Source organism: Carassius gibelio, chromosome A23, assembly GCF_023724105.1.
Source record: "Carassius gibelio isolate Cgi1373 ecotype wild population from Czech Republic chromosome A23, carGib1.2-hapl.c, whole genome shotgun sequence".
In the NCBI taxonomy this organism is placed as follows: Eukaryota; Metazoa; Chordata; class Actinopteri; order Cypriniformes; family Cyprinidae; genus Carassius; species Carassius gibelio.
In genome coordinates, this window is record NC_068393.1 from 5,445,000 (window position 1) to 5,589,178 (window position 144,179).

The 144,179-nt window shown below is 38.4% G+C and overlaps 5 protein-coding genes and 4 long non-coding RNA genes across 17 annotated transcripts; 5 read left to right on the forward strand and 4 right to left on the reverse strand.

Annotated features, from left to right (window-relative positions):
- Positions 1 to 12,015: 12,015 nt before the first annotated feature.
- Positions 12,016 to 14,521, forward strand: LOC127945107 (uncharacterized). The gene is made up of 3 exons (XR_008150520.1): positions 12,016 to 12,836; positions 13,261 to 13,351; positions 14,458 to 14,521. It is a non-coding gene; the product is annotated as an uncharacterized LOC127945107 (long non-coding RNA).
- Positions 14,522 to 19,581: 5,060 nt separating this feature from the next.
- On the reverse strand, positions 19,582 to 20,590 carry LOC127945104 (uncharacterized). Its single transcript, XR_008150517.1, has 3 exons — positions 20,488 to 20,590; positions 19,838 to 19,965; positions 19,582 to 19,740 (listed from the first exon to the last, which is right to left on the reverse strand). It is a non-coding gene; the product is annotated as an uncharacterized LOC127945104 (long non-coding RNA).
- Positions 20,591 to 38,975: 18,385 nt separating this feature from the next.
- Positions 38,976 to 41,302, reverse strand: LOC127945103 (uncharacterized). Its single transcript, XR_008150516.1, has 4 exons — positions 41,191 to 41,302; positions 40,515 to 40,532; positions 39,980 to 40,074; positions 38,976 to 39,377 (listed from the first exon to the last, which is right to left on the reverse strand). It is a non-coding gene; the product is annotated as an uncharacterized LOC127945103 (long non-coding RNA).
- A 1,875-nt stretch (positions 41,303 to 43,177) lies between these two features.
- Positions 43,178 to 52,858, reverse strand: LOC127945097 (fibronectin type III domain-containing protein 7-like). The gene is made up of 12 exons (XM_052541676.1): positions 52,603 to 52,858; positions 52,027 to 52,287; positions 50,317 to 50,574; positions 49,667 to 49,918; positions 47,384 to 47,638; positions 46,822 to 47,079; positions 46,452 to 46,715; positions 45,815 to 46,069; positions 45,178 to 45,438; positions 44,821 to 44,850; positions 44,655 to 44,707; positions 43,178 to 43,848 (listed from the first exon to the last, which is right to left on the reverse strand). Exons 1-11 carry the CDS (start codon positions 52,856 to 52,858, stop codon positions 44,685 to 44,687), a joined length of 2,373 nt encoding a protein of 790 aa, XP_052397636.1. The 3' UTR covers positions 43,178 to 43,848; positions 44,655 to 44,684.
- Positions 52,859 to 57,750: 4,892 nt separating this feature from the next.
- LOC127945084 (syntaxin-binding protein 3) lies at positions 57,751 to 70,597 on the forward strand. 2 transcript variants are annotated; one of them, XM_052541650.1, is made up of 19 exons: positions 57,751 to 57,910; positions 58,892 to 58,941; positions 62,737 to 62,818; positions 63,020 to 63,096; positions 63,187 to 63,259; positions 63,364 to 63,464; positions 63,567 to 63,712; positions 63,803 to 63,890; positions 64,362 to 64,486; positions 64,596 to 64,694; positions 64,930 to 64,996; positions 65,102 to 65,167; positions 65,314 to 65,394; positions 65,496 to 65,631; positions 65,748 to 65,854; positions 66,208 to 66,309; positions 68,218 to 68,303; positions 69,426 to 69,574; positions 69,711 to 69,919. In XM_052541650.1, the coding sequence occupies exons 1-19, from the start codon at positions 57,865 to 57,867 to the stop codon at positions 69,806 to 69,808; spliced, it is 1,779 nt and encodes a 592-aa protein (XP_052397610.1). In that variant the 5' UTR covers positions 57,751 to 57,864; the 3' UTR covers positions 69,809 to 69,919. The 2 variants fall into 2 exon arrangements, with proteins under 2 accessions (XP_052397610.1, XP_052397609.1); XM_052541649.1 differs by having other exon boundaries at positions 57,789 to 57,910; positions 69,411 to 69,574; positions 69,711 to 70,597.
- A 4,962-nt stretch (positions 70,598 to 75,559) lies between these two features.
- On the forward strand, positions 75,560 to 87,228 carry LOC127945085 (geranylgeranyl transferase type-2 subunit alpha). Of its 2 annotated transcripts, none has more exons than XM_052541651.1 (17): positions 75,560 to 75,660; positions 76,499 to 76,525; positions 76,616 to 76,726; positions 76,810 to 76,934; positions 78,226 to 78,413; positions 78,510 to 78,758; positions 78,951 to 79,034; positions 79,122 to 79,204; positions 80,071 to 80,166; positions 81,099 to 81,204; positions 81,342 to 81,393; positions 82,686 to 82,774; positions 82,882 to 82,970; positions 83,270 to 83,386; positions 85,151 to 85,264; positions 85,396 to 85,483; positions 86,466 to 87,228. In XM_052541651.1, exons 2-17 carry the CDS (start codon positions 76,520 to 76,522, stop codon positions 86,612 to 86,614), a joined length of 1,746 nt encoding a protein of 581 aa, XP_052397611.1. In that variant the 5' UTR covers positions 75,560 to 75,660; positions 76,499 to 76,519; the 3' UTR covers positions 86,615 to 87,228. The 2 variants fall into 2 exon arrangements, with proteins under 2 accessions (XP_052397611.1, XP_052397612.1); XM_052541652.1 differs by lacking the exon at positions 75,560 to 75,660 and adding an exon at positions 75,757 to 75,859.
- Positions 87,229 to 91,720: 4,492 nt separating this feature from the next.
- LOC127945101 (uncharacterized) lies at positions 91,721 to 92,760 on the reverse strand. 2 transcript variants are annotated; one of them, XR_008150512.1, is made up of 3 exons: positions 92,663 to 92,760; positions 92,563 to 92,612; positions 91,721 to 92,462 (listed from the first exon to the last, which is right to left on the reverse strand). It is a non-coding gene; the product is annotated as an uncharacterized LOC127945101 (long non-coding RNA). The 2 variants fall into 2 exon arrangements; XR_008150511.1 differs by having other exon boundaries at positions 91,721 to 92,512.
- A 10,238-nt stretch (positions 92,761 to 102,998) lies between these two features.
- LOC127945073 (NLR family CARD domain-containing protein 3-like) lies at positions 102,999 to 114,285 on the forward strand. The gene is given in 15 exon segments (XM_052541628.1): positions 102,999 to 103,111; positions 103,201 to 103,279; positions 103,632 to 103,745; positions 104,075 to 104,132; positions 104,269 to 104,473; positions 104,879 to 106,637; positions 107,454 to 107,627; positions 107,735 to 107,908; positions 108,199 to 108,372; positions 109,015 to 109,142; positions 109,145 to 109,181; positions 109,667 to 109,840; positions 110,038 to 110,211; positions 112,902 to 113,072; positions 113,170 to 114,285. Coding segments are annotated over 14 exon segments (3,504 nt in total). The 5' UTR covers positions 102,999 to 103,111; positions 103,201 to 103,226; the 3' UTR covers positions 113,279 to 114,285.
- A 6,984-nt stretch (positions 114,286 to 121,269) lies between these two features.
- Positions 121,270 to 130,148, forward strand: LOC127945087 (BEN domain-containing protein 2). 6 transcript variants are annotated; one of them, XM_052541653.1, is made up of 12 exons: positions 121,827 to 122,170; positions 122,792 to 122,842; positions 123,188 to 123,315; positions 123,621 to 123,689; positions 123,810 to 123,887; positions 124,613 to 124,717; positions 126,366 to 126,729; positions 127,226 to 127,429; positions 128,078 to 128,199; positions 128,687 to 128,861; positions 129,124 to 129,327; positions 129,404 to 130,148. In XM_052541653.1, exons 1-12 carry the CDS (start codon positions 122,158 to 122,160, stop codon positions 129,565 to 129,567), a joined length of 1,677 nt encoding a protein of 558 aa, XP_052397613.1. In that variant the 5' UTR covers positions 121,827 to 122,157; the 3' UTR covers positions 129,568 to 130,148. The 6 variants fall into 6 exon arrangements, with proteins under 6 accessions (XP_052397618.1, XP_052397613.1, XP_052397615.1 ...); XM_052541654.1 differs by having other exon boundaries at positions 121,840 to 122,170; positions 129,428 to 130,148; XM_052541658.1 differs by lacking the exons at positions 121,827 to 122,170; positions 122,792 to 122,842 and adding an exon at positions 121,270 to 121,448.
- The last annotated feature ends 14,031 nt before the right edge of the window (positions 130,149 to 144,179 follow it).

The following is a 144,179-nucleotide window of genomic DNA, read 5'->3' on the forward strand; positions in this document are numbered from 1 at the left end:
AGTTCCCCAACAATTTACATTTCTTGAAAATGTACTCACCATCCAGTTTGTTTCTTCATCAGATTTGTACAAATGTAGCATGACTTCCTGAGCAATTGATGCTCTGCAGTGAATGGGTGCCATAAGAATAAGAGTCCAAACAGCTGTTAAAAACACCACTCCAGTCCATCAGTTAACATCTTGTGAAGTGAAGAGCTGCACATTTGTAAGAAATAAATGCATCATTGAGATGTTTTAACTTTAAACTGTCGCTCTAGCTAAAATGCTAAAGTCTATAATCCATAATAATGCTTACTCCAGTAAGGAAGCTATTGAATGGCTTCAGATGGAAAATTGCCAATGAGACAAAAGGACCACTTTTAAGGTCATTTTACTCCGATTTTTCTAAGCATTGACAGCCATTGGGCACGGTGTGATTTCACTGTATGGAATGAGCAATGCACATTCAAAATGTATGATGTTGCATTTTACAGAAATTTGGAACAACGTGAGGGTGAATAAATTATGACAGAATTTTGTTTTTGAGAGATCTGACTTGATTTGGTCTGACTAATTTTGATAAAGCTTTGTTGTTATTGTCCACTTATTTTGTTCTTTCAGATGTTGTGTGAAGATGAATATGACAGTTGCCACATACTTTGTGGATTTTATGACCATGAGTATTCAGCCTAACCCAGAAACAAGTGTTGTGTAAAACATCCTCATAAAAGCTTTTATACTTTTTTATTTCCTAAAGCTGCGATGTGTAATGAATATAGCAGGTGAGAGATCCTTTGCTCTATATCTTGCAAGGAACAAAGGCTTGAAACAGTAGGACTTGACCCACTACAGATGCAGATAACTGAGAGGGAGGAGCTGCCAGCTTTGAGACCAAGACCATGGTGAAACTAAATCAATCTATGTTAACTTTGGAAACTGGGTCTCAGAGAGAACAAATACTTTCAATGTATGTCACTTTATGGGCTCTTCTCTTGCCACAAAAGCATGATTGCCAGTGTGATACTGTTTTATGAGACATGAAAGGTCAATAAAGTCACCTTTATTTATATAGCGCTTTTAACAATACAGATTGCAACAAAGCAACAAGACACAAACCAAATTAATATTGATACAGTTGATCAATGTGATTGTTTGGGCAGTGTTCCACCTTGGGAAAAAGAGCTGTGTCTCGATCGTATTGAATGTGCAATACTTTAAAAGAATTAATTAACCCTGTAGCCTAACATATGAAATAATATCTAAAAGAATGAAAGTCAAGGATCTGAAGGAAGGCATTTTTTACAATTATATCACAAGGCCTTTTCAATTCCTTTAAAAAAAGATAAAATAATAATAATAGACCTAGAAATTTATCAAATATCACAGATTGTTTCTTAACACATTTAAATACACTTTGAAGTGCACTTTTAAATCATTGTTTTAATAATCCTTTAATAATGCTTTAAAAAAGGACACTTACAGTAAACAAAATTATAAATGCAACATAAATGGTTTTGCCGCCATTTTTCATGAGCTGAACTCAAAGATCTAAGACTTTTTCTATGAACACAAAAGGCCTATTTCTTTCAAATATTGTTCACAAATCTGTCTAAATCTGTGTCAGTGAGCAATTCTCCTCTGCCGAGATAATCCATCCACCTCACAAATGTGGCATATAAAGATGCTGATTAGACAGCAGGATTATTGCACAGCTGTGCCTTAGACTGGCCTCAATAAAAGCCAACTCTAAAATATGCAGTTTTATCACACAGCACAATGCCACAGATCTCAATAGGCATCCTGACTGCAGGAATTTCCACCAGAGCTGTCGGCCATGAATTTAATTTTAATTTCTCTACCATAAACCGTCTCCAAATTTAAGGCTTATGGTATCTCATCAAATATATCCCAATTGTTTCTTTTTCTAAAAAACAAAAAAAACAAAAAAAAAAAAACAGAAAAAATAAATAAATAAAAGGGTTCCAAGCATCTTCAAGGGCCTCACATTTTCCTATACTTATATACATTTTTTTCTCCAGTGACATTTCCTCAAGCCACCTACTGTACCTATACTTGTTGTCTCCAACGTTTTCCAATTAAGTGTTATAAGACATTTATCCTGTAACATTCACACATCGACAAAGATCTCAATTTAAGAATACAATAATATAGATGTAATATAAACATTTTTGGTTCAAGAGGGATGGTGACATTGAATATGTTATCTTTCATACTCTGCACTCCTTTCCATTTATCATTAGAAATGACATTAAAGTATTTGTTAGCTTGTAAGCACATTCAGCAGTATGCTTTAACCATGTTTAAAAGTAATTGTGATATTATATGCAGATGTACTTCTTAAGTGGGTCAAAAAAAAAAAAAACTTTTAATTTCAACTAATAGCATTAAAAATACAAACCCGATTCCAGAAAAATTGGGACACTCTACAAATTGTGAATAAAAACAGAATGCAATAATGTGGAACTTTCACATTTCACAATTTTATTCAGAATACAACATGACATATCAAATGTTTAAACTGAGAAAATGTATAATTTTAAGGAAAAAACTAAGTTGATTTTACATTTCTTGGCATAAACACATCTCAAAAAAGGCCATGTTTACCACTGTGTGGCATCCCCTCTTCTTTTTATAACAGTCTGTAAACGTCTGGGGACTGAGGAGACAAGTTGCTCAAGTTTAGGAATATGAATGTTGTCCCATTCTTGTCTAATACAGGCTTCTAACTTCAAATTTTGATAAGTCTGACCAGAGAACAGTTTTCCACTTTGCCACTTTGCCATTTTAAATGAGCCATAGCCCAGAGAAAACACTTGCACTTTTGGATCATGTTTAGATATGGCTTCTTTTTTGACCTATAGAGTTGTTCTGTAAGCATACAGAATTAAGTGTTCTGAAAATCTAAAAGTGCAGAATGTTTTGTGTGAGGGGTAGGTTTAGGGCTAGGGTTATAATAAGGGGATTGAAAATACAGCTTGTACAGCATTAAAAAACCATTAGATCTACGGAGAGTTCACAGTTAAACATGAAAACCTCTGTGTGTGTGCCTACTAAACCATATTTTGAGGACAAATTTGTACCCAAAAGTGAGCTAAACCTGACAAAAAAACTTTTTTTTTTTTTAAATGCGTTTTGTTGTAAAAAAGTTTTCTGTAAGGGGTAGATTTAGGGTGATCGAATGTACAGTTCTGTGCAGATTGTACGTACAGTATAAAAACCATTATGCCTAGGGAATTTCCCCATTTAGATAACTAAGCAAACGTGTGACAAGAGGGAGATTAAATTATCTAATTTTCAGTTTTGGTTAAATATTCTGATTATCAATGGTGGAAGCATCAGATTCTTCTGAATTTCTTGTAAAGAACTTGACGCAAATAAGTTTGGGAAAGGTTTCTCAAATAACACAACTATCAAATCTGTTTTGTGATATGAACAGTTTGGTTGTTTTATACTTCCGTCATTTTACTTACAAAAATGGCCATATCTGTTCAAAAAGGAACTGTATACCACAGACGAAAGTTCTCGTGACAATGAAAGGCGTTTAATGTTGAGAGAATACAGTAGATGTGATCGTGATTACCTCCGCTCTGTTGTATGTAGCTTCTTTTTTTTTCTTTTTTTTTTCCTGAGGGCTCCAACATGTCAAAGGGTTCGAATGAACAAGCGACCTAAAGCTTCAACATTGAGCTTTCTGTTGGCGAGATTGAATGTCGATTAGCTACTCTAATGGTCCACATTCTGTTCAATCTGAGAAACATGATTTGGTTGATTGTGGTGTCAACAAAGAGTTACTGATGTTATTTAATACTCGTTGCCACACAAGAGATTCATATAGAATCATGCATTGAGTTTCCCAGAGGATTAGGAACATATTTGTTGCTGTATTTGATGACTGGGTGGTCCAATATCATATGATTATCCAAAATGCAGCCTGATTTATGCAGATTTCTGGAGAAAATGAAGCAAATGAACTGAATCCACTGAAAACAGAAGTAGATGAGCCCAAATAGTGTAGGACAGATGGGATGGCCATCAAAACCATTTTCTAAGCTTTTTTAAAGTAATTGTTTCCATTAATTAAAAAAAAAAATCACATTAATAGCTTAATACACTTAATAAAGACTCGCAACATTCCCAGATGCTTATCAACATGTTTCCCGGTTCTCAGACCCAGAAAGGCTGGGTTATATATCTGTGATTATGATAATATCATGACGTTGTTGTATTGAAGTGAGTCAAACACAAAAGCTGGTTTCGTAGGTGAATGCTGAAGATGTGGGAACCATTACCAGAACTCCACAGGGGACATTTATTACACAAAAGATTTCACCACTTCTCATGCCCAAACACTTAAAAAGTAAAACAACAATAAAGATAACCGTTCATGTCTACCAAAGGTCATGAAAGTTGTTTCACAAGCACATTCAGTTAATTGATCTTGATTTATTAGCCCTACAGAGTAAGATGACTTCCCCACCTTGATTTTTTTTTTCTCCTCTCAGCACTCTTGATGAATGGCTACGCTGTTTTTAATTTTGTAATTTCCTCTAAATGTTGACAATATTAGTCAATCAAAAAAAGTTTTGAGGTTAATTGATCTAATTTTGTATCTAATCTTGTTGAATATTCAGACATCTTCACTTTCATGCAAAGTAAAATGTTTATTTGTTATAAAGACCACTTTTTTTAACATAAGCCAAGAATTGTACTTAATGTAGGTCAATATAATAATTTTTTTGGCCTTTTACAACTACTTTTTTTTTTCCATTAACAAAAGCTAAAAGTAGAACTTTTATATAACATAAAACTAAAGTCATTTTTGTTAGCCAGTGTTTAATTTAGTTTTCTTACTATAAATAAAGACAACTTGAAAGACCTTAATGTTTATTGTGCCAACTTTTTAAAATATGTGAAGTTTTATAAACTAATTTCGGGAGGAGCATGCATGGATAATTAACACAGCCAGTCAATATTTAGTGATTACACAGTTTACCAATCTGGGGTGTGTTTCCCAAAAGCATAGTTGCAAACCTGTTACAATCTGCCACAATTCGCCAGCCCCATGATCACTCCTACCCTGCCTAACACGGCCGCCGAGCACCAAGCGTTATCACGACAGCTGCTCTTTTCTCGACCAGCCATACGCTGTGTCTAATAGACTGTGCAAAGCCTCGAGCTCGCATCGCTCGACACCACCATTGTCCCACTCAAGACCCGGCTCTCCTCGAGCGCTGGATCACAGCATCAGCAGGCATTCAACAAGCCTGGGCCGTGCCCCAGATCTCACCGCAGCTAAGCGTCACACCGCTTCCCGACGCAGCTCAACCTTTCACCAAGGCTTTTCCGGCTGCAGCGTAGTTCAAGGCTGCCTCCACTAGTGGTGTGGACCGTGTGTTGTAAAAACATTTTCAGGTGAAGGTGCTAAATGCAGGTTTCGCGACTAAAGTTTGTTAAACAACGTATTCTGTCGGATGACTTATTCTGTCGGATGTCGATGCCATTTTTAACCATGAAGCCAACAAGGCATTTTTGTGGAGTTGTCATCCACACTGAAATATCTGAAGCCATTACATTGGCCTTACTCTGCATGTCCAAACCTCACTGAGATGATACAGACAGAAGTTTCACGCAATTATTCTGGCTGGATCAGTTTATTTATGAAAATATTTAACCATTTAAAACGCAACTGCCCTCGTGTTTTCCACAGGACAGTAATTTTGAATAAATTTTCTGTTGTCTTTTTAGGACCATTATATGAAAAGCATGCAAAATAAATATCTTTAGAAACCGTGTCAAAGTGAATGGCCCATAACTGCAAATTAATGTTACTACTAAAAACATTTCTATTGGTACAATATATGTTACAAGACTAAACATGCTTCATCATTTTCAAAAGCCTCTGTTTCCACTGTCCATACTACACATGAAAACAGCATTTTCAAATTTATCCAATCTGGAGAGCGTTTAAAAAGGGTGGAAGGCCAAAACGAGAGGAAAAGATGCTTTTCAACAGGAATGTATTAATGTGGAAAAGGCTTGAGGAATTGTCAAATCAGGCAACCAATTGCTAAGCCGGCAACACAGAAGGCTACCCAGGCATTTTTAGCTTGCTCTGTCAAATGTTATTAACCCTTCTTCTTTCCCGCAGCCAACATCTACATCAGGCAAAGCAAGCATAAAGCTGCTTCTACTTGCAACACTGGTCTGCACATCCCAGTATTTCCATCCTGTTACTTCTAACTCCCCTTTTTCTTTTCAGTGTCCTCCAGCTCATGTAGCAGACATTGGCATAAGAATGCCTCTGCTAGCAGTGCAGGCTACAAAGGTTCTTCAAGACCTCAAACACCCCACCCCCTTTCCACGGCCTACAGCTACAGCAGCTGAAGCAAACATGAGGCTGCCTCCATTCGTAAACATGCCCACAACTCAACGTTCCCTCATGCTACTAATAACCATTTTTCTGTTCAGCAGCCTCCAGCTCCTGTAGTAAATGCTAGTGTGAGGCTGCCTCTGCTAGCAGTGCAGGCTGCAAGTGCGACGCTGCTTCCGCTTGCAACACAGACCCTAACATCTCTTTCCTCCTGCTACTTCTTACTCCCATTTTCCTTTTCAGTGGCCTCCAGCTCCCCTAGCAGATGCTAGCGTGAGCATGCCTCCGATAGCGGTGCAGATCCATCCACACCCCTTTCAGACAACCCCCTCCCCCACTCATGGCCTGCAGCCCCACAGTCTAACCTCAGTGTGACGCCAGGGCATACACATAACAACGCCAGGGCAAAGATTTTGCCAGAAGGCAGAGGGCTCCAAGACCTATTAGCGGTCAGACCGATTTCATATCAAAAAAGCTCACTGAACCCTCATCAGCCAACCCCTTTAACGCCAGTCCATCCCTGTTCACTCCAACTCCTGACCCACCATAGCTAACCCTTTTTAACATGACCTTATCCATCCATAATGGCCCATCCTCACTCTAGCATCCCAGCAGTAGCCGCTTCCGCAGGAGCCTTTTCTGTATTTCCCCACTGCCGCAGCAGTGTCTGCTCCAGCAGGAACCTTCATATCCCTCTCCCACTGCCGCATAAGTAGCAGCTCCCACAGGAGCCCTTTCTGTCTTTGCATACTGCCATAGCAGTAGCCGCCCCCGCAGGAGCCTTTTCTGTACTTCCTCACTGATGCAGCAGTGTATGCTCCCACAGGAGCCTTTCTGTATTTCTTCACATAAAAAAGGAAACCCAGTTCTCTACAAGCACAGCAGCTCTTCTGGAGCAGTGCACTTACACCCTGTGTCACAAGACGGGCACTTCACCTGAAATTCTATTTCACTTTTCTAGCAGTTACTGCATAGCTACTCATCTAAACCACTTGAACGGAGCTGTGATGACACTGGTTTCTGTTTTGTGTTTTGGGAGAAAATGGCCCCTGATCAAATAACAGAATCCCAAGCAAAGTGATTCATCTCAAAGATAAGATTGTTGTGAATTCGAAACAGGCCTTTGATATCCACTTATATTGTTAAGGCTTACGTCATAATGAATTCAAAATTGATAGCTATGGCTTAGCATTCCATCAGTGAAGGGAAACCACTGGCCTATAGGTTTAAATTAAAGGGATAGTTCACCCAAAAATGTAAATTCTCTCATCATTTACTCACCCTCTTGTCGTTCCAAACCTGTATGAGTTGCTTTCTTATGTTGAACATAAAAAATATATATTTTGAAGATTGCTGGTAAAGTTTGTGGTTCCCATTGACTTCCACAGTATTTATTTTCCTACTATGGAAGTCAATGGGAACCACTAACTGTTTGATTACCAGCAGTCTTCAGAATATCTTATTTGATGTTCAGCATAAGAAAGCAACTCATACAGGTTTGTAATGACATGAGGTTGAGTATATTATTACATTTTGTTTTATTTAATTATTTACATTTCATTTTGGGGTGAACTATCCCTTTAATAGTCTAATGCTTATTTACATTTATGCTATTTTAATAAGTATTGCAATTCTTGGCTTTTTTCATAATAATGCCAGCAACAACACTGTCAAATGAATAACATTTAGACTTTAACCTCTACGTAAGCTACCATTTCAAAACATTCAATACAATTACAATTATTATAATATAGTATAAAACAATATTATTGAAAATATTGTCTTTTAAACACAAAATATCTGTATTCTGCACTGAGGACCTCTTGGACTGATTGGCCATGGAGCTAGAAATCTGTAATTAAAGCTACTTTCTGCAGTGTCCACATGTGACCACAAGAGAGCATCTAATAGCTCAGGAGATATGAGCAATCATCTCAGCTGTGAATGATCTCTCTCAATGGCATAATATAGCTGGTTAAAATATGTATATTGTCATATCGCCAGCCATACTGGTTTACTGCTTCCCAGTTCAGTTTATTGGCTTGTTTTCAAAGTTTTTTAGCCACTTTTCAGTCAAGTTTGTGGCCATCATAGGCTGCCATATATTTTTAGCTAGTATTTCTGTAATATATTGTGCTAAGAGATGGTTTAGGAGAGATGAACGACAGACAAATACTCTGCAAACGTACTTGTTTTACTGAGAACTCACACTCAATAACAGGCCATAGGGTCAATAGGGGCGTGGTTTACGTAAATCTCACTCAGAACAATCTATTACACTTCCTACCCCTTAGATTTGAACATCTTCCTTACAACATAAACAGCTTTTTTTCTGCAACAGAAAAAAAAAAAAAAAACTAATGGCTTCCAACAATTTAGATGACAGTATTACAAAATAATATAACAAAATATTACAACAGCTGTTTCTATAACTTCAAGCATTAGCAAAGAACACCTATAATACTGTAACTTATAAATCCAGCCTTTTTGGAGCAGTACGCATCCTCTGAGGATATCTCCGAACAGTTTCCACGGCAGGTGTTGCACTCCTTGGAACTTGTGATGTCAATTTCTCTGTGCTCTCAGGGCTCTTAGGCTCAATGATTGGCAATGAAACAGTCACCAACGTTAGGAAAATTCAGTGGTCCCCTGTTATCATCAATGACACTTGAATTTGGGATCTCTAACACACCAGGCATGGGGGATCCTTCTGCAGTGTTTCTGGGCAACATATGTGTTATGTGCTGGAGCATTCCTGCACGACATAACTTACAGGACCCTTTCGCTCAATCACTGTTGCACCATTTCTCCTGCCCTCCTCTGAAATTTCGGACTCTTACGGGTTCTTCCTCCGCATAAGATCTTAGGACTCATCTTCCTCGATCATGTTGTTTCTTTTGTTCCAGCAGTTTTTCTTGAACCGACTTTGCCAGATCATGCTTCAACAGTGAAAAACGAGTTCGGATGTCACGTTGTAGAAATAGCTCGGCTGGTGTTTTTCCAGTTACGGTATGAGGTGTAGAACGATACATTATCAAGAAATTTGCCAACTTGTGCTTGAGTGACAGCATCTTCTTACCATGTTTTCACAAACATTTTTCAGAAGTGAGTGTTTAAGTATCTGAACAGATCTTTCTGCAGCACCATTTGAGGCCGGATGATAGGCAGGGAGGACTTGTGTATGTTTTATTCCATTTCCCTTTAGGAAATCAGTGAACTCAGAAGACACAAGCTGTGGCCCATTATCGGAGACCACCTCCTCTGGTATTCCATATGCTGCAAACAATTCTCGCAGAGCATCGATGGTGAGTGAGGAGGTGATTGATGACATTGGCACCACCTCTAACCATTTTGAATGACATTCACTACTAGGAAGAACTGCTTGTCTTTTTCTGCAAAATCAATGTGGATCCTCTGCCATGGCCTCTCAGGCCACCTCCAAGGATGAAGGGGTGCTCCTGCAGGTGAATTTTAAACTGCCAGACAGCAGCTACAGCTGCACACTCTCTCTTCAATGCAGCCATCTAATCCTGGCCACCACAAGTAATTACGAGCGAGGGCCTTCACGCGGCAGATTCCTGGATGCTCATGGTGTAGCTCGTCCAGGAGTCTTGAACGATATTTGGGTGCAATTATAACACGCATTCCCCACACCACACAGCCTTGGTACTCCTACAGCTCATGTCTACACGTCTAGTTGAGCCAACCATTTGCAGTATAATCCCAGACTTTGCATAGTGTGGGATCTTTCTGTGTTGCTTGGGCTGGAACATCATACAACTGGGAAATATAGAACACACCTCCTTCTTCCCCAGTAAAAATCTTTAACCACTGTTGGCAGTTTGGACATTGCGTCAGCATTCATGTGGTCAGCAGATTTCCAATACTCAATGTCATTATTATAAGCCATCAACACTAATGCCCATCCCTGCATTCGAAGAGCTGCCAAAGTTGGTACTGCTGCCTTTGGTCCAAGAATCGCAAGCAAAGGCTTGTGGTCAGTTATTAGTGTGAACTTACCTCCATAAATATATTTATGGAACTTCCTTACCCCATAGATGATGGACAGGGCTTCACGTTCTATTTGATCATATTTTTTCTCAATCAATAAATCAATCACCTTTATTTATATAGAGCTTTAAACAAAATACATTGCGTCAAAGCACTGAACAACATTCATTTGGAAAACAGTGTCTCAATAATGCAAAATGATAGTTAAAGGCCAACCTGGTCTCACAGAATTCCGTGAAATGTCCACGGGTCCTTAACTCAAAATCCGTGAAGCCATCACGGAATTGCCCCAAATTCCGTGACCCGGCCACGGATATTTCTCCAACGCAAGTCAATGACACTGACCTCCCGTGATCCACACACGGATACCCGTTTCAATGTCGGAGTACAGAACTCGCTGAACGGACGTGCTTTCTCATTTGGAAACGCAACATTTGAAGTATTTGTTTATTTTCCAATATCAAATGCCATAATGACATTAACCAGACAGCTGTTGTAGTTATTGCATTGTCCTGTCATCATAAAAATTACGTTTGTTTCAGTTACAAAAGTCCCGTGATGGCACGGACCTCCACAACCTGACCTCACTCACTTGTTTAGGAACTTACAAGCTTTTCGTCGACACTGTTGCAATGGAATGTAATTAACTTGGCATTTTTTCTCGTCCTGTCATCATAAAATCCAGTTTGATGGCGTTTTACACACATTTTGGCTATAGTCAGAACTAAAATCTGTGATAGGAGCACGGAGTGAGTCTGTGCTTAGATCACGGATAACTCTAACGCAAGTCAACGACACTCATCTTCCGTGGTCCGTACACGGATCGTTTCAGTGATGGAGTAGGCTTCAGACCTCACTCAATGGACGTGCTATCTCATCTGGAAACGCAACATTTGAAGTATTTATTTTTTTCAACACCAAATACCATGACCAACCTGACTGTTATTGTAACTATTGCATTGTCCTGCCATCATACAGATTCACTTTGATTCTGTTAGCCTAACTAAAATCTGTGATAGGAGCACGGAGTGAGTCTGTGCTGAGATCACGGATAACTCTAACGCAAGTCAATGACACTCATCTTCCGTGGTCCACACACGGAAACCCAGTCTCACGGCAGTTCGTGATTTTGTCACGTAATTTAATCTATTTATTCGTGGCAGGCACACGTTTATTTCCTTATTTTCATGATTGCAGCACGTTTTTTTTAAACTAATGCATTTCAACTGGAGGCATCTTTCGTGCATCAGCACAATATTTTCTGATTAATTATTATTATTATTATTTAATTTTTCACAGGACAACAGAAAAAACTAACTGAAACTTGAAAAAAAATCGGAGCTTAACTTACTGTACAAAACTGAGCAACATACTGTATTGCTGGTGACAAAAACACATTAAAACTTTTTTAGCTGTAAAATGCGCAATGGTTCTTTTTTTTTACTTTTTCATTGATTTTTATTTTTTTCATAGGCCTAGATTTAATTTTTTTCAATTACAGAATTCAATGTCAAGTCCTTGACACATAACTGTAACACATTTTCATATTAAGAAACAATTTAGTTTAAATAAAAAGAACAAGAAATATCTAAAAATAAATAAAATATTTATTAGCGATAGGCCTACAGATTTATTTATTTATTTATTTATTTATTTATTTATTTTTTTACTTTAGACTCTAAAGTTAAAAGTTTTTATTAAGGCTATTGTAAAGGCTTCTTAAAAATGATGTCGCTGATGAGCCTCTGATCGCTGTCAGATTCTGTGATATGAATGTCCGCTAATGGGTTTAGAATGAGCCCCGCTCGGCCCGTGTTCTGGCTTACTGTAATATTTCACCTGTAATAAGACCGAAATAATATAATTAAAATAAAGAAATGAATGAATACATGATAACATCTAAATAAATGTTGATAGATTTAGCGTTATAGTTTTAAAAATATTAATAAACAGCAAATCAACACAGAAAGACTTAAATAATAATAATACATAATTAATAAACAGCGCCGCCCCTCCCACTACGCGCATCACGCGCTGTGCGTCAACCCCAAAGCGTCAAAAACTGAAGCGTGGTCAAGCGCCTCTAGCGTCACTGACATGAGATGTTTATCGCTTTGAAATCACGTTCAAGAAGTCTCATTCAGCACACATCGCGATACTTTCCATCAGTTTGCAAGAGCCGCAGGTTGGGTGAGTTATACAGTCTATGGTGAGTAGTAGTAAATATGCTCTTTTAATGCCTGTCCTAAAACGTATTCTGTCTTCTTTATTAATCAAATGAGCGCCTTATGTTTACTCTCTGTATTACATCGGTCATCCGAGGCTGTCTTTGAGTTTCATTGAGTTTAACTAAATGAACACAGCTGCTAACTGGTTAAACTCTATCGGTCACGTGACGTGACGTGACGTGCCACAGACCTGGGATCCGTTTTATATTCATTTCAGGTTCAAAGATGTAAGTTGTATTTGTAGTAAAATCATGGTAACCATGACACCTACAAAAGTAGGTAAAACCCAGTAAACAAGACATTTACCATGTTTTTTTTTTAGTTTTCTTTTTTTACCACAGTAACTGTAGCTTTACTGTAGTATAGTAATAGCACATTAATCACCAAATTAACTACAGTTGTACCACTGTAATGGTAGTGTTTTAATGTGCTTTTATATGACTTATTTCACAGTAATCACATTTACTGTACCATGCTTGTAATACCTTTTTAATGTAAAAAAAAAAAAAAAAAAAAAAAAAAAAAACATTTTTCCCATCTTGCAGTTCAATTCATATTGGTTTATATCTTAAATATTTTGCCCACAGATCACTATTAACATTCTGTATATAATTCTGTTTTATTTTCTTTCCCCTTGTATTAATTTTTTAGCTGAAAAGACGTAAAGTAAGCAGTCACCCCAGTGGTGTTTGTGGAGAGGTATTCCTTCAGAAATGGAGAAGACAGAAAGCTGCAGAGGCAGGTTGGTCTGTGATAGTTTGTCCCTTTTATCAAACATTCCTGTTGTTATCATTTGCACAGCATTTTGTTGTTTCTTAAACTGTTGTACGGTCCAAATACCCACACTTGCCATCTTTGCACATTTCCTTTATTTGGCCCAAGTGAGCATGAAGATCACAATGTGTGTCGATCTTAACATGACAAAGTTCGTTTCAACTTTGTATTTTAAAAGAAACTTCTAAATGTCTTTTCAATAGTCCCTAATAATACATTTTAATGCGCTTTTCTAGAACCCAAAGCGCTAAAATTAGCGCCCTATTAACCCTATTAAAGATGACAATTTATTTTGTGGTGCTTCTAATTAAGTGATAAAAAGAAGTTACAAATGATGTACAAAATAAATATACTTTTCTGTGCACCAAGAAAACATGCAACACTTTGTTTTACTACTAAATTAGTCTCAATTTCTAATTATTATAATTAATATTTCACAAACATTGGAAAGTTGCCTGACCTCCTGTGAGATCTCTGCAAAAAGTCTCACATTAATTCCAAAACATGATGCATGATGGGATACACTAAGTGTTGTATAGCGCTCCGGAGCAGTATTGGAGAGGTTTAGTGTGTGTTAAGGACACCGTGCTTTGGCATTATTAAGACCGGGGACAGTCTCATAGTCACGTACACACACTCTCAAGTGAATAAGACCTCAAGTGTGGGTATCTGGAAAGGGGAAAAGTCTTTAAAATGATCCCTAAATACAGTCGCACGTCAAAGTCTTAATAATTCACTAATTCAATTTAACACTTGTATGATATTGTACAAGCCCCTGGACAATCTAATCTGACACTATCACAATATTGGAAAATCAGTTGCCCCACACAGTCAGAAAGTTTATATTGTTCATTGGCTTCTCATTAAATTACTTCAAATAAGCCCCATCAGTTCATGTTCCCACTAAACGTGATCTCCATGACTAGATATTGCTATTAATGACTTGCTTTTAATAATGGATGCATTTAACATTTAATTATACAGCATCTTTGCAGATTATGCTTTCATGGTCTAAAAAAAACACAGTAATGTTGCATTTAATTACATAATATTTCTATCCTTTCTGTCTTACAGGATTGTTTCCAGATAACACTGTAGTTCTCCGTCATGCACAAGGACTCACCTCTTTAACCCACCCCCACCCCCCCCCCCCCCCCCACACACACACACACACAGAGAAATGGTTCCTGGATCAGTGACTCAAGACTTTGCAGTGGTTTGATTTCTGCAGAAGATGTAACTTTGTTTTAATTAACCTTATAATGAATACATTGTGACCTTCCAGCAACCCATATACTGTACTGTATACAGAACCAGTGATGACAACAATAGTTAAAAAATAGCATTTATAATATTGATAAAGCATTGTGTTCTCTTTGTCAAGCTTCATACAGTAAACTTTACTTCTGGTGCTTTTATCATAAAAAAAGCTTCAGTTCTCATCAGGAGTTTTAGTAAAGGACATATTCATGCACAGCAATCCCCTAGTTCCAGTCATGAAGTGAATGATGTTATTGTTAAAGTTATATTTCTGCATTTTTATGTAGCAGGTGTTTGTTTTCCTGAACACTTTATCTTTCTTCCATTGTTCGGACAATCAGTGTTTACGTGATGCTCTGCTGATTGAGTTTTATAGATGATATTGCACACTTGACATGCATGTCTTCATGATGTTATTTTGTGAGTTTGAAACATTAAGTGTTGTATCACTTTTTGGTCAATATAATCTTTTAAGAAAATGTGTAGTTTTACGGTGTTCTCTGAAAGATATATACCATATTTATAATGTTTTGTTTTTTAATAAAAGAATTTGCACACTGAAAAATGTTAACGTTTACAACATAACTGCCTTTTTTTTCTTCATAGTTTTATTCTTTAAAAACGAGCTTGGTGACAGTGCAGTAATATGCGCACTTTGTCTTTAAATGAGTTTGACATATCTATAAATACTGGAAAACTCTTACAAAATTATGTATGTTCATTATGCTTTATTTCAGTTTTTATTCCTAGAGATTAATTGGTAAAGCAAGGCAAATCACAGAAACAAATTTAAATAATTTAATAACTTAGTATATTCACTCTTTACTTTTTATTAGTAAATGCTCTTGTCTTTGGTCAGGAAAGAATTTATCTTTTAAATTGAATGAAATGAATCTATTGGTTTGATAAGATACAACTGTGACTGTGCAGTTCACATCACGTGTTGTACACACACATGTACACATCGATATTGCCAAATTGTTGTCAAGCTGAATAACAATAATTTCTGTATTTGCATTATTGTTGGAAGAAGGTGTAGACGTTAATAAAACACTATCTAATAGGTGGCAAATTTAATTTATTGTTAACCAATCTATCCCTTTAGCCGAAAAATGGAAAACAGCGTTCATGAATGACAATAAATGGTTAAGGAAGTGTGATGACGCTGCTCAGCTTTGATGTCATTGGCTGTGAATGTCCCTTGTCATCGCAGGACTGTATGTGGTTGGATTATCTTTTAACCCATATCAAACAGCGGATCATGTTACAAAAGTATGTTTTGCTGCTATTATCACATTAGTAAATATATTAAGTCAACATTGGGTGTTTCTATGTTGAGAAAAATCACCTTTTTACCGAGATCCTAACACTAACCCTAAGAATAACTTCAATGAACTACAAAAAACAGCGCCTAGTATTCCCTTTCCATAGATAGAACGATGGAGGCTTATGGGTAATGTAGTTTAAAAAGTTTTATTAACGAAATGAAATAAATAATATATTGAATGGTAAACTAGACATATAAATATGTTCACTGTGTAAACCACTATGATATATTTGAGAGGCATGGTGAAATTTAGTATTTTAGAGTATGCAATATGTAAAATGCCTTTATGCCACCTTTCCGTTCATTTCTGAAAACTGTGCCCAACATTATTTTATCAGCATAGCATAAGTAGTAATCATGCTGATTTTCGCCTTGATATGTTAATTAGACTCTGATTTACAGCCTTTTGAAATGTACAGTTTTTGGCTCTTCCGGGGGGTGCTACTGGGCCCCTGGGGGTAGAAGGGCAGTAAAACCTACATATATGTATTCTCCTCATCATGGACAACAAACTGAGCTGAGTCACATTTATATCTGACAGTTTTCACAGTCCTCTGTTTTCTAATTCTTACATCATTGCTATTATACCTTTTGACAGGACATTGTGAGGCCATCTGATGAAACATGGAAAAATTATAAAGAAATGTTTTGATAATAAAAATAATAGATTATTTATTTGATTTTTGAAGTAAACATCAATAAATATAATGGATGAACCTGCAACATGCCATTATCTATTCCCCACTGTTAAGCAGTAATCAAGGACAATGTATACACATTGTGATACTTCACTATTACACAAGGACAAATTCATTCATATATATATATATATATATATATATTACTAATAATTAATTAGCAAAAATCAGTGTAAAAATGTCCTCTCACCCCTGTCTCTTGCTCCTCATGTGCTGGACATCGGTAATGTGTGTGCTCTTGGTTTTAATGCAGTACAAGATCCACGTTGATCATTCCTGCTACATTCTCAGTTATCCCTCAAGTGTTTGTAACTATAAAGCCCATGGCACCATCTTGTAATGCAAAATAATTAATCTCGTAACTCCCTTTCTTTCACAAAACAATTGGCATTTGTTACTAAATATAAACAATAATAACTTTCTGGTGTACTGATGTCCCAGATGTCATTAATCTGATCAAATATTTTTATGTCTTAAGTAAAAAATAATCCCAATAATGATTATGTAGTTTTTCCAAGTCTAAAATAAACACATATGAGCCTACCTAGTAAAATGATGTATTTACCAAGAATCTTCAGAACACAATATTCATCATATTCATTTTATTGAAGCATAGACTATAAAGATGATAAAGTAGCATCAAGACAAATAAGATTCAAGGAAAATAATTATTCATCATCAAAAATACAGATGAGTGATGAAATGTCCTTAAAAGTCACAGTCCCATTCAGTCAACTGTGATACAGATCATGTGATACATATAAGACATTGGATACTGTTTCAGAAAATAATGATTCCCATCATCACATCTAAACTGGTTTCATCGTGATCTTCTGTCGTGTCTGGAAACAGTTTGTGGTTGATATCCAACACTGATGTGGTGTAGCTTGTTCTCAGCCAGAAGATTAGATTAGATTAGATTCAACTTTATTGTCATTATGCAGAGTACAAGTACAGAGCTAATGAAATGCAGTTAGCATCTAACCAGAAGTGCAAGAATATAGTGTTTTATATACATAAAAGTGCAGAGTAAGTAAAGCTATGATATACAGAATTTACAGTGGAGTTGCTATATACAATATTGATCAGAGTATATACAGAATATAAATATGAATTTAATGTAGGGATTGTATGTACATTATGAACAGAGCAAAGAAGAATTATATATACATTATGAATAGCAGGAACTTGAGAACAGTGGTAATAAATACAGTTGAATGAGTGTGCAAAAGTATAGTTTAACTTTTTTATTATATGCAAAATAATAGTAGTGCAATTATATTTATTGTAGAAATAGTTTACTGTGCTTGTACAGTAACAGCTTTAGACAGTTTATAGTGTAATGGATGTAACCATGTGCAGTCTGTGCAAAATATGAGTAGTGCAATACATGTATGTAAAGTACTGTGACCAGTGCAGTAAAAGAGCAGGTACTAGTTCGAGAGCGTAGGCTCCTGTAACGTAGGGGTGGTGAAAAAAATCGATTATTGATTAATCGCGAGTATGTTATGGACGAGTATGAATCGATTATTAAATTTTCAAAAATCGATTTTTTTTTTTTTTTTTTTGCATTATTTTATTTTGTAAAAAAAAAAATTATACCGGGAGTTGAACGTCACAAACGCGCCCAGTTCCAGTTAGCAAGCAGCCAGAACAGGTGTGTAAAATGGAAAAACCAGGAGTGAGCAACCAACCGAACCACCCAGCTCCATCTGGGCTCAAAGCAAGCGTGTGGATTTATTTTGGTTTTCATGGCAGGAGCTCTAACCCTCTTGGCGCCATGGTCGAGTTTACTCGACAAGATGCGGCACTGAATAAAACGGCCGATTTTGTCAAATAGGGTGTCAAATTTCACGCGACCTCCCCTGCACCAGATAGCAGACATGTAATACTTAATCTCTGACTCAAAAAAACGTAATGCTCCTTAACAAAATATTCGAGAGCGCATTGAATCAGTGCGAAAAAAAAGCGGAGCTAGTGTGAGAGTGAGCCATTTTATCTGACCAATGTTGTCAACGTCAGCGAGTATTGGCATTAGATTATTATTATTATCATTATTATTTTTATTATTATCTAATGGCATCAATAAAGCTTCAATAAACCCTCAATGAAGTGTTGGGACTTCTATTCGCGGACACTGATTCTGAAGGGGAATATCTGTATCCAGAAGATGACGGAGATATTGAAAGTGAAAGTACACCAAGCACAAACGGTGAATCCTTTGCCCAATGTAAATGGTCCTTTGCCAAATGTCAGAGGTGTGAACAATGTTTGCAGGGGTCGGAGTGTTCATTGCGAAATTAGCAGGCGTGTTAGTGTTGCGGGGACCAAGCGGGAGATTTTTACCGCGCTACACATGTATATTTGTCTTCTGACCGCACCTCTCCGCAATCGCGGTGACAGTATTGTAGTGGAAACTTTGTCTAATGCCTCTGGGTATGTTAGACGAGGTCGAAATATTCATAGGACAGTTAGGAGGCAAGGTGGGGAGTCGCAATGACCCTGACAGTAGTCCGAGCCGTGCACACTCGGCGCGTGCGCGAGGCAGATCTGGCCGCGCTGCTCATAGCAGAAGCAGAGGCGATGTGACACGGGGCATAGATTTTGAACTAAAAAGGTCTTGTCTACTTGTGTTTGTGTGTCATAATATATATGTGCCCCATACATGGAATCAGAGTGCCTGCTGCATGTAGTAAACTGAAAATCCCAACCGCTACATGCATTCGGTTTGTTTCTACCATTTATTAGTAATGATTTACACAGTTTGTTTACTACTTACTGTTGTGAAATGGAAAATCAATAATCGTTAATCGAGAATCGTTAATAATCGAAAATCGACTGTAATCGAATCGGGACTTCAATAATCGTAATCGAATCGAATCGGGAAATCAGACGGATTAACCACCCCTACTGTAACGCCTGCCGGATGGAAGGAGGGTGAAAGGTCCATGGTTAGGGTGAGAGGCATCCTTGATGATGTTTCTTGCCCTACCCAGACAGCGCTTCTGATAAATGTTCTCTATGGAGGTTAACTGGGTGCAAGTGAGATCTCCCAGTCCTAAGATCCCAGACCTGGTCAAAGTGAAACAAACAATCCAGATGAAGTTGTTTAATGGACATAGAGCTCATCTTATGAGTAACTATGTTCCTTGTAGTACTGTACACTTACCATTCTTCAAGCTGTTTTAAGATCTTTTGAGAAGCTTTTTCTCTGAAGACAATTTACCACATCCTCTTCTTTCACTCCTTTCAAGAGCATCACTTGGTCAAAACCCCTCATTTGGTTGATGAGATCATCTGTACAAAGTAAAATTGTTAAAATACTGCAATAAACAAAGGACTTGCCCATGAGACTCCATTAGCATGTGTACTTCTCAGAGACTCTAGAATTCATCTTTTGTTGCAGTAAATGTGTTTTCTTCCTCTAGAATCTTTCTCCAGAGCTAATGACTTCTCTCACAAATGTGTTTTAGTCTGTGCAGTGTAAGGCCTGGCTTCAAACCAATCAACTATCAATTCACAATTTATAACAAAACATTCACAAAACAGTGAGATAATGTCAATTGGTGTTTATATCAATTAAACCACTTTTATGACACTTGTATGCTTTTAAGAATAACAGGTGGTGTTTTTTTTTAAACTTTAGATTAAAAATGTTCCAGTCAAACTTTGCTAACATGCTATAATTATTATAGCTGTATCAAATAAAATAAAATAAATATAAAAACATTGGAAAGAATAATTACGGCTGACATGACCAGTCCTGTGAGAGATCATCATAAAGTCCTGTAACACAGCATTGCTTCAACACACACATACCAGAGGACTTCTGTTTGCTTGAGCACAAGATGACCATCTTCATTTCTCATCCTGAGCAAATCATTTCCTTGGTCTTCCTTCTCTTCTGTGAAACAAGATAATCTTACTCTGTGTGCAATGAGCAATATTTCTCATTAAACATATAATTAAGTCAATTTAAAGTAAGATTCAGACCAGAGCATTTGATGAGTAAACAATTGTACCTGTGAAGAGCTGATCGTGGCAAGAGTCGCTGAGACTCAGTAATAGCTCTTTTAGTTTTTAACTAGGTTTGTGAGGGTTGGCTCCCCAAAAACTTCTGAAAAAGAAGAACAGCATTATCTGCAAACAATCCTGTAAGACAGAAAGAAAGGAAATATTATTTCATTACATGCAACTTATACATTACTATATACTTTAACTTATACATTACTTACATACATTATTTTTTAGACCATGAAAGCATTAGTGAATTATTAAGACTTTGATGTGGGACTGTATTTAGGGATCATTTTAAAGACTTTTCCCCTTTCCAGATACCCACACTTGAGGTCTTATTCACTTGAGAGTGTGTGTACGTGACTATGAGACTGTCCCCGGTCTTAATAATGCCAAAGCACAGTGTCCTTAACACACACTAAACCTCTCCAATACTGCTCCGGAGCGCTATACAACGCTTAGTGTATCCCATCATGCATCATGTTTTGGAATTAATGTGAGACTTTTTGCAGAGATCTCACAGGAGGTCAGGCAACTTTCCAATGTTTGTGAAATATTAATTATAATAATTAGAAATTGAGACTAATTTAGTAGTAAAACAAAGTGTTGCATGTTTTCTTGGTGCACAGAAAAGTATATTTATTTTGTACATCATTTGTAACTTCTTTTTATCACTTAATTAGAAGCACCACAAAATAAATTGTCATCTTTAATAGGGTTAATAGGGCGCTAATTTTAGCGCTTTGGGTTCTAGAAAAGCGCATTAAAATGTATTATTAGGGACTATTGAAAAGACATTTAGAAGTTTCTTTTAAAATACAAAGTTGAAACGAACTTTGTCATGTTAAGATCGACACACATTGTGATCTTCATGCTCACTTGGGCCAAATAAAGGAAATGTGCAAAGATGGCAAGTGTGGGTATTTGGACCGTACAACAGTTTAAGAAACAACAAAATGCTGTGCAAATGATAACAACAGGAATGTTTGATAAAAGGGACAAACTATCACAGACCAACCTGCCTCTGCAGCTTTCTGTCTTCTCCATTTCTGAAGGAATACCTCTCCACAAACACCACTGGGGTGACTGCTTACTTTACGTCTTTTCAGCTAAAAAATTAATACAAGGGGAAAGAAAATAAAACAGAATTATATACAGAATGTTAATAGTGATCTGTGGGCAAAATATTTAAGATATAAACAAATATGAATTGAACTGCAAGATGGGAAAAATGTTTTTATTTTTTTTTTTATTTTTTTTTTACATTAAAAAGGTATTACAAGCATGGTACAGTAAATGTGATTACTGTGAAATAAGTCATATAAAAGCACATTAAAACACTACCATTACAGTGGTACAACTGTAGTTAATTTGGTGATTAATGTGCTATTACTATACTACAGTAAAGCTACAGTTACTGTGGTAAAAAAAAAAAACTAAAAAAAAAACATGGTAAATGTCTTGTTTACTGGGTTTTACCTACTTTTGTAGGTGTCATGGTTACCATGATTTTACTACAAATACAACTTACATCTTTGAACCTGAAATGAATATAAAACGGATCCCAGGTCTGTGGCACGTCACGTCACGTCACGTGACCGATAGAGTTTAACCAGTTAGCAGCTGTGTTCATTTAGTTAAACTCAATGAAACTCAAAGACAGCCTCGGATGACCGATGTAATACAGAGAGTAAACATAAGGCGCTCATTTGATTAATAAAGAAGACAGAATACGTTTTAGGACAGGCATTAAAAGAGCATATTTACTACTACTCACCATAGACTGTATAACTCACCCAACCTGCGGCTCTTGCAAACTGATGGAAAGTATCGCGATGTGTGCTGAATGAGACTTCTTGAACGTGATTTCAAAGCGATAAACATCTCATGTCAGTGACGCTAGAGGCGCTTGACCACGCTTCAGTTTTTGACGCTTTGGGGTTGACGCACAGCGCGTGATGCGCGTAGTGGGAGGGGCGGCGCTGTTTATTAATTATGTATTATTATTATTTAGGTCTTTCTGTGTTGATTTGCTGTTTATTAATATTTTTAAAACTATAACGCTAAATCTATCAACATTTATTTAGAAGTTATCATATTATCATGTTTCTTTATTTTAATTATTTTATTTCCGTCTTATTACAGGTGAAATATTACAGTAAGCCAGAACACGGGCCGAGCGGGGCTCATTCTAAACCCATTAGCGGACATTCATATCACAGAATCTGACAGCGATCAGAGGCTCATCAGACATCATTTTAAGAAGCCTTTACAATAGCCTTAATAAAAACTTTTAACTTTAGAGTCTAAAGTAAAAAAATAAAAAATAAATAAAAAAAATAAATCTGTAGGCCTATCGCTAATAAATAATTTATTTATTTTTAGATATTTTTTGTTCTTTTTATTTAAACTAAATTGTTTCTTAATGTGAAAATGTGTTACAGTTATGTGTCAAGGACTTGATATTGAATTCTGTAATAAAAAATAAATAAATCTAGGCCTATGAAAAAAATAAAAATCAATGAAAAGTAAAAAAAAGAAAGAACCATTGCGCATTTTACAGCTAAAAAAGTTTTAATGTATTTTTGTCACCAGCAATACAGTATGTTGCTCAGTTTTGTACAGTAAGTTAAGCTCCGATTTTTTTTCAAGTTTCAGTGAGTTTCTTCTGTTGTCCTGTGAAAAATTAAATAATAATAATAATAATTAATCAGAAAATATTGTGCTGATGCACGAAAGATGCCTCCAGTTGAAATGCATTAGTTTAAAAAAACGTGCTGCAATCATGAAAATAAGGAAATAAACGTGTGCCAGCCACGAATAAATAGATTAAATTACGTGACAAAATCACGAACTGCCGTGAGACTGGGTTTCCGTGTGTGGACCACGGAAGATGAGTGTCATTGACTTGCGTTAGAGTTATCCGTGATCTCAGCACAGACTCACTCCGTGCTCCTATCACAGATTTTAGTTAGGCTAACAGAATCAAAGTGAATCTGTATGATGGCAGGACAATGCAATAGTTACAATAACAGTCAGGTTGGTCATGGTATTTGGTGTTGGAAAAAATAAATACTTCAAATGTTGCGTTTCCAGATGAGATAGCACGTCCATTGAGTGAGGTCTGAAGCCTACTCCATCACTGAAACGATCCGTGTACGGACCACGGAAGATGAGTGTCGTTGACTTGCGTTAGAGTTATCCGTGATCTAAGCACAGACTCACTCCGTGCTCCTATCACAGATTTTAGTTCTGACTATAGCCAAAATGTGTGTAAAACGCCATCAAACTGGATTTTATGATGACAGGACGAGAAAAAATGCCAAGTTAATTACATTCCATTGCAACAGTGTCGACGAAAAGCTTGTAAGTTCCTAAACAAGTGAGTGAGGTCAGGTTGTGGAGGTCCGTGCCATCACGGGACTTTTGTAACTGAAACAAACGTAATTTTTATGATGACAGGACAATGCAATAACTACAACAGCTGTCTGGTTAATGTCATTATGGCATTTGATATTGGAAAATAAACAAATACTTCAAATGTTGCGTTTCCAAATGAGAAAGCACGTCCGTTCAGCGAGTTCTGTACTCCGACATTGAAACGGGTATCCGTGTGTGGATCACGGGAGGTCAGTGTCATTGACTTGCGTTGGAGAAATATCCGTGGCCGGGTCACGGAATTTGGGGCAATTCCGTGATGGCTTCACGGATTTTGAGTTAAGGACCCGTGGACATTTCACGGAATTCTGTGAGACCAGGTTGTTAAAGGCAGTTCATCATTGAATTCAGTTATGTCATCTCTGTTCAGTTTAAATAGTGTCTGTGCATTTATTTGCAATCAAGTCAATGATATCGCTGTAGATGAAGTGTCCCCAACTAAGCAAGCCAGAGGCGACAGCGGCAAGGAAACGAAACTCCATCGGTGACAGAATGGAGAAAAAAACCTTGGGAGAAACCAGGCTCAGTTGGGGGGCCAGTTCTCCTCTGACCAGACGAAACCAGTAGTTCAATTCCAGGCTGCAGCAAAGTCAGATTGTGCAGAAGAATCATCTGTTTCCTGTGGTCTTGTCCTGGTGGTCCTCTGAGACAAGGTCTTTACAGGGGATCTGTATCTGGGGCTCTAGTTGTCCTGGTCTCCGCTGTCCTTTCTAGGTGCTGATACACCATCTGGTCTGGATACGTACTGGATCCGGGTGACTGCAGTGATCCTCTGATCTCGATACAGACTGGATCTGCTGGCCACGGTGACCTCGGAACAAGAGAGAAACAGACAAATATTTGCGTAGATGCCATTCTTTTAATGATGTAGAAAGTACATAGGGTGTTATGTGAAGTGTTTCCGGTTTACCTAATTAATGCAGCCTAAAAATCCTTTAACGGATTTGGATATTAAAAGCATATTATTATGTTATGTGTATGCCAGGTTAAAGAGATGGGTCTTCAATCTAGATTTAAACTGCAAGAATGTGTCTGCCTCCCGAACAATGTTAGGCGCCAAATAGGAAAAGGATCTGCCGCCCGCACGTCCTGATTTTGCCAAGTTCGATGTGTTCCTAGGTCAACATATTTTGTTGACCCTGGAACAACATTTTACTCCAAAAATATATTCTTAACCATATCCCTACACCTAAACCTAACCTTAACCATGAGTAATCCCTAAAATCAGAGGAAATGATAGATGAATAACACTGATGTACAAGCACCAAACACTGATTTTAAGCGTAAACTTCACAAAATCTAAAAACTGGTTCTTCAAATCTGATTGGTTAATCACACTGTTGTTCCAGGGTCAACAACGATGTTGTCCCAGGAACATGTCTCACTTGGTAAAATCAGGTTCTGCCTGCCGCCCGCAGTTGATTTTGATATTCTAGGTATTATCAAATTGCCTGAGTTTTGAGAACGTAGCGGACGTAGAGGAGTATAATGTAAAAGGAGCTCATTCAAATACTGAGGTGCTAAACCATTCAGGGCTTTATAAGTAATAAACAATATTTTAAAATCTATGCGATGTTTGATAGGGAGCCAGTGCAGCGATGACAGGACCGGGTTAATATGGTCATACTTCGTGGTTCTAGTAAAGAACTCTTGCTGCTGCACTAAGAGTGCAGAACAACCACCCAATAAAGCATTACAATAATCTAACCTTGAAGTCATAAATGCATGGATTAACATTTCTGCATTTGACATTGAGAGCATAGGCCGTAATTTAGATATATTTTTGAGATGGAAAAATGCAGTTTTACAAATGCTAGAAACGTGGCTTTCAAAGGAAATATTGCGATCAAATAGCACACCTAGGTTCCTAACTGATGACGAAGAATTGACAGAGCAACCATCAAGTCTTAGACAGTGTTCTAGGTTATTACAAGCAGAGTTTATAGGTCCTATAATTAACACCTCTGTTTTTTTTTTTCAGAATTTAGCAGTAAGAAATTACTCATCATCCAATTTTTTATATAGACTATGCATTCCATTAGTTTTTCAAATTGGTGTGTTTCACCGGGCCGCGAAGAAATATAGAGCTGAGTATCATCAGCATAACAGTGAAAGCTAACACCATGTTTCCTGATGATATCTCCCAAGGATAACATATAAAGCATGAAGAGTAGCGGCCCTAGTACTGAGCCTTGAGGTACTCCATCCTGCACTTGTTATGGATATGATACATCTTCATTCACTGCTACGAACTGATGGCGGTCATATAAGTACGATTTAAACCATGCTAATGCACTTCTACTGATGCCAACAAAGTGTTCAAGTCTATGCAAAAGAATGATGTGGTCAATTGTGTCAAACGCAGCACTAAGATCCAATAAAACTAATAGAGAGATACATCCACGATCAGATGATAAGAGCAGATAATTTGTAACTCTAAGGAGAGCAGTCTCAGTACTATGATACGGTCTAAATCCTGACTGGAAATCCTCACATATACCATTTTTCTCTAAGAAGGAATATAATTGTGAGGATACCACCTTTTCTAGTATCTTGGACAGAAAAGGGAGATTCGAGATTGGTCTATAATTAACTAGTTCTTTGGGGTCAAGTTGTGTTTTTTTTTTTATGAGAGGCTTAATAACAGCCAGTTTGAAGGTTTTGGGGACATATCCTAACGACAATGAGGAATTAATAATAGTCAGAAGAGGACCTATGACTTCTGGAAGAACCTCTTTTAGGAGCTTAGATGGTATAGGGTCTAACATGCATGTTGTTGGTTTAGATGATTTAACAAGTTTATACAATTCTTCCTCTCTTATAGTAGAGAATGAGTGGAACTGTTCCTCAGGGGGTCTATAGTGCACTGTCTGATGTGATACTGTAGCTGACAGCTGAATGGTTGCAATTTTATCTCTAATAGTATCGATTTTAGAAGTAAAGTAGTTCATAAAGTCATTACTGCTGTGTTGTTGGTAAATGTCAACACTTGTTGAGGCTTTATTTTTCATTAATTTAGCCACTGTGTTGAATAAATACCTGGGGTTATGTTTGTTTTCTTCTAAAAGAGAAGAAAAGTAATCTGATCTAGCAGTTTTTAATGCTTTTCTGTAGGATATGTTACTTTCCCACCAAGCAATACGAAATACCTCTAGTTTTGTTTTCTTCCAGCTGCACTCCATTTTTCGGGCTGCTCTCTTTAGGGTGCGAGTATGCTCATTATACCATGGTGTCAAACTGTTTTCCTTAACCTTCCTTAAGCGTAAAGGAGCAACTGCATTTAAAGTGCTAGAAAAGAGAGAGTCCATAGTTTCCGTTACATCATCAAGTTGTTCTAAGGTTTTGGATATGCTAAGGAATTTGGATACATCAGGAAGATAACTTAAAAAGCAGTGTTTTGGTGATGGTTCTTCGATACTTGTAACAAGAAGTAGAATTTACAATTTTGTCTATATGAAGTTTGCACAAAACTAAATAATGATCTGAGATATCATCACTTGGCTGAATAATTTCAACACTATCAACATCAATTTAATTTGACAGTATTAAATCTAGAGTATGATATCGACAATGAGTAGGTCCTGAAACATGTTGGCTAACACCAATAGAGTTCAGAATGTCTATAAATGCTGATCCCAAATTATTTTTTTCATTATCGACATGGATATTAAAATCACCAACTATTACAAGTTTATCTGCAGCCAGAACTAACTCGGATGTAAAATCACCAAACTCTTTTATAAAGTCTTGGTTCAAAAAATGCGACTTATAGTCCAGTGCGACTTATATATATTTTTTTCCTCATCATGAAGTATTTTTGGACTGATGCGACTTATACTCAGGTGCGACTTATAGTCCGAAAAATATGGTAGATATATGTTAGACCCTATTCCATCTAAACTCCTAAAAGAGGTGCTTCCAGAAGTCATAGATCCTCTTCTGACTATTATTAAATCCTCATTGTCGTTAGAATATGTCCCAAAAACCTTCAAACTGTCTGTTATTAAGCCTCTCATAAAAAAAAAAAAAACACAACATGACCCCAAATAACTAGTTAATTATAGACCTCGAATCTACCCTTTTCTGTCCAAGATAATAGAAAAGGTAGTATCCTCACAATTATATTCCTTCTTAGAGAAAAATGGTATCAGTGAAGATTTACGGACAGGATTTAGACTGTATCATATAGTACTGAGACTGCTCTCCTTAGAGTTACAAATGACCTGCTCTTATCATCTGATCGTGGGTGTATTTCTCTATTAGTGCTATTGGATATTAGTGCTGCGTTCGACACTATTGACCACAACATTCTTTTGCATAGACTTGAACACTTTGTTGGAATTAATGGAGGTGCATTAGCATGGTTTAAATAGTACTTAAATGACCACCATCAATTCGTAGCAGTGAATGAAGAGGTATCATATCGATCACAAATGCAGTATGGAGTACCTCAAGGCTCAGTACTAGGGCTGTACTCTCCACACTTTACATGTTACCCTTGGGAGATATCATCAGGAAACACAGTGTTAGCTTTCACTGTTGGTGATACTGGTGATACACAGCTCAATATTTCTTTGCGACCTGGCAAAACACACCAATTTGAAAAACTAACGGAATGCATAGTCGATATAAAAAAACTGGATGATGAGTAATTTCTTACTGCTAAATTCAGAAAAAAATAAAATAAACTGAGGTGTTAATTATAGGAACTAAAAACTCTTCATGTAATAACCTAGAACACCGTCTAAGACTTGATGGCTGCTCTGACAATTCTTCATCATCATTGAGGAACCTAGGTGTGCTATTTCATAGTAATCTTTCCTTAGAAAACCACGTTTCTAGCATTTGTAAAACTGCATTTTTCCATCTCGAAAATATATCTAAATTACGGCCTATGCTCTCAATGTCAAATACAGAAATGTTAATCCATGCATTTATGACCTCAAGGTTAGATTATTGTAATGCTTTATTAGGTGGTTGTTCTGCACGCTTGGTAAACAAACTCCATGTAGTCCAAAATGCAGCAGGATCTTACTAGAACCAGGAAGTATAACCATATTAGCCCTGTTCTGTCCCCACTGCACAGGCTCCCTATCAAACATCGTATAGATTTTAAAATCTTGCTTATTACTTATAAAGCCCTGAATGGTTTAGCACCTCAGTATTTGAAAGAGCTCTTTTTACATTTTAATCCTCCACGTCCGATGAGTTCTCAAAATGTAGGCAATTTGATAATACCTAGAATATCAAAATCAACTGCGGGCGGCAGATCCTTTTCTTATTTTGTGCCTAAACTCTGGAATAACCTACTTAACATTGTTTGGGAGGCAGACACACTCTTGCAGTTTAAATCTAGATTAAAGACCCATCTCCTTACATGGCTTACACATAACACACTAATATGCTTCTAGTATCCAATTCGTAAAAGGATTTTTAGGCTGCATTAATTAGGTAAACCGGAACCGGGAACACTTCCCATACCACCTGATGTACTTGCTTCATCATTAAAAGAATGGCATCTACGCTAATATTAATCTGTTTTTCTTTTATTCTGAGGTCACCGTAGCCACCAGATCCAGTCTGTATCCAGATCAGAGGGTCACTGCAGTCACCCAGATCGAGTACGTATCCAGACCAGATGGTGGATGAGTACCTAGAAAGGACCTCTACAGCATTGAAAGACAGCGGAGACCAGGACAACTAGAGCCCCAGATACAGATCCCCTGTAAAGACCTTGTCTCAGAGGACCACCAGGACAAGACCACAGGAAACAGATGACTCAACAGCCAATCTGACTTTGCTGCAGCCTGGAATTGAACTACTGGTTTCGTCTTGGTCAGAGGAGGACTAGCCCCCCGACTGAGCCTGGTTTCTCCCAAGGTTTTTTTTTCTCCATTCTGTCACCGATGGAGTTTTGGTTCCTTGCCGCTGTCACCTCTGGCTTGCTTAGTTCGAGTCACTTCATTTACAGCAATATCATTGACTTGATTGTAAATGATTGCACAGATACTATTTAAACTGAACTGGGATGATGACGTCACTGAATTCAATAAAGAACTGCCTTTAACTCTCATTTTGCATTATTGATATTGCATTGTACTGTTTTCCTAATTAATGTTGTTCAGTTGCTTTAAAGCAATCCTTTTTGTTTAAAGCGCTATATAAATAAAGGTGATGTGACTTTCTGTCTGTCTGTTTACACTTTAATATTGAAGTTGCCTTTCCAGAAAATCCACCCCACCTCACATACACTGTGGGAAAATATAACTTGTAACCAGTGAATGTGTTTTTGTGCTGGTTTAGGCCTTTCATAGATAAATAAATATGACAATTAAAACCACCAGTAGGTGGCAGCAAAATCAGGGTATCTTCCGTCCATTCCAAATTCGTTTTCAATTAAAAAAACTTTAAACGAAAGACTCAAGAGGATTCAAGTGAGAGAACATGAATTCAATAATAAGAAATGGAAAAATGGCTAGTTTATTCGTTATTCCATTTAGTTTGACCAATGGAAAATTAGTTTTTGGCTCGATTTCTCATTTTATCGATTAAGGTTTACAAATAGGTTTATGGCTTCAATATTTCATTCATACTTGTGGGTGGAGATGAAACGCTGCTTTCATCTGATTGGTCGAATTGCCCCGCCTTTTCATTCTTTCAGACAGAATAAGAGTCAGTAAGAGTGTGGCACTGTAATGTCCCAGCAGGCACCGGACGTCAATATAACGTCATGCTGACATTGGATCCCAACGTTGGTCAGACGTTGTAATTTGGTTGAAAATGAAAATCGGGTTGACGACAGAACCCAACGTCATATTGACGTCGATCTCCAACGTTGGTCAGACGTTGAATTTTGGATGAAAATGAAAATCTGGTTGACGTCAGAACCCAACGTCAGGCTGACGTCGATCTCCAACGTTGGTCAGACGTTGAATTTTGGATGAAAATGAAAATCTGGTTGACGTCAGAACCCAACGTCAGACTGACGTCGATTTCTAACGTTGGTCAGACGTTCAATTTTGGATGAAAATTAAAATCTGGTTGACGTCAGAAACCAACGTCAGACTGATGTCGATCTCCAACGTTGGTCAGACGTTGCATTTTGGATGAAAATGAAAATCTGGTTGACGTCAGAACCCAACGTCAGACTGACGTCGATCTCTAACGTTGGTCAGACGTTGAATTTTGGATGAAAATGAAAATCTGGTTGACGTCAGAACCCAACGTCAGGATGACGTCGATCTCCAACGTTGGTCAGACGTTGAATTTTGGATGAAAATGAAAATCTGGTTGACGTCAGAACCCAACGTCAGGCTGACGTTGATTTCTAACGTTGGTTAGACGTTGCATTTTGGATGAAAATGAAAATCTGGTTGACGTCAGAACCCAACGTCAGGCTGACGTTGATTTCTAACGTTGGTTAGACGTTGCATTTTGGATGAAAATGAAAATCTGGTTGACGTCAGAACCCAACGTCAAGCTGACGTCGATTTCTAACGTTGGTTAGACGTTGCATTTTGGATGAAAATGAAAATCTGGTTGACGTCAGAACCCAACGTCAGGCTGACGTCGATCTCCAACGTTGGTCAGACGTTGATTTTTGGATGAAAATGAAAATCTGGTTGACGTCAGAACCCAACGTCAGGCTGACGTCGATCTCCAACGTTGGTCAGACGTTGCATTTTGGATGAAAATGAAAATCTGGTTGACGTCAGAACCCAACGTCAGGCTGACGTAGATTTCTAACGTTGGTCAGACGTTGAATTTTGGATGAAAATGAAAATATGGTTGACGTCAGAACCCAACGTCAGACTGACGTCGATCTCCAACGTTGGTCAGACGTTGCATTTTGAATGAAAATGAAAATCTGGTTGACGTCAGAACCCAACGTCAGGCTGACGCCGATTTCTTACGTTGGTTAGACGTTGCATTTTGGATGAAAATGAAAATCTGGTTGACGTCAGAACCCAATGTCAGGCTGACGTCGATCTCTAACGTTGGTCAGACGTTGCATTTTGGATGAAAATGAAAATCTGGTTGACGTCAGAACCCAACGTCAGGCTGACGTCGATCTCCAACGTTGGTCAGACGTTGAATTTTGGATGAAAATGAAAATCTGGTTTAGGTCAGAACCCAACGTCAGGCTGACGTCGATCTCTAACGTTGGTCAGACGTTGCATTTTGGATGAAAATGAAAATCTGGTTGACGTCCGAACCCAACGTCAGACTGACGTCAGTCTGCTACGTTGATCAGACGTTGCATTTCGGATGAAAATCTGGTTGACGTCCGAACCCAACGTCAGACTGACGTCAATCTCCAACGTTAGTCAGATATTGCATTTTGGATCAAAATGAAAATCTGGTTGACGTCTGAACCCAACGTCAGACTGACGTCAGTCTGCTACGTTGGTCAGACGTTGCATTTTGGATGAAAATGAAAATCTTTTTGACATCAGAATCTAACGTCAGACTGTCTGAAAATGGAATACACAAATGTTTTGTGGTTTTATCAGAAAAATGACTAAGAGATGAACTGGATTATAACAAATATGATTTATTTATTCACATGTTGTATCATTTACATTTAACATGGAACAGAACATTTACAAAATAATTACATTTTAACATCAACATTATTGGAACTGAATAGTTTTGAAAACATACATTTTATTAACATCTTTCTTTTTTTCCTGCCACCTCCACCCACCCTGTCTGGTGCACAGTAACGTCGCAAGGGCTGTGCAAAGCGTGCAACTTCACTAGGCCTCACACCTCTAGAGGGCCTCGCTCCTGGCCTGCATTTTATGTCATTTATATCTCATTTTTATTACTATTTTTTCCACCCATCTTGTCCTTTGGTAGACTAAAATAGTCATAGCGGATAGACAGTACAAGACTCTAAGTATAAGAATGAGTAAAGCTGTTTGTTGATAGGACGAAAAAAATGATAAAGTTTAACTTTTAAATGGTCTAGAGCCCTGCATTTCACCCTGACTTTTTTTACACTCCAGGCCGGGTTTCGGGCCAATTTCCACATCATAGTTCAGATGCGGGCTGTCCTTAGGCCTGTTTAAGGCTTCTCCTTATTTTTATATTTAAGACATCCATCAATTAGTGATGAAAAAATTGCCGCACTGAGGGAAACAACACGAGACCGTGCTAACATGACTGTCAATAGCGGCTTAACAGTGTTAAGTGTCCCGCAGCATCACAGTGTTCTGCTTTTAAATGCACGCAATAGGCTTAAGCTTGACATAAAGCATCTTCAAAAAATTATTACCATAAATGAGTCATGGGGTAAATAGGAATGAGATTGAATTATTTACTAATAAATAGTTTTCTGAGTTGGTGTAGCAAGGATGATGTTGCTAATCCTGACTCGCCAACTCTTAATTTTACAAGCCTTAAGAGAAAAGTTCATCTTTATGGATTATCTTTATAATGAATGAGTTTATGTTTCTGATGTGTTGTATTTTGTTAAGTAGTCATTTAAAGTTTTCTATAGATATATTTGCCACGTCCGTGAGTCATGTATTCACTGAGCTTTGGTTCATTTTTGTTAAGTGCTCCTGTTCAAGACGAGACGGTAGAAAGCGCATCATGACTGTTTTCTTTTTTTTTTTATAAAAGCACAACGATTTGTTGATAATGTGATTGCACACAAATAAAAGTAGACAATTTACAGTTACGAATGATGTATTACTCTTACCTTTATGAGCAAAAATTACTGCATATCCACTGAAAAAAATGCAAGTGATTGCACTGGCCAGCACGCTTTTGCTTGCACTCTCCGCACAAACTACTGGATATAGCGCACATTTATCTAGGTTTAATTCTTAAACATACTTGAACTGTTTTATATATCTATAGATTTTATTTTAGGCAAGTCGTGATGATTTAAGAAGGCTAAACTGATCCATAGGTTCACTGTCTGGCACTGGCCGCTTGGCCATTAAAAAAAAAATCTAGGTCTAGGGATAGGGCTTAAATTTGAGGTCCGTGCAAGGCTCTAGGCTGGTCTGCCTCAGTGGTCGAGATGGCCAATCATATCAAAGAATGTGGGTCTTACTGTCACAACATAACTAGAGTTTGTGGAAAAATGTAAGCAGTAGCCTACGGTATTAGAGAACTGTTTTATGATTGAAACGTTCAGCAACTAAACATAATAGACTATCTAGAGATGCAAACTACTCAACCTTTTATGAAATTTCGCCCTTTTGAATTGAAAAAATGCGATAGGTTAATGATTCATGTAAAACATAAAATAAATGTGACAATAGACATTTGCGTTTTCGACTATTAAACATACGAATAAGAGTGAGAGTTCACATTTTAAAAGAAAATATTATTTTCAAATAGTGCAAATTGATTTTAGATGTAAAATTCAGCTGCAAAAACCTAGTACCATTTAATTTCACTTTAATAGCAATAAACAGTTTCTTTTCTTTCCCAATAAAGTGAAATACTGAACATAAACATAGGAAGATGAGAAAATAATTATTTTAGAAGAAAATGTTGGATCGCACTTTCCATCTGAACTCTTCATATATAACTGTCTACAAGCCTAGAACTAATTTAAGCATTCTTATTAACTTATTATAATTATGATTGTAGATCCTTATGAGCTAGTGCGTGGCCATGATTTGTGCGCAAGCATGTCAGTGAGCAAGGCATCACAATCGAACAGATGCATGTTAAAGTTGAGTTTGTTGCGGTTCTGGCTTTGCTACCGTTCGGACGTTCTAGCCTACTGTTCTGCGCTTCGCTTATTAATTCTGTACTTTCCTCAGTTTTTTCTACGATTTTTTACTTCAGCAGATCAGCACAGTGCTCAAACAAAATATTTTTGGCACAAACGCTAAAACTAAAAACTTTTTTTGACTGGAATAATACTACAAAAGAAGACTTTGCCTCCCACTGCCAGCAGCTTACATTCTGGAGATGGGAAAACAACTGCCTACATTCAAATGGAAGAGAGAGAAAATGCCTCCTGTTGGATCTACTTGTTGCATGAACTGCTGCAAACTTCTACAAAGAATTGTGATTCTTGAATCAAAGTTACTTGCTGGACTTCCAAAACAGGCGAAACACTCAGCAGACTGTCGTCATGGACCCTCTCAGCATAAAGCCGGTGAGTCCCATGAATCTTCTGAATCTCAACAGTTTGTACCAAGTGTAGAGGAACAAGCCGAAACGGATCATCACACTAATCGATGGCACAAACAGGGTGCAAGACCCAGAGGAACACAAGACATCAGATTGTCATGAGTTTCTCGTATTGCTGCCGTAGCTTTCTCTACCCCAGATTCAACTATGACAAGGCTTGTAAATACCAGTATTCTACCTCCCACTATACATCTTGAAAACAGATTTGAAGAATTAATGAATGCGGGTGAGGAATCCCCAAATGTGATTAGCAGCTAACACCGTTACTAACAGACAGTGACATTCAGCTCAGAGCGTAGCCGAGCCTAGTACTCTGATAGTGGGTGACTCTATTATCAGAAACATCCGTAGCAGGACTACAATAACATGCTGCCTTCCTCAAGCAACGGTCTCTTATGTGAACAAGGAACTTCAGAAAATGAAGCACAAGACTACAAATCTAATTATCAATCCATGTGGGGAAGAATGATACTCTCAAAAAGCAGTCAAACATCCTTAAGAAGGACTTCAGTGAACTCTTTCAAACACTTTGAAGACTCCAAGTTCAGTCGTTCATCAGTGGACCACTCCCAACTGATAACACCATGCAGCCACAAAAAGCACTGCTGATGGACACCATCCCGGAAGACACCTGCCCTCAGAGCTCCTCACAGACAGACTGTGATGTATCAAAACAGATACAAGACTCAGCACTCAAGGATGACTTTCTTGAAGACAGCCGGGGAAGCCAAGACAACATATCACAGCCACAAGAAACACCAGAGACACAACCCATCTCACCAGACACATTATTCCTCTCTCCAGCATCTCCACTTCTGTGCTTTTCACTGAAAATGGTAGAATTGGTGTATGCTTGGACTAAACTCTCTCACTCATTCGCTGCAAGCCCGCAAATGTCAACAAGAAAACAGCAGGGTCCCAAAACATCAAAGCCTGGGGACCCTGCTCCTGTGAGAGCTCTCAGACCGCTGCAGCAACAGCAGGCCCCAAACCCTCAATCTGCTGAAGGTGAACCAAAAACAACTGATAGAAGCTCTCAGTGATATGTGTCGGGTCCCTGCTATAATAACCGCAACATTCACAAATGTTTAAAGAACAAGTGGGAACCCAGTGTGCCTGTAGCTTTCTCGATTTCACTTTTATCATGTGACAGAAAGTTTAAGGCCATCTTAAGCCGAAGGGCAAACTCATCTAATATGCATCAAACTAAAACTGATGTAATGACATAAAGCACTGCCATCAAGTTAGCATTTTTAAACATTCGCTCACTAAAAAATTTAATCATTTTGTAATCAATGACTTTATAACCACAAACAATTAGGATTTTATGTTTCTAAATGAAACATGGCTAGAGGACAGCTGCAGTTCAACAGTCCTCAATGAAGCAGTCCTTCCTAACTTCACTTCCATGAGTGTTTGCAGGACTGTTAGGAGAGGTGGAGGTGGAGCTGCTTTTTTAAAGATGTCTATCAATGCAAACAAGTGTCATTTGGTCATGACTTGTCTTTTGAATATTTAGGGATTGTGCTAAAAGGTGCTCAACACATTCTTTTTATTATTATTTACAGGCCTCCAAAATACTCTTCAGCATTTGTTGAGGTAACAGAAACGTTATCAATGATTTCCTCAGAGTTTGACTGTTTTGCTAATGCAGGGGATTTTAATTTTCACATAGACAATGCAGAAAACAAAACTACAAAAGAAATGATAACAGTTCTAAATACCTTTGACTTGATTCAGCATGTGCATGGACCCACACAAAGGTGGACACACTCTAGATGTAATCATCAGTAGGGCTCTAAACATTTCATTCATTGTTATTAAGGACGTAGTACTATCTGATCACTTCTGTATTTTCTTTGATATATTGATCTCTGCTACCACTTACTCTAGAACTGTCTCTGTCAGAAGGATATGCTTTCAAATGTAGCCGCACTTAATAACCAGAGCCGTAGTTCGCTGACAAGTGGTGCATTATTGCGTTCAAAATCGCAGAAGAATCTCATGCGGTTATGAACGCGTAGCTTGTCAGCGAACTACGGCTCTGTCTATTAAGTGCGGCTCCATTTGAAAGCAGGTTATTGACATCAACCGCTAATCACCGCTAATCACAGAACCAGCTTTACTGACGAGACATGCATGACAATTGCATGCAATTAATAGTGCAGCCCTAACAAGAACACTAGTGTACTATTTACGGAGGCCATATCTTTAACACCAAGTATTTTTTGCCGACTCTGTTGATATTCTCCTTGATTCCTTCAACTCAAAAGTTAAGAATGTTATTAATGATATTGCTCCAATAATAGTCAGTAAGAAAACAAACAACATTTTGGAAGACATAGTGCAGCAACTAAAATCATCAACTTGCTATATTGACACACTTCCCACATCTTTTTTCAAAAGTGTGCTTAACTGTTTAGAAGTAAATCTCTCTCTGGGACTTTTCCAAACTCCCTGAAAACTGCAGTTGTTAAGCCCCTCCTGAAAAAGAGCAATCTTGATAACACCATTTTGAGCAATTATAGACCAATATCTAATCTTCCTTTTATAGGCAAAATTATAGAAAAGGGAGTTTTTAATCAGCTGAATAAACACTTAAACATCTGGTTTCAGACCGCATCACAGCACAGAGACAGCACTCATTAAGATAATAAATGATATTAACTTAAATTGTGACTCTGGCAATATATCAGTGCTGGTATTGCTAGATCTCAGTGCTGCGTTTGACACTGTCGATCATAACATACTACTAGAGAGACTGGAAAACTGGGTCGGGCTTTCTGGGATGGTACTCAAATGGTTCAGGTCATACTTAAAAAGGAGCGATCATTATGTGAGTCTAGGAGAGCATAAGTCTAAGTAGACATCCATGATATGTGGAGACCCACAAGGTTCAATTCTTGCACCGCTCTTGTTTAGCCTGTATATGCTTCCTCTAAGTAAAATAATGAGAAAGAACCTAATTGCCTATTACAGCTATGCTGATGATACCCAGATTTACCTAGCCTTATCTCCAAATGAATACAGCCCCACTGACTCCCTCTGCCAATGCATTGATGAAATTAATAGCTGGATGTGCCAGAACTTTCTTCAGTTAAACAAGGAAAAAACTGAAGTCATTGCATTTGGAAACAAAGATGAAGTTTTTAAGGTGAATGCATACTTTGACTCTAGGGGTCTAACAACTAAAAATCAAGACAGGAAACGTGGTGTGATTCTGGAGACAGACCTTAGTTTCAGTAGTCATGTCAAAGCAGTAACTAAATCAGCATACTATCATTTAAAAAACATTGCAAGAATTAGATGTTTTGTTTCCAGCCAAGACTTGGAGAAACTTGTTCATGCTTTATCACCAGCAGGGTGGACTATTGTAATAGGCTCCACACCGGCCTTCCCAAAAAGACCATTAGACAGCTGCAGCTCATCCAGAACACTGCTGCCAGGATTCTGACTAGAACATCTGAGCATATCACACCAGTCCTCATTAACTTCCAGTTACATTTAAGATTGATTTTAAAGTACTTCTACTTGTCTAGAAGTCACTCAAAGACCTAGGACCAAAATACATTGCTTCCAGAATCTGCCTCCAGAAGAGATCAGATGTGCTAAAACACTAGTCACATTTAAATCTAGACTCAAAACTCATCTGTTTAGCTGTGCATTTATTTGAATGAGCACTGTGCGATGTCCGACCTGATTGCACTGTATTTTATGTATTAACTGTAAGATCATTTTCTATTTCTAACTGTTTTAAATTCAAGTCAATTTTTAAATAATTTCCAAAGTTTTAAAATTGCTTGTTTTACTTTTGTTCTTCATGATTATTTTACTTCATTTTATGTAAAGCACTTTGAATTACCATTTTGTTCGAAATTTGCTATATAAATAAACTTGCCTTGCCTTGCTACAGCAACCTCCCCCACCACACACACACACACACGCAAAATTGTAGAGGGCCTCGCACATCAACTTTGCACAGGGCCTCTCACCCTCCTTGCGACGGCTCTGCTGGGGCATATTTTAAACAAAAGGCAGTGGCTGCTGCAGTATTTGCCCCGTCTCTTTTGATGTTTTCTGGACACTCTCTGTAAGAAATATTTGAATAAGAAAATGTGTAAGTATAGGATATGATGCACTATAGTTAATGAATGTAATCATTAACTATTTATTTGCCTTCCACAGAATACATTTAGACCACTTACACTATTGATTTGGTTTCTTAGAAAAAAATAAAAATCTACCCTAGCTTTAAAAGCCATGAATGTAAATTACATGCTATAAGTCATCAAAATATATTTCAGCTTGTGATGCAATTGACAAACACTAAGCAGACAATCTAGCAAAAGAAAACCATGACAACAAAGACACATTGCAGTATTTTTTTGCAGAGTGTCTTAAGGTAAATTAACATTTAATGTCTAATACATTAAATGCAAAAACAATTGTTAGAGAATGCAAAAACAATTGTTAGAGTTCTGAACAATAAAGATAGGCTGGCAACAGGAATGACCTGCCAATCAATAAGAAGTGTATATATGGAAGTTTGTGTGATTTCTGTGTGACAGATGAGTACCTACAATACGAGGTTACTGGTTTTCACTAAACCAACTAAAACAGAAACTAAACAACGCTGAATGTCACAATGATATGATGCTAATATTTGTATTATATGTTAATTTTGTTTTACCTGTGACAACAGTGTACAGATTGATCTTGGTGAAAGCAAGCTTCCCCTTCCCCCACTTCATACTGAAACAGGCCATGACCTCATTTTTCATCAACCTGTGGATACAAGAGTAATACCCAAATAATTAATTATACATGACACATTATGAGGCAGGTGTTATAGTTTCTGTTACGTGTTCATCATATCTAGTATAATGCAGATATCATACAGGTCCTCCAGTTGGTACTAGATTAAAAGTCATAGGCTCACCCAAACTGGCAGGTTTTTATCTTATTGCAAAACAACTGATATTGTGCAATTTCAAAATGTAAAACCAACACTATTTCAACAACTTGGCCTGTAAATATTAATTTCATTCATTTTCTCCTTGCTAGCAACTGTAAAGTGCAAAATTATAGGATAACAGAAGAGCACACAAGAAAACCAGAAGAATCAGATTAACTACCTTCAATCTATTAATATTTTAATCTAATTAATGTAATATATTAAAGCAGATTGTTCTAGCGGCTCTTTTATAAATGAACAAAAAACATACCTTACAACAATATGGCTTCTTCAGAACATGGCAAAGAGATAAATGCAAAACAAAGCAAAAACAAAACAAAAGTTATAACCTCATATAGTATAGCCCCTAAATTCACACTATATTAAATACTATACCTTAGTGATAAACTTAAACCCCAAATATAAAACTAGAGCTTGTAGAAGAAAAGGCTGTTTTTGCTTAAAATAAATAAAAAAGGAGCCTCTTTACATCGTGTGTAGAAATCTGACAGCTAAAGGAGATCCAAAATTAATTAAACTTGTACAGCAGAATATTAAGTTACTATAAACACCTGTATAACTAATTCGCATGACACAACTGAAGAAAAAAAAGCATTGAATCGAACAAATTTCATGATGAAAAGCTTAACGTTAAATTATTCGAAACAATAATAATAATAATATAATAATTAAAAACATATGTCTCAAGTTTAAACTTTATTTGAACTGTTTTTCAGCGCTAACAGTTAGATGGCTTTAATGACTCAGGCGTTTTTATTTCAGGGATATAACAGTTAACGTTACCATTTTTTAATTAATTATCTCTACCCATCGTCTTGCAGCTAAAACACTTCGATGTATTTGATACGTATTACAAGTAATATCATTATATAGGGGGGCATAAACACTTTTACGTTATACATGATCTAATACCCAGATATACTCACCACAGTTTGAGCTGTAAGTGCACCGCAGGCCGCCTGATAAACTGATGCCTGCCGATCCAAAAAAGACCGCCAAGTAGTCGCAAAATGGCGCAATAGCGCGATGTCACCGTGTCACCGTGTTGCATTATGTTTGGGCGTGGGGGGGGGGGGGTATTTTTTGCACAAAAAATACAAATAATAATCATAATAATAATAAAAATCCAAATAAAATAAACAATAATATACTTTAAATTAACTTGTATTATTCTGTAGTGCTTATTCACAAAATCCATACACAGAAAAAGTTTAAGCATATTCATCATTGATGGATGAGATCAACATTTAAATATGAAATTTGTAATTTTAAATTTTTAACTAGAATGTACTTTAAATATGAAAAATGCAAGTAAGAAGCAGCAATCAATCTGATCAATTATTTTATATATTTAAAAAAAACATATATAAGAACAGAAATTATAGCAAAGGAATTAGACATTTATATTGCATAATTATAAGACTGTACAATAAACAGTCATGCTTGCATTGTCTGCATGCACTCACTTTACTTTCCAACACAAAGATCAACAAGTATTGTACTATACTATACAGTATTTTATCTCATCCAATATTATGAGGAGACGCCTTGCCTTCTAGGAGTAAACGCCCCTGCTTATAACAATTAAGGGGGGGGGTGAAATGCTCATTTTCACTCAATCTCCTGTTAATCTTGAGTACCTATAGAGTAGTACTGCATCCTTCATAACTCCAAAAAGTCTTTAGTTTTATTATATTTATAAGAGAAAAATAGTCTGTGCTGATTTTTTCCGGAAAAACACGAGCCGCTGGAGGCGTGACGTGTGGGCGGAGCTAAAGAATCACGAGCGCGAGTAGGCTTTTGCGTTGAGAGCATTTGGAAGTTGTGACATTACCGTGAGGAAAAAAAAAAACATCAAAAGGTTTCATCATCAAGGTTTACTTGATGTGCTTACGTGCTTACGTGCCGACAGCTAAGTTAACAACACAGAGATATTTGAAGCAGTTTTACTCACCGCCTGCGGTTCCAACACACGATCGTGACCCTTTTTCGTTGGGACTGCATTATCCTTAAGAAATAAACGATATGCAAATCCGACGTCAAACTGGGCCTTGTTTGTAAAACAAGCATCTTCGAAATGCAGGGAACAAACAAAAACACTTGCACAACTCCGTCGATGCTCTTTAAAAATAAACTCCGTCCACTGGTCTCTGGATGATTTTTTTTTGGTAATCTGTGCAGGGTTGTCTTGCCCTCGCAACCAAAAACACACTTCTTTTGTGACTTTTCGCGACGCTCTTGCTCTGATCAGTGAAATGTGTGCTCAGCCTTGCAATACGGGTGCGTGCGCTCTTCCGGCAGAAGTGCCCTCAGGACCCATATAAGGAAATTCCGCTCCATCTAATGTCACACAGAGCCATACTCGAAAAAAACTTTCCGAAACTTGTGACAAACCGGAAGAAGTATTTTTGGAACAGAAATACTCCTTCAAATGTACAACTTAATTTTTGAAACTTTGTCCATGTTAAGCATGGGAATCCAACTCTTTAACAGTGTAAAAAACTCAGTATGCATGAAATAGCATTTCACCCCCCCCCCCTTTAAATTTAGTTTAATTCAAGTTTATTTGTATAGCACTTTTCATGATACAAATCCTTGCAAAGCAGCTGTTAAATATATGTTTCTACAATTTATTTTGTAGTAGCTTATTAGTGGTGACTGTCACTAAATGTACATATGGCAGAAATGTAAGGAAAAATCAATTAAATGTAATCAAACAGACGATGAACATAATAAACAGCAATTATTATAACAGTTGTGGCCATGTGACTTCTCTTTAGAAATGGGGAAGTACACTGATTTGAAACAGAAACTGACACACATAATTAATGCAGAGAATTAATTTTACTATCAAACTCTAGATGTTCATTCACATCCCAACAAATCATACATTTGACAAACATCCAAGGGAAGTTCAATTAACAGTTGGATGTAGATTTCCCTCAGAGGCACAACATCCTTTGGGCGAGTTCAAATTCAGTTACTGCTCAGGTTCATCTTTCTTTAAAAAAAAAAAAAAAACGAAAACATAACAAAACAGGGAAATTACCATTAGTTTCACTTTATGTTTGTTAAAATTATTCCTGGAAACTGATGCATAGACATAGCCACTTTTTTTTTTTTTTTAAATTGAGATGTTTGAATGTTGCTTAGAACAAAATGTTAATTAAAAAAGAGTTTATTGAATAATGTGACAGACAGGATCATGAATTTTCTTCAAGGAAAGTCCCTGAGATAACATTAGGGATCCCTGAAATTAATCATAATAATATCAATTAATTGTTTGTAGAACTGGATGGATTGTGTATTCATCACATATTTTAAGAAAACTTCAAATTAATCATATAACATGATTGACATAAATTACATTACATCTTTAAAGCAATTTAAATATATAAAAATAAGTGATTGGACAGTGTTGAATCATGAGTAATTACATTATTTGCGTAATTATATTCAAATGATTTTTGTAGCCAGTGCAGACTGTAAATTATTTAGTTGTGAAGCATTCATTTTCTTTCCTGGTTTGGGGATTTTAATTTTTTATTTTTTTGAAGGGTCCAGTTGTCCAATATTACCAGAAGCTGTACAAGAGAAAACAATAAGTCAGAGTTATTTAAAATACTAGAACTGATTATATAAATGACAGTAATTGTTTCAGTAGTATGGTCATGGGTTATCTTTGTGTATCCTATTCTTCTTGCAAATTCAGAATGGCGACACAGTTAAAAGTTTTAAGCTGTACCCTGTACTGTACAGACAAGAATTTGCCAAAATACACCCTTTTTATATTAAAATCAAGCAAGCAATCCCAGCCCAAATGAGAAAAACTGACACAAAAGTAACATAGCACATTACTTTCTATAGAAGGTAACTAAGTAATGCAATTAGTTTTTTTTGTTTTTTTTTTAAGAGAGTGACACAATTTTGTATCTCTTTTATCTCTTACTAAACTGATGTTAATATGAGTACACTAATGTTAAAATGAAAATTTGATGTAATTCTAGAATAAAACACTACTGTTCACTTTTAAGAAGTTGTTGTAGGGGTGCTTTCTTACGAAAAGTGAAACGTGAGTAAGTTCTATCAGAATCAGCTTTATTTGCCAAGTGTGCACAAACACACAATGAATTTGTTGTGGTTTTACAGGAGCTCTCGCTACATAGATATACATAAACGTACAAATATGACACGAGATAGTTACAGAAGTGCACAGAACTGGCTCAGTAACAGCTGAGTAAAACTGTGTCATCTGAGTATGTGGCACTTTAAACTTTTATCTTATCGCACACTGAATATTGCATTATTTGACGAGTTATTGCATATTACATTGTTATTCAATATCGCACAGGACTAGTAATGAAGACACATGTGTTTGTACTGGCCATACCTCACTGTTTGATGGACATCCATTCCATCATTATCTTTTTCCTTGATAGAGCACTGAGAGTAAAGAAAGGCTTCAATTAAAAAGTGTCAAATATTTTAATTTCAAGTAACAGAGCACTATTCTTCAATATATGGACATGTTTGCCTTATTTTTGCCTTATTCTTACCCAGTCCAAGACTGCTGCCCACACATGTGACTGAAAGACAGAACATAACACATATTTCAACAGATATTATGAACTATAGTGGCCCAAAAAGTATTTGGGCCTAGGCAGCACTTACAGATAGTTTGAATGACAATGCTTTATATAAATTAGCAAAGGAAGTGGCATTTGTTTCAAAGAAAAAGAAACAATAATTTCACAAAATTATTTGTTGAGTTTAAGATGATAAAAACAACAGTTAAAAGGTTCTTGTTCATATCTGCTTGGACACCTGTGTGAACATTTGATTTGCTTGGAGATCCCATTTGGTTTGATATTTTATCTCAGTCATTTTTAGACTTCTGTAGTGATCTTCATTACCTGAATAGATCCTGCTTGTACAGTATTGGACTTTGGTTCCGTCTGGGTTCAGTGGGGCGACGACCACCGAGTACACCTGACCGCACACGATCTCAGACACAGTGCATGTGTAGATGCCGGGCTCTGGGCTGCACGTGTGAGTCTGGCCGCTTCCGGTGACTTCGGCTGTGTATTTGGTGATGGCACTGTTGGACCTCCAGCGCACAATCAGTGTGTTATTGCTTCCTCTATAGAGACGGATGCCTGAGGGACAGCACTGACCTTGAAAGAGACGACAACGTTTGATGAAACTCCACACTTACATGTTGTGATTAGACTAAACAGATGAAATTACAACTGAAACCTTCATACACGTTAGCTGACATTATTTACTGATTTTATAAATGCTGCATTAACTACAGTTCAACAACACCTACATATCTATTTGGCAGTTGGCTACCAATATATATATGTCAAGAAAGCACCTAAATGCAACAATCTCATAATTATGGAAGGAAAGTTTGAAATTACCAATAGCAACTAGGGTTACTTTTAAAATTATGGAAGCAGTGCAATTTTTTATTATTATTATTTGTCTAATGAAACAAACAAAACATATCTTCACTTTTGAGAAGATGCTATGTATGTGAGGACGTACTGGCAGAGAATCCGTGATAGGTGCACTCCGCCTTGTGTCCGGTGCTACTGATGGCTTCCAGTGAGACTGTATAGTTAGTGCCACAGGTGATGCATCCCATCACACATTCTGTTTCCATAGTGTGACACTGCGCATGGCCGCGTGGTGAAGACAGAGAGGTGATGTAGGTCTGGGCGCCATTAGCAGGCGACCATGTCACATTTGTCATAGCCTGGGTCACATGACTCACCGTGAGATTGTCTGGACAGCAAGGTGCTGAAAAAAATAAATAAATCATACAAAAAGTAATATTGTAAACTTTAAAACTAAAAAGATGTACAGGTTGTGTTTCAAAATCCAAGACAGCATTCTAATTGAAATGGAAGCTCACAAGGGACCAGGAAGTACAAAAGAGACTTGCCTCACATTTGATTGCAGTAGTTTTCTGTTAGCATGTTGCTAAGATAATGCCACCATGAGCTTAAACATATAGGACATACTGTACAAATACTGGGTTAAATAACCTTTTCTTTTTTTAGTTTATAGTCTATTTTCAATCATCTTGAATGTATTTTAGCTGCCTATGTGGGTTGTCTTTATCTTTTCTTTTTGACCCACATGGCTTCCTGACTGGTTTGAATCACCAGGAAATCCTTACCTGTTTCCAGGGGCATGGTGAAACTGGGCATGCTCTCTCCAGCTGAAGTTGATGCGATGGTACTGACTTCATAGACGGAGCCACAGGGCAGGTTGGACACCAAACAGGAAGAGCCGTTTGAGTGACAGACGTGTGTGTCGCCTACTAAGCCAATCACACTGACGGTGTAGTTGGCAGCTGTGTTATCAGAAGTCCAGCTAACCAGCACACTAGAACTAGACATGTTAGTCTGGCTCACACTGGTGATCTCAGGCATGCACGGAGCTATTCGGAAGAAAGAAAATGAGCGAGTGCGTGTACAGTATGCATGTGACACATACACAAGATATGTATGTTGGATGTATGTTCCACATTGTGTGTATGATTATACCTGTTTCATGCGTTTGTGGACTACAGGTGAGGTTGCAGCCACTTATGTCATTGCATGGTATGACGACTACACTGTACCAGCTGTTGCAATTGAGGTCAGAGAGGGCACACCTGGGCGCTGTGTCATTACACAGAATCACTTCATTTGCATCCACAGCACGCGTCTCATAGAGATCTGCACCACGCACAGGAGACCACTCCATTATCAGTGTCTCCCAAGAAGCTGCAGAAACCGTTGTGAGCGCTGGACAGCAAGGCACTGGGGATAACAGGTTGAGATAAAAAAGCTTGTTTGTTTTTTTACGTAAAAATAATTTTTTAATTAACTATTAAAAATGGTCAGGAAAAGCAGCTACTGGCACTAGGGAGGAGGTCGTTCCAGAGAGAATTGGGCAAATAAGATTGTGAGTGCAACATGAATCAATATTTATGCCTGGTTTCTTGTAAGAAAGGTACTGTACATTGTACATGTTGCATATAGATTAGCTTAAACCTCAGAGCTAACATACATGGACCAAAAAACACAAAACTCCAAATAATGTTACAGCATCTTTAAAACTCACAGGTGGTGTGGTTGAGCAGAGGTCCTGGGGGACTGGGTCCAGCGTGGTTGTGTGCAAACACATTCATGATGTAAGAGTATCCGCACAGGCAGTGAAACTGACAGTATAGCTCAGTTGAGTTGCACATCCCCTCTATGCCACTGTCACTTTTAATAAATGTGGTGTAGTATTCTGCATGAGGGACAGCGCTCCACTTCACTGAACAGTTGCCGGGCACCAATTCCTCCACCCAGATGGGCTGCGGGGGACAAGGAACTGACAAACAACATATTAAGCAATAAGGGAGACTGCAGAAGGCAAGATTCGCAGGGAAAATAGCTGCGAAGCTGTTCACACAAAACTATCGATTCTTCAGAAAACTTGCAATATAGCTCTTCAGACCTATGGGTAGATCTGTTTTTAAATAACATTGTGTATGCATGTCTAACCTCTTGTGAATGCATGTGAATTGAGTAATAACCTTTGCAAAGTTGTTGAATATCGATTAGGCATCTTTGATATGCAGTGCCTGCCCTCCCTATACAGTATGTAAAGTACACAAGGAGCATAGAGCCCCGAACCACCTCTTGCTCCCAAAGAGCATTTAATGAGCAGGGCTGTGCAACTAATAGAATTTTAGTTTGGTTTTTGATTTTGGCTTCAGTGTTTATGAAAACACAATGCCACATTCCATTACTTTCCTTTAAAGCGCTGTGCTGTCTCCCGTTCTACAGTACTACAGTAATGTCCAAATCAGTCAAATCATGTAAAATGACTGTAATTAGGGGTGCTCCGATCAAGATCGGCCGATCGTTATGCGCATCTCGTCAGTAAAGCCGGTTCTCTAATCAGCAGTTAATTCCATCAGGTGCGTGATTTCACATAGAGCAGCTGTTACTACACAGAGCCGTTATTAACTGAGAAGATGCGCAAATCACGTTAATTTTCAGCGTTTATTGGCCCATCTTCTCAGTTAACAACGGCTCTGTGTAGTAACAGCTGCTCTATGTGAAATCACGCACCTGATGGAATTAACCGCTGATTAGAGAACCGGCTTTACTGACGAGATGCGCATAACGATCGGCCGATCTTGATCGGAGCACCCCTAACTGTAATAATATGCATTCTCCTGCTGCACTGTTTTTTGTTTTCCCCATCACAAAGTTTTGCTTAGGACCCCAGAATTCCAGGACTGGCACTGTTGATATGTACCATAATAATGGTCGGTCAAAGTAGTAATTGTTGTCATATAACTGTGAAAGTTGTTGAATATCCTGTTTTCAGTGGACTGAGGGAGCTTTGTGTTGTTAACATTTTGGTACAACCCGTCCTCCATCCAATACGCTCGTATAGGTTGTTTGTCCAAATCCCTGAAATACGACCCATCAGAGCGTATACTACAATTGAGCCCCTATCAGCAAAAGGTTGTTTGCATATTAATGTGTTGTACTCTTTTATTTGCACTCTGATTTGCATTTCGTGTAGCTCAGTTGGTAGATTATTGCGTTATACCTTGATATGTAATCTTGCTATCATGGGTTCGATCCCAGGGAACGGACGTGTACGAAAATGTATATGCTCAATAAATCATAATTTAGCATGATTTCTGTGAGGGTTAGGTTTAGGGGTGGGGTTAGGTGTGGTCATTCGAACGAATAAGCAACCTAGTAAAATATGTACGAATTACTGGGAGATCGGTTGTAAAAAGTCCACACATTGCATTTAAATAAACGTGCGTTTTGATTGGTAATGACGTTATACGTCATTTCTTGATGACAGACGCAACGCGATACTGTCATTATTTTTATGCCCGAACTTTAAAATGTAAATATAGGTCATAATAAGGTGCTTGCACTATATGGTCGTTTTTTGTTGGAGGACAGGCTCTTTTGGTATGTCTACATCAAAAGTGTCCAAACCTGTTCCTGGAGGGCCATTATCCTGAAGATCTGAGCTGCAAACCTAATTAAACTCATCTGAACCAGCTAATTCAGTTGATTGAAAACTCAAATCAAGTGTGTTGGAGCTTAACTCAGGACGTTGAGTCTCCAGGAGCAGGATTGGACTGCCTTGGTCTACATAGTAAATGTGTGTTTAGTCCCGCTAAACCAGCTAATCAAGGTCTTTAGGATCATTATAAACTTCCAGAAAGTTGTGTTAAAGTTAAACTCTACAAGAAATTGGCCCTCCAGGAAAATAATTGGACACCCTTGACATAGTAGGTCAAACTGAGCAAGAACATTGTGTTATCTGTGACATGACCTTTTAATGGCAAACTAGTTTATGTGTGAATCGTTTACTCACATGAAATGATCTGTACTGGGTAAGAGGGAACGCTGTTTCCAGCTTGGTTGATAGCGATCACTGTGACAGAGTTTGTCTCTCCACAGCTCAGAGGAATCAGGACGCAGGAGTTACTAGATGAGGAGCAGTTCTGTCCGGTCGAGCTTGTGGCTACATACTGCTCCGCACCCTTAGTTGGGCCCCACGACACCACAATACCAGCATCAGGGTTTCTTGTTACCACCAGCTCAATGGACTGAGGAGTGGGAGAACCTGTGGAGACACAGACACACACAATGATTAATATGTCAGCATTCGCAGGGCAACTGTCCTGCACAGCGTAGCTTCAAGCATAATGAAACACACCGAAGCCAGGTCATCAAGGCCTTTGGGCCTTTACTGGAAACTTTCATTCAGGTGTGTTAAAACAGATTAAAGCTAAACTCTGCAACATGTCCACACTCCAAGGAGCAGAATTGGACAGCTCTGCCCAACATGCTGTACTTGGTGTGCATGCCTTCTTGGCTGCTCTTTTATTGACCCCTTTCTTTTCCTTAAATGTTAATTACAGGTATAACAAATACGTAAAAGTTTAAATGTATATCAAGTGCAGCAGTTTCAGTCTACTTAAGTATTAAATAAACTCTCTCTTTCCAACTCTATTGTCTTACGTGTGATCTGGCAAACTGTGAATTCATCTCCGGGAATGTTCTCAGGACTCCATGCATTTCCTTTAACACAGTATTCGGTTCCTGCCTCCAGGTCTGGAAAGTAAACCTGAGTTTCTGTGGTGTTGAGGGCACTTTGGCTGAACGAGCCTTCCTTGATGATGCTGAGACTGTAGAGGACAGCGTGATTCACTGGTTCCCACTTCACCAGGATGCTGCTGTTGCTGGGAGAGCTGGTGTTGAACTGGGGAGCAGAAAGGACTGGTGTCCAACAGAAGAGAAAAACTAATAGTGAGAGCTCATCTGTGTTGTGACCAAAGGTAATGAAGATTTTTTTCTGAAGGTTGAATACCAAGCAAAGTGATCTAATTCTGATCCTTTCAACTTCAACTTTCAACTTTATTTTATTTGTATAGCACATTTTTACGCAATTTTGTCAACCAAAGTGCTTCGCGATTTAACAGAAAGCATATACAAAGATTAAAAAAACAATAAAATCTAACATAATTAGTAAGAATAAACCACATTATGAACAAACCAACAGATGACAAACATCCTTTATCAGGTCATTACACATTTGGGTTGTTCCTCTACAAAAGGGCTCTACGATGGTCTTTCCTCTGCGAAAGCTAATGTAAAAATATTAGCTTTCAACTGAGACTTAAAATCCTAGATTTATTTAGTGATATGGCTATGAGGGACAGTTAACAGGTGTCAGATGGCTTTACATAATGAGGACAGTGCCTTTCCTTTCCTTTCCTTTTAGTTTCTTCACTTCCCATCACTTAATTTCCTGTCCTGTCTTTGCATATCATTTTCATCCCTCTCCCATGAATTTATTTAAATTTTCTTCCATTACTTTCTGTTCCCCTCCATTCCCAGTCCTTTCCTGTTTTGCCATGTCCTTTATGTCCTCTATCATTCCCTTTCATTCCCTTTAGGTCCCTACTGGTCTATTTCATCATCTTCAGTCCCTCTGTTCCTTTTCTCTTCCGGCAGGTCAATTTCTTGTTCTGTCCTACCCTTCCCCTGTCTGTCCTGTTCTTTACTGCTGTCTTTCATTGACAGTTGCGTTTGGCAACTGGATTCTTTTCACTAAACCCTAGGCCTTGGTTCTACTCTTACCACTTCCGGCTGTTTCATAATTGGAACAGTTCTCAGATTGCTTAAGTTGTTTAAAGAAAACACCCCATTGTTATGTTTTGGATCATGTGCATGACGTAAATCTGTGGATATTTGTGATACAATATCATATCGAGGCTACTCTGGGAATCAAGTTCCCTTCCCTTATTATTTCCTTGGTGACCGTCTCAGGTGGAAAACGTGCTACCTGAACAATGACACAAAACCGCTGAAGGCCCTGAGGTGAAGGCACAGAATACATTTTCTGTGCCATGTCCTTTGAGGAGGACAGCCCTTTTGTCATAGTTCAACTTCTCATATTTTGCCTACAGAGCTAACCCGGTATATTGTTACTTAGGGACACATGCGTGAGAAACCTATTTCACTGAAAATGTGAACACAAGCTATGCATGCTAGTAAACATCAAGCCCATGAGATCAGCCATGTAGCTTATCCTGATCTTTCTCAATGAGAAGATAAGTTTACAGTACTGGGTGAAGGTTAGAGAATAGCCAAATCTGTCCCTTCATGAATGGATCATTTCTTTGGTCTCTAGGTCAAAAAGGGTGGAGAGAGACTAGAAGAATATACCTGTCTTAGCCCCCACGGGGTAGGAAGGCTGGCTTCTGCCTGCGCTGTTGACGGACATGACACTAAGAGTGTAGTCTGTGTATGGTTGGAGGTTTGTGATAGTGCCCGGAGAGCCAGGTACTGGGATCTCTGAGAAGAATGATCCGTCATCTGTCTCAGCACGCAGGATGTAGGAAGTGGCACCGGAGACCATAGGGAATTCCACAGTGATGCTCTGGCTTTCTTTAGAGGATGCCATCACAATGGTGGGCACATCAGGAGCTGAACATAAGATAAGACATTTTACAGTTCCATTCATTTCAAGCATCATCCGTTTACTGCAGTTAACACTTGGAGCATAATTTATATATATAAAAAAAGTTTAACTGCTTCAAGGTCAATTCAACAAACAAGACGCTAAGCCTGAAACAGGATTAAAAAGTTCAGGAATTCTATTTTGATAACCTAGAATTATCACAGAATTTAAAAACTGTAATTTCCTGGAATAAAAATATCATGGAAATTTCTTTCAATTCTGAAGACACTTCCTAGATCCTATCACTCTTTAGCAAGCCATGTACAGATTTCAGTACGCACCAGTAGATCCATCCACAGCAGCATCTGTCAGCATGTTCATTTGGCTGTCCAGGGCCTCGACACGAAAGGTGTACGCAGTGTTGGGATTTAGAGAATTGATGGAGCCCATAATAGTGTTTTGTCCAAAGCTGGCAAAGACAATGGGGACTTGAGAGTTTCGGAGAGAAGCTGTTACTCTGTAGGACAATGCTCCTTCATATTTGCTCCAGCGCAATACTGTGCTCTTTGATGTCACCGTAAAAACGCTCACGGTCATTGTGCTGCCTGAAAAGACAAAAAAAAAAAAACGTTTGGTCGGTTAATTTTAACACAAATCACAACCAAGAACAGCATATTTATGAGTATGAATTTGAAATTAAACAGATACTGTGATTTTGATCCAGATGAGCAGTACCTGATGCCTGTAAATGAAAGCATTCATAAATACTTTTATTAGATTGTAAACATTAGTATAATTTGCACTTTTTTATTCTAAGTGGTTTTTATAACTGCATAGCATTTGTAAAAAAAAAAAAAAAGTATGAATACATGACAGAATCATAATTTTTTTACATTTTATTTTAAAGTAGTACCATTTTCTTTGATGTCACATCATTCAATGACACATGTTATGGAGTACTCAATTTCTAAATAAAGGTAAATGAAAAGTGAATCAATAAAATGTGACATAACCCTACCTGTGAGACTATTCCAAGCAAAAGCACCAGCCCCTTGATTCCTCCATGGCCTGCCATCTGTTTTCTCTGTTTGAATCCTGACTTCTTCTTTTTTTTTATCTAAACTCTGCAATCTCTTCTGTTTCTTGTGTTTTGGCTGACTATATGAACTTTTTCTTAAAGGCATCTCAGATACTTTAACCTAACCCTGCCTCCTCGGAAGAGCTGGCCAGTAAGAGTTGGGGATGAGAATGATCTGGCCAATCCGAAGTTAAGATTACACATGCATTAAAAAAGTGTAACAGAAGATGGGGGGATGCTGTATAGCCTGCGCAGTCTAATGTAAATAATGCAGTTTATACACATTTGTGTATTGAGTTTTAGTTATTCTATTAGTTAGTTAGTCTATAGTTAGTTTTAGCAATAGTTGTTTTAGCTAAAAAACATTAATTCTAAAATATTACACGGGTATGTTGTCACTGCAATCTTTTCTTTAAGAAAAATTAAAAGGAGATGTCTCACCACAATATCTATTTTGTTAATTTAAGGATTAAACATTTATTTTGTATGTATAATTATATTAAATAATTCTGAATTCAGACATATATGCTGTTGCTTTTTATGTTTACTTTTTGTGTGTAAAGGTCATTGCAGGTGATGGCTGTTCTGAGGAGTGCATGGTATAATTATTCTTAATTTTCAAAAATGTTGCTAAATTATGTAATAATTTTGATCATGTGTCACAGTTTATTGGTGTTATGCTGATAACTTGCAGATTTAACATATTATTTCCAAACTGTCCTTTGATCTTAAAACTACCATAATAGGCAATTTTAGAAAAATCTGGTTTTATCTGTGGTGTTACTGCCTCTCTTGGTGAAAATAGGATCACTAATATAGTCAGTAAAAAAACATCCATGCCTTTAAGCATGAATTTTACTGAACATTTCAATTTTAAAAACATATTGTTATTAAAAATAACTAATTCCTTTCCTATGTCATTCCAATTGAAGAATGACCCCTTTAATCAACTTTATCATGACTCCAGAGCATTGATGATGGAATGTTCAATAGTTGTTTTTTTTTTTGTTTTTTTTTTGATTCTTTGTTTGTTTTTTGTAATCCTTTAAGATATTAAACATTTTAACATATGCACCTATACAGAAATTGACTTAAAAAATAAACTCACTCCTAGGAAAAAAAAGAAAAAAAAAATAGAACAGGTCCTTCATCAAAACAGTGAATTCACAAAGCCAAATATAATACAAATTATTTTTTAAATATAATTTACAAAATCTATTCAAATAGACTGTTTAAACAAACTGTGGTTGAAGCTTATAAATCTGTGCATATATGGCAAGCCTTATTAACATTTAATCTATTTATTTATTTATTAGGTTCAAGTACTTATTGATTATTGTCATGATCCAGCCATTGAAATTCCGTTTGTTCACCACAACACAGACTCTCACACTACACAGTACACCCTGGACTACATTTCCCATGCTCCATTTTACCAATCACATTCACCTAATAACAATCACACCATGCACCTGAGACCAATGACACACACACAGCACAATCATCAGACACACTTTATAAGCATTGGACTTCCCCTCACACACTGGCGAGTATTGTTCTGCATATATCCCTCTCCTTGGGATAGCTGCGATACAAAGCCATTCCATGTTTGTATTCATAGTCTTGTCTTAGGTTCTTGTTTTCATAGTGCTGTCTTAGTTTCTGGTTTTCATACTCTTGTTTCAGTTTATAGTTTTCATAGTCTTGTGTCAGTTTATTGTTTTTATAGTCAAGTATTTTCATTGCCTTGCCCTCCTTCTCGTGTTTTGACACATTTGCTCTAGTTACTGGATTAACCCTCTTGTCTACCCCTTTTGGATATTGTTCTCTCATCGTAGACCCACGCTTGCCCTAGGATTATTCTTGTGTTTTTCCCTTTAAGTACCTGTTTGCCATTGTTTGACCCATGCCTGTTATGATCACGCCTCTGCCCAATAAAAGATTGAACAAAGATCTGCACATCTCTTCAGCCTCTTTACAATTATATACTTGTAATTATTTATTAGATATTAGTATTTATTTATTAGATACTAGTACTTATTGATTAAATACTAGTACTTATTCATTAGATACTAGTACTTATTTCAATACTGATCTCTCATCCCGGAGCTGCTGTCATAGCAACAGGTCCGTAAGCTTAAACCTGCTCGGGAGCAGGCTTATTTCATATAAACAGGATTAGATCGCTTCTTTTCAATCAGAACTGATACTCAAAATGTGTCTGCTATAACCGCTACTTTATTATAAGAGTATCGTACTGATCCAGGGACAATAACTTTAAATAATAATCATTAAAAAAATAATTTAAAAATAATATAAAAATGCTGTGTAGTCCTTAACAGCCTACTATAGACACAGCCAGTTTTACTCACTGAAATATTTATTTGTCATAAAATTACTTAATAATTTTATTAAGCTATTATAAGAGTGGCTTGATGGAGCGCAGGAGATGCAGATAACATGATAATGACCCTTAAGAAACTTTCATTAATGCTGTCATGTAACAAATCTTTCCAAATATAAATTGAAATGAATAGATAATTTCTACATTGAAATAAAAATGTAAAGACTGCACAACTATTATAAATAGCGAATCTAAATAATTGGGAATCATGAAAAAAATTCTAATAAAATAAAAACATGTATCTATTATCTTTTTCATGTATCTATTATAACATTTATGTAGTTTTGTTCGCTTGGCTGTTTCCTTATAAAATTCCAGAAATTTGTCAAGTTTTTCGTCGGGTGTCATTTTAAATTATATGACTTCATTACATTGCCGTCTTGCCACCAGCCAATCGATGCACTGCTGATCATGGTTTCGAGTATCAATACATATCCCCTTTTAAGACAACACATGAACGCGTCATTATCTCAGATAACTCAATCCAGCGATACTAATCATACACAACAGGTGTGTTCGAAGAACCCAATTGGCCGGATCATGATTATCATGATGATATCATCTTGGATGTGTCATTTGATCTTGGATGTAATAAGTGACGTACGAAGAACAGGCCCCTGGACACAACATAAACAAACCCAGATCAGGCCGGCGCCTTGACAGTAAAAACATTCAGTGTCTGTAGCACCAGTGTTTTCTGTACAATGTTAAAACATTCAGTGTCTGTAGCCCCAGTGTGCTCTGTACAGAACATTAATGTGTCTGTAGCAACATTGTGCCCTTACAGAACATTAATGTGTATGTAGCGCCAGTGTGACCTGTACAATATAAAAACATTCAGTGTCTGTAGCAACAGTGTGCCCTGTACAGAGCATTAATGTGTCTGCAGCACCAGTGTGCCATGTACGGAGCATTAATGTGTCTGTAATAAAATATAATAAAAGTTTAGTCAAATAACATAAAAAGACCAGACCCCTCGATCAGGGGCATCATGCATTCATGATTTTTGAGGGGGCACATTGGGGGGTATAAGTCATGCTACGAAAGCACTGTATAACTGATATAGGATTATGTTTTATTTATTTTTCCTTTAATTCAAAACAATTCTAAACATGCTTAATATATCAGGAAATATCTCGATTCTCAAACGTGAAAGTAAACGCGTTTTGCACCTTTATAGATTGTTATTTGATCAATATATGGAAAAGTAGTGTAATCTATTAACTACACATAATACCCCGACTTTTTACTTAAGTGCCATATAATATTTTCAATATGACTGAATTTGCATTTAATGTAATTTTTTATAACAATATTGTAAGTTACTTATTGTAACACTTTCATTTTACAGAGAGTAAAGAAAATTTACATTATCAAAGAACATTTTCATTCAGTCTAGCCAGAGTTCAGGCACTCTCAAAAACTCCCATTAAAATCACTGAAGCACTTCTGATGAGAAAATTCGCTAAATAATTCAGTCAGTGAGCAAGTGAACAAAACACCGCGTTTCAGTGACGACTCTTCTGCACGTCTCTGATTGGCCATTGCATTTATAAGCGCAACATAATCGTTTCTGATTGGTTATCATGAAGCGTTATACGAACGCGTCTGTCTCTGGCTCAGCGCCTGCCAGCGAACACAGATTTGAATTTAGCATTGAATTTGGAAGCAGCATTTAAGATCCACTTTGCCCAGAACTCTTTGAATGGGCATGACGCCTCTGCCCTCGATGCCTGTGAAACGATTCTCCCTCAAACAGCACGCTAACGTTACTTCTACACTACAGCTACACACTGCTACACACTTGGGCATGGGCAGGCATTCACAAAAGGGTACGTTATGACAAAAAAAAAAAAAATTATTGCGAAAATTTTGCTTTGACAAAAGGGCACTTTGGGCACCAAGGGGCAAAGGGGCAGGTGCTCAAGCACCCAACGCAACGCAACCCAACTGGTATCATGAAAATAGAAACTGGTACGGATTACAGATTAAATGTTAAAATGGCTTTCCATAAGCATAATGCTCCGTTAAAACTGTCCGGACGTGAACGCTTGTGCGCGTGCACTGTCTCTCACTCCTCCCACATGACGGAGGCTCGCATTTGTTTCGACTCAACTCAAGATGGCAGCTGGAGCTGAGTATGGCTTGAAAAAAATAGTTTGGCAAAGTAAGTTCATGGAGTATTCTAGCGATTTTATGCATACTTCTTGCACGCACAGCCTCGTGCTTCGTCATTTATAAGAGTTCAACTCCGAGGAGGAGCTGTCAGAATTTTGAAGAGATGAGTTTTTTCTGGGTTTGCACGAAGGAGTCACAGTCGTTTGTTTAAGCGTTTGTTTTGGTGATTAATAAGGAAACAATGTGGATTGTGTTCCGCTTTTTGCGCCATGTTTGTCTCATTAAATGCCCGCACTGTTTCTGTTAGCTGCTCTGCTAATGTTAGCAAGTCCAGTTCAGTTTCACCACTGAGTGCTCACTTTGACAATTCTGCTCTGGCTGTTTCCGTTTGAAGTGTTGCGGGACGCGGAGTGTTTGATGATGTCATAATGGAACTTCAGTTCTCACGCGCCCATGTGTTACATTCTGTGAAGTTTATAACTGTCGGCTGTGTTCTGGACTGTCATTTGTGTTCACACCATTTTATGAATATTGGCCATAAACACACACACAAAGTGATTTTGCGATGTTAAATATGTGGATTCAAAGTTAATTATAGGCTGATGATATCTGTGTATGTGTGTGTTTTTCAAAGTATTATACATGGTTATGCTGCACTTCCAACATAAATATATTTCAGGGGGGCCGACAGCAGAATTCCAAGACCAATAGCTCAGATTATTGTAAATATATTACTTTTAAATAATATAACTTAATCAGTATATGAAAACAACCACAGATCAAGATCTATATGTAAATTTAACATTTATTAAATATACCAAAGAGTATTTTCCACATGCACACATACATACATATTATAATATTTATAAGATGTATGTGTATATATATATGTGTATGTATGTCTGCGCATTCTTAAAGCAGGAAAAACTCAAAACAGGAAGTAAAGCTTTTCTTGACTTTCAGTTCCATGGTGCATCAGCAAAACTGATTTGATGCTATAACTAACAGTTTCCTTTATGTGGCATCACAGGAATCAAGGACACCCTCATTGCTGACTGCAGAAAGTCAGAAGTATGGAAGGTAAGTTTGAATGATTTCTTTCTTTCTTTCTTTTTCTTCCTCCTGAGGCTTTCTATCTATATTTAGCAAATTTGTGGTCTTTAAGATCTCCCACTGAGCTAATGCAGTATTGACTCCGGCTGTAATCCTCTGCTGTATACTAAACACAGAAGCTGGCTGACCTGACTGCTATCACATACAGGACATTTTCCTTACTATATACTAGGGCCGGGACTCGATTAAAAAAAATAATCTAATTAATTAGAGGCTTTGTAATTAATTAATCGAAATTAATCACATTTTAATCGCATATAAATATTTGACCTGAGAACAGTGAGAAGTAATTTTTTTTTTCACATGGATTTATAGTATACCGTTGAATAATGACTGAATACATAAGCTTAAGCAACAAAATATTGTTTATTTTTGTTCAACCAAGTCTAGCAGACCAGTGCAATTTTTGCCATGAAGTGTAGCAATAGCATATTTAGAAACAATTTAGAAATAGTACATTTCAGAAATTCAGGAAGCTTATAGGTGCTGGAACCTTCTGTAAAGTGTTTTTTTTAAGTAAAACACAATACTGTCAACTACATTCAGAACATTAGAAACACTGACTATTAGAAAACATCTCTCTGTTGCTTCAGAGGCCATAACATACTAAGTCCAACTCTCAACAACCTTGGCCAACACAATAAAGAGTTCAACATAAACTGTTGCACCAACAAAATAATACATAGTTCAACATAAAGTGTAAAGTCCACGCTAGCTGCTATATGTTTTGCGTTGAGGTGATACTTGAGGCTCGATGTCCTGCCGTGATATGCGAACGCTAGTTGGTGCTTCAGTATAATCGGTCCGCCGAAACTCATCAAGTGAGAAACGTTCCGCGGTGCAAAAATAAGTTATTAAAAATGCAGGATTTTTTTTTTCTGTAAATAATTAATCTTAGTTAACGCATTATTTTTTGTGTAATTAATTAATCTCAATTAACGCGTTAAAGTCCCGGCCCTACTATATACTAAACAAAAACAAACTGTTTCTGGAAACCTCTTATATGCATAAAATGACCACAGTATCATGATAACAAACTCTGCAAACTTGACAAATTTGACATGCTTTTTAAAATCCAGCATTTATTTGATCTTGATAAGATGGTGGCTTGCTTCTTCCATGAGGGGTTTGGCGTCACGGTATCTATGTTTCCAGTCGGAACGTTAAAGAATGTGATAAACACGATAAACATCTTTGAAATCCTGTGGAATTCAACCAATCAGATGACGACTTTATAGCTCCTGAGGTGTTTCCAGTTTTGTGTGCCATATGCATCAGACGTTCAGCCAACGGTCCGTGGGCATGATGATGTCTGAGGCTGAGATTACTGCTCTCACACTATGTTTGTTTTTGCATGCTACCAGCAAGGGAACCTATCTCATCACATTCATTTCAGATGAATGCAAGCTAAACTCTACTAAAGCGTCATTGATTTTTCTGTGCCGTTAGATTCAGTAGTAGAGATGTAACAATTCACTCAACTCATGATTCGATTCAAAATTTTGATTTCACGATTCGATTCAATTCACTAAAATTTTTTGTATTTTTTTTTACAAAATAAGATTTAAGACAAGTTATGAATTAAATGTATCCTTTTATTATTGCTTGGGCAAAATGCTGGATGTTTCTTTGTGAAAATGAAATATAACAGTATGATAATATAGCACTTACAAATGAGGAAGCAATCAAGACCAAAAAAAAGAGCAATAATATGCAAGTAGCTTTGGATAAAAGCCTCTGTTAAATAACCACATTTAAATGTAATGTAAAAAACAAAACAAGCTCCAAATCAAATAAATAACACTTATGAACGCTGCAGCAGGTGGAGCTTAAATCGTTTCCCTGGTTACCGCTGTAAACAAAGCACTTATGAACGCTGCAGCAGGTGGAGCTTAAATCGTTTCCCTGGTTACCGCTGTAAACAAAGCACTTGTGAACGCTGCAGCAGGTGGAGCTTAAATTGTTTCCCTGGTTACCGCTGTAAACAAAGCACTTGTGAACGCTGCAGCAGGTGGAGCTTAAATCGTTTCCCTGGTTACCGCTGTAAACAAAGCACTTGTGAACGCTTCAGCAGGTGGAGCTTAAATCGTTTCCCTGGTTACCGCTGTAAACAAAGCACTTGTGAACGCTGCAGCAGGTGGAGCTTAAATCGTTTCCCTGGTTACCGCTGTAAACAAAGCAGCGCTGCACTTATGAACTTTAATATGCATTTAATATGCAGACATGCATTCATATAAACTCCTGCCCCTAATTGAATTTGTTTTGCATCTCAGCCAATTTAAATTGTCACATTTTGGATCGATTTTCAACCGGCTTGTGGTTCATTCAGTAGTGGCATGGATTTTTTTTTTTTTTTTTTTTTTTACTTGCCATTAAATAAAAACTCACAAACTAGTTTAAATGCATGTTATAGATCCATTTGTCTTTTCTGACCTCCTAATAGCCCCTAAAATTTAATCTGCTTCCAGTTTTTGAGAGTGCAAAGCGCTCCTCACAACATCCTGTTAACAACCGATACACAAAACCAAGTCCTACCCAACAAGTTATGTCACAATATAGAAGATTAGATCTGTCTCTACTTTAGCTTCATCACAACTTTATCAGAATGCTGTGGAAAATGATGTTCAGTTTATGTGTGATACCAAAATCACAAATCTGAATGGCTGTTTAAATCATGATATATCGCATCATCAAATACCGACACACGTCCAGTGCACAGGACTACAGAGGCAGAGTCAGTCAGAGATTCGGAAGAGCAAGTTGTTCTTTTCCTTATGTTTTAGTTGGACTAAGGTTTGCAAGTTATGTGTATTAAAAACTAAATAGTAATACAATAAGGTCTCATTGGTACTTTAATTACCATTAAGTAACACCACATTTGTTTTACAGTATGTATTAATATTTAAATAATATGTTCACTAATAAAATGAATGGTCAAATAAATAATCGTAATAATGCATTATGTAAATTTTAGTAATGTATTGGTAAATATGAAAATAAAATGTATGTAAGATTACCGTATTTTCCGGACTATAAGTTTTTTTTTCATAGTTTGGCTGGTCCCTTATAGTTAGGTGCGACTTATTTATCAAAATTAATGTGACACAAACCAAGAGAAATTAACCAAAAGAACACATTACTGTCTCCCTCTCTCACGGCTGGAGACGGTAATGTTTTCTCTTGGTTTTTGGATCTAAATAAATGCGACTTATAGTCCAGTGCCACTTATATATGTTTTTTTTCCTCCTCATGACGTATTTTTGGACTGATGCAACTTATACTCAGGTGCATCTTATGGTCCGAAAAATACGGTAATCAGTGTTTTTCATTGTAGGAGGTACACATATTTTTAACGCATATAACTAAAATTAATAAGTGGAATCTTATTGTAAAGTGTGTTACACTATTTTAAGGTGACATTATGTTACATTGCATTTACACAATTAAGTAAATAAGTAATATTAATGAATTTGTGTTTACCCGAGGGCTTGGTTTATGGTTAGTTGTTTAGAATTATGCATAATTTACGTTTATTACTATATTAAGGATGTGCAAGAAGGGTACAGCAAACAAAAAGTTACTGACTTAACTACTCATAATCATACTGAGTGACACTTTGAACCGGGATTTGTTATAATAAAGGGTATTTTGATTTGAAAGGGCAAGTGAAATTGAGAACCAGCGTATGATTCATGTTATGTTAATGTTAGAGTAATATGATTAATGATTCACATTCTGTGATTGTCAAATCTGTCCTCACAGATCCTCATTCTGGACCGGTTCACCACGCGCCTCCTGTCCTCCTGCTGCAAAATGTCCAATCTCATGTCGGAGGGCATCACAAGTGAGTGAGAGAAGATGCTTCTGTTGAACATCGTGTGTGTCAGACAGAAATCCAGCTGTCTTTGTGTAGTGAGAGTCGGACGCTCTTCCTTCCTGTGTTTTCCAGAAGGGAAGCTGTTTAGTTTCCTCCATATCGAGTAAAAGAATGCACATGTGCTGGACGGGGGGTTATTGTCGTAACGTGTTACTCTCTCGTTCACAGTTGTGGAGGACCTGCACAAAAACAGAGAGCCTGTTCTAGAGATGAAGGCCATCTATTTCATGAGACCCACTGCTGAGGTCAGGGCTCAGGAGACACAAATAATAAGCATAATATCACTTATTTTACTGTGCTGATCTGTTTGTGACCCAGATGCTTTTTATTTGCAGTGTATTGATGCTTTTATTAATGATTTCAAACCAAAACCTAAATACAAAGCTGCCTATGTCTTCTTCACTGACTGTGAGTTGATTGTCCCAAAAAAAACAAAAAAACAAAGTGATTACGTGGCTTTTTTTTTCAGCAAGAGTGACATTACTATTACTTTTATATCAAAATGTCCACAGACTGTCCTGATGATCTCTTCGACAAGATGAAGAAGAACTGTGCCAAGCACATTAAAGTGTGTAAAGAGATCAACATCTCGTTTCTGCCTCTGGAAGCACAGGTGAGTGCATCTAGAGATTCATTGAGCCTGTAATGGTTGAGAGTTGTGTTGTGTTAATGACTCTGTGTGTGTGTGTATGTGTTGTATGGGTGACCTGTACAGGTGTTCACCTGTGAAAACACAGAGGCCTTCAAGAGCATCTACACCCCGAACAGTCAGGACCGAGATCAGACGCTGGAGACAATAGCGAATCAGATCGTAACTCTCTGTGCCACGCTGGAGGAGTATCCTGGAGTCAGATACAAGAAGTACAGTCTCTTCACATGTGCTGTCATTACACCTGATACTTGAATGATATTTAATCTAGGTTTCGCTAATGAATTCTCTCTTCAATGCAGAGATTCGGCTCTTGCAAGCAAGTTGGCTGAACTTGTGGATAATAAACTGGCACAACATTACGAGTTAGATGATAATTCGAAGAAAAAGGTGAGAGCTGTTGAGTGTTTACAGCAAACTCACATGACCGTGTGTCTGGTTGATATGTCTGGGTTTAGATGTAGACAATACAGCTTTTTCTTAAGATAGACTGATGTTCAGTCTAGTGTATTTCAGTTTTTGAAAATATTTGTATGAATGTATTTATTTGCAGTGGCTAAGCAGCTTCACATGTCTGTTTGGTTGAAGTGAAAGTTTAAGTAAATTCAAATGTTTAAAGCAAGAAGTAAAATACAGTACAATACACGGGGATGAAAAAAGAAAAGAGCTTGTTCCACACAAATAAAAATCAAACATTTCAAGAAAAGCCCTAGTAAGATTGGTGAATAAGATCATGTGCTCCCTGAGTTTTATTTTTTATTTTTTTTATAACCTGTAAAGTTGATCTTTTCCTGATGTGGTCTTATAAGGGATATTTCTGTTGCACAAACTGCCTCTTTAGTGCTTTCTTTTCCCATTCAGGATAAAACGCCGGCTCAGCTCCTGATCGTCGATCGTGCGCTGGACCCTGTTAGCCCTATTCTTCACGAGCTCACCTACCAGGCCATGGCTTATGACCTCATACCAATAAAGGACAACACCTATGAGTATGACACCGCAACTTCATCCAGCCGGATCTCCTTTACTTTAACAGACACCCTCGCTCTTAATGTGGTTCTCCTGTGTATTGGTGTTTTCCTATGTGTTTTCTCTAAGGTACAAGGTAAAGGACGGCTCTAAGAAAGAAGCTTTACTGAATGAAGAGGATGAATTATGGGTCAAATTACGTCACATGCACATTGCCGAGGTCACTGAGTGAGTAGAATTACTTGTTCATGTGAGTTTAATCTCCACTATCTGGCACACAAGCATCGGGTGGTCAGTTTGCTTTTTCCACAAAAGATAAAAGCATTGTAGCTTTGGTATTTGCCAAATGGGGCTTCATTTTCAACTTCTGTATTCTGTAAACCTAGCAGACGTGACTTTAGGCGTAAAGCCTATAAATATCCTTGTTCGTGTCACCAGCACTACTGTTTTATTTATTCCAAAGGCAAATCCCCAAACTGGTGAAAGAAATCTCTGCCGGCAGAGAAGAGAAGAAACAGGCTGATGGGAAGGTACAGTATGTGTTTACAATTAATTAGACCTCCAAACAATAACGGTAGTGTCCCGTTGCAGATTCCCTCATGTGAGTATGTCATAGATGCCCCTGTCGTTGGCAGATCACAATCGGAGGCCTATCGCAGCTCATGAAGAAGATGCCAGGCTTCCGCAAGCAGATGACTCAGGTAATCGATCCGCCTCAGCTGTCCTGTAAGAGTGTGAGGTCACATGACACAAGATCACGTTCAGTCTGCCAGTATGTTCAGCAGTGATGGTCCAGGCTGCCTAAAATACTCACTTACAGTTTAATGTTTCCATTTCTCTCCCTCAGAAAACTGTCCACATAAGTTTAGCCGAGGATCTGATGAATCACTACCAGAAGAATGTGGAAAAACTCTGCAAAGCTGAACAGGTAAAGCTTCGAGATGTCTCGAGGGAAAAGGACGCCCTCTTCTGTCCAGAGTGTGTCTCACGTGGTCTCTGTGTATGTCTGGTTTTGTGCTTTGTTTGTAGGATCTGGCCGTAGGTGCTGATGCTGAAGGGCAGAAGGTCAAAGACCCCATGAGGACATTACTTCCTGTGCTGTTACACCCACATGACACCACCGATAAGATCCGGGCCGTCCTTCTCTACATCTTCAGCCTAAATGGTGGATATTTCTCTTTTCTTGTCATATAGAGATTGGTAGACATCTTAACTGTCCAGCTTCGTGTGTTTTCCTGCTGGCTGAGTGCAGCTGAATGTGTGTTTGTGTGTACTGAGCAGGAACGACAGCGGAGAACCTGAATAAACTGATCCAGCATGTGAAAATCGAGGATGAGAGCGGCTATATCCTGAACTGGAAACATCTGGGAGTTCCCATCCTCTCCACGGTGAGTCTGCAGATGCTTGCTTCCTCCTCCGCCACTGCTTCTTTTCCTGGTGATATCACATAAGTCAATCATACTCGTGACTTTTTATTTGGTTTTGCTGCATTGTGAATTTGCAGTTTTATAGCTAGGAGCGTATTTGGGAATAGGGAAGTGCTGTAGGTTGTCACAGCACCAAAGCTTTAGTATGCATACAAACAAAATGGCATTTTCTAAACCACAGCCAAAGCTAATTTTATTGTTGATTCTGGCGTGTTGATTTTTTACAGTTCTGATTGGATGCAATACAACTGCTATTTTACAGGGATTTATTTTTGCTGATATTGATTTTATTTTCAAATCTCTCCTCATAACAGCCGAGCATGTTCTCATTTCGTAAACCATCTCGGAGAGACCGGTCAGACAAGGAGACATACAACGTGTCTCGCTGGACACCCGTCATTAAAGACATAATGGAGGTGAGAGACACGTCAGTTCTGATCAAAGAGTATGAAATAAAAATAAAAACTTACTGAGCCCAAAACCTTTTAAATGGCAATTCAAGTAATTCAAACAAATATCTTTTGTCAAGACACAACCAAGTTGTATACACAAGTTGCCATACTAAACTGACTCCTGGGCAATCATTGAAGTGTGAAGAAGCACCAACTTGACTTTTTAGTTTATCAGAACAAAATGTAAGGACTTAATTTAATTTAAAAAAAAAAAATTCAAATTTTGCACGTCCAGTTCCCAGTTTAAAATTTCATATTAAAGCACAAAATAAACTACGAGCATGCAATTTCACAGTTATGGCATCAGTTAAGTTATGAAGTTACCAAAGAAGCAATTAAAGCTGCATTAAAACTGTGCATGTGTGCAATTATTTGTTATATAGAAGTCCCATTTCTCTGAAATGCAGTGGTTTTTAAAACTGTCCTGGAGCAGCAGCAGCTCTTAAAGTAATAGCATCCAAAAAAAAACTCATAACCATCTGCTGTGATGTCTGTTCATCAAAGAACAAAAGAGAAAGAGGAAATCAAATTGCAATTAGTTTATATTTTTTCATTGATTGACACTATCTGTATGATATTGTATTTATGATATTAAGTTATTGGATGTTGATTTTGTATAATAGTCAATGAAGCTGATATGGCTATACATTTAAATACAACCAATCTTTTTCTGATAACTATTTTGACAAGTTAAAAAATTATAGAGCTATGATGGCAACTATAAATTTATATATTGTAAAAAATAAATATATATATATATATATATATATATATATATATATATATATATATATATATATATATATATATATATATATATATATATATATAATAGTGTGTGTGTTTGCAAGATATGAAAAATGGATTTACAAGGAACAATCAATTTAAACCTATCCCCAAAAGGCAAGTGAGTGTCCTGACATGCTCTCACACTGCCCTTAGGTTAGCAGTCCATCCTGATATATAATACAGCAGGATATGAGCCTACAGTTATCATGTAAATAAGATCTCATTGCACATTTGTATTGTTCAGGTCGAAGGCCACTGACATTATAACCCAAGTTACGACTGACAGATCAAATGTCATGCTTCCAGAAATCATAAAAAGACAATGTCTTATTGTCATGTCAGCTATTAATAGCACTGGTAAAAGCCATTGTGTTAGACAGGCATGATTTCCAGAGAGTAGTTTCTTCTTCCAGTGATAAGAAACATTGAATTGCACAAGTTCTGTCAGGAAGGTTGACCGCAGCCACATGAGAACCGTATTAATCTACCTTGTCAACTTGTGTAGTTTCTCTTGTACACGTCTGTAGCATTAGTTTTATTCCATGGACTTCAGTAATGGCCCTTATATAACTGTAGATTGTATTTGTTGCTGTATCTTTGTCTACTATATGTAAATAACCTCAGTAACGAGATCAGGTTGCTGAGTACCTGCATATATTATACATACTGTATGGATATACGTATTACATATGTGGTAATATGTAAATCATAACTGAAATTAAAATTCTCTCATGATTTGCTCAGCCTCATGTCGCTCCAAATCTCTATGGCTTGCTTGCTTCTGTGAAACACAAATGAAGATATTTGTATTATATTTGTCCCTCCATTGAAACTTCATTCAAACCTCATTTTTAAGCTTCAAATAATATATATTGACATTGTAAAATTAATGAATATGAATGGAGTGGTATGATCCAAGTCTTCTGAGGCGACACAGTCTGAATGGTTTTAACACACAAATATCCATTAAATGAATGTTTCATATATTAGTTGGGAGAGTTAATAAAGATGCCTCTTGTATATTGATAAATCAGCCTGTCAGTTAAACGTGTGTGTGTGTGTGTGTGTGTGTGTTAATGGTAGGATGCAGTGGAGAACAAACTGGAGGTCAAAGACTGGCCGTATCAGTCTGACTGTCCGTCTACGTGGAACGGCTCTCGTGCTGTAAGGTAGGGCAGTTCCCAACAAGTCTCTTACATAACAAATTAATTATTTTCATTTCCTTTATGATAGACCCTTTAAAGCAATATTGTGCTTTCAGTACAACAGCATATGTGACATTAGTTTCATGGCAGCTCATCCATCAGTTTAAAACAATACATCCTGAATGTTTCAGTATAATTGTTGAGTGTAAAGTTGTAGTCAATGTCTCTTTCTTCGTTCCTCTGGCTGCCAGAGTGGTGAGGTAAGAGTGAAGATCAGCCCTTTGGGTTTTTGGCTGCCTTTTCTGTGTGCACATACAGTATTACACATAGTGTTTAATTTCTTTATTTCAAGGTTTATTTTATAATAAAGTGTAAAGGCTTCTCTTTTCCCACTGATGTTCTAATTGCATGATGTAATAGATCATACAGTACTGTTCGAAGTCTGGGGTCAGACAGGTCAGATAGATACTTTTATTGAGGGCTTATCGAATTGATCAGAAGTGACCAAAAGACATTATTATTAGATTTCAAATAAATGCTTATTTAATCATTTTAATACATTTATTATTTTATTTAGCCAATATAAGATTCTTCTTTATACCAGGCTTATGTAATGCACTGTAATGTTTTTTTTTTTTTTTTTTTCAGATGCAGTGATTGTTTCCATGTATTAATTACAAAGCTTTTTTTTTTTTTTATATTGGTTTTAAATAATTACAAAAATATTTACCATTAGCCAATAAAATATGTATTTTATTTGATATTTTATTATTGTGAAATAAATTAATATTCTTTTTTTTTTATAAAATATATATTTTATTTATTTTATTTCATTTTATTTGAACAAATCAGTATATTATACTGATTTCTGAAGATCATGTGACACTGAAGACTGTAATAATGATGCTGAAAATTCAGCTTTGAGCACAGGAATAACTTAAAATATGTTGACCTAGTAAACAGCTGTTTTAAAATGTTATAGTACTTCACAATATATATATATATTTTAATTTATCAAATAAATGCAGCCATGCTAAGTAACAGAGATGTCTTTCAAAAACTAAAAATCTGACGACCCCAGACTTGTGATCAGTAATGCATCGTGATTTAACGTGTCCTTACATGTTTAAGTCTGTTTCCTGTCAGTGCTCGGCAGAAGCACAAGGGCAGTTCCCCGGATGATCTCCGGAGCGGCTCGCGGCTCATCATCTTTGTTCTGGGCGGGGTCTGCTACTCAGAAATGCGCTGTGCTTATGAAGTCACGCATGCTAATAAATCCTGTGAGGTCATCATTGGTAAGAGTCCATACGAGGTCATAGCACATTACTAAGCTAACAGTATGAATCGGTAAACCTGAAAAGAGGATTAAAATGCTGCCTGTGATTTGAAATGCACCCAGATTCATACAAATGCCTTTTGATTTAACTGTAGGCTCGACACACATCCTCACTCCACGTGGTCTGCTGGAGGACATTTATAAACTGGGCAAACAACCCATGGAAAGCTTTAACATTGAGGAAAAACCCTGAGCAGCCCTGAGCTGCCTTATCCTCCTCAGGACTGAAGGGAACGGATCTCAGCTGCTTGTCACCTCACAGCTTTCACTCATCACAAAAAATAAACCAATGTTGTACATGGAACATTTTGAGGTCATTTCATGTCTAAAGTCTCAGTTGTGCTCAGTTGAGGTTATATGTGACAGAAACTCTTCACAACTTCAACTTTGTTGAGGTATTTAGACTTTTTAAATCGTTAAACAACTTTATAAAAATTATAACATCATCCATTGATATGCGTCACGAGTAGAGACATTTGTAACACACAATTAGTTTGATAACCCTTTAATACAAAATAATTATTTTTAAAAAGAGATCCGCTCTTGACCAGAGCTTTATAAACTGGTGCTTTTTTTTTTTTTTTTTTTTTTTTTAACCAGTGATAGCGAAATGCTTGCAACTGGGTTTTCAGTAACACTTTTCTTTTTCTGTAATTCTATCTCGCACACTAATTGTAGTTATTTGTAATGGATCCACCAGACTGTCAATTTAAAAAGATATCTTCATGTTTTGACAATTTGTTTGTGAATTAGATCTGTACATATGTATTGCATGCTAGTGTGCCGTTTGAATTGAATTGAATCGTTTTGCTTATATTAAACATTTACTGATGAACAAATGAGGGATTAAACTGATTTAATGCATACTTATTGAACAGCTGACATAACCTGAATGACGTGGTTCAATTCTTATGTTTGGTTTGTAATGTTTGTATAATGTTTGCAATGTGGTCTGTCTAATATCAACTGTACTTCATAAAAATATTGTCTCTTTGTATGATTTCCCTAAGCAAAATTTGATTTGGGGGCCCCCCTCCCACCACGCGGAGTCATCTGTGCTTCAAGATAATTGACACAAATGTCACGCTATAATGTTATATTATAAATGAATACAGTGAGGTTATGTATTCATACAAAATAAATAAGTAAAAATCAATACTTAACATACTTCACTGTTAAACTTCTGAATACAAACTGTCACAAAATATGAAATAAATAATTTGAAAATGTCAATATGCAAATGTGCATTAAATGTGCAATCTTTTAAATGAAACCAAAATAAACAAACATTAATATAATAAAAAATATAATGCTACAAAAAAGTTAAAAACTTAAATAATGAAAGCAAACATAAGAACAGCTAGGATTCAAGAATGACAATTGTACAACAATGACCTCAAAATTGTTTCTAGCTTTTCAGGAGGCAAAGTCACTGATGACATCAGGACAGCAGGATTCTATTGTTGTGCCCCCCTTCCTCAAATATAATGATGGAAAATAAACACCTACTATAGGGGTGAAAATAGAACTTTAATCAAATACAAAAGTTAAAGAATAAATTGTATTATTTACTAATTACAATTGTACCATTAAACATTTACCTATGGCTATAACTTTATTATGACTAATGTCTCAAGCATTCAGAAATCATGCAAAAGGAAATTAAGCAGTTTACTATGATAAAACCATGGTTTATTATTGTAAGGGTTGTGATATGCACGTTTTTTGTTGAAGAAATTATATAGGCTGTGTCATCTATAGCAAAAGTGTAACAGCAGCAATTACATGGCATTTGGCTCCCTGTGCAGGCATTTGTAATAACATGTACATAAATTGTTTATTTTGTATGTGCTTACATTATGTATTTTAACAGTGTTATTATTAACCAATCATTATTGCCTCATAGTTTTTTTTATATAATGCAATAATTTATATAAAGTCAGTTTAAAGGCTATTGATGGCTTAGGTCTGTTTTAAAGCAACAACAACAACAAAAGAAGATTACAGTATATGAATACATATTTGTAAATTATTATTTGAAGTATCAAAACCATGGTTAATTTGCAGAACGATGATTTGTGGTGTTATTGATAAAACCATGGGTAATTTTCGTAAGGGAACCTGAAAAAAAAAAAAAAAAAAAAACTTTAACAAGAATGTGCCTGAAAGTGATAAACGGGCCTCGTTTTTACCTAAATTATTTATAATTTATTTTAATATATATTAAAAATGTATAAGGTGACTGCAAGTCTTTCTCCTCAAATGCTACTGAGCTTCAAATTTGCCTTTGTGCCCATGTGAAAAAGTAGCATAATTTACATATGATTTACAGTTTATTTGAATAAATATTCAACATTATTTTCAATTGTGCAGTATAGCTGACACCTAGATGAACAATTACAGTTGTTTTTATGACTGTAAGTCATTCTCCTCAAATGCTACTGACGTTAGAAAAGTGTATACCAATATCGCATGTAACTTTAGAGACGGTCCCTAAATTTGAGACTCTCGAACGTCCAACTACAAGCCAACTTTATGTCCTTTTCTTCTTTCTCTTTTCGGCAACAGAGGGATACATCCTTTTTGTGACATGGCTTATCATTTATTACAGTGACGTGCACTTGCGGTCAGGTATCTATGCGCAACTGTGCATGACTCAAACGTGTACAGCAGCAGTTGTCGGTAAATAAGAATTTTCTTGTCTTGAATTATTCATTTATTCGTTCATTATTCATTCATCCATTTATTTATATCACTTGTTTAAGTTATTTAATTGTAAAAAAAAATAAAATAAAATAATAATAATAAAAATGATTGGGGGGCCCCAAGCAGCCGCTTAGTTCGCTTATGCCTCGGGATTTGTCCTACGCTGTCAGATTTTCCTACCTCCCACTAAAACAGTAGGTAGTACAATTCCACAACGAAAAATGCTACTGTAAAGTTATGGTTTATTAACGTCTACACCTACCCCAACCCTAAACCTACCCTTACAGTAATGTATCTGCATTACTGTAAGGGTAGGTTTAGGGTTGGGTAGGTGTAGACTTTAATAAAAACGCAATCTAATTGGTAGAAACTAATATTTATTGTTGGTTTCCTGTAACTGTATCCCTTCTAGCTACAACCGCGAATATAACACATAATTACTGTATTTGCAGTACTGTAAGTGTATGATTAGGGTTGTGGTAGGTGTAGACATTAATAAATCATAACTTTACAGTAGCATTTTTCGTTGTACCCACTGTTTTAGTGGGAGGTAGGAAAATCTGACAGCGTAGGACAAATCGACAGAACACCGGCCCTGTTTCATGGATTTAGTCCTGTTGACAGGAAAATGCAAGAGGGGATTTTTATGCAGGCACGCTACAAGCAGGCAAATAAAACAGATAAAGGTAACAAGATAGTCTTATTTATTTTTTTAGAATGTGCCTCATAGGAGAGCACTCGCCTGAACGCACATAAAAGGTCTCTGATTACTGCAGATTAGTGGTCTCAGGTCAGAACAATAACCAAAATAACCCTCAGAGGACTTGATGAAACAGAGTAATCTAATCTTATCAAATTTGTCCTATTTTGGGACTCATGTAAGGTGTGAAAACGTGGATGTGCGTGATGAACATCTGAATGCATACTATACAAAGCTTGTATACATTTACACAGCTCTGTCTGACAGAAAACTGATATGACCTTTTTTTGTGGGAACAAATAAATTACAAAAAGAAAAATTATTCTGCCACCTAGAGCATAAATATATATAAATATGTGTGTGTTTATACAGGGTTTAGATAACCTCATTATTTAAAAAATCCACTCTTAACCACCCAGCACTTTGAGAGAACTACAGCCTATTATCCCTTCTTCCGTTAATTAAAAAAGCTCCCTGGACAGGAACCAATCTGGCTTCAAAATGGACATTCAGCTGAGACGGCCTTGCTCTCAGTCATTGAAGCCCTAAGACTGGCAAGAGCGGAATCCAAGTCTTCAGAACTTATCCTGCTTGATCTGTCCGCTGCTTTTGACACGGTTAACCACCAGATCCTCCTATCAACTCTACTGGCAAAGGGCATTTCAGGAACCACACTTCAGGGGTTTGAGTCTTACCTATCAGATAGGTCCTTCAAAGTATCTTGGAGAGGTGAGGTGTCCAAGTCTCAACATCTAACTACTGGGGTGCCTCAGGGCTCAGTTCTTGGACCACTTCTCTTTTCTTTCTACAGGGTATCACTAGGTTCTGTCACTCAGAAACATAGCTTTTCTTAGTACTGCTGATGACTCTCAACTCTACCTCTCATTCCATCCTGATGATCAGACTGTAGCTGCTCGCATCTCAGCTTGTCAAACAGACATTTCTTGCTGAATGAAAAAACATCACCTTTAACTTAACCTTGCAAAAACAGAACTGCTTGTGGTTTCAAAAAAACTTCCAGGACAATCAGGGACCTTGGAGTTGTGATTGATGACCAGCTTTCTCAAACCACATTGTTAGAACTGCTGTCCTGCAGATTTGTTTTATACAACGTTAAGAAGATCAGGCCCTTTCTATCAGAACACACTACAGAACTCAAGCTCTAGTTCTGTCCAGGCTGCACTCTCCATTTTATTTCTATTTGAACTACTTGTTTTCTTTGTATTTAAAAAAAGAGAAGTTCCTATTAGTCATATTATATCTGCTTGTTTTATTTTGATTTATTTAAAAAATGACCTTCCAACTCTAGCATTAATCCTTTTAAGTTCTCTCGAACTTGTTTTCTTTTTGTCTATTTGCGTTAGACTATCTGTGATTTGTCACAACACTTTTATTGCTCATTTGTTGGTTTGTTTCGTAAGTCACTTAGGATAAAAGCTTTTAAATGATTAAATGTAATATACAGTTGTGCTCAATATTATTTATACCCTTGGTAAATATGATCAAAGAAGTTTATTCTTATATATATATATATATATATATATATATATATATATATATATATATATATATATATATATATATATATATATATATAACTTTGATGTTGGAAATAGGAATTTTCAATGCTTTAGCTCTTTTCATACGGACACTCTCTATTTTGTGAAGTTCAATAATATGTTGTTGCACATCAGAACTTTATTCATTAATTTTACTCATTGTGATGGATGATTAAGGGAATTTGGCCTTTGTGTTCCTCATATTTACATTCCTGTATATATTTATATCCAATATATACAGTGTTTAAAAAAAATGAATTAATGAATTAATAAAATATCAAATGGATAAACAAGGCAGACTTATTTTCACAGCCTTCTTCAATCATATTTACCAATTTCTTTTTTTTTTTTAAATATATATATATATATATATATATATATATATATATATATATATAATTTTGAGCACAGCTGTGTTTGTGTGTGTATGGGGTGGTGTGGGCATAGTGGATAAGACCCATGCCTTTGGTGTGAGAGACCTGGGTTCGAATCCACTGTGAGACACCAATGTGTCCCTGAGTAAGACATTTAAGCCCTAGTTGCTCCAGAGTCGTGCGACCTCTGACATATGTAGCAATTGTAAGTCGCTTTGGATAAAAGTGTCAGATAAATGTAAATGTGTGTGTGTGTGTAAAATATAATCTTTTTCATGGTGCAGTCTTTGTTTCCCAGTACTAATGGTCAAGCAGATTTTTTTTTTTTAAATTATTATTATTATTATTATTATTATTATTATAAATATATTACTATTATTATTACGTTGTTACAAATGAAATCAGGGGCTACATGTATTAAATATACAAATGAAACAGGGGATACATTTAGGACAAACAAAATATATACATGGAGAGAGAGAGAGAAATAAAGAAGTATTAATATAAATAACAGATTCATATTTATAGTTATATATAAATATTATTAAATGGATATTTTAATAGTAGTAAAACAAATGTCATAGGCGGCCACGCAGAGGGCGCTAGTGGACGTAACGGTGACGTGTTTTTGAAGCGACGGAAGAGTAGTTTGTAGTACAACTGGCATTTGTTACACTTCCAGCGCATCCTAAAGTCAAAGACTGAGGTAAAACAATAACACTATTTGTCATATAAGGCTGTTTAATAGATGTGATGTTAATTTCGAAGCTCAGGTAAGGCTTATTTTAACGTGTGTTGTGAAGCATCTTCGACTGTGCCTCAGTCAGTGTGACAGATCAATCATCCAGACGTGTTTAACGTTACAGCGCCGCACTTATCTAGTACTCCGATTTACATGATATGAGGTGTGTGCTCAGGGTATAGATTACGTCTTTATTCACTGTCTCTTGGGTGGATCATACCCATACTCTCATAGAAATTACATATGAGAAATATATATATATATATATATATATATATATATATATATATATATATATATGTGTGTGTGTGTGTGTGTGTGTGTGTGTGTGTGTGTGTGTTCGACCTTTTCATGGACTGTGCCCAGCTGGTGGACTGACCTCCCAATCTCAATTCGTACAGTTTAGTCTTTACTCATTTTCAAAAACATCTTAAAACTCCTCTTTTTTTGCCAGCACTTAATCAACTAATACTAGCAATTTTCCCTCTCCTTCTTTACTTGTCTTTTCATTTATTCAAAAAATAAAAAACCCTGGCTATGCGCTCTATACTAGACTAACTGAGACTTGTCATGGCACTTGTATACTGTTGTTGTTCTCTTGTTGACCTGACTGCTTCTATTGTTCTCATTTGTAAGTCGCTTTGGATAAAAGCGTCTGCTAAATGATAAATATAAATGCTCGTGCGTGTGCGTGTGTGTCTTTACATCTTTAAACAATCTAGAGCTTCACTCAAGCACATGCACAGTATCACTTTATTCATCACATCATTAACAATGAATCTGTACTGTTTTTCTATTTTAGATCTGCTTGATCAAGTGGTGAATGATGGTGAGTTGTTATTTCTGTCACAGTACTCTGCTGTTTCCTCTGGTCTGCTGTCTGTATGCTACACATCTGTCTCGTTCTGTGTTTTGTCAGCACGGACGTGTGAAGGTAAAGTCCACCGCGCAGCAGGAGGAGGAGAAGAGGAAGGAGAAAGAGGAGAAGCTGAAAGCGTTTGTGACTGCTCGCGATGCCGTCCTGAAAAAGGTTTGTTGTATTGTGAGTTGAGTGAGGTCAGGTGTGGAGCTGAAGTGTGTAATAGTTTCTGTGTGTGTGTGTGTGTGTGTCAGAGGAGCGCTGGGGAGCATGACGAGGAGGCTCTACAGCTGACCCGACAGCTCCTGTCCTCAAACCCAGACTTCGCCTCACTGTGGAACTACAGGAGAGAGGTGCTCTTACAGCTGGAGACCTCACGGTGAGAGACCACACACATCTGACACATCGAGACATTACACAGACCTACAGCATCTGCAGGGTTCTGTTGAAGAAATAATGTGTGGTGAATATAGGAAAACTAAGATAACCAAGGAGTCGTTTTAATATGCTGAGACATGTTTACACGAAGCCACATATTTCTTTCATTCTCTCACCTCTTTTTCACTTGTAAGTCTCTCAATGGTCAGCTCAGCTAAAAAAGTCAGTGTACTGTCTCTTTAAATATTTCTGATACATACTGACATTCACTTCAAATGAATGAATACTTTCAGGTTTTTCAGCTACTGATTATTATTATTATTATTATTATTATTATTATTATTTTATTTATTTTGCCAATATAATATGAATTAAATTAAATTCATGCATTTAGCAGATGCTTTTTTCCAAAGTGACTTAGTGCATTCAGGCTAACAGTTTTTACCTAACACGTGTTCCCTGGGAATCGAACCCACAACCTTGTGCTGCTAACACAATGCTCGACCATTTGAGCCACAGGAACACAAATTTAATTTAATTTAATATAATATAATATGATTAGTGACTAATATTTTATGTAAAATATGCAAATCACACATTTATTAAATGCATAATCCTTTTTTTTTTGTTCTACTTAAAATGTATTATTATAAAACAAAAAAGATTTGAAATTAGCTTTATTTTAAGTCATTCTGCCCAGGGATTCTGTGTATTATATTATATTATATTATATTATATTATATTATACTATAGTATAGTATAGTATAGTATAGTATAGTATAGTATAGTATAGGATAGGATAGGATAGGATAGTATAATATGCTATGCAATGCAATGTAATGCAAATCACACATGCCCTAAATACAAAATGAATTTATATATTTTTTTTTTTCTGCCCAGGGCTTTTTTGTTTTATTCTAAATCTTGAAATATTTTACTTATATAATAAAATGATTGACAATATTTATACCGTATTTTTTATACTTTGTACAGAACCATATTTATGTTTTATGTCTGTATTAATTTGTAAATCCATTTAGTTTTTCTGATGAAAATGAGTGTTTCAACTTAAAGGCAGAAATTATATAAAATGTTTTTCTGGTTTAAATATTTCTGACTGGTCTCTGAAATATTCAAAGCTTTTTTTAATGTTTTTTTTTTTTTTTTTTTAAGTTTTTTTTTATTTTTATTTTTTTATAAAGATAATGATGTAAATTGGCATAAAAACTAACCGAACGTGATATTAGAGAGCATTGTAAAGACAGTGGTATGTTTCTCTCTGCATCCTCTAGAGAGAAGGACGAGGTGCAGAAGCTGTATGAGTCGGAGCTGCACTTCATCGAGGCCTGTCTGAAAGTGAACCCCAAATCTTACGGCTGCTGGCACCACCGCACCTGGGTAAACACGCGCCTGTCCCAGCCTGACTGGACTCGAGAGCTCGGCCTCTGCGACCGCTGCCTCAGCCTGGACGAGCGCAACTGTGAGACAGTCCTGGACTGGACAAGACCGATATGAGAATGGAGGTTTTTTAGATTGATCTTTCTCTGATGTGTAGTTGCTCTGTTTCTTTCCTCAGTCCACTGCTGGGATTACCGGCGCGTGGTGGTGAAGGAGTCTGGTGTTTCTGTCGAGCAGGAGCTGCAGTTCACTGACCGTCTGATCGGCTCCAATTTCTCCAACTACTCCAGCTGGCATTACAGGAGCACGCTGCTCCCTCAGCTCCACCCACAGCCTGCCCCTGACTCCGCCCCCAACACAAGCCCCTCCCCCACCACCTCGCCTCAGGCTCACTCACACAGAGTCTGTGAGGAGCAGCTTCTTAAAGGTACAAGAGCTCATTTAGAGTTTCATGCAGTGGAAGCAGTAAGACACTCGAGATCGTGCTTTAGTTTATATTCCATCCTGCGGCGTAACTGCAGTTTTTTAAACTCTAAATCAAGCATCTAAGGATGCTATGCTGTTATCAAACATATTTAAATTTCTGACTTGTATTGATCCTCTGTGTTTATTTCTCTAGAATATGAGCTGGCGCATAATGCCTTCTTCACCGACCCCAACGACCAGAGCGCCTGGTTCTACTACCGCTGGCTGCTGGGCAGAGGTGTGTGTGTGTGTGTTTAGAATTACTGTGCATTTGTGAAGACACTTCTGCTCACCCCATGCTGTGTGTGTGTGTGTGTGTGTGTAGCGGAGCGAGAGGAGATGATCAGCTGTGTGTATGTCAGCCGGGAGGGAGAGAGGGTGTCTGTCGCCTTCTCCAAACCTGTTCATGTAAGTGAATCCTGAGAAGTTCAGCTGCACTGTTTAACCTCAGTACGACTGAATGAGTCTCTCTCTCTCTCTCTCTCTCTCTCTCTCTCTCTTTATATCTCTATCTGGATCTCTCTCTCTCTCTCTTTCTCTCTCAGAGTGCACATACCGTAATTCCTCAAATAAAAGCCGGGGCCTTTATTTACCTGAACTGCAGAAGGTAACAGGCTTTTATTTGAAGCAGGCTTTTATTAGATGCAGGCCTTTATTTCGAATTCCAACTGTTTGATAAGTAATTGTTTTAAATAACGATAGCGTTCAAGTGGACAGAGATCATAACACTAGCACAGAATCAGTTCAGAATCAATAACCAAAAGAATCAGTTCGGTTCAGACGCTCAGTGTAGGTCTGCTTTATGCTGAATTACAGTATCATCAGCTCCTCGGTTCTCGAATCGGACGTCTCCGACAGAAACGGTTCTGGGTTCAGTGTACTGGTGATCTGAAAACCGATGCAACCAGTTCTTGACTCAAGAATGAGAAACGCCCCGGCAGTGTGTGTGTATGTTCATCTGGCTCTGCTGCACAAATCCCCCGGCCTTTATTTAAGACCTGCCTTTTATTTGTCCGTGTTGACCACGCCCCCGGCCACTATAAGAGACCAGGTGCTTATTTGACTACCGGTTTTTATTTGAGGAATTACGGTATGTATTGACAGAAAGAAAAAGGATAATAGTAATAATACAAATATATAAAAAGTATTAACCATGTAGTGCAAAGTGAATTAGTGTATGTGAGTGTATAAGTTAGAAATAAAATAAAATAGAATATGGTTTTAGATTTACAGAGGCAAAATATACATCTAATCCATCTGTCTCTCTCTCTCAGGCTCAGTCAGAGGGTCTGATGTTGGTGTTGGACGGTCAGCCTCAGCAGGTGGAGTGGAGAAGCACCCATCCACGTCTCCGTCACAGTCCCGTCTGGGTATCCTTCACTTCAGCCTCTCCAAACACCTTCACCCCCGTTTAAAACATATCAAAAATGTGTTTCTTTTTAAAGTAGTTCATCCAAAAATAAAAAAAAACAAAATCACTTAAAGTAAGACCGTTCAAAATGTAGAAGAGTTTGTTTCCACATCAGATTTGGAGAAATGTAGCATTGCATCTGTGTCTCACCAATAGATGCTCTGCAGTGAATGGGTGCCGTCAGAATGAGAGTCAAACAGCTGATAAAAACATCACAATAATCCACAAGTAAACCACACCACTCCAGTCCATCAGTTAAAGACTTGTGACGTGAAAAGCTGTGTGTTTGAAAGAAACACATTCATCAAAACATTTGAACTTTAAACCATCACTTGTGACCGAAATGCGAGTTCATATGTCCATCTCCTGTTGTCCTCTCTCATCAAAATCCACATATTTGTTTAGAACTGTTGTAATATTTTAATATGTTGAGCCGGTTGGAAGTTAAAAACTTGACACATGACAATACTGACATCTTAATGATGGATTTGTTTCTTACAAACACAGCTTTTCACTTAAGACATTAAGAAAATGTAATAATTGATGGACATTAATTGTGGATCATTGTAATGTTTTTATCAGCTGTTTGACTCTCATTCTGACGGCACCCATTCACTGCAGAGGATCCATTGATGAGACACTGATGCAATGCTATATTTCTCCAAATCTGATGAAGAAACAAACTCTTCTTCTTTCAGCAAATGTTAATTTTTGGGGGAACTATGCCTTTAAACCTGTGAGACTTTCTTCCTTCCATGAAACATAAAAGAAGACATTTAGCTGAATGTCTCAAAGGCTCTTTTTTTATATAATGAGCTTTGTAAAGCATATAACATGTGTAGTTTATGTATTCATCCACTCGCACACAAGATCTTTAGCTGTCTCTGTCAGCTGTGTGATCTTCCTCCCGGCTCCATCAGTGATATAAGTAATGAACACAACCTGACCATCCACTGGACAGAGAAACACACACACAGAGACTGTGCTCTCTACACAGGTGAGCGTCACACTGACATGTGCGTGCGGTGGAGTGTTTGCAGGAAAATACAGCTGAGGAGCATTTTCTGTTTAATGAAAAGAGGAGGATGAAGTTGGGCAGAGAGAGCAAGTGTAAACACCTCTGTCGTGTTTTAGGCTGTGCTGAAAGCTGGTGCAGAGACTCTGCCACGGATCAGGAGCTCTTCAGGTACTGCCGTGTGTCCGTTTGTGTGATCATGTGAAGAATGTTAGTTTTTACTTCTTTTGACACAATCACTAAACCATTCATCTCTAAAATATGAAGATGAAGAGATTGATTCTTAAGATCAATACAGTGCATATGCAGCAAACAATTATTTTAAGCCATTTTATTGTCAACACGCACCTGTCCGTGAATTTTAACCGAATTAACACACTACCATTTTAAAGTTCGGGACCTTTTACTTTGCAAAGATGCATTACATTAATAAAAAGTGAAAAACTGCAAAGATCTCCTACGTTTACATAGTGTAAATAGAATCACTGTTTTATAAATTATTTATTTTGTAAATATAATCACCATTGTTACCCCGTGTCCGATGTGATTAGTGTTGAAAAAAAAAGGAGAGTAAGTTATGGCCTGTGCCTCTGCAGACACTGACTAAAACTGTCCAAGAGAACATGAACATGACACCAGTGGGTTTATTCTCAGCTTTTAATTTCAGCTTTATTCTCGTAATTTAATGAGTTTATTCTCAACATTCTGTTTAGACTTTTTTTCTCAACATTTAACATGTTTTTTCTCGAGATACAGCGGCATTATTCTCATAATTTAATGAGTTTATTCCTAACATTTAGAATTTTTTTATTTATTGAAATTTAATGGGTTTAGTCTTGTATTATAATAACTTGAATCTTGAGATAATTTTTGTTTGTTTATTATTATTATTACTTGACCTTAATCCTCTTTAGTAGAAAACAGTTCTTTAAAATTGTAATAATATTTTGCAATATTACCATTTTTACTGTATTTTTCATTAAATAAATACATTAAAAAAAAAGAAATCTTTCAGACCCCAAACTTAAAAAATAAAAATAAAAAATAATAATATTAATGTCTAAGAAAGAAGTATTTTTGAATCCAACAGTGTTATAAACAGATACGATAAAGTAAAACATGATATCAGCTATATGTAAATTCAAATATTTTATGCAAATAGTACATTAAATATTAAAATTCAACATTAAAACATATCAAATTTATTTTGATATGTTAAAGCCTCCTGTCATATGTCTACGCATAAATGCTTTAGAATATCATAAAGTTTATATGTGTATAGTATTTTATATTGACATAAATCTTATCAGATTTAATAATTAGTTTGACAGTTGTTTGCAACACAGTTTTTCACATGTCAAACATGATGAGGAGAGTAATGTCTTCCAGTGTTTGATTGTGTTGACTAATTTATTACCAGAACTTAGATTAATTGTGTGTGTGTGTGTGTGTGTGTGTGGCAGGAGTGAGCTGTCAGTTGAGAAGAGTTCAGTGTTACAGGCAGAGCTTCAGTCCTGCAATCAGCTGCTGGAGCTCGAACCGCAGAACAAATGTAAGTGTGTTTCAGTGTGCTTTTAAATGGGTGTTTTGTACAGGCATACTTTACATTGCATTTGTATTCGCTGCCTTATCTTTGACAAAAGAAACTGTGTGTTTCAGGGTGTCTGCTGACAATCATACTCCTCATGAGAGCTCTGGATCCTCTAGGCCATGAGAAAGAGACTCTGACACATTTTCAAGCCCTTAAAGTGAGAAGCTTCTGTCACAACCTCAACTATGAGAGATGCTCTGGCAGCAGGAAATACCAGTCAGATCATATTCATAGTAGAGCTCAATATCAGGGTCTTGAAAACAGGAAATGGCTTCTCAGGACTTGAGTTATACTCTAATAATGTGTCATTAATGTCAGTGATAGATTATACAACGCCAGTTGAACACTGTTCAAATCACTAACCTCTCAGTATGTAATGGTAATGTTTGGCTCTGTAAACACCTCTCAAAAGAAGGCGGTATAATTGTTCTTCTTCTCTTTCTCTGTCTCTCACAGGAAGTGGACCCGATGCGCTCTTCCTACTACAGTGACCTGTGCAGCAAGTTTCTGATTGAAAACACCATTCTGAAGATGGAGTATGCAGAGGTGCGAGTGTTTAGCTTGTCAAATAAGGTGAGAGAGCCCAACCCTGGTCTGGAAAAAGGTATCATAATTGTATTATTTTCTTAACTATACTTATGATTATTTGATCTTTTTTTTCAATGTCAAGTCCTAATGACACTTTTTCACTTTTGAATTGCTATCCAATGTTTTTTTTTTTTTTTTTTTATGTTCTCACTACATTCAGACAGGACTTTTTACAGTTGAAAAGTTTCAATATTTGCAGTTAATAAGGTAATTAAACCAGCTTTAAAATCACAAATGAACTTTTTTCCCCTCAATGCATGTTACTGGTCTTAATGTCAACAAAGTAACAATTTAACTTTTTTTTTTTAAATGTCATAACTACTTTAATGTAAGGCTGTGCTACAGTTAAACCAGCTTCTTTCAGATCTGCCAGTATTTTAACAAAAGTCAATAAGGGGGTCGGTTGGTTGCAGAATAAACCAGCAGGAAATATGTGCTATTTACAGATGAAAAAGTTTGACAAGTTATTTACAGATGTGCAGTCCCGAGATGTGTTATGTATTGTTTAGGTTGAGTATGGCCTTGGGGAAATGCTGTTCTTGTGTCTGGCTGTTCTGGTGGTCAGTGCTGTGTAGCGACAGTTCAAAGAGGGAGTGTGCTGGATGTGAGGGGTCCAGAGTGATTTTACCAGCCCTTTCCCTCACTCTGGAGGTGTTGAGATCTTGAAGGGTGGGCAGGGGGGGCACCAATGAGCCTCCCAGCAGTCCTGATTGTCCATTGTAGTCTCTTGATGTCTGATTTGGTTACTGAACAATTATGGATGAACACCGGACAGACTCAATGACAGGCGAGTATAACTGTGTGAGCAGCTCCTGTGGCAAGTTGAACTTCCTCAGGCAGCAAAGGAAATGCAGCCTCTGCTGGACATTTTTCTTAATAGAGTCGATGTGAATGTCCCACATCAAGTCCTAAGAGATAGTGGTTCCCAGGAATCTGAATGACTCCACTGCAGTCACAGTGCTGTCCATGATGGTGAGTGGGGGAGTGCAGGTAGGGTTTTCCTGAAGTCCACAATGATCTCCACTGTTTTGAGCATGTTGAGCTCCAGGTTGTTAAGACTGCCCCAGTCAGCCAGATCTTTAACCTCCTGTCTGTAAGCAGACTCGTCACTGTCCTTGATGAGGTTGATGAGTGTGGTGTCATCTGTTTAAATACCTTCACCCGTGTGAAGAAACTGATGTTGCATATGAGTGCAATGACAGAAACATGAGTAATGTACAATAGTCATACTCAAGCATTGGCATGTGAGAGATTATAGTTGCTTCACTCCCTAAATTTTTGTCAGGCATTTCATTCACTTAATAGAGCACAATTTAAGTGTGACATCCTGTTAAAAATATTTGTACTCATTTAGTCATCATTCATAACCAAGTGTTAAGCACAAAAAATAACTAGTTATCACAGTAGTTTAAACTGTAGTTAAAACTCTCTGCATCATTTCATGATGTAAGCAGCAATGAAATCTGTCATAAGAGATGTGGATGATTTATGTTCATCTTTTCACACGCATAAAGAAATCAAATTGTAACAATTTTCATTGTCATAATTTTCTGTGACTGTAATGGAAAGCTATGTTGTGGTTGTTATTGTATGATGTTGTTCAGTTTTCAGCGAGTTTCTCTTGAGCTGTTTTGAAGAGTGGAGGCCTCTTCTATTCTTCTCAATCAATGTTACAGTCCTTGAAATGAAAGATTAGCTTGAAATATCTTCCAGTTAGACTTCTTTCTTTGTGTTTCATTGGTTCAACAGAACCTGACGACCCTGTGTCACCTTGATCAGCTTCTCTTCGTGACTCACATCAACCTCTCCTCCAATCAGCTGCTGCGGCTGCCGCCTCAGTTTGCCATGCTTCAGTGCCTCGAGGTGAACGGATTCTTCTTTCCCAACTTACAGCTACCCAGTCTTTCTTTTGAGTGATCACACTGGAAGCAGTGATGTATATGATGAAGGATGCTTCATATGTTGTTGTTTAACACCTCTCTTAACACACACAGGTGCTGGAGGCCGATGATAACGCCATTGAAAGTCTGGAGGGACTGTATCATCTGCCTAAACTAGAAGAAGTTTCTCTGAGGAACAATCGTATCCTTTTCTCCAAACAATCCAAATGTTTGATGATAAACTGCTTTTCTGGTGTCAGAGCCAGTGTCTGAAGCATGCTTTTTTTATTATTATTATTATTATTATTATTATTATTATTATTTTTATTTTTTTATCTGTAAGACATTATTTCTGGTCAAATGTCTTTTTCAGACCCTTTATTTCCCCAAATGGTGTTTATATATGGTTTTGCAAATATGTTCTGAATTGATTGCTATTAATTTTGTTAGTTATATTACTATATTATTATCAGGGGTGCACATAAGTGGTCCGCATGCTCTGTGTAAATAAGTTCTGACAGCACATTTCTGTACGGGCATGCTATACATTTTAAGTAAATATATAAGATTTCTATTCAAACTGAGAGCATAAATCTAGGCTATCCCATGCCGTTCAAAATCACAATGCAAAACTGTGACATTCACTCACTGAATCTCTTTAATCAGAAGCAGCGCTAAATCCGGAAGCACTTAAACTTGCCGGCAACTCGCCAAAATTAAAGCCTGCTGATTTTAAGTTTGAAAATGATGAAAACGCTTTTATTTTTCTATATTTTTTTAGATGCTTTTATCCAAAGCGACTTACAATTATGGAATATATAAAACAATTATTCTTATAGAGTCATACAAAGAAAGTAGTAGTAAATATTAACATTTTATTTTTTAAGTTTACTATAAAATAATTGTATTTGTATTTAATAATAGGCCTAAATTTTAATTTTAAATAGTGTTAACACACATTATCATTTAGTTTATTATTTTATATATCAAAAAAACTAAATAAAGTATTTGTATTATTACATTGTAATTAAAGTTGCAATTGCAATTAATACACTTTTAATAATGTATTTATATTTACTTTACCTGTTGAGAATGTTTAATTCACTGTATTGCAGTATGTCTTATCTGATTGTTTGTGTTACTGTGACAAACATTAAAAAGGGATTTCTTAACGCATCTTTTAGAAATCTGTAAGCTGTCTGATCTTGAATTATTGGCGTCCTGCACCAAACTGACCCGTCTGGACCTGCGTGGAAACCCTGTCCACAGAACTGCCCACATCGAGTCTGAGCTGAGCCAGCTCCTGCCTCTGGTTACTGCTCTGTCCCTGTGATGTGTGTGTGATTTAATCCCTGTAATGCTGTGGAGCTCACTAACCATTTCTAAACCATACCTTGTGTGCTGGGCCTAAAGGGATAGTTCAGCCAAAAAGTTTAATTCAGTCATTTATCTGTATTTTGGTAGGCTGTATATTTGACAAATGTTCATACTGCTGTTTTTTCCATGCATTGGCAGTTCTTAATGTAATACAAATCAAATCGGAGGGGAATATTTTCAGTGCTGTTATTTGATTTGCGAGGGAAATAAACTGGAAAAGAATAACATCATATAGGTTTGGAAAGACTTGAGAAAGAGAACACATTAAATATTTGGGTGAACTATGCCTTTACAAATGTTCAGCATTCTGGTTGTATGTGTTCATTTGTGTTTTTGTGTGATAAATGGCAGTTCACATTTCAAATAACGTTTGACCTCTATACAAACCTCATACTGCATGCTTTGCCACATCTGCTTTCATATTTTGGGCATCAATATTGTTCTTGCAATGTATCAGTGAAGATGCATTTATTTGGCTATGGGATTCCTATGAATTAGACACCTTTTTCTGTGGTGTAAAAGCTGCATGATTGTCTCTCCATGCCAATAAAGAAAGGTGGTTCTTCCTGATGTTTGTGTCTACCTGGGCTTCTGTGAGAACCTTCTGCTCTAATGTTAGTCAGTGGGATCTTATAAGAGTGTTTTTTTTTTTTTTTGCAAATACACTTACAAGCACTCCAAATGTTACATGCATTAGAAGTTATTCAATCATTATAGATATACATATAATCTAAGTTCAAAAGTAAAGTGTAGATATACCATTATAACTTATGGAGTAGTCAGTAACCGCGGAGTAGCAGCAGGAGTAGATGGAGATGAGAAGCATGGTCAAACTTTTGCCACATAAAGATAATTTCTGCTTAAGGGCTGTTTCCTTTTGTTATTCACTGTGCTGCTTTTTGTTGTTTGCCTAGACAGCTGTTTTTGCCCATTGTAAGTGTTTAGGTGGGCGTTTGGAGTAAGTAATTGATAGTTCTGGTGTATAGGAATACTAAAGGTAAATTACATTTTGTGCATTGATGTTAAGTAATTATTTTAAAGCAGTATTGTAAAGCAGTTACCTTTGTTGAGAAGTAATTACAGTAATCATAGTGCAGGTTTTCATATATTGTGTTGTAGCATTTCATTATCACTAAAATTCTACACTGAATGAGGTGAATCATTTATTTCAGCTACATGAATAGTAGTTTCCTTTATAAGAAATATATCCATCCATCCATCCATCCATCCATCTATCTAGTACAGGTATGCAGTATATAGCCTCCAGTAGTTGAGTTGGTCTTAAAGGGATAGTTCGCCCCAAAAATGTGATGTTTATCTGCTTACCCCCAGGACACCCAAAGATGTAGGTGATTTTGTTTCTTCAGTAGGACACAAACTGAGATATTTTACTCAAACCGTTGCAGTCTTTTAGTCATATAATGCAAGTGGATGGGAATCACGGCTAAAGCATATATATATATAAAAAAAAAAGGAACATACACGATTGGTCTGTACAAGAAACTGAACAGTATATCACACTAAAAAATGTTGGGTTAAAAATAACCCAACCTGTAATCCATTGGGTTAAAATCCTGTTGGGTTAAAAGTTACCCAACAGTTGAGTTAATTATTTATATTATTTAACATCAGTATTTTTATTAAAAATTACTTAATACAACCATATTTTGAAACTACTTTGTTGTAAATTACAGATTTTATTTTAATATGCAAATAACACATTTACAAATATATTTCAAAATATTTTATTTAAATGTACAAGAATGTGTAAAAATACAACTGACATTTTCAAGATGTACAAATGTGTCAATTCATATTCATATCAAAACATACAAATGTGCAAATACAGTTCACAGCTGTGGCCTAATGGTTAAAGAGTTGGACCTGTAACCCGAATGTCACCAGTTTGAGTCTCGGTGCTGGCAGGAGTTGTAAGTGGAGGGAGTGAATAAACAGTGCTCTCTACCACCCTCAATACTCATGACTGAAGTACCCCTGAGCAAGCACCCCCAGTTGCTCTCTGGACGCTGGATCTATAACTGCCCACTGCTCTGGGTGTGTGTTCACTTCTCACTGTTGTGTTTAAGCACTTGGATGGGTTAAATGCAGAGCACCATTTCTGAGTATGGGTTACCACACTTGGCAAATATTACGACTTTCAAATAAAATGAACATAATATATAATAATAATAAAGAAAAAATATCATAAAATCAAGTAATAATAATAAAAAATATATACTAGCTGCTGGACCTACTGATCAAGAAAAACGTTTTTTTACTGATTACTAAATACAAATTTTTTTTAAGGAGAAGACACTGTGAAGAAGAAACTACTAAAGACTGTGTGTTCCAAAAACTCTCAAATGGGAGCAGAGGGCTTTAGGTAGTAGATGTAATTTACAAAGAAAAGTTTGAAACACAGATCGACTGCTTGTCTCCTGTTCCATCGCCTCCCTGTTTAAAATAATAAAAACTTTAGATGAGTTTTCCTTGTCACCAAGCACCAGGACATGTGGATTCTGGCTTGTCTTGTGATTCAAGTACAGCACTAATTAGTGCCGGCCTTAAAAGAATTTAAAAAAAAGTTCAGTTAACATGCATTATGATGATATTTCATTGATACACTCACTTTACAAATGAGTGAATTTAAATGAGTTAAAGCTATAGCGAATTTAAATTGGTTTAAGTGATAATTCACCCAAAAATGAAAATTCTGTCATCATGTTTTTTTTTTTAATCTTCTTGGAACAATTTGTATTGTACAACGTAAATAAAAAAAAAAACAGATTTCAAGAAAATCTCATACCAAGCTTACTATCGTAATCGCTGGTTTATTAGTCGGATATTTCGTGTGTACAGAGGTGTTTCAGTATTGTTATCATAGACAGTAAAAGAAATGGACACAGCGAGACAAGTGAAGCCCATTTTTAGCTATTTTTAGCACTTCCGTTTCTGACGCGCAGCCTCAAACTAAGCTTGATGACGTCAGCAACCTGTCTGACAGATGTAAATCTTCTAGTAGCTGTGCGTGCGCGGGGAGTTCTTTGACATGAGTGAGCAGGAGTGAGTATTCTGATTAATTATTTTGTATAGTATTTTAAAATGTAACGCCAGTACGCCATATTAAGTTAATTACCTGCGAGCTTCTCCTCCTGTCTGTACAGTAATGCGACAGAGAGTCGAGTGGTTATGACGCAATCGTTAGCCTATTTTTACAAAAACTGTTTCTACGGGGCCATAATGTAACATAGAAGGTAATGGAGCCCTTTATATGTGGTTTTATTAACAAAGTTCGGGAGAAGCACGATCAGATAATCATCCAATTTGGCACAGGTTCATCTCGTTTAGCTAATCATCTTAAATAGCACGCAAGCGTATATATATCCAGTCTTCCTACCTCCTGTCCCACGACAGTTTTTCGGCAGGACAGTTTTTCGGCATAGACCGTTTGTCAGCATTCGGTTCGCTCTGTCCGTCATCTTATCACTGGCCCAATCTTCCTTCCGACGAAGATATCTATCCGCCGAACACCAACAAGCGTCATCGCGTCAGCTGCTCTTCTCGCCAAGCCACACGTTGTGGCCAAAAGCTCGTGCAAATCCTTGAGCTCGCCTCACTCGACAACACGATTTTCTCACCAGGACCGGGCTCTCTTATAATGCTGGATCGCAGCCGTGCTCCAGTTCTCAGCGCAGTAAACCTCTCTCGCTTTTTCAGCCGTGGCGCAGTTCGATGCTGCCTCCACTAGCGGCGAAGACCGTGCGTTGTTGTAGTGGCATGTCGTTCGTGAAAGAATCGTTTTTTTGAATGAATCTTCTAGGCGAACGAATCGTTCTCAGTTTACACTCATTCATGAAGAATTTTTCAGAGTTGTCATCCACAATGAGCGAGTTTCATATGAGTCTCAGAGATCGAGAGCTCTCATTCGTGAACGAAAGGACTAAACCAGTATACATGTCGAGTTGATTAAACGGATACATGTCGTTCGTAAACGCAATGAACTGGTACATATCTTATCTTAACAAAATTGATGAGAGTAAACCGGGTCAGTTAGCCATTTAGCATGTCAATCTTGCAAAATGTAAAGCGCAGTTATAGGTACTGTGCACATTGTTTACATATTTAGCATACAAAAGATAAATTCCACGTTTAATCCCCGATTTATGAACGTGAATATATAGATCAATATATGAACCGTCTGACCAAACAATTAAAATGCTAATCATGCAAGAAAACCTTGTGATTTGCTCATCTGAACAATTTAAATAGACGTTATATATAGAATGCGCTTATGAAGCCCCCCAAATTTGTTAAACGGCGTTATGACTTAACTCTGTCCGATGACGATGCCACTTTTTAACCACGAAGCAAAGGCTTTTTGCAGAGTTGTCATCCACACCGAAATGTCTAAAGACATTACATTTGCTTTACTGTGCATGTTTAAACCTCACTGAGATGATACAGACATAAGTTTCATGCAATTATTCCGGCAGGATCAATTATTTAGGGACATATTTCACCATTTACTGGCATGATTATTCAGAATTTTTCACGCTACTGCCTCGTGTTTGGCTGCAGAACAACAAGTGTGAGTAAATTTTCTATCGTCTTTTTAGGACTGTTATATGAAAAGCATGCAAAGTAAATGTCTTTAGAAACGGCTTGAATTTGAATTACTGCAATTAACGTTACTGCTATAGACATGTCTATTGGTACAATGGTTTATAAAACTAAACATGCTACATTGTTTCAAAGCCTCTATTTTCACAGTCCATACTACAACAGGAAAACAGCATCCCAAATTTATCTGCTCCGGAGGCTGTTTAAAAGGGCCCGAAGGCCAAAACAAGAGGAAAAGATGCTTTTCCAACAGGACTGTATTAATTCAGACAAGGTTTGAGCAATTGTCAAATCAGCCAACAACTACAGCAGCCAAAGCAAGCATGAAGCTACTTTTACTTGCAACACGGGCCTGCACATCTCAGTATTTCCATCCTGTTACTTCTGCTAGCAGTTCAGGCTACACAGGTTCTTCAAGACATCACACACCCCAGCCCCTTCCCACGACCCACAGCTACAGCAGCTGAAGCAAACGTGAGGCCGCCTCCATTCGTAAACGCGCCCTCAACTCTTCCGCTCCCTCATGCTACTAACCATTTTTCTGTTCAGTGGCCTCCAGCTCCAGATTTGCCAGAAGGCAGAGGGTACCAAGACCTATTATTGGTCAGGCCGATTATTTTATTTATTTATATATCTATCTCGAACCCTCTTCAGCCAACCCCTCTAACGCCAGCTCATCCCCTTTCACTAAAACTCCTAATCTACCATAGCTAACTCTCCTAACATGCCCTATCTATCTGTAATGGTCAATCCTCACTTCAGCCATCCTTCCGCAGGAGCTTTCTCCGTATCTCCCCACCGCCGCAGCATTGTCCGCTCCCGCAGGAGCCTTCTCTATATCTCCCCACCGCTGCAGTATTGTCCGCTCCTGCAGGAGCCTTTTCTGTTTTTTCCTCACTGCCGCAGCAGTCTCCGCTTCCGCAGGAGCCTCTACCTATATTTCACCACTGCCGCAGCAGTGTCTGCTCCCGCAGGAGCCTCTACCTATATTTCACCACTGCCGCAGCAGTGTCTTCTCCCGCAGGAGCCTCTACCTATATTTCACCACTGCCGCAGCAGTGTCTGCTCCCGCAGGAGCCTCTACCTATATTTCACCACTGCCGCAGCAGTGTCTGCTCCCGCAGGAGCCTCTACCTATATTTCACCACTGCCGCAGCAGTGTCTGCTCCCGCAGGAGCCTCTACCTATATTTCACCACTGCCGCAGCAGTGTCTTCTCCCGCAGGAGCCTCTACCTATATTTCACCACTGCCGCAGCAGTCTCCGCTTCCGCAGGAGCCTCTACCTATATTTCACCACTGCCGCAGCAGTGTCTGCTCCCGCAGGAGCCTCTACCTATATTTCACCACTGCCGCAGCAGTGTCTGCTCCCGCAGGAGCCCCTACCTATATTTCACCACTGCCATAGCAGTGTCTGCTCCCGCAGGAGCCCTTTCCATCCTTCCCTACTGCCGCAATTCTCGCTGCCGCAAGAGCCTCAAAAAAAAAAACAAATAAATAAATAAATAAATAAAAATATATATGTTATGTCCATTCTCCAATTCAACCTCATCAGGCTCGCTTTTGTCTAACTCCGGAACGCCCAATCTAAATTCACGATGGACCCTCCTTTCATCAACGACTCTGGTTTAAAAATATTAGTAATCAAGTATTCTTAAAAAAAAAAAAAAAAAAAAAAAAAAAAAAGAAACCATCGATTAATCGAGTAATAAAATAAAATGTGTTTTTGCTTAATTATACTGATGTGCGCATGCACAGTAAATCTGATGGGTAGGATAAAATGTCAGGACCCCGGACTTTTATTTAGTCGGGTTGACGTACCTTTTCAGTTCTGTGTATGTGATGTGATGCTAGTTTTACTTAAATCAAATGGTCAAATGCTCATGAACTGACTGTCAGAGCAGTTCTGGAGATGTTGTTCAAGTCCTTATTTAGTGAGACCGCAGACGCAGAAATTACCGTGAGCGTAACGCGCGCTTCAGTGTGTGTGTGATAAAGGAAGTCGCGCTCCTGCTCTATTCATTAACAGAGACACACAGAACATGCAGGATTTACATTTAAATACTGTTCCGGCTTAATATTTAGAGATATTAATTCGTGAATTGGATGTAAGTGCAATTACCTATTTTGATTCATTCATCCAAAAAACAAAATAAAAAAAAAAATAAGAATAATAAAATAAATAATAATAATAATAATAATTGGCAAGTTCTTTGCCATTCCGCGTTCAACTGTAAATTCCGTTTTTGTGACTGGATTCCGCGATCCCCTCCACGTTTTCTGCATCGCGGAAATTGTAGGGCCCTAGTTGTGGTATGCTAGCTCTATCTTGCAATGGACACATGCCACAACGTTCTCTTTACGTCCTCATATCAAAACACTGCTGACTCCTTGCAGTACGTGATTTTCGGACGCAGCGCTTGTCTCCTTCCGCCAACAACAAAAAAAAAAAGCGTTGTCACATTTTAAAAAATACAATAAATCATTGCGAAAGAACCTGACGTGAGATTTAGAATAAATTAAAAGAGGCTTCGAAGCAGAGGAATTTGCCTACATCATTTTTTGTAATCGCGTTACTCGAGGAATCGTTTCAGCCCTAAACTTAAGCAGCTCAAAAGGGGCCTCTCACATAATCCGATAGATGCCCTCGGTTGTTGCTCATCAGACATTAAAAAAAAAAAAAAAAAAAAAAAAAAATATTCCTCCTTAAATCATGTTGTGTACTTGAATAATAGAAGCCTCTCAGTTATCGTTTCTTCGGCCAAAGTAAGGGCCCTCCAGCCATCGTTACAATCTCCTTGCCTATTTCAGCATCGGACAGGGCTCTCCCTTCCGGTGCAGCTGGGCAGTGGCTCCCTTCGGTCGCAGTGTGAGCCTTTCATCTGTCATTGAGTTGCGCTGCGCGCTCAGCGGCAGACGGGGTTATCCCTCCCGGTGCAGCAGAGCCACAGGCCCCCTTCGGTCGTTGTGACAGCCCTCCATCCGATGCATCAAATTAAGCCTCGTATACAGTCGCAAGGGGGACTCTCCCTTCCGGTGCAGCAGAGCCGCAGCTCCCTTCGGACGCAGCGAGAGTCCCTCCATCAGTCGCGTTTTCTTGCCTACTCCGTATCGGACGGGGCTCCCCTACCGGTGCAGCAGACCCACGGCTCCCTTCGGTCGCAGGGTGAACCCCCCCGTCTGAGTTATGTTGCATGCTCAATGGCGGACCGGGATCTCCCTCCCGGGGGAACACAGCCGCTGGCTCCCTTCGGTCGCAGCAGGAGCCCTCCATCCGATGCATCAAAATCTCGAATCTTCTTGCCTATTCTGCATCTGATGGGGCTCTCCCTTCCGGTGCAGCAGACCCCATCTGAGTTATGTTGCATGCTCAAGGGCGGACAGCGTTCTCCCTCCCGGGGGAAAAGAGCTGCTGGCTCCCTTCGGTCGCAGTGAGAGCCCTCCATCAGACGCATCAAGCCATGCCTCGCATCGCAAGGGGGCAGCCCCTCTCCCCTCCGGGGCAGCACTCCTGCTGCAGAGTTGCGAACCCCCTACGGAGGCTGGGAGAACCCTCAGAGGCAAAAAAAAAAAAGAGAGCAGCAGAGCCGCAGCTCCCTTCGGATGCAGCGGGAGTCCCTCCAACAGTCGCGTCTCTTTGCCTTCTCAGCATCGGACTAGGGCTCCTCTTCCGGTGCAGCAGACCCACAGCTCCCTTCGGTTGCAGTGTGAACCCCCCATCTGAGTTATGTTGCATGCTCAACGATGGCTAGGGATCTCCCTCCCGATGGGGTACAGCCGCTGGCTCCCTTCGGTTGCATTAGGAGCCCTTCATCCGACGCGCCAAACCGCGGCTCGAATCTCATTGCCTATTCAGCATCTGACGGGGCTCTCCCTTCTGGTGCAGCAGACCCACGGCTCCCTTCGGTCGCAGTGTGAACCCCCCGTCCGAGTTATGTTGCATACTCTATGGCGGCCAGGGATCTCCCTCCCGATGGGATACAGTCGCTGGCTCCCTTCAGTCGCAGTGAGAGCCCTCCATCAGATGCAACAAACTGCGCCTCGTACTCAGCCGCAAGAGGGACTCTCCCTTCCGGTGCAGCAGAGCCGCAGCTCCCTTCGGAGGCAGCAAGAGTCCCTCATTTCTTGATATCAGGCATCGTGCTCCTCCCATAAGCGGCACGGAGGGCTCGCTGGTAAGACGTTGCGAGCTGCAGCTCTCGTCGAACACTGCACGGGCTCTCCCGGTCGCTCTGCATTTTCTTCCCAACACGCATATTTTGGGGGGCGACTAAATTTTAGCTCTCTGGCTGCTGTCCTATGTCTTTAAGCTTCTTTTGGGGAGTTATTTGGGTTCGGGCTATGCTCCGGGCCCGGACCCCTCCCCCAGGACAGCACGCCAAAATATGCCTACTATTTGCCTTCAGATTAGATGTAAGGGTGAACTCGTGAAATGTGGTTTTATTAACAAAGTTCGGGAGAAGCACGATCAGATAATCATCCAATTTGGCACAGGTTCATCTCGTTTAGCTAATCATCTTAAATAGCACGCAAGCGTATATATATATCCAGTCTTCCTACCTCCTGTCCCACGACAGTTTTTCGGCAACCCTCCTCCACCCCAACTCCTCACTTCTAATCTATTTATCCCAAATTAGGGATAGGGGGAGTTATTTGGGTTCGGGCTATGCTCCGGGCCCGGACCCCTCCCCCAGGACAGCACGCCAAAATATGCCTACTATTTGCCTTCAGATTAGATGTAAGGGTGAACTCGTGAAATATTGTCGTGTATCTTTAGAAATAAATAATGGACAAATGGATTCTTTAAACACCTCAGATGTAAAATTATTCGCCAAAATGAATGGGAGTCAATGGGAGGCTAACGCAAGTGAAGTTCTGCTACAAGATGGCAGCACGCGGCCGACTTCAACTTCCGGTCGACTTCCTTCGAGATTGTAGAAAGAGTGTCAATCGTCCATTTGAGAGATAGGTGGCGGTAATAACCTTATAAGACTGCGATCCACTGTAAAGCAAGCAAGAAGAAGACGACGCCTCATGCACAGGTAGTAATCTGAAGTTTGGATAATTTAACCGACTCTGACCTTTGAGTCTCATTCAGCAAAATTAATAAATATTTTTTCAAGTCATTTCGTTCATATAAGCAAAATTTTATTAAAATGTTACGTCACTTCCCTAAAGGGGGGGGGGGGGAGGAATGCTATTTCATGCATACTGAGTTTTTTACACTGTTAAAGAGTTGGATTCCCATGCTAAACATGGACAAAGTTAAAAAAATTAAGTTGTACGTTTTAAGGAGTATTTTTGTTCCAAAAAAACCTCTTCCGGTTTGTCACAAGTTTCGGAAAGTTTTTTTCGAGTATGGCTCTGTGTGACGTTAGATGGAGCGGAATTTCCTTATATGGGTCTTAAGGGCACGTCTGCCGGAAGAGTGCGCGCTCCCGTATTGCACAGCACTGAGAGCACAACAGACTTCACTGATCAGAGCGAGAGCGTCGCGAAAAGTCACAAAAGAAGTGTGTTTTTGGTTGCCAGGGCAAGACAACCCTGCACAGATTACCAAAAGAGAAACAGCATTAAGGGACCAGTGGATGGAGTTTATTTTTACAGAGCATCAACGGAGTTGTGCAAGTGTTTTTGTTTGTTCCCTCCATTTCGGATTGCACATCGTTTATTTCTTAAGGATAATGCAGTCCCAACTAAAAAGGGTCACGATCGTGTGTTGGAACCACATGCGGTGAGTAAAACTGCTTCAAATATCTCTGTGTTGTTAACTTAGCTATCAGCACGTAAGCACATCAAGTAAACAACATGCGACGTTGTCATCAAACTGCACTTTCCACATGTACAGCTTAAAAAAAAAAAAAAACGACATAAAGTGGAACTTAGTCATTTTCCAAAGCCGCTAAGCAAACATATACAGTTTCAGTACATACCACATAGCATACTGCCTTTGCTCATGCTGCTCTTGTTAAATTTCAACCTCTGGATCTGTGTCACAGCTTCCAGACGTGCTCAACACAAAAGCCTACTGGCGCTCGTGATTCTTTAGCTCCGCCCACACGTCACGCCTCTAGGCGCTCGTGTTTTTCCGGGAAAAATCGGTACAGACTATCTTTCTCTTATAAATATAATAAAAATAAAGACTTTTTGGAGTTATGAAGGACGCAGTACTACTCTATAGGTACTCAAGATTAACAGGATATTGAGTGAAAACGAGCATTTCACCCCCCAACATGTCTACTACTACTAAGCAAATGTTGATCACATTACAAACAATACAAAACCATAATGCTATAAGAAAAACAAAAGATTAATTCACAATTTACCTGGGTCTTTAGCCTATGATTAGCTCATCTAAACTCTTATCTGACAAGTCTTCGGGTTTGAGTCGTTCCTTCATCACGTGACAGCCCCATAAACTAAACATATGTCAGACATATGTCGATAGCACCGATGTGTGTTCAGGCACTGATCCCCTGTGGGAAACCCCAATCTGTTAATAGAGGGAATTCCCAGGGCAGAGTTACACCACGTGTAGTGGTGACAACAAATGCATCACTAACAAAATGGATGAGGAACACTGTAGGAGGAGAGCGGTCGACAGCACTGTAAGAACATCAAATAAACATTTTGGAGTAATTCTCTTGGTACTGAGACACTTGGCCCAGTAGGGCAAACATGTTAGTCAGAATGAGAAATACGACATGTGGTGTCATACATAATTGGCAGGGGAGGATTTGTTCTCTTACCCTTCTGCAATTCTACAGCAGACCAGCAGTCCCCCATGGAGTGATGTTTGCACTAATGGTGCAGATCTGGGATCAGGTTACGCAGAACCGGTGTTGATCTTTTTGCGTCTGCAGAAAATATGTGCTGCCTGCTGTTTTCTTGATTATGGATAGGAAAGACTCACTTGGGTGGATGCTTTGTCGCTTGTATAGTCCAGAGCCCTGCTGTACGCATTCTCGCTGAGGGAATTGAGCCCCTCATTACAGCCCCTCAGCTTGGTGCAGGCAAGGCTCATTATTGCCATGTCGATGCCCGATTGAGGGGATACTGAAATTCTGAAGGAAGGTAATTCCCATTCCTCAATGGAAGTTATTGAATAGTGGTTTGTCTTGTCATGAGGGCATTGCATTGATGCTGCTGCACCATTTGAACCACGCACTTGCTTGACTTGTAGTTCCTTAAAGGACCAAGTATTCTTCAAGTTTTAAGCTCTGCTCTGGCTCACGCAAGGTTGTGTGTGACAACTTTTCGAAGCATACTCCTTTGGCGGAGTGCATAGCAAGACGTGTTTGGCGCGTGTGTTTTGTGTAAGTGGTTGTGAGTGCTTAAAGTCACCCGCACAAGCACTGATGTCTGCGTGTTGATCGCACAGACAAAAGTTATGCTGCACGGTTACGCCCCTGATTATTAGTAAATGTTGAAATTAACATGAACTAAATTAATAAATGCTGTAGAAGTTTTGTTCATTCTTAGTTCATGTTAACTAAAATGGTTATAGTGTTAACTAATGAATGTTTATGTAAAGTGTTAACCATTTAAGTCATAACAACCATGCTGTTTATGTTCTTAGTCAGAAATCTGACATCTGACAAAGAGCCAATAAACAATTTTACATTTCATATGACACTTTCAATGTGTTTCTAAATCACATAATATGTGGCATGGGCAATAATCGCAATATATATATATATATATATATATATCATTCATTCATTCATATTTATGTAATTTTATTTGCTGGGGCTTGGAGGATATAAAAAATGGTCAAAATGTTAGCAGTAATGATTTCAATTCACTGAATTTTTAATTGAATCCATTCACTGAATAGAATCCTTCTTGGATTTGTTCAGGGACTCATTTTATAGTTTAAATCATTATACCATTAGGTGGCAACCAGTGAGCATATCTTTCTTTTAAAATATTCATGCATACACATGAATACATTGCATTTTTTCCATTCCACAGTTCACAGCGATACTATTCGACACATCTATCAATATTAGCTGCAGCAGAAAATATCATCACCTATTCACCTCTGACCACACAAAGCCAGTATTATTACACATGGGATGCATTTGAAGGCACATATGTTCACTGGAAAACCACTATAACAATATTTGTCACATACACAATTATATATAAGTGAGTGAGTGAGGTGACATACAGCCAAGTATGGTGACCCATATTCAGAATTTGTGCTCTGCATTTAACCCATCCAAAGTGCACACACACAACAGTAAATACACACAAACCCTGAGCAGTGGGCAGCCATTTATACTGCAGCACCCGGGGAGCAGTTGGGGGTTCGGTGCACAGTGTGATTATTAAAGAATACAATACAAATGAAAATATACATAAATATAGGTATGAAACAACGAAATAAAAGTAAACAATGAAAATATACAAATAAAATATAAAAAGATGTATACTGTAGAATTAAATATAAAATAGAAAATGATGTGCATGAAAGTATTATCAAGTTTTATATCAAGCAATATCAAGATAGACAGGAATAGGGTTGGGAATGGAATTTTCCGATTCCGGTTCTGATTCTGGTTCCATTCAAATCATTAAACAATTATTAAGAAATAGTGGTAAGGACAAATGCACAATACTCAACTACTCAATGCTCAATACTGTTTATTACTTACTGTCAACTTAATTTAAAGGTTAGCAATGTCAAAATGCAACATATATTACAATGTACAGATCTTCATAAGTAGGTAGGCATTTTTAGAAATTTTCCGGTTTGGCTTCTGGTTCCATTTAGATGAACTATTATTATGTTTTTGGACCCACTTTATATTAAGTGGCCTTAACTACTATGTACTTACATTTTAATTAATACTTTAGTACAATGTACTTATTGTGTACATACATGTTTTTACATTGTACTTATATAAAAAAAAAACGACATGTAATTACATCTGTATTTAATTTCTGTAATTACATTTATAATTACACTGTTGACCCATACTTTACACCTTAACCCACCATTAAACTTACCCATACCTCCAACCCTCTCCCTAACCTTACCCCTATCCCACCTCAATAGCAGCAAAAGTGTTTTACAATACAATATGAACACAATAAGTACATTGTACTTCTTTTTTTATGTAAGTACATAGTAGTTAAGGCCACCTAATATAAAGTGGGACCATGTTTTTTTTTTTTTTTTTCTATTTTACCTTCACTGAATGTAGTGTTGCTGGAAGGTAGTAAGTAATGTTGATGATTTCACTTAATTAATGAAATAAAAACGGTTAAACCTATAAACATGTATATACACTCTCCATAAAGTCCCTAGTGTGTGTGTGTGTGTGTGTGCGTGTGTGTTTGTGTACGTGTGTGTGTGTGTAATCATTTTAGGTAAAGGTTTTGGAGATTCAGTTTAAGTTACGACCTGAGAGCAAATCAAATATATTAATTCGTACTCCAAATATATATTTATTTATTTTTATTTCTGGTGCCTCGTTTCATAGAGTTGCATTACATGTCCATGTTTCAGAAAGGACACAAAAGAAACTTAGACAAATGTCATATAATATAAGCTATTTTGAAGCTCACTAAATTCCCCCCCAGAGTCATGCTGCACATGTTACCACTGGTGGTATATAGTTTGAGAAGCACTGTAATGATTGCATGTAATGTAGTTATGTCACAGTGAGATAAAACCCTTTGGTTGAAAAGACGATGCAACGAGAGTTACCTTTTGATAGGAGATGCTCCTGTTACTAACGTAACCTTGGTTCCCTGAGATAATGGAGCGAACACTGTGTTACTGTGATATAAGCTGCAAGTAAATTGGTGACTGTTGCTTCAGTCGAGTGATTCAGATAAGATGGTGCTCTGAGCTGGCTTACATAGCATGCAGCCCTGCCCATTCTGATTTATGCAGCTACACAAACGTGAACAGATTAGACTTCTGTATCAGAGTAAAACAGGAGTTTTCCCCATAGATCATCAAGAAAATGCAACACTTGTTCACTTATCTCAGGGAAACAAGGTTACATTAGTAACCTGAGCGTTTCCTGGAATTAATAAGGTAAATATTATTCTTGATTCAACAAATAAATTGAGAGATTATTTGTTATTAACTTGACTTAATTATATAAAATCCGATGCAAATTAGATAATCATAAACTGACAATACACACTAATGCCAACGGTCTCTGGAAATAGGTTAGGAAAGACTGATATTTGAACATAAAGCACTTTTGAACGATGAACTCCTGAGCACAAAGAAAGTCCTTGGTCTGGAAGTATGCAGACAGATGAGCCTTGAAGATAAAGGTTCAGAAATCTGTACAGAACATTTAGACACCTGGAACAAACACACAGAAAAAAAAAAATCTGATGAGACAATTCTGAAGTTGTTGCAGAAGATGGAGGGGCACTAAGCTTGTGGTCGTTGTTGCAGTTTCCAAACTCCCCAAATCCACTTCTTGCAGAACTTTCTTGTTTCTCTTTAGAACAACTAAGCTTAGCAGCTTTAGCTCTTAGAGCATTTACAGTAGAAGCAACACAACTTAGCACATGTAGCTTAGCTAAGCACAAAACAACAACAACTTAGTACACTTATTTGTCTTGAACATAATCTTTTAATCTTTTCTGAGAAGGAGGGATTTTAAAGTTGGCACCTTTCAGATCCAGCGTTTCGAGGTGGGCCCTCACTGGCATGAGGCAGGGCTCCAGACTATGACTAAAATGGTCGTATTTGTTTTGGTCGTGCTTGTTTTGTGATCACATCTTTTGTTATGTTGATGTAATAAAGATGCACATTAAAGTTTTAGAGAAAAAAAAGCAATTCAATCAGTCCTCGTCTCAGCCAAAAACCAGCTAAATGTAGCTGCAGTTATGGTTCTATGGTATCTCTCTAATTTACTTCTTACTAGTAAAAATGCAATAACAGAGCTTTGTAATAGAACTTTTACCAAAAACACAATAGTTAATAAAAACATTGTTCAGTCAAGCAGTTTTTTTAATGGTGAATAGCAGTTCTGAGGCTCTAATGATGTGTTAATTATTATTATATATTAAGATCATAAAATGATCATGCTTTACAGAGAGGAAACATAGATAGTATATGTAATGTAAGTTATTTTAAAGGTAAATTCAGACCAGCAATATGTATATTTATCTATTGGTTTTGAAATATCCGTTTTTGTTTAACATTGCAAGGGTTTTATTCACATTATCCACTCACAAAATAATTTTGAGGCTAGTTCCTGTTACATAGTCATTTGAGCTAGGAGTGTGATAATATTGTAATTGTTGTTTTAAAGTATGCCAGCTAACACTGATCATGTCACTCAAAATAAAATAAAAAAATAGATATACTCAGAACAAGAGTGAACAGAGGAAGTTAGAAGTTAAGAGTGGGAATGAAAGAAGAAATTAGTTGAACCACGTGATTAAGTATGAAGATCATGTGATTGTTTTAGTAAACTAAGCTTACTAAAATAGTTGTCATGTTAGATAAAGGTTATAACAACTTTGCTTCAAAGTATTGTATGTTCATTCATCTTATATCTGGTTGGTTTGGTTGATGGTGTTAAAAATATTAAAGTGGGTGGATGCTGTTGTCATCTTTGTGGACTTTACCTCTTGTGTAAACTCTATAATGGTTGGTTTGAACTTCCTCCTTTTATGCAGAAATGAAAGTGCAGGTAGACATTTTTTTATTCCCGTGATCAAAAAAAAAAAAAAAAAAGTAGTATTGAGAAACAAAACAGTCCAAATTTATTTGGTGTGAGCACTGAACAACTTGCAAGCTCAAACTAAATATAATTATATAGCTTTCTGCTAAGGACTGTTAAAGCAGAGGTGAGTTTGACATTGTAACTATACTACTTCATTGTTCATTTTGTAGATCATTTGTCTGATTCATTTTTACACAACGATTATGTTTGCAGGCATGCAGTCCTGTTAACAAGGAAACATGACCTCCAGATTTAGACTTTCACTGAAATATAAAACAAAATCTTCAAAGAGGTTAGAATACTGGTTGATACATGTAAAGTTAAGTAATATATTCAGAGTCCTACATTTATTTCAGACTCAAAATGTAAACAAAAAGTAAGTGTCAACTGCAAACAAATGCTGGTAGGAGTAGTGTTTTTTTTTCTCCCAATGAATTATAAGTGGATGTATTAAGTCCTATTGGAGAAACCACAGGTGAAGAGAATTTACTATCAACATGATCCAATAACTCTTCACGAAATAGCTTTTCCCTCATTAAATAATAACAGTGGTTAATTTTTAAAGAATGCTTTACAATACATTACCTTTGGATGACAATTTATTATGGGAATTCATAATCTGACAAAATATTTGTATACACCAGTTCAATTCAGAAGAAATCATCCCAAACTGACCGTAGTGGTGTGTCTTTAAAGAGTGACCAGTCAAGGAATCCTGATATTAATTTCAAAGAGAGAAACTCTTTTGCTGAAAAGAGGTCAGTATCATGGTTAAACAGGTCTAGCAGGTATTGAACTGGTTTAACTCAAACCAAATCTGATGATTATTTGAATTGTGCTATGAAAAGTACAATGTAAAGTGGTTACATAATAATCACATAATAATTAACTGACGTAAATCTGGATTTAAAATGCATGTTCATGGCAGGTGTAAAGCGTATATAGATTATATGTAGTCTAATGAATATATTATTTATTAGGTACATTTATACAGGGCACCTGTAAAGACAGTACATAGTAGAAAATTAAATGAAAAGTTTTTAACATGCAGTGTATATATTGATAAAATATTTCTGATGTACTACAGTGACAGTCATTATGTGCCTCACTCCACAAGTAAAAAACACAAGAATGCAGTCTTTAAGGTATGTATTTGTCTGTTTTATGGTAGATAAACTTATCTGCTTTTATTATGGTTATTGTGTGTGGGTGTAGATACATTTGAGTCATTAACACAAACACATTTAAACTCATGTGATGTTCTTTAAACACTGATTTCAGATGCTTAAGCGCACAGTCATATCTCTGATTAAAAATGAACTGAAGAAGTTTAAGAAAATGCTGAGCCCAGATTACCCACAATTCTCTGAGAAAGATGAAGAGGATGATGAAGGTCAGTCCGATGTCAGAGATGGGGTTCTGAAGATCACATTGCACGTCTTGAGGAAGATGAACCAGACAGACCTCGCTAACACATTACTGACCAGTAAGAGCTCTGGGCCATAAAACAATTATATCTGTTCTACCTTAAAGAGTGTAAGAAATCCTATTCTAAACCCATTTTACTCCTGTGATATGAAAAAAACATTTTCTCAATTGCCTTTCAGGCTTGATATATCTCCTTGAATGTGTATTTTAATCTATTTGCATTGATAAAATGCTTTAACACAACAAAAATTATATTGTTTGATTTAAGAATGTCTTTAGTAAACAGGGATTTCTGTACCTCAAATAGTACATCATGACACTGATGGATGAACTGATAAAATATGCACCTTGCATAAAATTTAAGTCACTTGGATAAAATTCTTAAATGTAAATGAAAATTAGGGCCTCAAAGTACATGATGCTTTAATTGCCAAACATGACTGAATGCCGTTCTGTCTACCAGAACTGACCCCCATGGGTCAACACGTACTAAAATCCAATCTGAGGGCAAATTTTTGTAAAATTCATGAAGGAATTTCACTGCATGGTAAAACAACTCTTCTGCATGAGATCTACACAGAGCTCTATATCACAGAAGGAGGGAGTGGAGAGATCAGATTTCAACATGAGGTGAGACAGATTGAGACAACATCCTGGACACCAGAGACACCGGAAGCACCAATCAAATGCAATGACATTTTTAAAGCCTTACCTGGACAAAACAAACCCATCAGATCTGTACTGACTAAAGGAGTTGCTGGAATTGGAAAAACGATCGTTGTGCAGAAGCTCATTATGGACTGGGCAGAAGGAATCACTAATCAAGACATCCACTACATATTTCCACTTCCCTTCAGAGAGCTCAATTTGATGAAGGAGAAAAATACTAGTCTGATGGAGCTTCTCTATCAGTTTTTCACAGATCTGAGATTACCCAATTTTGATGACTATAAAATTATGTTCATATTTGATGGTCTTGATGAGTGTCGACTTCCACTAGATTTCCAGAACAATGACATTTTATATGATGTAACAGAGTCAGCCTCAGTGGATGTTCTCCTGACGAACCTCATTAAGGGGAATCTGCTTCCATCTGCTCTCCTCTGGATCACCTCTCGACCAGCAGCAGCCAGTCAGATCCCTCCTGAGTGTGTTGACAAAGTCACCGAAGTACGAGGGTTCAATGACCCTCAGAAGGATGAGTATTTCAGGAAGAGAGTCAGTGATCAGAGTCTGGCCAGCAGAATCATCACACACATTAAATCTTCAAGGAGCCTCTACATCATGTGCCACATCCCAGTCTTCTGCTGGATTTCAGCCACTGTTTTAGAGAGGATGCTGAGTGAAGCAGAGAGTGCAGAGATCCCCAAGACTCTCACTCAAATGTTCACACATTTTCTAGTTTATCAGATCAAACAAAGAATCCAGAAATACCAAGAAAACGTTGATATAGATCTTCAGCAGACAACAGAGAATATATTTTCCCTGGGAAGACTTGCTTTTCAACAGCTAGAAAAAGGGAACCTGATCTTCTATGAGGAAGACCTCAGAGAGTGTGGTATTGATGTCAGAGAAGTGTCAGTGTATTCAGGATTGTGCACCCAGATCTTCAGAGAAGAGTTTGGACTGTACCTGGGAAAGGTGTACAGCTTTGTACATCTCAGCTTTCATGAGTTTCTTGCTGCTTTATTCAAGTTTCTTTCCTTAATCCTAAAACCTACCAAGCATTTTAAACTATTTAGCTCCACAATGACTGATTTGCTAAAAAGAGAAGTTGACAGAGCCTTGCAAAGTGACAATGGACACCTGGACCTTTACGTTCGCTTCCTTCTGGGCCTCTCACTGGAGTCAAATCAGCGTCTCTTACAAGGCCTACTGACACATACAGGGAATATATGCCTAATAAACAAACACAAAATCATTAAATATCTCAAGGAGAAAATCAAGGATAATCTCTCTCCAGAGAAATCAATCAATCTGTTCCACTGCCTGAATGAGCTGAATGATCATTCTCTAGTGCAGGAAGTCCAAGCATACCTAAAGGAAACAGGTCCCAGTGGTCTCTCTGCATTCAAACTCTCTCCTGCTCAGTGGTCAGCTCTGGGGTTTGTGTTGCTGAACTCAGAAAATGAGCTGGATGAGTTTAAGCTGAGTAAATATGATCAATCAGAAGAATGTCTTCTGAGACTGCTGCCAGTAGTAAAAGCTTCTAGAAAAGCTAAGTGAGTATTTGTGTAAATCTTAGAATTAGTAAATGTATGTAAATCTTAGAATTACATTATTTGTATTCATGATGGGTTCCTATACTTTGGAAGAACTTGTATACCATTTGAAAAAAAAAAGAGTATAATTATTGACTCTAAAAATTATGTGGTGTAAATATTTAGTTTAGTCACACTTCCGTTTGGGGCCAAATTATATCTATTAGCTAACTATTAATTACAACTTAATTAACAATTAATTGCCTCAGTAAACTCCTTATACACTGCTTTGAAATAGTAAGGTTTAAATTCAGGTATGGCGTAGGGATTAAGGGAACTACAATCTAACAAAATATGTTTTATAAGTGCTAAGTGCAGGACAGTTTGTATCATCTTGATGTTTTTTACTCTACTAAATTAATTGTAATTCATAAATTTAAAAACATGCCAATTTTAGATAAGGCATATTTAAGTGACTGTGTGTATGAATTGCATTTTTTAAGTATTAATGTGTGTAATGTATTCAATAATGCATATATACAATTTGAATATATTAATAGGATAAATAAACAGGACAACAAAGCATCATGTAAACCTGTAAACCAAAGGTAGATTGTAGGGTAACTGAGTGCAACTGGGAAAGGAGTAGGGGAAGTTAAAGTAGATGATAAAGAGAAGGAAAATGAATATGATGAGATGCAGTGCCAGAGTTGATGAAAGAGATGTACTGCTCCTTATTAACATACAAACTAAATTTTACATCAAAACTAGCATACTGTAAGATGGCACATTGTTACCTTTGCTGATCCAATGAAACATTTCCTTTATCTCTCACAGCCTGTGTGATTCTAATCTGACAGAGAAGAGCTGTTCAGCACTGGCCTCAGTCATTAGTTCAAACTCCTCAAGTCTGGCAGATTTGGACATGAGCAACAACAACCTGAAGGATTCAGGAGTGAAACTGCTCTGTACTGGACTGAAGAGTCCACAGTGTAAACTGGAGACATTACAGTATGCTATCTCACATTTTGTAGTGATATAATATTTTGGAGAGGTATACAAGCAAAACAACATTATAATTTAGTTATGGAGAGTCTCAAAAAGTTATTTTTTTGCAGGTTGTCAAACTGCTGTATTACAGAGAATGGTTGTGCTGCTTTGGCTTCAGCTCTGAGAACAAATCTCTCACACTTCAGAAAACTGAATCTCGGTGACAATACACTTGGAGACCCAGGAGTAAACCTGCTCTCTGGCTTCCTGGAGGATCCACAATGTCAACTGGTCAAACTACAGTGAGTGCCATTACCATATGGAATATTAGTCTCTATCAGTATGAAATTAATACTTATATGCCTTTAGATTTCACTTCTATCTAATCATCCCAATTAGATGCATTTACCTGATAATAAAACCTGATTTTATGAAACACATTTTTGCTGTTTGAATATCAATGTGAGGTTATTTTAACATTTTATTCTAATACAAAATTATATGTCTTATTTAATAAGCATAGAAACAAAAAAAAACATGTTATTCCTTATGTTTTTAAATATTAATCTATTTGATATCTTTCTTTCTACAGCCTTTGTAACTGCAGTATTGGAGAGGAAGGTTTTGCTGCTTTGGCTTCAGCTCTAACATCAAACCCCTCACACATTAGAGAACTGAACCTGGGTATGAATAAACCAGAAAATTCAGGAGTAAAGAAGCTCTCTCATCTACTGGACAATAAAAACTGCAAACTAGAGAAACTAAAGTAAGTTTTTGATATTCACAATTCTGAAATTCTTTCTGTAATTGTTAAAGGGTATGTCTAATGCCATTTCATGCATTGTGATTTATTTATACTGTCAAAGAGTTTCATTGTCAAGCTAAACATGACTAAAGTCTCCAAAAAATACATAAATAAATAAACTGAACAAGTGATAGATTATTTCTGTGGCAAACAAACTCCTTCAAGGTTCTTATAATTTTTGGGAAGTTTTCTTTTTTCCAAATATGTCCCTGTATAACATCATATTGGGCGGAATTTCTTTTATGGGTACTTCTCCAGGAAGAGTGTGCACACACATCAACCAAAGCGGTAGTAAGAGCACACCCATCAACATGCTTAATTCAGGTTATGGAAGTTGTCGGCAGTGCTACACAGGATTTGCTTGAGAAGGATATGTCATTTTGATTTTGACTACAAAATTAACTATGACACCAAAGAAGTGTGTTTTTATGTCTTTGTCCTTTAACAATTGATGCACAAGCATTGCTGGTTATAGACCGTTTAAGAGGGAGCAACAAAAACAACAAAAAAAGGGTTTAGACACAAAATGTAAAAATGTAATTTTGGGTAAAAGTACAGCATTAGACACATTGTGCTTGTAGGTGAAATGTTTTCTCTTTTCAGGTTGTTTAAGAGCAGCATTAGAGGAGAAGGATTTGCTCTTCTGGTAGCAGCTCTGAGATCAAACCCCTCACACCTGAGAGAACTAGATCTGAGTGAGAATGAACTAGGAGACTCAGGAGTGAAGGTGATCTACTGAAGGAGCCATATAGTAAACTGAAGACAGTACAGTGAGTGTAACAGTTATACAAAAGAGAAAAACTATAGCTAGATTGCATAAAAGTAGGGTGAGTATACTTTTATGAAATCAAATCAAATATCATCTACCGTGTTTCTTATGAATATTGTTGACTCTGTGGATAATTGATTATGTTACTCTTTTAAGTTGCTTTGGATAAAAGCACCTCCTAATTGCATATATATATATATATATATTGCATATATAATATATGTGTTAATATTCATTGGATGGTTATTTATTAAGTCAAATAACCTTTAATTATATATTTATTTATATAATGCTTCACATTACTTCTACACTTACACTCTCTCTTCTTTTTCTATTTTATCTACTTTTCTTTTTATTTATACAAAAAAATTGACAGTTGCTTCTGCAAGCATTTCTTTGAAAACAGTTGTTTCATTTAGAGCTATGTGTTCTGAACAACTTACATCAGTGTCAACTAATTCAACTTAATTATTTTTTGTTATGCAGACTGTCTAACTGTAGTATTGGAGAAGAAGGCTCTGGTTATCTGGCTTTAGCTCTGAGATCAAACCCATCGTACCTGAGAGAGTTTGATCTCAGTTCAAACAACCCTCAAGATTCAGGAATAAAGCTGCTCTCTAATCTTCTGGAGGATCCACAGTGTAAACTGGAGAAACTGAAGTGAGCACTATTAAACTAGCACATAAACTGAATTAATATACTTAATAAATAAAGGTGTTTGTGGTGAAGTCTAATTAAGTAACAGAAAATGAAAACATTGTGAAATAGAGTGCTAAAGACATGAGTATTTTCTTATTATACAGACCAGCCACTACATTACAAAGTTTTCCTTTTCTTTTTTTTCCTTCTTTTTGCAGGTTGTGTAACTGCAGTATTGGAGAGGAAAGTTGTTCTGCTCTGGCTTCAGCTTTAAGATTAAACCCCTCACACATAAAAGAGTTGGATCTCAGCTCCAACAAACCTCAAGACTCAGGAATTAAGATGATATCTAATCTACTGGAGGACCCACAGTGTAAACTAGAGAAACTGAAGTGAGCTGTATACACTGTGCTATTACATAAGCTGCATTCATATACTAAGTTGACTCAAAAAGGAAAATTATGACATCTGTTACCGTCATGCTATTCCAAATCCATAAAACTCTTGTTCATCTTATAAACAAAAATCTTATAAACAAAAATGAAAATAATTATAATGAAGTCTGACAGATTTCTTTCCCTCTATTGAAAGTCAATTTTACCAAAAGTAAACCTTATCAGTATTAATTAAGTGAGAAGGATCATGATCATTTTTTTTATTCACATGTAAACACTGATCAACAAAAATACTGCACAAAGAGAACATTAAATATTGTCAACAGAATCTCAGCCATGCTTTCTTGACATGCAATAATGTACTTTACTAATGTAACCTTGGTTCATTAAGATACTGGAGCGAGTACTCCTGTTAAGACGTTATGGGGAAAACTCCTTTTTCTCAACTGAAAAATCATTCCAAGAGATTTTCGTACGGCCTCGTAACTCAGTGAGGACCAAAAATGTACAGTAAAGAAGACAAACGCCTGAAGCACTGGCTTTACCGTATAGCAAAAGTGAGACCATTATGCAGAAAGAATCCAGGCCTGTAAGGCCGGGGACATCCAGATGATAGAACCTGGTAAATTGCACAGCTAGGCTAAGCCGGCCTCCACACAAATCTCTACAATCGAAACACCGCTAGACCAAGCCCAGGAAGAGGCGACACCTCTTGTTGAGTGGGCTCTTACTCCCATGGGGCATTGTAGGCCCAAAGATGAGTAAGCTAGCACGATAGTATCAATTATCCATTTGGAAAGTCTCTGCTTTGTGACTGGAGACCCTTGATGTCAACAAAGCATATATAAAAAGATGTTTCAACTGCCTGAATGGGCCGGAATGTCCCTAATGGGGCAAAGTAAACTCAGCTTTGGGTCTTGCTCCGAATGAGGAAGCACTGATAGAGCTATAACCTGTGCTCTGAACAGAGTTTAGAGCACTTTACATTAGCATGCCTCGGCTTTAGGATGACCCTGGGGTTGTTGGCTCGAAATTCGAGGCAGTTGGGGCTCACCGGGAGCACCTGCAGATCTCCCATAAGCTTCACTGATGCTACTGTCAGTAACAGATCTTTTTTTAGCATCAGGGGTTGAAGGTCAACACACTATAGCAGCTCAAAGGGAGGACTCTTTAGAGCCCTCGAGACCATGGGCAGGACCCCGTTAAAAAACGAACGTCAAGATTGATCCTCCCAACCGACTGGCCAGCTATAGACCTTGAGCATGGAAGGAGAACGTCCCTTATCCAACACCTTTGCAGGAACGACAATATCAAAGATATGTTGCGTAGAGGCGTCCCATAGATGGTGCTCTAGCTGGAGAGATTGAGTTTAGGGCGCTCTCTGGGAAGTCTGCAGGCTTCCATCAAGAGCCCAATGGCTCCAATGGCTGCTGAATGGCCAGTGCACATTCTGCAGTGACTACCAACCTCATTTGAGAACCAATCCCCTGGGCATACTTGCGAGGGTATCTGTATCAATGTAATCATCCTGAATGGCCATCTCATTAGGGCACTTTTCAGGTGCCTGAGATTGAGAATGGCCTTAGACCACCATCCTTTTGGGGCACAAGGAAGTATCGGCTATAGAAGCCTTACTCACTCTGAGCTAAAGGAACCATTTCTGCTCCTTTCATGGCCTGTGTGCCAATGGATTGGATTGGTTCGAGTGCCTCGTGGGAGCCTGCTGCTTGTGATAAGCAGAAGAGGAAATTTTCACTCTTTTTGAAAATTGTTGCACTTTATTTTTCCTGCTGTAACAGCGATGGGTTTTGTGGGCGCTATTTGAATGGTAGTATATACCACAAACACATTGCTGTCAGCACCCGTAAGTGAATGGGCTGCTTGTATGCACAACAGCGGCTGCTTGGGATGTAGTCCGGCGACATTGAGGCTATCCCCCCTCCTCTTCTGTCCCACAGATCAGGATGATGCCTGATGTGCTGGGTCCAGCACTACCTTGGGCTGTGTTCCCTGGCGTTTAGCGAATGGATAGCATCTGGCCAAGCAGTAAAGCAATGAGGACATTCCCTCTTGGTGAGTGCAGCTTCAGTGTGAGCACCGCCCAAGCATGAGTCATGCACAAACCAATGGCCGTGCAGTTACACGGTGTTACTGAAAAGGCTCCAGTATTCAGAGAAAAAGGAGTTTTCCTCATACGTCTTTGCAGACGAAGTACGAGTGAAGTATCAATAGGGAACCAAAGAGGTTTGTTCATGTGACAAACAAGCATGATTGAATTTCTGCAGTACCAAATAGGTCTGTCTTCACAAGTGAAGCAAGGAAGGTTACTTAGGTTTTATAATAGATGATTGATAAGTTATAATATAACTAAGTTATAATATTTTATGATTATAATAACTTTTTGAAGCATTACATTTTTAGGTGAATGAACTTCCAGTAAAAGGGCAAAGACGTGTGTTTTGTGTTTTGAAGATGAACAAATATCTTGTAAACGATGACAAATTTTGAAGTTTACTATTCCTTTGATAAACAGAGAAGAAGAATGAAAAGTATGAAAGAGCTGTAAAGACATTGACACACATATATATATATATATATATATATATATATATATATATATATATATATATATATATATACATACACAAATCAGCCACCACATCCTTTCTTATTTCTTCTCTTTGTAGGTTGTGTAAATGCAGTATCGGAGAGGAAGGTTGTTTTGCTCTTGCTTCAGCTCTGAGATCAAACCCCTTACACCTGAGAGAACTAAACCTAAGCTTAAATAAACCTGGAAACTCAGTGAAATTCTTGTCCGATCTACTGGAAGATACAAATTGCAAACTGGAGTCCCTAAAGTGAGTTTTGCTCTCGTGACTGTTACATTGTTTGTTCTGGTATCTGAATAACTAGTCCTGAAATCTTTTTTATTTTTTTCTGTTAAACAGATTCTAGGCTCCATGCAGTTGACCTGTTTGACACTGTCCTACAGAGTAGCCTTTTTCTTTGTCTCCACTGCCTACAAGCTGTAATCAAAAAATATTTACTATCCACACTGCTTTAGTGAGGTGGCTTCAGGTCTCTGCTATTTCTAAATAAAACTCACTCACTTAAATTCGATAAGAAAGTTGCAGTAATGAACACATTAACCATTAATTCTGACACTAACACACAAAACTAACAAGACAAAATGTATGTAATACTATGAATAACAGTACTGTACATTAAAGCAATTCATTTTTTTTCAATGCTTAAAGTATTACAGTATTTCAATTTTACTGAACACATTTTCACATTTGTCAGTCATTATTTGACAAAACATCATTGCTGGTCATTGCATATAATGCTGAAGCTGTGGCCACCTGTCTCAGCAATACTCTATCTATATCTCTATGCACAACACTGTTTTCATTATGTGTCTACTTCATTTGATTGAACATATTAACAGACATGAATTAATAAAGAAAAACTATCTATGGCATTATTTAAAAAACAAATGCCTGGGAATTTAGTATTTAGTATTTAGCTGTTTTTTTTTAATTGGCTCACATGTTGATTTTATATTTAAACTCATTTTAAGTCGATTGTTGGTGTTTTGAATAAATTGTTGAAAACAAAAATATAAACTTATTTTCAAAATGTTATTTATGTGTTTATTTGATATCTTTAAATCTATATTGCATATATTTAATACAGGTAGATTCAAATTATAATAAACTTGGACATTTTAGCTGTGAAATAATATAATAACAGAACTAAAGTAATTGTCATGAAACTTGGGTGTAATTTTAGTAATGTTGTAATATGCAGTATTGACACCATCAAATTATGGTAATTATGGGAAATTTGCAGTTGAGCGTTCTACAGTGTAATCTCATTAACAAAACAATGTCAACCATGACAATAGATCCACAATACAGTTCACTAGCTAGGACCACGCCACAAACCAGCTATGCAACTGGGGAAGAGTAGAAAGAGGATGAAGGGGTCGAGGGAATGGGATGATGGTCAGGTTGATCAGGGAATCTTGAATTGATGGCTCAGGGAGACTCAGGGTGGGGGTACCGTCTCTAGCGTATATTTAGGCCAGACAATGGAGGACCCCCTGATAAAACCTGATAGAAATATAATGTGGGATAAGGTTGGTTGAATGGATGAGAAAGGGAGGGAAGGGTGGGTTCTCGAGAACGAGACTAGCAGAGTGGTGTGAGGTGGCCCGGTATATATGGAGGTTTGGAAGTCAGGTGATTGTTTGAGGCGTGGCCCTGCTCCCGAACTTTAGTTAACCTCACTTAACCCCATTTCACTAGCTAGGACCACACCACAAACCAGCTATGCAACTGGGGAAGAGTAGAAAGAGGATGAAGGGGTCGAGGGAATGGGATGATGGTCAGGTTGATCAGGGAATCTTGAATTGATGGCTCAGGGAGACTCAGGGTGGGGGTACCGTCTCTAGCGTATATTTAGGCCAGACAATGAGGACCCCCAAAGTTGGGAAGAGTTGAGATATGTGAGCCCAGTAAGCCTGTTCGTACGGAGAGGATGCAAAGGCTGATTAGTTCAGGCGTTAGATGGTTAACGTGGGTTTCTGTTTTTCAAAAGCCTTTAAATATGAATGTGTTGGAAAGAGAGAAGCTGGGCAATCGCAGCCAGTGGTTATTCGAAGGAATAGTTGATCCCTCAAGTAGGTTTAAATGCATGTGGGGATCTGAGGAAGGAATGAGAGTGAGATGTTAAGTTGAAGATATACAGTGGGTCAGTTGATGGGAAGGAAGCTTTGAGACAGTTCCGGCCGGAGAGGTATCGTGAAGATCATGCTTGGAGCAAGGCGATTAAGAATCGCTTCTTGGGAAGCCTATTTGGTGTTTGGTCAGTGGTATGACCGGCGAGAGATGCATGATTTATTCCGGAGCCAAGTCTAACTTCTGGAATGGGAAACGAGACGAGAGTCGGTTTACGAGATTAAGGAGTCATGGTATATGAGTTGCTCGGAGGAGTTGTTGTTGAGTAGATTAAGTTGGCCTATGCATGAATTGCATAACTGCCAAACATAATCGTCCCTTGTTTATGTTTCCAATTTCTACTGCATCGTCTGAGCAGATGAGTAGAATCGGACTATTCAAACCCCCAAGGATGTTATATTATGACTATGGGACACATTTCATAATGCTGTGGAGACTGCTCTTGACTGTGAATTGTAGGAACTGAACCACCATATTAACTGCTGAAGTCTACATAGGGTATTGCATCCGTATACAGCTCTTCTAGCTAGTGGCCTGTCGACTATGTCAGGTTCTTGATAGGAGTGCGGAGGTGCTTTGCAAGTCAGCCTGCTGGTATCATAGGGTTATGAGAGCAGGAGTTTCTCACGTGGCTCCATCACGGAATGCACAGATGTGGAGGCGCCTGTAGAAGAGAGGCGGCCCTGACAGTGGCTGAAGAAAGGATGATGGGATGAAAGGATGTCTTGAGTGGGGGAGGGGTTGAGGATGAGAGGGTATGGGAGGGGGAGGGGGTAGGGAAAGAGGAAGGGGGAAGAAGGGATGTTGGGATGAGAGGATAGGAGGGGGAGGAGGTAGGGAAGGTAGGGAGAGAGGAAGGGTGGAAGAAGGGATGTTGGGATGAGAGGATAGGAGGGGGAGGAGGTAGGGAAGGTAGGGAGAGAGGAAGGGTGGAAGAAGGGATGTTGGGATGAGAGGATAGGAGGGGGGAGGAGGTAGGGAAGGTAGGGAGAGAGGAAGGGTGGAAGAAGGGATGTTGGGATGAAAGGATGTTTGTGAGTGGGGTGTGTTGCAAGATGCAGGGAGGGGTTGAAATGGAAAGAGGTTTGGAAATGTTATTGGAGGTTGAAGAAGACCGGCTGGTCTGTGTGAGCAACAGTAAAGAACATGCAATGCTCAATAGGTCGCTTAATCACAGGAAGCCCCACCTTCTGAATGAAAGAGCCAAACACTGCATGTCACTGGAGTTGCTATTAGAAGCTTTCTGGTTGCTATAGAAACAGTCAGCAGTGTTACACATGCACTTAGGATTGTGTGCTCTCACTGACTAATCTTAGCCTGAATAAGGTAACAATGCTGTTGTTGGAGCATGTTCGTCCACTTGAGGCGCTGCTGAGGTGGTGCAGATTGAGTGAGTGAGTGAGTGAAGTGACATTGAGCCAAGTATGGTGACCCATACTCAGAATTTGTGCTATGCATTTAACCCATCCGAAATGCACACACACAGAGCAGTGAACACACACACACTGTGAGCACACACCCGGAGCAGTGGGCAGCCATTTATGCTGCGGCGCCCGGGGAGCAGTTGGTGGTTCGATGCCTTGCTCAAGGGCACCTAAGTCATGGTATTGAAGGTGGAGAGAGAACTGTACATGCACTCCCCCCACCCACAATTCCGTCCGGCCCGAGACTAGAACTCACAACCCTTCGATTGGGAGTCCAACCCTCTAACCATTAGGCCACGGCTTCCCCTGGCTGCGGGCCCTTCCGCTGAGGTCTAGGTGGAGCGGTTGTTAACTGTGTGATCGTTCACCTGAGGCTCTGCTGTGGTGGTGTTGCTGCTGTAGCGGAATGATCATTTTATGTGAGGCGCTGCTGTTGAAGCTGTATGATTGTTTCACCTAAGGCACTGCTGGCGGTGCTGTTGTAGCTGAAAGATAGTTTCGCCTGAGGTGCTGCTGGAGCTGTAGGATCGTTTCACCGGAGGCGCTGATGGCGGTGCTGTTGAAGCTGTATGATCGTTTCGCCCAAGGTACTGCTGGCAGAGCTGTAGTTGCTGTATGATAATTTCACCTGAGGCACTGCTGGCGGTGCTGTTATAGCTGAATGATCATTTCACCTGAGGCACTGATGGCGGTGCTGTTGTAGCTGTATGATCATTTCACCTGAGGCGCTGCTGGTGGTGCTGTTGTAGCTGTATGATCGTTCCACCTGAGGCACTGATGGCGGTGCTGTTGTAGCTGTATGATCATTTCACCTGAGGCGCTGCTGGTGGTGCTGTTGTAGCTGTATGATCGTTCCACCTGAGGCGCTGATAGCGCTGCTGTTATAGCTGAATGATCATTTCGCCTGAGGCGCTGGTGGCGGTGCTGTTGTAGCTGTATGATCGTTCCACCTGAGGCGCTGATAGCGGTGCTGTTATAGCTGAATGATCATTTCGCCTGAGGCGCTGGTGGCGGTGCTGTTGTAGCTGTATGATCGTTCCACCTGAGGCGCTGATAGCGGTGCTGTTATAGCTGAGTGATCGTTTCACCTGAGGCACTGGTGGCGGTGCTGTTGTAGCTGTATGATCGTTCCACCTGAGGCGCTGATGGCGGTGCTGTTGCAGCTGTATGATCATTTCACCTAAGGCGCTGATGGCAGTGCTGTTGCAGCTGTATGATCTTTCCACCTGAGGCGCTGATGGCGGTGCTGATGTAGCTGTATGATCGTTCCACCTGAGGCGCTGATGGCGGTGCTGTTGCAGCTGTATGATAATTTCACCTGAGGCGCTGATGGCGGTGCTATTGTAGCTATATGATCTTTCCACCTGAGGCGCTGATGGCGGTGCTGATGTAGCTGTATGATCGTTTCGCCTGAGGCGCTGATGGTGGTGCTGTTGTAGCTAATTGATCATTCCACCTGAGGCGCTGATGGCGGTGCTATTGTAGCTGTATGATCGTTTCACCTGAGGCAGTGGTGGCGGTGCTGTTGTAGCTATATGATCATTCCACCTGAGGCGCTGATGGCAGTGCTGTTGTAGCTGTATGATCGTTTCGCCTGAGGCGCTGATGGCGGTGCTGTTGTAGCTAATTGATCATTCCACCTGAGGCGCTGATGGCGGTGCTATTGTAGCTGTATGATCGTTTCACCTGAGGCAGTGGTGGCGGTGCTGTTGTAGCTGTATGATCATTTCGCCTGAGGCGCTGGTGGCGGTGCTGTTGTAGCTGTATGATCGTTCCACCTGATGCGCTGATAGCGGTGCTGTTATAGCTGAGTGATCGTTTCACCTGAGGCACTGGTGGCGGTGCTGTTGTAGCTGTGTGATCATTCCACCTGAGGCGCTGATGGTGGTGCTGCTGTAACTGTATGATCGTTCCACCTGAGGCGCTGATGGCGGTGCTGTTGTAGCTGTATGATCGTTCCACCTGAGGCGCTGATGGTGGTGCTGCTGTAACTGTATGATCGTTCCACCTGAGGCGCTGATGGCGGTGCTGTTGTAGCTGTATGATCGTTCCACCTGAGGCGCTGATGGCGGTGCTGTTGTAGCTGTATGATCGTTCCACCTGAGGCGCTGATGGTGGTGCTGCTGGAGCTGTAGGATCGTTTCGCCTGAGGCACTGGTGGCGATGCTGTTGTAGCTGTATGATTGTTCCACCTGAGGCGCTGATGGAGGTGCTGATGTAGCTGTATGATCGTTTCGCCTGAGGCGCTGGTGGCGGTGCTGTTGTAGCTGTATGATCGTTCCACCTGAGGCGCTTCTGGTGGTGCTGTAGTTAACTGCAGGCTCAACCGCTGGGCATTGTAGAGGTGGTGCTGTTGTTAGTTGTGAGGTCATCCACCTGAGGTACCGCTGTGGTGGTGGCGGTGGTGATAGCTGCAGATTTAACAATGCTATTTGGTCAGAATTAACAACATTATGACACGGTGCTTGTCAGATTAGTTAGATAATTAGAAACAGAGGGCCATATTCCTGTAACCAGCTGAAGTTAGGGTGGAAAAAAAGGATGTTGGGATGAAAGGATGTTTGTGAGTGGGGCTTGTTGCAAGATGTGGGGAGGCTGGGAGGTAGAGAATGAAAAGAAGATTTAAATGGAAATTTGGAGGTTGAAGGGAGACCGGCTGGTCTGCATGAGTGAAGACTGAAGAATACAGAAGACATGTCACTCCTTTAGTTTTGGGTGGCGTGAGGGACAGTGAATGGGCATCTGGAATTTAGAAGTAGCTGTAGAAAATTATTAGAAAACATGGAGCCGTATTTCTGATAGTTTCTATTTACTTATTAAGCCATACCAGCGTATGAGGCTATATGTCATGGCAAAATCAGTTAATACATAAAATCAGTCCGTGCACAAGTCTTTAATAGCCTACATACGAGTCAAGGGGACCAGCATGTCTTTGGGCTGTGAGTCGTATTGCTTTAATCAGCTGAAAGGAAGGGTATAGGAATGGATGTTGGGATGAAAGGATGTTTGTGAGAGGAGTTATGAACGAAATGTGAGCATAGAGAAGAGAGATCGATTGAATGAGAGTAGGTGGAATTACGTCTTGCCTGCCGCTAGGGGGCGCTGTGGTTTGATGCTGTGGAGGAGAATTCAAGTGACGTCACGTGACGGAGAGTAGAGTTGCCGGAAGTGCTGGGGGGGCTCAAAGTTTGTTATGACAGAAGTTTAATTGAACTCAATATAGTTGAAATAACTGTTTGTTATCTGCACGATTGAACTGGATACCTTTAAGAGCATGTTGAAGGCGACCCGTGGTTCAGTTGTCCTCGGCTCTGGATTATAGAAGACGTGCAATGAGAGCGCTGAGGAAGCGTGAGAGAGCGGCTGAGACGGGAGCGGGAATTCAGTTTCGGCGTTCACCACGCTAATGAAGATGGCGAATTCGGCCCGCGGATCTCACTGACGGAGAGCAAGGAGGTTGGGCTCAGGATCTGCCTGAGATGAGTGTGTGTAGGTGCAAAGTCCTATGTTAACTTCACTGGAACAGGAAAAAAGTTTCTTACTCGTCACAGAAGTCAATCAAAAAAGTTTAATCCAAACACAAAATTACAAAACTATACAAAATCCAGATGGCTCCTGTAGCCTTTCCTATGGTTTCACCTGTTAAACCTTTAACTGCTGTTACCTTGAACGTTTAAACAAGAGTTATTTTTTAATGACAGACGAAAACTGTTTCTCCCTTATTTCCTATACACGAACAACTACCCAGTTCAATCTTCCGCCCAAGTGGGCGTAACCATTAAAGAAACAGAACAGAAATTAGCCTGTACATCAGAAAACATAGGAAACAGTACTGAAATATATATATAAATATATATGAAATAAATACAGGAAAAAACAGAACTACCTCAGAAAGAAAGATACAAATATGATATATTCGGTTTATGCTTGAAATCAACACTCCAAGAAACAATACCATACAAATTATTGAAACGTAAAATTGGCTCTTACAGTGTGTGAGTGGGCGCTCGAGGCCCAGAATGTGGATGATCGAACGCTCTGAAAGAGACTGTGATCAGAATGATGAGAGGTGATCATCGAGTGTCGTCAGTGACGATGAATCACACAGCGCGCCGTTCAGACCAGGCAGGTACACCTGTCCTTCTCGAGAACGAGACTAGCAGAGTGATGTGAGGTGGCCCGGTATATATGGAGGTTTGGAAGTCAGGTGATTGTTTGAGGCGTGGCCCTGCTCCTGAACTTTAGTTAACCTCACTTAACCCCATTTTGTCAAGTTATTTTGAATGTCCAGACATCAATACTACCTTTAACTCGAAAAAGAGCTCATTCAACCATGGACACAAAAGGTCTTTTTCTTTGCATCTTCAATACAGTTTTTACAATCACGGTTGGTTTGCAGTGTCTTGATTTCCATTCACTTTCATAACTGATTAAATCAGATTTTCAACAGATGATAGTTTGATCGAAGTTAGATGGTGAACTTGAAACTCTCAACAACTTTGCAACTCAAAAAAATTACGTTTGAGCATAAATTGGCTTTTTAAAACACAGATACATACCTTATAAAAATAATAATAATATAATAATAATAATAATAATATATATATATATATATATATATATATATATATATATATATATATACACACACATATATGTAATGAACAGATGAGTCTATGGGACGGATTATCTTTTGTATGCCAGAAACTATCTATCTATCTATCTATCTATCTATCTATCTATCTATCTATCTATCTATCTATCTATATATATATATATATATATATATATATATATATATATATACACAACACATTCAAAGAGTTTTTTTTTTTATTTTCATGACTATGAAAATTGTAGAGTCACACTGAAGGCATCAAGGGCTATTTGACCAAGAAGGAGAGTGATGGGGTGCTGCGCCAGATGACCTGGCCTCCACAGTCACCGGACCTGAACCCAATCCAGATGGTTTAGGGGTGAGCTGGACTGCAGACAGAAGGCAAAAGGGCCAACAAGTGCTAAGCATCTCTCGGGGAACTCCTTCAAGACTGTTGGAAGAACATTTCAGGTGACTACCTCTTGAAGCTCATCAAGAGAATGCCAAGAGTGTGCAAAGCAGTAATCAAAGCAAAAGGTGGCTACTTTGAAGAACCAAGAATATGACATATTTTCAGTTGTTTCACATATTGTTGTTATGTAAAGAAAACTTTTTGAATGAGAAGGTGTGTCCAAACTTTTGGTCTGTATATATATATATATATATATATATATATATATATATATATATATATATATATATATATATATATATATATATATATATAGCCGCTCGGTTAAGACCAGGAATCCACTGTCCTGCAAAGTTTAGCTCTAACCCCAACCAAACACATACAGTATAAGCTTGCTAATCAATGTCTTCGAGATCTTCAGAAACGCACAGGCAGTTTGATCAGGGCTAGGGTGAAACTCTGCAGCGCGCTGGATCCGAGGAAGTAACGGCTCTGAGAATGCTGATCAGTCATTTAACCCAATACCCACATCTGACTGTTTCTTGCCTTTTTGTCAGGACGCGCGTCGGGAACGCTTTGGAAACTGAACGCCAAGCTGCGTTCAGACATGCGCAGAGAGGAATGACACTGCAGAACGGGCGTGGTTTGAATCGAATCTAAAAATAACGTACAATAACAACAGCCAAACCGTTCCAATATCAGCAACAGACGTAAATTACAATAAACGCGTACGGTAAACACTGCGCGAGTGACTGCGGCGGACCGAGCATGTCTGTTCACGGTACAATTGCATCTCTTTAAAATACACATTAAACGCTTTACGTCATACTGGCTCAACATAATACATCATCGATGTGTTTTTGGTTATTTCGTTATGTTTTCGTCGCTTTTTTAAATCAGAAGTAGCTTTATCCTCGCTGTGCGGGTGTTTATCACACCGTTCATCATTTACTGCGAAGTGAACGATCAAGAGAAAACGAAAGTAACGAATGACAGCCGTTTTAACGTCAGGAACGCTTTGCATTGTCTGTCTTCAACACCACATCCCACTTACAATTGACATTCACATGGCACTAAAAGAGACTTAGACTATTATGCACACGTGTAAAATCAGGTCTGGCGTTCAGTGATGGTAACCTGGTAAAACTAGCCTATAGTATTAGATGTTGATGTATACTATATTATACAAATGTATGCCATGGTAATTAAAACCATGGTACATGTTATTTAGTACTATTGCATGGTGTTACCATGTTACTCCAATGTACCCTACTTCCAAAATAACATAGTACTAAACTTGCTAAATACAGAAAATAATAAGATTCTACCATGGTACATGTCCAGAAACCATCCTATTTAATTCTTTCTTTTCTTTCTTTCTTTATTTATTTATTTTTTTGAGATAATGTTGCTTCAACGCCATTCAGATACTTCAAACAAGATTGTACCAAAGGTTAAGATGTCACTTTCAATTCACAATTTGTACAATTCACTCTACACTAGGAATTGAAAGTTCAAAAAAGCTGAATTTATTTGAAATATTTTGTAGCATTGTATATAATGTCACTTTTGCTCAATTTAGCATCCAGACAGATAGACAGACAGACATACAGATAGATAGATAGATAGATAGATAGATAGATAGATAGATAGATAGATAGATAGATAGATAGATAGACAGACAGAGATATACCTCTGCTTCAGATGTCTGTTTGTGTGTAATTATCACAACTAAAACTGTAACTTCAGCTTTGGCACAGCAGAATAATCCGCACATACCCATGGTTTCTGCCTCCAGTGAACAGGGAGAGCAGTGTTGTGTGTGGTTTGAAGGCGGAGGCTGAAGAGGACAGTATAGAGAGCATGGACAATGAGAGCACACCACTGAGGAGATCCAGAGGCCCCAGTCCCCTCAGTGACAGTATGGTAGAGTATCACACAGTACACTTTCACACTTAGTGGAGAGGAGTACAACAGGGCTGTAAATGTAATGTAAATGGTAAGTAAACCGTCTGTGGCAGTCGGTTTAACTCATATTAAATGTATACATTTACACAAGCACTATTTATAAGTAAATAGTGCTTTAAAATGCTCCCACAAATTGGTTGATTTCTTTATACAATTCATTTTACTCCCTAATAAGAGGTGATAATATATGTGGATTCAGTTCTGTTGGTAATTAGACAGTGAATGCAGGCATGCAATGATCAATGCTGTGTATTTTCTACTAGATGTCTGAGGCGAATGATGAAGCTCTTATTAATGAAGTCACACATGAAATACCACATGATTCACACGAGGTGATGGCTCTTCACAAACATACTTCATTCCTATAACGAATACTGGCTTCAATAATTTGCCATAATTCTTTTTGACAACTTCTCTTTCTAAAGCCTTGTTGTTGTTGTTGTTGCATGAAGGCAGAGAGCGTCTTTTCAACTGAGCTCTATGGAGCGGATTTGCAAAGAACTCTGGGAGAGATTCTTGCATACTGTCAGGTACTGATGAGGCAGTGGATGCTTTGCTAAGCCCCACCTTTAAAACATCACTAACCAATCCTATCTTAGGAACCTTTGTGTGTTGTAGACATATTAAAGTCATAGTCCATCCAAAAATGTCATCAATATATATTTTGTGTGTGTTTATCAGTAGAATGATGGCAGAACTGAAGGATGTTGGTAACCAAACAGTTAAGGGAAGCCAATGACTTCCATCGTAATTTTAAATAGTATGTATGTCCGTGGCTAACATCAGCTGTTATATATAATAAATGAGGTCAGAATTTTCCTTTTTGGGTGAACTGTCCCTTTAAGAAGAGTTTTTTTTTTTTTTTTTTTTTTTTTTTAACAGCACATTAAATACTTTTGCAGTATCACAATTAATTCCAACACACGTCAACTATATCCTAACAGTTTTTACAACTTTAAATGAGCAGATTCATTTAGTTTTAGGAGCAGATTTTTACTGAAATTGCTTGTATCAGCTCCTGTGTGATGTTATTCAGTAAGGAGTAAAAGCAATGGAGGAGGGTGGAGCTTAGTAAATGGGTCACTTCTGCAGATTTTTTTAACAGGTTTCATATTGATATAGAACTATATATAAAGTGTATGTGTGTGTGTAGGCATACTGTATCTATATAGACAGATAGATAGTTAAGATTTTTTTGTGTTAAACAGAATAATTTTTTGCATTAACACTCGATTAAAGAGGTGTCTTTGTTCAGGTTACATATGGAGCCATTCTGAAACTCGATGAGAAGTTTGAGATGCTCCAGGCAAAAGTAGCAAGCATCCAGAGCAGTCATCAAAATCCAGCTGTCTACTCTCAGGTAAAATTAACACACTATATTCACACACTGCTCATATATTACAATATGAAGGATATATTAAAGTTATGATTAACACTTATATTTAATGGAAACTCTTTGTTTGTATATATGTTTAACTTGTAGCAGTGACTATGTTTCCATAATCAAGTGAATCAAATGATTTGGTCCCACTTTATATTAGGTGGTCTTAACTACTATGTACTTACATAAAAAATAAGTACAATGTACTTATTGTGTTCATATTGTATTGTAAAACACTTTTGCTGCTATTGAGGTGGGATGGGGTAAGGTTAGGGAGAGGGTTGGAGGTATGGGTAAGTTTAAGGGTGGGTTAAAGTGTTAAAGTATGGGTCAACAGTGTAATTATAAATGTAATTACAGCAATTAAATACAGATCTAATTACATGTCGTTTTTTTTTTATATAAGTAAAATGTAAAAACATGTACACAATAAGTACATTTTACTAAATTATTAATTAAAATGTAAGTACATAGTAGTTAAGGCCACTTAATATAAAGTGGGTCCAATGATTTAGTTAATCCAAATTGGTTATTTTACTTAATGGATGCAAACCAACAGATGATTATTCATTCATTATTATTATTATAATATAGATAGTTTGACTGTTGTTAATATATAACAATATTGGTTGAAATATTATATATATATATATATATATATATATATATAATTATAATTATTTTTATTTTTTTTTTACCCAAAAATGAAACTTTGATGTTTATCTGCTAACCACCAGGGCATCCAAGAACCAGGTGACTTTGTTTCTTCAATAGAACAGGAAAAAAAGATTTTTAACACACACCGTCTGTCAGTCTGTCAGTCTTATAATGGAAGTTAATGGGAATCATGGCTTTGATTGTCAAAATAACATACACAAAACCAAATTAAACGCTACAGCTTGTGATGATACATTAATGTGTAAAGACAAAAATATCGGTCTGTGCAAGAAACTGAACAGTATTTGTAAAAAAAAAAATGTTTACCTCTGATTCACACACTGTCCCATGCATGATGCGTCTTCGACTTCTTCTTGCTTTATGGCGGATCGCAGACTTTAAGTGCATTACCGCCACCTATCTCTCAAATGGTCCACTTGAGATCTGCCGTGAAGCAAGATGACGACGCATCAGGCGCAGACTGAATACGCTACGAATACGCTCAGGACAGTTCAGACATTGCGGTGAATCAGAGGTAAAAAAACAAACAAACAAAAACAAAATAAAAATTATAAAGTTCCTTGCACAGACCAATCGTTTTGTGTCTTTACACATCAATGTATCATGAGCCTCAGGGTTTAATTTGGTTTTGTGTATGTTTTTTTTAATTAATATTTTTTTTTTAATGATTTTGCTGTGATTCCCATTCACTTACATTATAAGACTGATAGAATATAACAGTTTGACTTAAACTTGGTTTGTGTTCTACTGAAGGAACAGTAGGAGGATAAACATTCATTTTTGGGTGAACTATACTTTTTGGAACGTTATGAAAATGAGAAATATTGCCTTTGGAAAAATTACTGAAATAAATGTTACTTAAGTTTCTTTTTTTATGGTTTTAGTTGACGTGTTTACAGATGAAGAAACACTCATTAACTTTCTACTTCACTTTCTCCCTCTCATTTAGAGAACGTATTTGTCATCCAGCTACAGAGACAGCTGCCAGGCCAAGTCTGAAGCCTCACTTGGTTCTGAAGCGTCTATGCCCCACCTCATTCATATTTCCTCTACATCTCCCCTTCCATCTGAGGAGAGCAGGAAACCTCCTACACTCTCCCCCGGCCCAGAGGTGCCCAGCCCTCCTCGACTTGTTATCCAGAGCCAGTCCCACACCTTGGTCAAGGCCACTGCCCCAACCCACACAACACAAGCACCTTTCATCAGGAATAAGATGAGTCTAATGCAGCATCTTCAGCGAGTGAAGAGACCAGCTGAAACAAGCTCAGAGACCAGTGACCCTGCTTTAACTGCAGATCTGACGAGTAATACAAGTAAGAGAGTCTTATTCCAGTAAAATATCTAAACAGCTTTAAAACAAGAGAAATGTATATGGGAAGAACAATTTTACAACACCTTAAACTTGCTATCAGAGAATATAATTAACTGTAACAATAGTCCACACAAAAAAGAAAGTTTAACTTACCCTACGCCATTTAAGATGTAGATGAGTTTGTCTGTTCATAGGAAAAGATTTGGATTAATGTAGCATTGCATCACTGTCTCAGCAATGGATGATCTGCAGTGAATGGGTGCCGTCAGAATGAGTCCAAACAGCTGATAAAAACAAGCACAATAATCCACAAGTAATTTCAAAATCTCATCTATCTCTCTAATGGCCTGAAGTTTAGCACATTTTCAGCTAATTTTTGTTACTACACGCCTTAAACTAACTACATTAATAGCGAACGATTTCATGCCAGAACAATGATGCAGTGCAACAATATTTCATATGGACGTTGCCATTTGTATCTGTTTCTGCTCCTGTAGGTTGTCTGGGCAGCTCTGACAGGAAGGTGTTCGTCTCAAACTGTATCCTACAGAGGGCTGGCAAAATGGCACGACCCAGTGCAGCGGTGCGGTACCTGTCCAGAAACATCTTCACAGTGGAGGAACTCTCTCAAAGCAGCACCACTGGAAACACAAAGAGACGCCTAAAGAGACTCGACCCAAACAAGATCAGTGCCATCAGAGGTGAGCTGGACAGATATTTGAGATCCTGGACCACAAAACCAGTTTTAAGTGTAATTCTTTTTAAAATTGAGATTTATATATCACCTGAAAGCTGAATAAATAAGCTTTCAATTGATATATGGTTGGTTAGGATATGGCAATATTTGAAAATCTGGAATCTGAGGGTGCAAAAAATCTAAATATTGATAAAATCGCCTTTACATTTGTCCAAATGAAGTTCTTAGCAATGCATATTACCATTCAAAAATGAAGTTTTGATATTTATAATAAATAAAATATCTTCATGGAACATAATTTTTACTCAACATCCTAATGATCTTTGGCATAAAAGAAAAATGTATAATTTTGACTCATACAATATTTTAATAAAAATATACCCCAGCGTCTTAAGACTTGGTCCAGGGTCTCATTTGAGAAATGGATCCTTCTCTGTGTGATGTGCCTTTTCCGTTGTTTTGTTAATTTAATTTTGCATTTTTGCAATGTGCCACTTAATCAACTGTTTTCTTTTTCAAAGTTGATTTTCATTAATAATAAAGAGATTTGAAGTAAGGATGTAAATTGCTTGCTCAGCTGTATATATCCGTATCTCACAGTTTACAAGCAGGATGAAAGGCACTCGTTTTAAAAATGTGTGGCTCTCCACAGAATGGGCGGTAAAGAGATACTCCAAATTTGACCTTCACGAGAAAGGCAAAGACTGGAAAATGTGTCTGTCTGTGATCAACTCGACGGCCCGCTACTATCGGTTCATGGACAAGACACGGAGGGTGAGAGTAAAAGTAACACTTCCACTACAGATGTGGTTCCAGATGTGAGATTTTTTCCCAAATTCATGGACCCGCTATTTTTTCTTTTCTGCCTGTTTCAAGCAAGTGTGCTGTACAAAGTAACAAAGTACATGATATTTCAAGTGACAGCACTTATTATTTTTTTTGCATTTTGGCCTTTCATTTACACAGCAACTGCATTTTGGGGACTTAAAAATTAGAATGTGTTTTTGAAAACACCTCTGTGTAAACGACAAAAAAGTGAATGTGAAAATGTTCCCAAATAAACTCAAATTATGTGGAATAATTTATCACGTACCATCAAAATGTGCGTGCAGTAGAAGGTTAAGAAAAAAAAGTTCTGTCCAGTTACTGCACATAAAACAATAAGCATTTTCAACTAAAAATGTTAAGTGTAATGTTATTTGTCAAATACCATGAATTCTACCAAATTTTTCTTAGGATGGTGTTTTTGTTTCCTTCACAGCTGAAGGTGAAGGAAAAAGTGAACCCTCAGAACAGAACGACAGATTCATTTGCAGCAGCTGCAGAGATTGATGTTGAACTGTCTGACAGCGACACGGAGCAGAAACAGCTGGAAACGCCGATGAGCCACATCACAGAAGATCACTACACAAACACAGACTGGGAACCCAACAGCGGTCAGTGCTGAATGAAATAGAAATGCAGCTCCTATTAGGGGTTGGACTTTGAGGTCAGGTGATCACAAACTTGAATTGTGCTCGATTGACGACTTTTTAAAAACTAAAATGGCATGTTTGTCAATAGATATTTTACAATGATAGTCTTCAGGAAAATTACTAGCTAAATACAGAATGGATGTCATTTCATTTTAGGGTGCTTTCACACTAACACTTTTTGTGCGCACCCAGGTTCTAGTCTTATTTTGGTCTGCTTTTCCAGTGTATCTGGGCCCCCCTCATCGGGATGTGAAGGTTCCTGAGTTTGCCTTGTCTGCAGCACATCTGCGAACACGTCCTGAACTCATCGCTCGATACCTCATTAAGTTCATCTTCCCAGAGGATGTCCTGGTGCGCAGCAATGTGTACGGCGGGATGCGGCGTGGCATTCAGGCCCTGGACCACAACAAGATCTCTGCGCTCCGAGGTGAGATGTCTGATCAGCCGTACTGTACTCTGCTGCTTTGGATGGTGGAAAAGAGGTTGTTTTGAATAAGGTCTAGTTCTCTGTTCCTGCTCTTCTTCAGAGCACCTGCTGGAGCGCTTTCCCTGGATGAGGCTGGAGGAAGACGGAAGCGACTGGAAGGTTTGCGTGGGCGCTATAAACAGTACCATACGCAAGTTTCGATATGAGCGCAAGATGGGCATCAAGAGAGGGATACGCTAGTACGGAGTATCATTTGGAGAGGTGTTTGTACACGGTGACTGTTTGTGTCAAGAAATGCTGTCAGTAGCTGTTACTGTGTGTTCTTCTAGAATGAGATTAGTATTTCATTTAATTTGTGATTTTACTGGTTTGTTCTATATATATATATAGATGTTTGAGCAAAAATTGTTAATATATGTATTGTGAACAAAATAATTGTTAATATATTAAGTTTTCAAAACTTTTCTCTCTAATGAAACTTAGCAGCTATAGAAAAGAGAGAAAAAAAATTGACAGCTGTTGTCAAAACAGGTATTTGCACTTCAGTTACGTACATAGTGTCAGTTTAGATGATTGAGTGAAGTGAATAAAACAGGTTTAGGTTAACAAGTCACGTTGCACAGAGTATGAGTGTCAGATCCTCCGGAGTATGAACTATCACTTCTTGTGTCACAAACCTGAAATGAAGCACAGTAGCAATTATTAATCAGTGTTTTTTGCCCCTTCAATTATTGATGGAGAAAACATTTGGCAGGTGAAATAAGTGCTAGTAGAAAACTAGTAGACACATGTAAAATAAAATCTAGTTTTAAAAACATGAACATTTTCATGACATTTATTAATGGTAATGGCACACAAATCGAATCTGGGACTAAACTGGGTTTAAAAAAATAAATAAAACCTTCACTAATTCTCTCTTAAAGGTTTGTGCATCAATGCATAAACAATTATTTAAATTCAATTATAAAGAGCATTCACTGGATATACAGGTAAGTGCCTCACTACGTACAAAAACACTCAATTAAAGCCTTTTGGGGCCCAATGACTAAACACTTTGTGCACAAGACCAGAGAGCCACCTCAGTCCCAAACGTGAACTTGAGACTGTATTTACCTCGAAGGGCTTCTTTTTTGTTGGAGTCGAGTTGCTGGATGCCTTTGTCAGGTTTTCCTGTGACCGCACTGCAGGACAGTGTGCTGATGGGGAAGAAAGCGTGAAGGCACAACAGCCTTCTGAGGCTCCACCTGCTGAAACACCTCCTTGTACACAGACAGCGGGATCCACACTTTCCTCAAGGGGCTTCCAATCATTACTGTGAGAAAAATAAAAAGGCAAATCACTAATCCACGTCATACAACACTGGTATTTAAAAAAATAATAATAATAAGTAAAAAAAAAAAAAACACTGAATACTTGTTACAATAGTACAATTTATTTGAAAATTAAAAACCATTTATACTGTACACACATACATATTTTGATACATTACAGTTAAACGACAGAGAGGCATACATTGTTTCAAAGTGCTGTCTTAAATTTACATTTCCAAATTGGAGTCAGTTTATAGTGTAACTTACAAGAAGCAGTTTAGTGGGCAGTATTTTTATTATTCTTTTTTTTTTTTTTTACCTTTTTACAACATGGCAAGATAACGTACCCTTCAGGTGGAGTTAGAATTGTAATTACAAATTCCAAGCACATTAATGACTGAGTTGACAAATACACCAGTTACTGAATTATGGCTGGAGGGGCATGTCAATTTGAAACACTGATCTAGAATGAAAATGATATATGTGACCCTGGAGCACAAAAACAGTCTTAAGTCTCTGGGGTATATCTGTAGCAATTACCAAAAATGCAGGTGCTGGTCATAAAATTCAAATTTCATCAACAAGTTGATTTATTTCACTAATTCCATTTAAAAAGTGAAACTTGTATATTCATTCATTACACACAGACTGATATATTTCAACTGTTTCTTTTAATTTTGATGATTATAACTGACACTAAAGGAAAATCCCAAATTCAAATTCTCAGAAAATTACAATATAACTTAAGACCAATTCAAAGAAAGGATTTTTAGAAATCTTGACTCTACAAAAAAAGTGTTAAAATAAAGAGTTTGAGTATGTACAGCATCAATGCGGCATGGCATGGAGTCGATCAGTCTGTGGCACTGCTCAGGTGTTATGAGAGACCAGGTTGCTCTGATAGTGGCCTTCAGCTTTTCTTCATTGTTGGGTCTGGCTTATCACATCTTCCTCTTCACAATACCCTATAGATTTTCTATGGGGTTATGGTCATGCGAGTTTGCTGGCCAATTAAGAACAGGGATACCTGTTATGTTGGTATTTCAGTTAGCCATTAAACATGAAGCACACACGGCTGAACGGATAATCACTTTACTAGTTCTCCCACTCCCTCACACGCATGCGTAAAAACAGCAGGCAAAACTTAACCCCTTCGTAACCCCCGAAAACCTAATGGTAGAACACAACATTTCCCCCCCCTTTCAAAGAACAAAACTGTGCTCTCTTAAGCTGTAACCATAGGAAATTACCAAACACCTAAGCATTAAACTCTGTGATAAAGTCCTTTAGGTATGCGGGACGAGCTCTTGCTCGAACCGGCCGACTCTCAGTTACTGTTGACTGCGGCACTGCTTGGCCCTCCTGATTCCCATCAGGCAGTGGATAAAGAGGTTGAGGCCCCACAGCTGGTGGAGATTGATGCGGGACCACCCTAACAGGGGAACCTTGATGCACTCGGTCTGCCCGTGGTTGTACTGGCAGCGGTGGCGGTGGTGCAAAAACAGAGCTGTGTGTTGGCCCTCCACTAAGCTCCTTTGTTTGTGAGCACATGTGTGAGTTGAAAGGGTTTGGCACTTTCCGCAGTCTGCTAGCATTCCAGCGAGAACCATCGCTCAACAAGAATGTGGCAGGCCCTAACTGACAATCCACATGGAGGGGTTCAGACCAAAACGATGCCATTTTATTGCTACGGTGTGGTCTCCGGACCCGAACCCAGTCTAGAACTCTTATATTACTAGGTTTGGCCTTGTGTCTTCTGTCAAAGTTGGCCTTCATTCGCTTCTGGTTTGAAGTTACAGCAGCTTTGGCTGCTGCCCAGGTGCCGTCTGAGGCTGTAGCTGACAATTCCTGTGGTCTCAGTCTGTCCAATGGCAAGTCCATCTCTCGGCCAAGCATAAGCAGAGCAGGAGAGGCCTGAGTGGTGGTGTGCTGGCTAGCTCTGTAATGCATAAGCGTTAAGTTGAGTGCTGTTTGGAATGTATACCCCTGGGCCTGGTGTGCACGAATGCCATTCTTAAGGCTTTGATTGAATCTTTCAACCCCACCATTTGCCTGGGGATGGTAGAGTGCGGCACGGAAATGCTTAATTCCTTTACTGCACAGGAAATTGGAGAAGTCTGCAGAGGTAAACTGCGGCCCATTGTCAGTAGTGATGGCACGGGGCATGCCCCAGCGAGCGAACAGACTCTCCAGTATCTGAGTGATGGTCTGTGTGGTAACTGTCCCGGCTGGTATTACCTCAGGCCATTTAGAATGGAGATCATACACGACCACCAGAAAGCGCTGATGGTGGGGAACGCCATGGCCATGAATTTCCCCACAGATGTCAAGTTGAAGGTGCTCCCATGGGTGAGATGGCCATGGAACAGGCTGCAAAGGGGGTGAGACCGGTTGTCCAGTCTTTCCACTGAGTAGACATGGTTCACAATCTCTGACCAGTCCTTCAATGTCACGATCAATGCCTGGCCACCAAACCAGGTCCCGGCATCTTTGCTTAACCTTTACAATACCCAAGTGCCCCTCATGCGCCATTGATAAGACACGTGCGCGCAGGCAGCGTGGCACCACTGTACACAGGCCTCTAGAGACACACACATCGCCCCAACATGACAGTTCATTTTGTATTTTAGCAAAAGGTTTTAGCTCCTCGGGCACCCGTGCTGGCCATCCTGAGCGTATGTATGTGCGCAGTGTTGTAAGTGTGGGGTCACACTTGGACTCCCTCTGCAACTGCTCCAAGGAGACCGATTCTTGCAGAGGTGTGTGAAGCATCTGAATGAGGTCTGACTCCATGTCATAATTTCCTGGCGAGGCTGCTGGTGTGGGTGCCTCAATTGATCGAGATAGCAGATCAGCAACAACGTTGTCCCTCCCTGGCGTGAACTTGAGTTGATAGTCATACTGCCTTAGACGCTCACCCCATCTGTGCAGACGCAGGGGTTTATGACCTGAGCCAGAGGCCGACAAGAGTGTGGTCAGAGCCTGATGGTCCGTGCGGAGAGTGAAATGCCGACCATAGAGAAAGAAATGCCATCGTTCAGTTGCCCAGACACAAGCAAGGGCCTCACGTTCACCTACAGAGTAGCGCTGTTCAGTGGGTGTCAAAGCTCTGGAGGCAAATGCTATAGGTCTTTCCACTCCATGCTGCATCTGCGACAGCACTGCTCCCAGTGCCTGTGTAGAGGCATCGCAGGTGACGATAGGCTGACTATCAGGATTGAAGTGAGCTAAGACAGGAGGAGTGGTAAGCTGGGACTTTAGTGTTCTGACGGCCTCGGAGCATGCACTAGTCCAGTTCCATGGCTCTTCTTTCTTTAGTAACTGGCGAAGGGGTGCCGTGGTTTGGGAGTACTGAGGCAAGAAACGAAGGTAATAGGCCGTCATGCCAAGAAATGAGGCCACCTGTGAGGAAGAGGTGGGCTCTGGGATTCTGTGTATCGCCTCAATATTTGACTGAAGAGGGGCGATGCCCCTAGACGTGAGGCGGTACCCAACAAAGTCTATGGCTGAGGCTGCAAAAGTGCATTTCTCTCCATTTAATGTAAGGTTATGTGCCATGAGAGCACTGGCCACCCTGCTGAGACGGTCGTTATGGGTCTGGACATCTGGCGCATGGACTACTATATCATCCAGGAATACTCCAACTCCGGGAATTCCAGCCAAAATGGTGGTCATTACCTTTTGAAAGCAGCTGGGGGCGGAGCTTAGGCCAAACGGCATACGAGTATATCGAAATACCCCAGCGTGTGTGACGAATGCTGTGAGATCTCTGCTAGAAGGGTGAAGTGGCACCTGCAGATAACCTTGGCGCAGGTCCAGTTTTGAGAAGACTGTTGAACCATAGAAGTAAGCAGTGAGCTCCTCAGCTGTGGGTAAGGGGTACTTATCTGGGATAACCGCCTTATTTACAGAGCGCAGGTCGACACATACTCGTATTCCTCCTGATTTTTTTTTTGCAATGACCAGGTTAGAAATCCAGGGAGATGCATTGACCGGCTCAATAATTCCCATGTCCAGTATCATTTGAAGCTCCGCAGTAACTTCTTCCCGCAGGGCTAGGGGAATTCTGCGCAGGGGCTGTATGACCGGCGGCACAACAGGGTCAACCAAAGGCCTATGGGTGAATGTTGTAAGGCAGCCCAGTCCGTCGAACAGTGATGGCCATCTCTGTTGCCAGGTGGAGGTGACATGGTGGATATCAGAGCCCTTTTCATCTCGAAGTGTGAATCCCAAGCTTGTAAATAGATCAAGTCCAAGAAGGTTGGCTCCCCGCTCAGTAATGTAGAAGGGAAATGATGGCAGATGTTTAGAGCCATAACGTACTGAGACCCGTAGAACGCCGAGCATCACAATCTTAGAGCTGTCATAACCACAGAGGGAAGTGCAGGGTTGTTGTAATGGCAGATGTGAGAAAAACTTGTGATACGTACTGGCATTAAGCAACGATGCCGCTGCTCCCGTATCCATCAGGAGTGGAAGGCTTACCTCCTCCAGCAGCACAGTACACGTCCTAAAAGCTACCTGGCCAGATGATACATGCCTTATCTCAGTGTAGTCGTTACGGACAGGTGAGAGTCTCCTCCGTGCTGCTTGTGTAGCAGGAGCTGACCGGCAAACTTTGGCAAAGTGATTTTTTTTAAGACACTTCCTGCATGTCTGTCCACGTGCAGGGCAATTTTGGGCTTTTGAATTGTGCAAACTGGAGCCACAGTTGCCACAGAAGCTCAAACTGCGTTGGTTTCTCTGTAATTGTGCAAGCTGCACTGGAAAACCTTCATTGCTATCTGCAGTCTTTTCTGTGGGTAAATGGCAGTGGCCTGAATGGCAGGAAGATCGCAACTGTTGCGTGGAAACGTCCACAGGGAGGCGCGCGTCAGCAAGTAGTGTTGAGCATTCCAGAGCAGCCTCCACTTGCTGTGCAATTACAACTGCTTGGTTTAGTGTTAATTCGTCAGGTTCTAATAACAGTTTTTCTCGAGTCTTGTCACATAGTATGCCTTCAATAAACTGATCACGAACAATCTGATCTTGAAGTGTCCCATAATTGCATGAGCGCGCCATGTCACGCAGATTAGTCACGTAATCTTGCACGGACTCACCCGGTCGCTGAAGACGCTTGCGTAGTTTATATCGGCGGAGTATGACTCGCTGTTGGCCCGTGAAGTGGCGTGCGAGAAGAGCAACCGCTTCCTCATACGTCTCAGCTTCGCCGAGCGCGCGATATATTCTCTGTCCCTCCGCCCCGAGGCAGTAACGAAGCAGAGCGATTTTCCTCCGATCTGGTATGTCAACATAGTCCATGGCCTCGAGGTACACCGTGAAGCCATCGATCCAGCTCGCCCATGGAATAGGCGGTTCACCAGGCACGGGAAGAAAAGGGGCCGGCGGTGGTAAGCTAAACTCAGCCATCTTCGTCGCCAATGTTATGTTGGTATTTCAGTTAGCCATTAAACATGAAGCACACACGGCTGAACGGATAATCACTTTACTAGTTCTCCCACTCCCTCACACGCATGCGTAAAAACAGCAGGCAAAACTTAACCCCTTCGTAACCCCCGAAAACCTAATGGTAGAACACAACAATACCATGGTCCTTAAACCAGGTACTGGTAGCTTGGCACTGTGTGCTGGTGCCAAGTCCTGTTGGAAAATGAAGTCTGCATCTCCATAGAGTTTGTCAGTAGCAGGAAGCATGAAGTGTTTTAAAACTTCCTGGTAAATGGCTGCGTTGACCTTTGACCTCAGAAAACACAGTGGACTAACACCAGCAGATGACATGGCACCACAAACCATCACTGACTGTGGAAACTTTACACTGGACCTCAAGCAACATGGATTGTGTGCCTCTCCTCTCTTCCTCCAGACTCTGGGACCCTGATATCCAAAGGAAATTCAAAATTTACTTTCATCAGAGAACAAAACTGTGGACCACTCAGCAGCAGTCCAGTCCTTTTGGAAGCAAGACGCTTCTGATGTTGTCTTTTTTGGCTTGACACAAGGAGTGCGAAGCTGAAACCCATGTCTTGCATACGTCTGTGAGTAGTGATTCTTGAAGCTCTGACTCCAGCTGCAGTCCACTCTTTGTGAATCTCCCCCACATTTTTGAATGGGTTTTGTTTCACAATCCTCTCCAGTGTGCGGTTATCCCTACCACTTGTACTCTTTTTTTCTATCACATCTTTTCCTTCCCTTCGCCTCTCTATTAATGTGCTAGGACACAGAGCTCTGTGAACAGCCAGCCTCTTTTGCAATGACCTTTTGTGTCTTGCCCTCCTTGTGCAAGGTGTCAATGCTAGTCTTTCTCTTGATTGTGTAGCCTACAGAACTAGACAGAGACCATTTAAAGGCTTTGCAGGTGTTTTGACTTAATTAGCTGATTAGAGTGTGGCACCAGGTGTCTTCAATATTGAACCTTTTCACAATATTAAAATTTTCTGAGATCCTGAATTTGGGATTTTCAGTTACAAACATCAAAATTAAAAGAAATAAACATTTGAAATATATCAGTATGTGTGTAATGAATATAATATACAAGTTTCACTTTTTGAATGGAATTATTGAAATGAACTTTTTGATGATATTCTAATTATATGACCAGCACCTGTACATTGTATGGGTCAAAAACAATTTTTTTTTTTATATATATATATATATATTGTGCCAAAAACCATTAGGATATCTGCGCAGTGATATAATGCAGTGCCTGAAAATAGTCCCCAGCAACTCTGCTATTGCTGCAACTACACAAACTAGCTGAGACTATTTTCAGGGGCTGTGTATTATCACTGCGTCTGCTGCACTCGTGGTACAGCAGCAAAAGTTACTTGATTATTACACTTGAATGAGTATAGTTCCTAGCCACTTGGGCCTTGAAAAATCACAATTTTTCATTTTCTGTCGTTTTTGGACACAATCTAACTACAGAAGAGTCAAGTGTTAAATAGGAAAAATATAGAAACTCTTTGGTCATTTTTGATGCTAACGGTCTAATCCGATTCAATGATCTATGCTAAGCTAAAAGTGCTACCGCTAGACCCAGAGATCGGCTGAATGGATTCAAAAACAGTAAAACTCAGTTGGAAAAAAAGAGTTGGAAAATGAGTCTTCCTTTAAGACCAAGTATGTACATCATAATAACCATATCCTACCTTTGTTGTCACCCTAAAGTTCAAGTGTGGCCTCATTATTGTTGGACATCTTCTCCAGTTCAGTTTTCCCCTCGTCCACCTGAGCCAAGGTTTTCTTTCTTTTCTGCTGACGCTTTGAGCCAGTGTTAGCCTGAGAGCCGTTCTTCATCACGCGGTCCAACTGTGGATCATCTATTGATGCAGTGCTGATCTCATCTCCATTGGGCTTCTTTGGGATCAGGTTTTGAGACCGACGCTGGGATCTGCTGCTGCGGCCGCGTCCTCTCCCTCTGCCTCTCCCTCGTCCACCACCAGGAGGTTTGTCCGACTGAAGGCTGCTGTTGACAGCCTGCTGTAGGTCTGTCCTGCCCAGCCCTCGTTTCCAGGGAGGGATCCAGCGTGGGCTTCTCTCGACTGGTGGATCAAGTCTCTGGGCCAAAGACCAGAGCAGCTGCCTTTCTTCAGCAGGCAGAGGCACCCCTCTCTGAGAGATGGGGAATATATTATCACTAGGGCTGTCAAAATGAATGCGTTCATTGTGTGGCAAATTTTTTTTTTTTGCAGTTTAACATATTAAAAATATTTAACAATTAAACCAGCATCCCATTTTTATTTTGCACTTCAATGGACAAAGAGCAAAAGTGACGACATCAACACGGTCTTAAATAAGTTAAAAAGTCCTAAAGGACCGTCAAGATTTGGATTGGATAAAATTGAATGCGTGTCAGATCAGATAGAAAACTCTTTTCAGCCATATTATGCAAGTCTTCTTCAAAGTAATACAAAACCAATAACTGATCACAGATTGTGTGACTTGTACCTGTATTGAGAGTTAAGCAAAATAAACTGGAAGAAAGTCTATTGTCTACTTTTGTCCTCTAGTCACTCACCAGTCACTTTCATGAACTATCATGTTTTTTGTTTTGTTTGTTTTTTCATCTTTCTTACACTTAATTGAGACTAAATTAATTCAAATCAACAATAAATAGTAACAAATGATTAATGGACAAACCTTTGGACCATTCTTCAGCTTCGCTGAGTTCCTTCCATACGACGACTTTAAGAGGAGAAAATAATATAATTTTTTAAATATCACATTAAACATGGAAAAACAAACATTGAGCACATCACAAAATAATGAGCTCAGGGCTAAGCAATAAGATTCTATTTTTTTTTTTTTTTTTTTTCTGCTGGTGTAGTTGGTCTTGTAGTTCAGAACTGTACCTGCACTGGTGACATTTTCACGGTAAACATAATAAACCAATAATACTGCAAATGTAACAATTCATTTTTAATCTAAAATAATTATTTAAAATATTAAGATTTCTGCACAAGATAAATTTACAGCAAATAAACTTTTAATTTTATAAGAGTTTATACTTACCATCAGTTGTAAATCATATATATAAATATATATACAATTTTTAAAAAGTTGAAAAACATTCTAACATGTAAGCGCAAACTGAACTGACAGCATATATTGGGTAAGTGTCAGTTCTGTGAGCTGGTCCTGGGTCATTCTTATTGTTGAGCCCTGGATCAGTGACTTTAAAAGCTCAGTACCTCATTTGACATCTGTCTGTCAATCTTCTGTTCAAGCCTCTGTTCTGCTGCATGCAGAAACTGAAAGAGGACAAATGGCAAACAAAACACTGAAATCATCCATCATCCCAAATCAGCTACCACTATAATTCCATTAAATTTCCACTAAACTGGTATATTAAGACTTTGATTTGATTTTGATTTGATTTGAGGTCGACTGAGAGTGGATTTCACCGATAGCTAGGTTAAACCACACCAGCAGATGCAGTTTAATCAACCGATAGGTTTTGCATTGCCAAAACATCATTTTAAACCTAGTACATGTATGTTTCCGTGTGTGTCAGTCGGCATTATGCAGTATCTGATTGTAAAAACTGCATAGATTTAAAGCTGCTGTGTGTAAATTTTGCCTCTTTGTCTTCATCTATGTTTGAAAACCTGGAATTACAGATCCTTGCAGAATTATATTCCATGTGTGGGTTGTGCTCCAGCGCGGATGAATTAGTTTTGAGGTGAATGTGTATCTATATTTAGTAATCACAGATTCTAGCCTACGTCTTGGATTATATGACCCAAATAATTATTTTCAGCATATATTGTCATCTAAACAAGTAACAAGTCTGTCACGCATTGTTAAAACCAACTGAGGAAAAAAGCATTACAATAAATTGCACTATCAATGGTGATTTAATCTAATGATTGTTTAGCTCATAACACATCAAACACTGCAAATTATTATTGTTATACTTTATAAAATTATTAATGTTAACCACATCAGCATTGCATGACTATGAGTAGTGTGTTTGCATGTTGATTTTAATTTCTGTACAGTTTAATCTCTAATTATCCCATCATTCAGATTTCATATTAAAAAGTTATTTTAACCCAAAAAGCTAACTATGCTCCTATCGAACTGGTTGACTTTAAAATACACATCGTGTGTAAACCCAGGCTATCTGTAATCAGAACCACATTTAAAACTGCAATATAATTTAATTCACATGTGTTCAATATAATCTTTCTTGATTACAATCCGCAATCAAAATTATTTTTTGACATTTAATTATTCCAGCTGCTGTGGGAATAGGCTATAATTAAATGATCTTCCACCTGCAGGAACCTCACATGGGATAGTCTAGTACAGGGATCCTCAAATCTGGACCTCGAGATCCACTTTCCTGCAGAGTTTAGCTCTAACCCTAATCAAACACACCTGAGCGTGCTAATCAGTATCAATCAATGTCTTTGGGATCATTCGAAAATGGCAGACAGGTGACTTTAATCAGGGTTGGAGCTAAACTCTGCAGTGCATTGGACCTCCAGGGTAAAATTTGAGGAAGGGGGGTCTAGTAGATAGGACAACTAATTTATGTTTACAGATGTGACGCAGTGCCATGCTCGAAATTACCCGAACCACTCAAATTAGAAAACATTATTATAAAATGAACCGTTGTGTATCGGGCTAAAGTAATGCGATAGTTTCGAACACTGGCTGGTTATGTACTTGCTCATATTGATTTTGGACCAAAAAAGTCCAAAATCAATATGTTACAAGTTACAAGTTAAGTCACTTGGGTATATTTGTAGCAATAGCAAAAAGTACATTGTATTTGTCAAAACTATCGATTTTTCTTTTATGCAAAAAATCATTAGGATATTAAGTAAGGATCACGTTTCATGAAGATATTTCATAAATTTCCCAATGTAAATATACTGAAAATGTATTTTTGATTAGTAATATGCATCTCTTAGGACTTCATTTAGACAACTTAAACGGTGATTTTCTCAATATTATGAATTTTTCTTTTTTTCACCCTCAGATTCCAGATTTTCAAATAGTTGTATCTCAGCCAAATATTGTCCGATCCTAACAAACCAATCATCAATGGAAAGCTTATTAATTTATTATTTTTTAAACTAAAGTAGGCTACATTTTAAATGCCTTGCTAGCTAACTGCTTCATCTTGTTGTATTGTGTATGTTTACAAACAGCATCTGCTTAAGTCTACTGCAGATATAGATTTGCATGCATCCATAGTCTATAACAACAGTTTCAGACACACAGGGATCTTGCTCGAGTGTTCACGGACCAGCTTTGCCTACTCTAATATGGCGGATGCTTACATATATCAGCCCATAGAAACAGCCGCTAATAGGGCATCTATCTTTATATACCTATGCTTTCAACCATTTGAGGAGCTGCTGATGTTCGCGTCCTCTCAACTTTGACAGCAAACTCACTGCTGTCCTTAAAACAAACAGCAGAGGCGTCAGTGATTCCCCCTCTAGGGGACGCTCTGTACTGTTTAATGACAGTGCATCTTCTCAGCCACTCCAGAAATTCAAATGACATCAAGTCTGTAATGTGATTGCTTATTAAGGTACACATAATCCAAGCTGACCATTACGCTTTCTCCAACAGTAGGTAACACAGACCCTCTCATCTCCCTACAGTAAGACAATCTCTGGGTCCACTTCTAGATCAAACATCTGAATGTGTTGAGGACATGAGCTCTTATCCTACAATGGTCCAGGACCTCAAGTAGTATATTCTGCTGATCCTCGCCAACAACAGATTTGCTCTGGTTTAGAAAATAATTAGGACATCACTGAAAATGGAAACTGTTCTTCAACAACTGAATGGTGAACAGTGTCATTTATGCATAGAAAGGTACATCTATGAATTGAGGTAACATTGACTAGTGTCAACTTCAACAGTTATTATGAGACAAATTTGTACCGGTGCATTTGGAAATACAGGAGGCTCCATGGCAGCTAAAGGGCTGATAGCCATGTCCAGTCCAGACATCTCTGCAGAACCTCTGGCTGAATCAGACGGAGGCACAGCTCGGGGAAATGTGTGATCCTCGGACGGAAGTCCAACATTCATGTCCTGTGTAAAACAATGATCATGACTGCAAAGAAGATGCATACTGAACTCAACACGGTTTATCTTATTCTTCAATAAAAGGATGTTTTCTGAGACTTGCTATTCGAAACTAATATGACTTTCTTCCGTGAAAAACAAAAATTGATTTTTTTTGCAGAGCATCTGGGCTCCATTCAATGAAAGTAAGAGATGGTATCGACTGCCAAACACACAAACTGACAAAATAGCATAAAAGAAGAGTAGCCTAGCCCTATTCAACCATTTACCTGATGCTGATATTAAAACTGCCAGGTTTGTGTGATTTGGCTCTCCTTAATTAACTTTATTATATTACTTTTTCATTGGGTGCATTCCACATTAATTTCTAAATTTGTCAGAGTGCACCAATGGTAGCTCAGGTTAGTCAAAAAAAGCATGAGAAGCATTAGAATACAACACATCAACGATCACAGACATTCACTTCCGGACATTAGTAGATATCTCAGATGGTCATTAAGATTGTCAAAAATCAGTAGGTAATTTGTTCTGGAATCTTTACAGAAGTTGTGTGAGGAAAACACAGACTTGGCAGATTCAGGCAGGATTCAAATCACAAACTTCTATAACATCGTCCTAGAAAACTGGTCCGGCCCGAATAGGGCTTATTTGCAATACTTCTGCTCACCTGAAATCATGATTTCACTGATTTTTCTCTCTCTCAAGTCAATCATGACCACATTTAAACCATTAAAACATCGCAACCCAACTCATTATATGCAAAAAACAATTTTGATATCACCTCTGGCATGACGCATACTGAGCTGAGGTTCATGTTAACATTAAGAAATTGAGTTTGATACGGCATAAAAAAGTGAGTAGCCTACATTTACATACTGCATTTGACAGTTGCTTTTGTCCAAAGCAACTTACATTGCATTTAATGTATGCGTTTTATCAGTTTATGCATTGCACATTACTAGCTCCATGCTCTACTGTTTCATCTGCAGGCATGCATTAAAAAAAAAATATTCCAAGAATGTATTGATACGGGCATATGAGGGATTATTTAATTATTAACTGCCACACTTCAAGGATGAGAGGGTCTGTTTGCTGCACTACAGTCCAGACTCTGCTCGTGTCTCTGCTCACACAGACAGGTCTGTCGGCTGTTTCCCTGTCCTTGTAAACTCCTCCTGGAAGACACTTTCTCAAGAGCCACCGAATCCTCCGGGTTATCTGAGACAGAAAGTTGAGAATGATTGGTAAGGAAGCATATGGACTCAATTTTGGCCATATATGGACACTTAAATGCTTGCATTACAAACAAACATAACACAACACTATGCAGTTGTCAAACATGATTGGATCATGCTCATAGTTAATGTGATGAACTAAGCCTGTGTGAATTTGAGAAGTGACTTCACAGATCCACTGACAATCACTAAAAATAATTGATTATTGGAAAATGGCTCGTAAAAGTAACGTTTAAGCAATCTTTACTTTACAACTTTATATTCTATTAACATATTGACCTAGTTTTGATAATTATGTAGACAGAGAGATAACAGATGATAAAGTATTAGGTGTAACGTTAGGTCAAACAAACCAAACCTGGCTCTCTGATGCTCTTCTTTCTCCAGGTGGACTCGCCGGATGAGCCTGAAAGATCATCTTCATCTTCACACTCCGATGACTCAACAGGAGCAAATTTACTCAGGTCAATCTCGGTTTCTGGATCTTCATTTTCAAGCTTGACGACGATAAACTGGTTGTCGCAGAGGCTGTTTGTTCGCTAACATTGGGAAGGAGTGCAGCGTGCGCGTTCCCGTGTCTTCAAGCAGCAGGGACGGTCTTCAAGCAGACCTTATACAGTCTATGGATCTGATACGTTACTCCATTAGGATATATCCTCATTCAATTATTTCGTTTATAAATGTTTATTAGTATTTTTAATTTGAATTATATATATATATATATATTTATATATGGGAGCGTTGATGATTT

Excerpts from the sequence above, each read along its gene's own strand:
- LOC127945084 (XM_052541649.1), top strand. The coding sequence starts at position 57,865 with ATGGCAGCTGGAGCTGAGTATGGCTTGAAAAAAATAGTTTGGCAAA. Across the intron at positions 63,713-63,802 it reads CCTGGAGTCAGATACAAGAA|AGATTCGGCTCTTGCAAGCA; the intron begins GTACAGTCTCTT and ends TCTTCAATGCAG. Across the intron at positions 65,855-66,207 it reads GAGTTCCCATCCTCTCCACG|CCGAGCATGTTCTCATTTCG; the intron begins GTGAGTCTGCAG and ends TCCTCATAACAG.
- LOC127945097 (XM_052541676.1), bottom strand. The coding sequence starts at position 52,858 with ATGACCGTGAGCGTTTTTACGGTGACATCAAAGAGCACAGTATTGCGC. Across the intron at positions 52,288-52,602 it reads TGCTGTGGATGGATCTACTG|CTCCTGATGTGCCCACCATT; the intron begins GTGCGTACTGAA and ends TCTTATGTTCAG. Across the intron at positions 47,639-49,666 it reads CCCAGTACAGATCATTTCAT|TTCCTTGTCCCCCGCAGCCC; the intron begins GTGAGTAAACGA and ends GTTGTTTGTCAG.
- LOC127945085 (XM_052541651.1), top strand. Across the intron at positions 82,775-82,881 it reads GCTCGAACCGCAGAACAAAT|GGTGTCTGCTGACAATCATA; the intron begins GTAAGTGTGTTT and ends TGTGTGTTTCAG. Across the intron at positions 85,484-86,465 it reads AGTTTCTCTGAGGAACAATC|AAATCTGTAAGCTGTCTGAT; the intron begins GTATCCTTTTCT and ends CGCATCTTTTAG.
- LOC127945087 (XM_052541653.1), top strand. Across the intron at positions 123,316-123,620 it reads GTCCCCTCAGTGACAGTATG|ATGTCTGAGGCGAATGATGA; the intron begins GTAGAGTATCAC and ends ATTTTCTACTAG. Across the intron at positions 123,690-123,809 it reads TACCACATGATTCACACGAG|GCAGAGAGCGTCTTTTCAAC; the intron begins GTGATGGCTCTT and ends TGTTGCATGAAG.